Genomic DNA, 142,968 nt, shown 5'->3' with positions numbered 1-142,968 from the left:
GTTATATACATTTTTTATCGTGATAGTACAATAATTTTTGACAGCTCTAGCGGGTTAAGACTCTTTAATAACGGCTAGTGACGCAGGTTCGACTCCTCTCTCTGTCTAGTTTGTCCATTTTTGCCTTTTTATTAACAAGGGTAAAACGGTAATTTCTCTGGTCGTCTTCTCCAGACGATCCACCTTCTGTCAAACCCTAACCCGAGAATAGCTATCTACCCCACTCTAATGTAAACCCAAGAAAGAGAACCACTCGACCGAGGTACACGATGCAAGCAATCGAGTAGGTGATCGAGTAAAAGAAAAATAAGAACACGAAGATGAACAGATCGAGGCCCTATTTGAAACTGATGATCGAATACCAGTTCGGGTAGAGGGTTGAGTTAAAGATGAAAGCTTAAACAATCAAAATATGAAAGCTCCTAAGGATGGGGTAATCGGTTCATAAGTATCCTAATCAATCTAGAATGCCTTACATGCCTCAAGCAATCTATTCCCTAGACAGTGAATCTCTAAATCTTGCTAATCCACTCTCGTGGTAGAAAAAATCAACCCTAACAATTCCTTACCCAACTCTCTTTGGAGAAACATGATTAAGAAGGCAATACAATCCGATCCACTAATGTCAATGAACACCTTACTCATCTAATCTCTTAGGCTAAGTGAATAGATCTCTGGTATTAGTTGGTTCAAGCATTTCAACAAACATCTCTCGATGTGGAAATATTCCAAATGTAATCTCACCCTCTCGGTCTGAAACTAGCATTAAGAACACTAATCTAGAACGAAATTTATAATAAGAACAATCAATCTAAAAAATCTTAATCGATGAAGAACACTCACTAACCTATCCCATCCCTAAAAACTTTTATTCACTACTCAGATCTCATCACAAATGACATAGAAAACGAAATAAACTTGAATTGCATAAAAAGGAAAATAGAAACGAAAACAGTAATGAGCTGAAACGTAGAATTGTAAACTAGAAAAAGGAAAAATACTAAAAACGAATTCAAGAAGTTTAGATCGGCTGGGAAATCGCCTCTGTAGCTCTTGTTCTCTCTTTGTTGTCGTGTGTGGTGTGTTGTGTTTGGGAGAAATAGAAAAGGGTTTCTATATGGAAACCCTTTTGACCTAGCCACACAACATCGTCCAAAGGCCTACACGAGGCTAGGGTCGGGCCCCTCCTCGGGTTGTGCTTCGTGTAGTTCTTCCTGCACTTAGATCCGTTTGATCGGGTTAAGGTTCTAGGTTGTTCTTCTTGCATGATCACACCATCAGGTGCTTGCTCGGGTTCCGCTTCATTCTTGCTCTTTTTAGGCTCCAAAGCACCTGTTTTCATCCAAAATGCAACAATGCAACACCCTAAATAACCTAAATGCAAATATCTAATGTTAAGGACCTAAAAATGCTAACATTGGGCTATATACAATGCAAAACATGACTAAAAAGGTGTATAATAGAGTTATCAACTTCATAAAAGCTGCATTTGAAAGGATGGGATTTAATCAAACCTGGATTCAATAGCTCGTGCAGTATGTCTGCACGATATTTTACTCCTTCTTGCTTAATGGTCAAGCCAAAGGACTGGTGGTTCACCAACGAGGCCTCAGACAAGGAGACACTCTATCCCCCTATATCTTCATTATCTATAGTGAGGTCCTATTTAAATTGTTCCTGAAAGATCATCTTCAAGGAAAACTACCTGGTTTAAGATTCACAAAAATGAGCCTTAGGGTAAACCACCTTATATTTGCAGATGACACCATATTCTTTTTTCGGTTGGAGTATCATAGCTGCAAGAAATTGAGAAGCATCTTATAGAAATATGAGAAAACATCGGGTTAGAAAATCAATCAAGCAAAATCTTCTATTACTTTCTCTGTCAAAAACGCCCAGCAATAAAAGAGCAAGCACAAAGGCTGCTAGGAATCCAAGAAAGGGGAGGAGAAGATATATACTTTGGCTTACCTGAGATGTTTGGTAGGTAAAAGAAGGATCTTTTCTCCTCCATAGTTGATCGGATAAAACAAAAAGCTCTTAGTTGGTCTTCTAGATTCCTTTCTACAACGGGGAAGCTCACCATGCTCAAATCAGTGTTGACAGCCATTTCGACCTATACCATGTCTTGTTGTCACCTCTTTGCTTCCCTGCGTAAATGCATCCAGCCCACGCTCACTAGATTCTGGTGGGATACCAAAACGGAAAAGAAAAAAAGTCATTGATAGCTTCGAAGAGAATCACTAAACCACTTAAAGTTGGAGGGTTGGGACTCAGAGATAGAAAGTTTTTCAACAAATCTCTATTGCCAAATTATGTTGTTGATTACTCACCAAACCCAATTGTTTTCTTGCAAAAGTCCTCCTGGGAAAGTATTGTAAATCATCGTCTCTTCTGGAGTGTTGATATGTATATATTTTGTACTCTTTCAGTCATTCATTTTCTTCTCTTAACTCATTGTTTTACATTGTTTTTAGTCTCTTTTGCATAATATGCAGATCTAGGTAGTCTTTGCATTGGTCTTGCATGCATATTGCATATTAAAGTTGTTCCAAGTGTTTAGGAGATAGGAAAAGCATCAAAAGCAAACAGGGAGCAGGAAAGCATTCCAGCAACTCGACTTGCAGTCGTACATGACTAGCAACTCGACCTACGCTACCCACCGACCTGACTTAGACGTCCTTCCACCTCTTTGATCGATTCAAATGAAAATCTTCCGTTGGAATTCAGCTTTCGACATATTCATCAAAGTTGTAGGTAATTGAGTTATCTTTCCAAACCCGGTTATTTCAAGTCAATCCGAAAAATAGTTCAATAATTATCATTGTTCCTGAACCGCCTCTCTATTTTGCCGTTTTATGTTTTGCTATAAATAGACTCTTATGCCTTTTATCCTAGGGTTTTTCTGGTGCCACCAAAAACATTTATGAGTTTGTAATCAAGATATCTCTTAATATGTTTAGTTTTTGAATTTGATTTCTTCTGCAAAGTTTTTTTTATCTCATCTCTATCTATCTAGTCTTGCTTGATTTAGTGTTTTCTGGGTTTTCTGGGTTTTTGATGAAGATTTTTCTTGTGTAGTGAACTAGGGTTCTTGAGGATGGGATAGACTAGGTGGAGAATCTTTGTCTAATAGGATGCCTAAGCTTAGATTGTTTGATTTCCCTTCTGGATTAGTGTTCTTACTGCTAATTTCTTACTGATCATTTGGGATTAGATCTTAAGCATATCAACATCCAAAAGGTGTTCCATGAGATGCTTGAACAAACTAATACCAGAGATTTATATTCCTAGCCTAAGAGATTGGATGTCTACGGTGTTTATTGACGTGAATGAACTTGTTTGTCATGCGTGCTTAATCATGATTCTCTAGTGAGTGTTAGGTTTGGAAGTGATTGAGTCTGAGTAGCTTCTGCCAAGACATTGGATGAGCTAAGCTATGATGTTCATTGTCTAGGGATAGCTTGATTGTATTCTGTTAGGCATTCAAGGTAGATTAAGAGACTCCACCGAAATCAGTAACCCCATCTTTAAGGCCTCTACTTGTGACACCCCGGTTTCAGAGATTTGCGAGGAGGTTTAAAATAATTGATTTGGCCACTTATGTCAGCAAAGTGCACTTATCTTTTCGATCAGGGGTCATGAGTAGTCTTAGGATGGGTGACCTTCCGGGAAGTGACTGTCAGAACTGTGTGAGTAAGGACAAAACACAGGGAAAGATCATGTGGTCATTTGTAGGGACGGTAACAAGTCTTTAAAGCCTCTTGAACGTAGCAAACCGGCCGTCGGATGTGGATGGGCTCACGGGCCTAGTGAGAGGACGTGAGGCCCATTAAGGAAAGTGGGCCCATGGACTGAGATTGAACATGGGGCCCACTGAGAGGTGGCGGTCGTGGCGTTACAAGTGGTATCAGAGCCAAACCCAGACGAGTGTGAAGTCGAGTGGACTCACACCGTTTGGGGGTGACGGTCTTGGTGTGCAACAAGGATGTTGTGATCTGTTAGTGGGGGTGAATTGTGACACCCGGTTTCAGAGATTTGCAGAGAGATTTAAAAGAATTGATTTTGCCACCTATGTCACCAAAGTGCACTTATCTTTTCGGTCAGGGGTCCTAAGAGAACTCCATAGTTAAGCATGCTTGAGTTGGAGTAGTCTTAGGATGGTTGACCTTCCAGGAAGTGATTGTCAGAATTGTGTGAGTGAGGACAAAACACAGGAAAAGATCATGTGGTGATTTGTAGGGACGGTAACAAGTCTTTAAAGCCTCCCGGACGTAGCAAACCGGCCGTTGGATGTGGATGGGCTCATAGGCCTAGTGAGAGGATGTGAGGCCCATTAAGGAAAGTGGGCCCATGGACTGGGATTGGACATGGGCCCACTGAGAGGTGGCGGTTGGGGTGTTACACTACTTATCTGATTGCTTCTACATCGCTGAGCTTGTTCTTTTTTTTTTTGTTGCAATTGCTTGCTTTTTTGTCTCTGCACGTTTAGCTTGTTTTTGCTCTCTTTCGTTATTGCATTTTAGCTCTTGTTCTACAAACTCGTTTTGTTACTGCATCTCGTTTACTCTAGATTGTTAGACAAACAAAAACTTATTATGAATTTGGCTTAACTTGTGACTGCTTGATCGCATCTTGATTGTTGGTAAAGTTTCCCATTTGGATTGACACCTTCTGTAATACAACTACATTAGGTTAATTGAGACCTGCTAGGTTAGACATAAAAATCTTAGTATCAAGTGTACTGCTCCAAACTCAACCTTATGATCATATTTTTCCTCAAAAAATAATTGGAAATGCATTGAGGCGATTTAATTCAGCATGGTTTGGTAAATACTCTACCTGGATAGAGTATAGTACATCGACTAATAAAGCTTATTGCTTGTGTTGTTACTTATTTAAAGACGAGATACTGAAAAGAGTCATTAATTATGCGTTTGTGGATGAAGGTTTTTCTCTGTGGAATAAGCGTCACTCACTAAGGGATCATGTGGGTGAAACGCCCAACACATTTCATACGATTACTGCTAGGAATTGTGATGATTTGTTGAATCAAGCTCAGTCTATTGTATATGCTCTGCATAAGCTAGATGATGTGGTAGAAAAGGAGTATAGCTTCAGGTTGAATGCTTCGATTGATGTTTCCAGGTACTTATTGTGATAAGGGTTACCTTTTCATGGTCATGATGAGTCAAAAGAGTCTCCTAATAGAAGTAATTTTTTAGAGCTCAGTAGATACACTGGAGAATAAAATGATCGTGCACATAAGGTTATTTTGGAGAATGCTCCAAGAAATAACCAGATGATTTCTCCAATGATTCAAAAGGATATTGCAAACTCTTTTGCAGAAGAAGTTGTGAAATCTATCATAGAAGAAATTGATCATGATGTGTTTGCTTTGTTGGTTGATGAGTCTGCAGATATATCTGACAAGGAATAAATGGCTGTTGTTTTTCGATTTGTTGATAAGAGTGGAGCAATGAAAGAAAGATTTGTTGGAGTTCTTCATGTACAAGAAACATCTTTTTTTTTTTTTAATCTCTGAAGTTGCAATTTATGGTTTATTTGCAAAATATGGGTTAAGCTTGACAAAGGTGAGAGGAAAAGGTTATGACGGAGAAAGTAATATGAAGGGTGAGTTCAATGGGCTTAGATCATGGTTGCTAGGGAAAACAGTTCAGCATATTACGTCCATTGTTTTGCTCTTCAACTTCAGTTGGTTGTCGTTAAAGTTGTGAAAAACACTTTAGTGTTGGTGAATTTTTTGACATGGTTTCTACTCTGTTGAATGTGGTTAAAGCTTCTTGTAAGAGGAAGGATATGATTCGAGAAAGTTATCGGAATAAAGTGTAGGAGGGAATTAGTTATGGTGACATTAGCACTGGAACAAGATTGAATCAAGAGCTTTCTCTTCAAAGGCCTGGAAGTACTCGTTGGAATTCTCATCAAAAAACGTTATTGTGTATGGTTGAGTTGTTTCCTTCCATCATTGAAGTTCTTGAGTATATCCAAGATGAAGGAGTTGATGACTCAAAAAGACGTCAAGCATATGTCTTCTCAAGTACTTTCATACATTTGATTATGTGTTCTATATGCAACTAATGTTACCCATCTTGGGGATGACCGAGAATTTATCGATGGCTTTGCAAAGGAAGGATCAAGATATTTTGAATGTCATGTCACTGGTTGAATCAACTAAGCGAGAATTACAAAAACTAAGAGATGGTCGATGGGATTCATTTATGATTAATGTTTCTGATTTTTGTGAGAAACATAATGTTGAAGTGCTCAAGATGGATGAAGATTTTGTTGATTCAAGGAAGCCAAGAAAAAAAAAACCAACATAACCAATATGCATCATTACAAGGTTAATTGTTTCTATACTGTTTAGGATATGCAGCTTCAGGAGTTTAATGATCGTTTTACAGAGGTAAACACATAACTACTTATTTGTATGGCTTCTTTAAATCCTCTTGACTCGTTTCATGAGTTTGACAAGGCGAAGATGATGAGATTGGATGGATTTTACCCAGAGGACTTTAGTTTTGGGGATCGTTTATGTCTTGAACAACAACTCGGAATCTACATCGACAATATACGCGCCAATATACGATTCAAGAATTTGAAGAATCTTGGAGATCTTTCTTGTCTTCTGGTGGAAACGCGAAAGCATCTTGCGCATCCTTTGGTTTATAGACTTCTTAGGTTAGTTTTAACTTTGCCTGTGGCTACTACAAGTGTGGAAAGATGTTTCTCTGCAATGAAACTAGTGAAGACACCATCACACAACAGAATTGGAGATCAGTTTTTAAGTGATTGTTTAGTATGTTATATTAAGAAAGATTTGTTTAGATCGGTCACTAATGAAAAGGTGATTAAAAGATTTCAGACTATGAGTGAGCGTAGGGTACTTCTATAAGAAATTTTGTTCATTTATCATGTGTTTTGTATAACATGGTTTTTGAAACAACCCGACCTATTTTTTTTTAATAACCTAATATCTAGTGATCCCACTTTCACTAGAAACCTACCCCCAATAATCAACAACAACGGATAACAAAAAAAACAACTCCAATAACCAATAACCATCAAAAAAGTAACATAACATCAATTCCAACAATAATCCAGAACATAACCAAAAGTGAAACCAACATTCCTAACATCCATTCTAGACCAGTAGGTTCCACTCTAGCATACTAACAAAGGCACAGAGCAAACAACCGAGCCTCTAGAACATCTTCCTCTTCATCGCCTGGAACCCACAATCACACTTCGCCTTTACGTGCACCACAAACACAAATTGAGATGCATGGTGTCGACCGACACCTGCTCGACACTCTCGAAACCCTAACGGTGTCGACCGACACTCACTAAGTCCCCGAGTCATCCTCACGTTGGTGTCGACCGACACCGATGCCGAGCAGAGATTTCCTTCGAACAGAACCTTCGAATCTCGTCTCCAAGCTTCTCCTTTTCATCCAACACAATCCCAGGAACGAATCCAAGCCTCAGGAGGTACAAAAAACTCACAAAATCACAGAAACAGAGATCGTAGCTTAGATAAGCCATGGTCATATGCACTCACCTTAGCCAAAACTATGAGATCTATGGCCAAACGACGAAGCTACCACCACGACAACTTTCCCACTACGTCCCTAGCCTTGGATCCACACTCTCCAGGAAGAAACTCTCTCACAAATCAAAGGAATCTCCCAAAAACCTCAAGAACAAGCTATGGAAGACTCTTTTCTTATTTCTTTCTAAAACTCACAGAAAAGGCTAAAGGGACGAAGGAAGTCGAGTTCTCCCTTTTAAACTCGAGTCTAAGGTTTCCCTAAACCAGCCACGCAAACCGGAGAATTAAAATCGAACCGATTTGACCAACCACGAATGGTGTCGATCGACACCACTAGTAGTGTCGATCGACACCCCTACCAGAAATTGAATTTCTGATTCGCGGATTTTACAGTTTTAATATATTTTATTTAGTTTAATATTTTTGCCACTGATAAAATTCTTTTCTAGATCCGCCACTTGGCTGGAGAAGCTTTTGTATAGGCAGAGATCTCCTAAAATCCAACATGGGTATGTTAGTGGGCTCAGGAACCTCTATTCCCCTGTGGAGAACACCATGGCTGTTTGTCTTCTCACCACAAGCCCAATGGGACCGCTAACAAAAGCCACGCAAAACCTCAGAGTAGTAGATCTCCTCCTTATAGAATCTCGAGAATGGAATTTATAGCTAGTCAAACTCATCCTCCCGAACTATGAAAAGGAGATCCTACAGCTAAAACCAATCTAAAAAGGGGCCACAAATATCTGGGATTGGTTACCTACAAACGATGATGCTTACTCGGCTAAATCAGGCTACTTTGAAGAAGTAAAACTTGATGAAGACCCTGGTGAAGAAACCTCCCCTCCACTTAGTAGCTCAGACCCCTGTAATTGGTAGACTAATATATGGTCCCTTAAGACCTCTCCAAAAACCAAATTGCTACTCTGGAAAGCTACCCAAAATGCCCTGCCTGTTGGAGAGAACCTCATGCACCGAAACATTACTGATTCTGCAAAATGTCCACATTGTGATGAGGAGGAATCTACCTTGCACCTCTTCTTCCATTGCTCATATGCGAAACATTTCTGGTCTCTGGCCTCGGTTAGGGTTCTGGTACTCCCTAAAATCTTCAACTCTCTGAAGGAGGGTATCACAAAAGCAAGCAAAATCCTCTGTTTACCTCCATCAGGGATAGCTTCAGGTCCTCTATCCCCGTGGATTATTTGGTCGATCTAGACTATCCGTAATCAGATGATTTTCAACAAAAAAAATTGAATCTCGGCGGAGGATGCATCCTCCGATGCATATCGCCATGGAAAGAGCCAAAGAATGTTAGAACGCTCAATCTTACCGATCCAGATCTGTTCATCCATCCAACCCGACCACCCAATCATGCCTACCTCCAGCTTCTCTGACCTTCTTCATAGATGCCTCTTGGAAGAAAAATGGAACTGTGGGCTTCGAATGGTTTTTCAAAGACCAGTTCAGTTTAATCAAACTACAAGGCTCCGCATCTACGACTCATGTTGGCTCACCATTGATGGCCAAAGCATTGTCAACTCTTGCTGCAGTTGGAGTTGCAATTGAATCGAACATTCAAACAATCACTTTCGCTTCAGACTCGCAATCGCTGGTCCAAGCTCTAAATCAGAAGATCCATCAAAAAGAACTTCACGGGACTCTCCACGATGTTTTCGCTCTATCCTCTAGCTTTGATTATTGCTATTTTACTTTCGTTCCTCGCACTCAGAATCGCCAAGCAGATGCTTTGGTGAAGGAGGCTCTCCTCCATTTGTGTAATGAACCCTAAGTTTTATTAAAAGCACTTCTTTGTTAAAAAACACACAAAAAAAAGATTTATTCCAGATTTAATTTTTTTATTCTCCTATCATCTATGTTTGAATTCAATTTTTAATTGTTGTAAAATCATATAATACATAAAGTTAATAAAAATGTATCTTATTGTGATTTTAATTTTTTAAAACGAACATATATTAATATAAAAAGTGTATGTTGAACATACGTATATAGTAGATTTACCTTATATGGTAAATTTTAAATTTTTAAGAAGTTTAAACTATTATAATTGACATATCTAAACTTAACAAAAAATTTAAAATTAAACATATTAAAATTTTAAAATAACACAAAGATATTATATTGCAGAGTTATATGACATGACAAGGTATAATTGATAATACAAAGAAATAAAATATCATTAATATCGATATAAGTTAAATCCTCATTTCACTATTTTAACAACATCGATATAAAATATATGGAATCAAAATAATTTAATTAAGATTAGATTAAACAAAAATTGTTGTGCTGTATATGACGAATTATATATTAAATTACTATAATTAACAAAATAGTATATTAGCAAAATTAGTATTAAAATAATACATAAACAAAACATTAAAATAAAAAATTTGCTCTGCGATATACCACGAGTCATAATCTAGTATATATATATATATAGTATGCAAATTCGGAATTTATTGTTTTACATGATTTTGCTTATACTTATATTCTTTGATGATATAATAGAATACATTTTATTATTTTAATCAGTTAACTTATATGGAGAGTGAGAATGATTTGTGGTATTTATATGTTATGGTTCAATAAATAAGTGTTGAAAATGTGTAGTGATTTGTGCATATTTGGACAATTTAACCTACAAAGGAGGACTCCCAAAATTGGCAAGTATTTTTTTTTTAAATGAGTTTGGGAATTCGTTTGGTATTTCTAAAAACTGATTGATTTTTCTAATTATTCTTATCAGAGGATACGATAGACTACTTTTTAATATGTTTACTTATATTGATTATGAGAATGGTTAGTAGTATTAATATCTTGTGGTTCAATAAATAAATGTTGTAATTGTGCAGTGGGTAATTGCAAGAAATTTCAATATAATTTATGTGGCATTTGGATATTTTACCTACAAAAAGGTCTTCCAAAATTGGAACGTAGTTTTCAAAGATCTGTATGGGAATTTATTTGGTTATAATTTTCACAGAAGCTAACATGACCTACCTTAATCTGTTTATTTATATTGATAGTGAGAATAGTTTAGTGATATTTATATGTCGTGATACAATAATTAAGTGTTGAAAAAGTGCAGTGGAGATTTACAAAAAAATTGTAAAATAACTTTTGTGCATATTTGGACAGTTTACCAACAAAAGAGGACCTCAAAAACTGGCAAGTAGTTTATTTTTAAAAAAATATGAGTATGAAAATTCATCTGGTATTTATTATTCTTCTAGGATAACAAGATGGATCACCTATTAATCTGTTTACTTATATTGTTATTTTGGGATAATTTGGGTAATTCAAGTCGGTTAATTTTGAGTAATTTTGGGCAATGCTGGTAATTATGTTAAATTCGAGTAACTGATCAATTAGGTAAACCGAACCGACCGAACCGATAACCGACTACATATTATAACTCTTTCCGATTGGTTTTCTTTTCTTAAGCGAAACCGAACCATAAACTAAAAATTTCGGTTCGGTTTAATTTGGAATTCTCCGTTTGGGTAATATTTTCCAAGCTGATATTGAACATTATTTCGAAAACTTGGTATGCAAGAGGTTTGAACTAAACATCTGTTGATTTCTCAAAATACTCGACGTTTTAGAGACAACAAAACCATGTAAATGCTCAACTTTAAAAAAATCCAAGCATCTGTGTCTCGATCAAATTCATCTCATACTTAGCTAAGCCTTCTTGATTCATAAAAAGCTAACATGATCGTTAATCGAGATAAGGAACCGCTTTTTGTTAATTGCATATGTATGTGTATGTGTCATATAGAAAATTTAAAGCAACAACTGCATTTTGTATACCTTTATTTGACCTTGAATGCAATAGTAGACCTTATATTCAATATTTGAGAAACATAACAACTAAGGATACTGAAATTACAGTTGACTCCCTTACGACTAAACAATAAACAGAAGTCAAAATGACAGATATAACCCGGAGGAAGTCTGCAATAGATTTATTTAAGGTAGATTACAAATTGAATATATGTGAAAACATAAAGGTAGGTCTACTCCTTAATTATAGTTTAAATTTTAATAAAAAATTTATAAAAAATAATTTGATAAACCTATTGACCAAATAATAACCACATAGACTTCCTGCATTGAAATAAAATACATTTACATATAAACGAATCAAATTAAGGGAGGAAAGGCTGATTAGATTAAACTTATTTGATTTAGGGTTTGCTTAAGTAGACTTCTCTATTATTGGTGGTTGAATTTGTTATGCCATCAACTATTAATAATTAGTCATGGACGTTCGGTCAGAACGAGAGAACCGAACCGATTAAACCGAGATGTTTGGTTTTCGGCAGCATCTGTGAGAGGATCAATAAACTGATCGGCGACATTAATATGGTAATTCGGTTACCGGTTTGGTTCGGTTCGGCAGGGCATAACCGATCGGTTTTAATTAACCGAGTTATATATACCTAATTTTCACTAACCCTAACCCTAATAATTTTCATTTCTTTCTCTTCCACCTTTTGCCTCTCTCTTTGGCGATAAGCGGTTCTGAAACTGAAAAAATCTGTCTCATCAAATCATCATCATAATCATCTTTCTTCTTCATCTTCGTCATCTACAGCTCTTCTCTCTGTCAAACATGGTGTAGAGATCGACCTTTTAGTCCAAACCCTAATCTCGAGTTTTAGACATGTAATGTCTTCTTCTTTTCTTTGTCTTCTCCTATGATGCTTTGTTGTTTGCTTCTCGTTAATCAGTGTATTAATGTGTGGGTGGTTTATTATTTTGACAGATCTGAAGATTGTAGTGGCGGCTAAATCAGAGCCAGATCTGGTGGAATTTGAACGACGATGTCGATGATGATATTGACGCCGCCGCCGGTATTACTTCAGCTTCTCTCGTAAGAATATATCTCTCAACTTCTTCTCCTTATCGATTTTCTCATTTCCAAATTTTAATGGCGACTCATCGTTTACTTGTTGTTTTCTTTTGGTACTAGTTCTGAACTCAGAAGATCTCCGAGTTCGTATCTTCTCCGTTTGAGCAATGGCTTTCGATCGCCCCATTTCTATGCCGCTGCTGGTTTTGCCTGAGTTCGATCAGAATCAGTCGGGTTCAATCGATGAAAAAAGTTTCGGATTCGGGCTTCCAAGTTTTGATTTTGGTGATCCATGGAGCTAATGGCTGTGCCTAAGAAGAAGGTCACGAAACTCTCAGTCTCTCTTATTTGGTTTTTCTCCTTTTCGTTTTCCTGTTTCTGAAATGTTAAAAATTTCATTAGGATTTTGAATTATTGTGGCGTCTGGGTTTAAGCTCAGTTCTAAATTGATTTGGTTCCTTAAGGCTCATATGTTCTTGGGTGTTCAGAGCTATCTATTATGAAAATGTGTATTTTTTTTCCTTGGAGAATGATAGTGTTAATCAAAATTGTTCTTTATGAAAAATGCAGATTTCTAAACACAAGAGAGGGATAAGAAATGGGCCAAAGGCTCTTAAACCTGTTCCTATAGATTGGCTTCTCTTGTTGCTTTATCTGTTTGTCACTATTTAATTTAATAGCTGAAGTATAAGCGCATATGCTTTCTGATTCAATATTCTGTCCTTTAGCATCACTTGTTAGAAACTGCATATCATTTAAGTAACTAGAACTGTGAACCTTTAACAAGTTTGATAAAATAACTTCTTGTGTTCACCGCGGTACAATAGTCAACTTGTTTGGCCGTGGCAATAAATCACACTTGTTTGGCCTTGGCATATGCTTGATTTTGTATTTGTATCGCTTATCATGATCTCATGATGAGGGCACTTGTATATACCGCTGTTTAAGTGCATACTCTTTTTGTGTTCCAGGAGTTGCGGGTGAGTTAAGCTGCCACTTTTCTTTTGTTGCAGCGGTGAGCGGCTAAACCCTAGGGAGCAAGGCAATTCGAACAACTGATAAAGGTTTTCAATATGATCACCTTGTTGGATATCAAGACGCAGCAACCTTGGCTTTTTTAGTAGTAGACTCGAGTGATTTGATAGACTTAGTTGATGCTGTTTTGGCAAACTATTTGGGTTATTGCTGCAAGATCAATATGCTCATGCTTCTTACACTTGCTGTGTTAATACCTCATAATTTCTTAGAGTGTTTCAAGGGTAATTATTGGTGTATCATAGTTAAAATAGCTCACATGTGTGATCGATGTTGTTTGTTTAGTAGGTCTCTCTCCCATTGTGACAGAGAGAGCACAACAATAATAACCCTAGGTAAAAAAGATTGTTATATCCGAAGACTCATCATGCTCATTTCCTACTTCTTTATTGTTTTACAAGGAACTATACAAAATTGGAGTACCATTCATGTGAAAAAAACCCTTGATTTGATAAAATCTAAGATTTAACTATCTCGAACTTCCTCTTCATTATAGTTGAATGGTAGCGGAACTGATTTGAATGCTCTGAATTTTCCCACATTGTTCAAATGCTCGTTCTCCAACCTTCACAACCAGACAAAGCAAGAACCCTTAAGTAAAAAATGCTTTAAAAGGAGCAAGCACAGTGATTAAATTTTTTTGGGTTCAGAAGTTACCTAAAGAAATTCCAGATACCACGACGTATGATCTCAAGAGCAGCAAGAAGAGCAACCATAGTTTTACAATGTAAGAACACGAAGTTGAAATCCAGCACGGTCTGCAGCCACGCCAACCTCAACACAATGTTTACGACCTACAAAGAAGAGAAGACAGAAACAAAATTATAAAGAAAAACTAAATCAGGATATGAAATTGTTCCTTTTAAGTTTCTTAGTTCTCACCATTGCAATGTAGTAAACAGATTTGTGAGGAACAAGAATCTTCTCTCTCAACCAATATATAGATGGATTGTGAAGCAATCATACTCTTTTTTCAATTAAAGACTTTTTCAATTATACAAATTTCACACAGAACTCCAACTCGTTGACTTCAAAAATAAGTCTAAGTTAATAGCCTAACTGCCTAAGAAAACCAAAAACTTGATTTCTCCATATGTATAATATATAATCATTTCAAAAACATACAGAGGCAAGTACATATCATATATCAAAGAATACAACAAGAAACTCTTTCAAATTATTCACCAATTTGCAATAACTTGGTTATCAAATTATGAAGACTTCATGTTGATGTCAACCTTGTAGACATAAACTAGCCTCTATGAAGATACTTCCCTTGAAGTCTATTTTGTATGGTCTATTTTTGTAATTACAATTTAATAAAGCAGACAGCAGATGAAGTCTACTAGGATAGTTGACTTCTTTTGTTGTCTTTCCTTTGTTATTTTTTTGGTCAGTTTTGCAATTAAAAACATAGAACAGAGTAGACTTCCTAGAAAGTTTCAACAAGTTAACTTCGATTACAGTCTACTCTGGTTATTTTTGCAATTGACCAAACCATTGACTTTGTAGTAGACTTCTAGCTAACAAGTAGACTTCATCTATCCGTCAACTAGAAAAAGTAAACTTCGTTATGGTTAGTTTTGCAATTGACCAAGTTTGACTTTCGCCAAGTAGACTACGTACGAAGTCTCCAGGATTGTTGACTTCGTTTGCAGTCTGCCGTGGTCATTTTTGGGGTTGACCAACATTTTAATTTTTTAACTAGTAGACTTCTTTTGCAGTCAACTAATTAATTTTCTATCAATAATATGACGGTCATTGTTTTTATATTTTGGTCAAATCCAAAAATAGCCACTATAGAAGTCTACTCTTTTATTATCGGAAGAAGACTTCGTCCGACAGTCATAACTAAAAAGTCAAGAATTTGGTCAATTGCAAAAATACACCTTAGTAGACTGCAAACGAAGTATCCGACAGAAAGATTATAATGCAGTCTGAACCATATTTTTTTGTTTTCAAATGAAATTAAGGAGACTGAAATTTCAGTCTACGAGCTCGAAACTCAATAAATTTTTAATTGCAAATTTGACCACATAGTAGACTTTACATGATATTATGACGGTTAGACTAACAAATGAAGTCTAATTTGCAAAAAAATCAAGGAAAATCACAAAATCTACCGGAAAATAACCTTATCGGTGGTTGTTTCGCAATGTAAAGTACCGAGGACGTCGTCATTAGTCACCACAGAAGAAACCCAGCACCAATTTAATCACTATCCAAGAATCATGACATATAACAAGATGAATGCACTTGCAAATTTTCTTGGATTAAAACGAAGAGGAGATGGAAGAAAATGAAGTTCTCATAGCATTGATGTTATTTAAGCTTACAAATCTAGGTTGTTGAAGCTTTAAGAGCTTCAAATTTTGTTGTTCATGGTTGTTGGAAAATTGATGGCGGTGGCATAACCGTAAATAAAAGAAGAAGATAAGGATATAGATGTAATAAACATTTTCGCAAGAAATTCAAATAAATCAGAAATAATGACATTTTTGTGAATAAAATGAATGGACAAGGATTTGTAGTGGCAAATGTTGGAAAGAGAAAAATGGGTCTAACATTACAATTGACTCAAGTTTATAGTCTAATTTTGCAAGTCTCCCAAATTTTAATAGGTAATTTACCTAATTAAAATGCTTGTAAATAAATGAAATAATAAAAATGAAAAACAAAAATCTTAAAAAGATTTTATACTAGCATGAGTGACTGTCTAGTGTACAATTTTTCAAACGAAAAGTTTTCAACTTTTACTTGTCAAATTAATAAAAAAAAAGTATAGGTGAGAGTGGACACCGACCTTCGTGTCAGTGTTACAGATTCAACAAATATCTTTTTGTGTAGACGTTTCTTTCTTATTTGCCAGATATTATTTTTGGTCTTCTCTTTTCTTTACACCTAAAAAAAAAATAAAAATATCTCCTCTTTTAGGCAAGATATTTTGTTCCTTCACACATTCATGTGCCTGCTAAAATAAACAAATAAATAAAAGACAAGATATTTTGGTTTTTGCAAAGGTCAAAGCAAAGGCTACGTTGTGTGATTGGGCCTAAAGCATATAAAAATAGACACTTTTGAGAATCAAGAACCACTTGTGCATCTCACATCGCGAGTACGAAACTCTTTTTTCTCTACACGTAAAGCGAGTGGCGTTAATATTCCTAAAAATATCTGTGGGGATCCTCAGCATTTTGCACTTTTTATACTTTTCACCCAAATGTTTCTAGAATTATCAGCTTATGTCACATGCCTCTTTCCTCGCTTACATGTCCCTTTGCAGACACGACCCACCCATTGTCTATCCATCTATACAATACACATTTCTTCTTTTTTACCCTTCTTCTTCACACGCAGCTGAAGAAGAAGTTGTGGAATCATTGCCTTCTCTTCTCAAAGTTTCTTCCTTTTCAGAATCTTTGTTTTGTTTTTGCTTCAGAAGATCTCTCTCTACTACGTGAGTCTTGATTGTTTTTTTAAACCCTTATTTGAGTGAGGGTTGCGTTGATTCCTCTATTCTTTTTGGATGATCTTGAATTGGATCTTCTTTCACTGCTCTGGTTGGTAACAAGAAATCTATAATTTTCTGAGTTCCCTGCTCTGATTGTTGCTTGTTGATCTGAATTTTTCAAGTCTTTTCTGTGATTTTAATTGGTTCCTCTGATCTCTTGTTTGATTGGTTTTGATTTCTAGTAATGTCTACATAGAAATTTACAATCTTTTATTATATAAATGTTCAAAAGATCGGATCTTTATCTACTTTCTGGACTTGCTTTTTATACCAAGTTCCCATCTTTTGTTAGTTATATAATGTATTGTGGCAAGATTATGATATAAAAGGGACTAACCAAAGGGGTTTGATTCTTGGTTATAGTGAAAGGAGCTTGCTTTCTTCAGTTCACTGTGACGGTTGAGCCAAAAAACATTGAGATTGGTTCAGTTTAAAAGATGGGTTATATGTGTGATTTCTGTGGTGAGCAAAGATCAATGGTGTATTGTCGGTCTGATGCAGCATGTTTGTGTCTTTCCTGTGACCGTAATGTTCATTCTGCTAACGCTTTGTCGAAACGTCATTCGCGGACTTTGATATGTGAGAGGTGTAATGCACAGCCAGCATCTGTTCGGTGTAGCGATGAGAGGGTTTCTTTATGCCAAAACTGTGATTGGGTAGGCCATGATGGAACAAGTTCTACTACTACTACTTCACATCATAAAAGGCAAACCATCAATTGTTATTCTGGTTGCCCTTCGAGTGCCGAACTTTCCTCCATATGGTCTTTCTGTTTGGATTTGAATATGTCTTCTACTGGAGAATCTGCATGTGAACAAGGAATGGGTTTGATGACTATAGATGAAGGCCCTGGAGACAAATCACGTGTCCAAAATGTCAATGTAGATCAGTCTGGAACCAGTTCGGCTGCACAAGGTATGGATCGCTCTTGTGTTCCAGAAAATACTTCACTGGCTAAGGTACTTTAACATGATTATCTTCATATTGTGGTAGAAGTTTGAACGCAACTGGCGTCTACATGTTTTCTTATTATTGTACTGGTTGTAGGAGCTTGGAGTATGTGAAGATGACTTCAATGGGAATCTTATTATGGATGAAGTCGACATGGCTCTTGAGAACTATGAAGAACTCTTTGGTACAGCCTTCAACTCATCAAGATATCTCTTTGAACACGGTGGAATCGGAAGTCTTTTTGACAAAGATGAAGCTCCTGAGGTTCTTTCAATCTTCTTCCATCAGAGACTAGTATCGCTAAAGTTAATGATGACTTTTTTTTTTTCTGTGATCCTTATGCTCTCCTGTGTTTATCTCAATTAAGGGCTCAATCGAAGGAAACGCAATGCAGCAGCCAGCCATAAGTAATAATGCATCTGCAGATGATTCGTTCATGACTTGTAGAACCGAGCCAATAATTTGCTATTCATCAAAGCCAGCTCATTCGAATATCTCCTTCTCTCGTGTCACTGGAGAAAGTAACGCTGGAGATTTCCAAGATTGTGGCGCATCATCAATGAAGCAGCATTCAAACGAGCCACAACCATGGTGCCCTCCAAAATCACAGGACATCATTGCTTCCTCACATGCAACAACACGTAACAATGCTGTTATGCGTTACAAGGAAAAAAAGAAGGCTCGCAAGTAAGTATAAACCATATGGAAAAGGAATGTAATTCATCACTCATCAGTGTAGGTTATGATTGTTAATGTTGTACATATGCTATATTAATAGGTTTGACAAGCGAGTGAGGTACGTCTCTCGGAAAGAACGGGCTGATGTGAGACGGCGTGTGAAGGGACGGTTTGTCAAGTCGGGTGAAGCTTATGATTACGACCCGATGAGTCCAGCAAGAAGCTATTGAAGATACCATAAAAACCCGAAACAATGAAGAATCACAGAGCGGAGATATCAGCCAAACAGATGTAACTAATTGGCTGTTATAGAATGAAGCATTTACAGCGAGGATCTGGTCTAAAGGCCATTATTGGTTGTGTAGGAATACGAGCTTTCAGCCGAGAAAAAGCTTCATTCTTGCTTCTGCCTCTTTTTGCATAAGTTTGTTATCTTGTGTCATTTGGCTGCTTCAGCATGACCTGACAGTGAAACTCTTCTACAGATTGAGGTTCATGATCCGTAAATTTTGTTCTGTTGTAATTTGTGTAGCCAAGACAAAACATCGAATGTATATTTCGTTAAGTATGAATTATGTAGAAGATTATAGTATCGTTGAGGCCCATGTTCTATATTCGCGGTATAGGTTGATGATACTAAACAAGTAGTGTATTGTCTTAAAGCTTAAAAACAAGAATCAACCTTTTGATATTACATTATCTAGCTTTCAAGTTCCTATTGCACTATCAAAACGCACTGCATTCATTCATATTGATCAGACAAAAGCTGCATGATACAAAATCAAAATTAATGTTTGCTCGTACTGTAACCACTAGTTTAAGATCTTCAGTCTTCATAACTTTCATCTCCTGAAAAACCGGCAAAATCATCTCCCTCGCTTGTTTCCTGCAGACAATTCAATTTCAAGTTTCAGATCAGAGTATATATCAGCATGCCAGCCAGGTGGTTCCAGTATTGTGGATAAGAATGGAAAGATACCTGTTTCTTGTCCCAGTCCTTCAGCTTGGGATTAGCTAACATGTAATTATCACGTAGAGGAGCCCAAGCAGGAGCGTCATCATCATTTGACGGTGTTTGACCCTGCACCATCCAACCAAGGTTACTTTTGATTCGTAACTAACAGCCATCATTCATGAAGGTGATTCGTTCAGTAATTTTCACTTATGAGCCAGATGAAAACAGAATACTAACTTGCTATATTATACATTCATCCAAACGTGAAAGCTTTATAAACACTAAAAGTTGCCTCTAGTAATTAACCAAGAATACTTCTAATTTATAAATAACAGCCCTCATAATGAAATGACAGTACTAACTAGCTAATACATTCATCCAAAAGTGAAGGATTAAACACTCAAGAGAAAATCATAATGGGGGGAGAGAGTAAGAGATATGGGGACTATGCCAAACCTTAGTGTCTGTTTTTGTTTTCCCTAACTCAGAGAAGAATGCTTCTTTTCTTCGCTTCTTCAACACTGATGAATGTTCCAATAGAACAAAAAAACCAGAATTAGAAGAAAAGAAACAAGACAGTGGATACAAAAACATTCATGCCAATATCTAAACCTACCTTTAGCGTCTTTTGACCTTGAAGGATTCAAACCCTTCTGAGCATGTTGAGCCTTGTTTACCTATTTGAAAAACATGAAGTTTCAAATAAGAGGAAATCACTCCCGGAGATTAACACACAACCCCAAAAAAAGACATAGAAACAAACTTACAGCATTGAAAAGTTTGACCACTGTGTGATTCCAGGAGTTCATAGAGAAGAAAAATTGAATCAGTATCAAAAAACCAAACAAACACCCAAAAGCTAAGAGAGAGAGCTAAACTGAAGCAACAATACCTCCTTTAGTGGCAACACCAATAAGAATCTTCTCATGGGAATCCAAATAGCTACCAGGTTTAACATGTCCTTTCTCAGCAATCTTCAAAGCAAAAAAAAGCAAATTGTTATCATCATCAAAAGCAGGACACACACAAGAACACAGTAAATACAAAAAAAAAACAAAACTCATACCACATGTTTAGCCTTTCTAGCTTGACCTTTAGCTTTCTTTTCAGCATCTTCTTCAGCTAGCTTCTCTGCTATAAGATGCTTATGTGCTGATAAAACTGGACCCTGTTTACACAACAACAACAACAACACACTATTCAACACTTTTCCCCCAAAAATCAAACTTTTAAGATTCCAAAGAATCTACTTCATAAGAATCTCACCAAAGTATCATCATCTCCTTTAGTCTTCTTCATTATAGCTTTAAAAGCGACTTTAAAAGCATTACAACCATCAGTAGCAAACTTGGTAACTCCAGATTCAATCTCTCCATGATCTTCACCATCCGAATGCTCATCTTTATCCGAACCATCATCTTCTTCAATCACATCGTAATTTGGTCCCATGTTCGCATCAGTGAAGATCTGCTCACGAATTGTTACTTCTGGTTGCTTCTCTTCGTCTTCGTCATCGGAATTGTAGTCTCGTGCTCTCTTCTGAAAAATCTTTTGATTCTTCATTGTAACTTTAAACCTATCGGACGAAGAAGGTTTCGATTTTAACTTTTTGTTCCTCGCCGCCTTAGTACCTTTCTTTACTCCGACTCTTCTCTTTCTAGAACCTCTCTCTGCCATCGCTGTGTGAGCTTCTTCTCCGGTAGACATGGTTCCGTCGATAAATTTGGGTTTTCACGGCGGCGAGAGTTTTTGAGAGAGAAGGGACGAAGAAGAGAGAGATAGGGTTTTGAAAATCAATCCATTTCTTTAAACCTTTGCTTTAACCAAAAAAAATGTTCTCGGGTTTTGATTTCCGGTTAAGTTCGGGTTTATTAAATGGATTCGGGTTTGAATTTGACAATTGCGGTTTGGGTTCATGATCTTTCAAGTGCCTTTTTATCTTCAGACTTAGAGGCTCAAGGAGAGGCTAGTTTACTTATAGAAATCGTTTATTTCCAGTTTTCCCCCTATTGGAGATCCCATTTTTGTACCAAACTAGCATATTGAACTGGACTATTATGTATTAACGAGCCGCACTCGTCGAGGTATTTGTACAAACAGACATAATCCATGTAATCAAAAAAACTATCAAAATAAAAGAATATAGAAAAGAAACTATAAGTATATGAAAGAACTCTTTTTACAGTTTATATATGATGTAACTAGAGCTTATCGACAAAAAAAAAAAAATCAATTTAGCTAGTCCTTTGCTGCTTCGGTTGCAATTAGATCAATGAATACTATTTAACTATGAATTTTTTTGGTAACTATCATGAAATTTATGCATACTATATTTGTAAGAAATGTAAAAAATGAATATCATCTATCTTAAGATATTTTTTGGAGTACAAATTTGTGCTATTTTTTTTGTTTTCTCGAGTGGAGTTTAATTAAAAAATTTAAACCCATTACACTAATTGGATCCTCCTTAAGATATATAATAAAACCTCTATAAATTAATAAAGTCGGAACCATAAAATTTTATTAATTTATAGAGGTTTTAATTTATGAAGAGATTTTCTCATTTTCATAGTTTTGAAAATTTTCTAATACAAAATAAAATACTTTTGTTATCATTCACACTTTTAAAGTTTTTTTTTTAATTTAGAATCTTGGCTATCATAATAGGATGAATGTCAATTGTTTACTATATCTATACTATTAAAAGAGAATCATTTTTAATAAGTAGACATAGAGTTAGAAATTAGTACAATGAAATGTTATTCAAATAGGAATAAGGATACGTATCTTTGAAACCAAACAAATTGATATTAATTGGAGCCAAACAGATTATTAGTCCTTAGCTGTAATAGCCGAACAAAAACTAAATAATATTAACACATAAAAATCGGGTGCAATTAGTACCTACCATAAGTGTAACATCCGCGAACCGAAATCCTGGTTTAGGGATTGCATCGGTCGATGCACTGGTTGCATCGGTCGATGCAGTGGTTGCATCGGTCGATGCATGTTTGGTTTTCTCGATTGAGTTTTAAGTTAAACGTTGCGTTTTGGGTAAAGGAAAACCGTTAAGTCGTGTTTCTGTCTCATTAGACGAGTTTAGCCTTTTTTGAGAGAAAAGAGAAGAGAGAAAAGGTTATTGAGTGTTCTTGGGGGTTTTGGGAGATTTGAGGCTGTTCCTGTAGAGATCTGTAGCTGAGATCGTTGTAGGAGCTTCTTAGGAGCGTTTTCTTCTTGTGTTTGGGTCGGATTTCTTCTGTGGCAAAGGTAAGTGCATGACCATGGCTTAACTAAGCTGACGAAATCTCTGATTTGCTTGTTTTGTGTTCTTAGGCTTGTTAGATTGGTATTTGGGACGATTGGAAGCTTTCTTGTGGCTTGGGATTGTGTTTTATGGTTACAGGAACAAAAATCCGGCGAGAAGCTTCGGGGGAAAACGATGCTCGGTCGATGCAACCTCCAACTGGTGTTGGTCGATGCATGTTGGTATCGGTCGATGCTGAGTCCCGGTTTGTTATTGTTGATTGTTGATTGTTTATTGATGGTTAGAGATGTCTCTATTGCTTGTGTGTATAGCCCAATAGATGGCAGGATTGCCTTACTGAGTGTTTATAAAATACTCATGCATTGCAATTTGCGTTTGTGGTGCAGGGAAAGGCAAAGTGTGATCGTGAAATCAAGGGAATGAAGAGGAGGATGTTCTAGTGGTTCGCTTGGTAGTCTGGATTCTGTTAGGTTGCTAGAGTTGAGTCTTAGAATGTTGTTTAGGATTGCTGGTTCTATGGTTTATGCTGTTTGGATCATTAGTTTATGATTTGGAATTAATATCAGTTATTGGATTATGATTGGATTATTTATTGCTATTGGTATCTGTTATTTCCGCTGTTGGTTGTGTTTGTGGTTAGGTGGCTAGTGGGTATGGGACCACTAGCTTTAGTGTATTTATTATTATTATTTATTATTTATTAATAAAAAAAACGGGTCAGGTCGTTTCAGTTTGGTATCAGAGCCCTTACGGTTATAGGTTTGGGTTCACTAGGTTTCTGTTTGGGATTGCATGTCTTGATTGATTATGTGAGTTAGTCAATTATGTGTGGCATGGAGTCCTAGAACATCATCTTCGAGCCTATAGTGTGATTCCACGGTGAGTTTATGTTTCTGTGTTATGATAATTGTGTGCTTAGCCTTCTGTTCATGGTAGTGCAGATGGTTAGAGAGGATGCTGTCGCTGGTTGTGGTCGTGGTCATGGACGCGGACGTGGTCGTGGTCGTGGACGCGGACGTGGTCGTGGTAGGGGCAGAGTCCTAGTGGTTAGTGAGACCGAGGACCAGAGTGTGACAGCAGAGGGTGTCGGCAAGTCGTAGAGTGTCCAGAGGGATTCCGTGAGTGTGGCCGGAGGGGGCGGTGTTGATGCTCCAGTGGCCGGTGATGTTAGCGCCCCAGTTGCGGGTGTCCCAGTGGGTGGAGTCCCGGGTATCAACCTTGCCGGTTTGCTGGCACAGTTGATAGCGCGGTTACCGCCAGTGACACCGGCTCAGGCTCAGGTTGTGCCACCAGTGGTGGCAGAGGAGCGGCAGCCAGTGGCTGCGGATGTGTGGGTCCATTCTCGTTATATCAGCATGCTGACAGAGATGGGTCGTATTCGTACCGAGCGGTTTTTGGGAGGTAGAGATCCTACCGCTGCGGAGGCATGGAGGACAAGTGTGGAACGTAACTTCCATACTCTGAGATGTCCTAAGGAGTTTTGGGTGGACATTGGGGTCCACTATTTGACTGGTGATGCTCAGTTGTGGTGGAGTTCTGTGGCAGCCAGAAGAGTGCAGAGGGAGATGACTTGGGCTGACTACGTCTTGGAGTTCAACCGCAAGTATTTCCCTAGAGAGGCACTGGATAGGTTGGAGGTGCAGTTCCTTCAGCTAGCTCAGGGAACTCGGTCAGTGCGAGAGCTTGACTTGGAGTTAAGTCGACTTCTGAGGTATGGGGGTCGGGATATGGAGTCTGAGGAGGCTCAGATCAAGAGGTTTTTGAGGACCCTACATGATGACTTGAGGGTTCACTATAGAGGGCGGAGTTACACTACGCGTGCAGAGCTGGTTGAGACTGCAGCAGGGATTGAGGAGGATATCTGGGCACAGTCAGTGGCGGCTAGCCCAGCAATCCAGCCTAGCAAGGCACATCATCAGGGAGGTTCTAGCAAGGGCGGCAAGCCTGCGCAGGGAACCAAGAGGAGATGGGAGGCTACACAGAGGTCGGGTGGTCCGAGTGTCTTTGGGTGTGGAGGCAAGGATCACAAGGTTGCTAGCTGTCCCAAGAGGAGTGCTCAGACGGCAGTAGATCGTGTGTGCTATCATTGCAGGGAGCCAGGGCACATCAGGCCCTATTGTCCCAAGTTGCAGCAGGTAGCAGTGGCAGCGTTGCAGAAGGTGCAACTGGGAGGGCAGCAGGTGGCACGGATTGAGCAGGCACCACGGGTTTACACGACTGCAGAGACTGGTGGAACCAGTGCCGGAGCGATCACAAGTATAATTTCTGGTACTTTGTCTTTGTGAATTCTTAGGAAGTTCAGATTTTATGTTGTCCTGTGATAAACTGTTAGGTTCTCAACACATGAGGTTTGTGTAGGGACCGTGTTAGTGGGAGGGTTTAAGTCCCATAGGAGTGTACAGAGAGCACAGGTATCGTAGGAGATCCCGGAGAGCGTGCAGGAGTTGTCAGAGTTGCTGGAGACAAGTTTTTGAGGGTCATTGGTCGAGCGAGGGGTATTGATATTCAGATCGCGGGAGAGTCTTGGCCTGCGGATTTGCTTATCAGCCCAGTGGAGCTTTATGATGTTATCTTGGGGATGGACTGGTTGCATCGGCATATGGTTCATCTGGATTGTCATCGGGGTAGAGTGGAGTTTGAGCGCTCAGGAGGGAAGTTGGTTTATCAGGGAATTAGACCGACTTCGGGGAGTCTCGTGATCTCGGCCATTCAGGCTGGGAAGATGATCGAGAAGGGCCGTGAGACTTATTTGGTTACTATATCTATGCCACAGTTAGTGGGGAAGTCTACGGTTAGCGTTATTCAGGTTGTAGAGGAGTTTGAGGATGTGTTCCAGTCATTGTAGGGATTACCACCTTCTCGGTCTGATCCTTTGACGATTGAACTGGAACCAGGGACGACACCATTATCCAAGGCTCCTTACAGGATGGCTCCAGCAGAGATGGCAGAGCTGAAGAAGCAGCTAGAGGATTTGTTGAGCAAGGGATTCATCCGTCCTAGTGTATCACCGTGGGGAGCGCTAGTGTTATTCATTAAGAAGAAGGATGGGAGTTTCCGCTTGTGTATTGATTACACGAGTTTGAACCGGGTCACTGTGAAGAACAAGTACCTCTTCTGAGGATCGATGAGTTGTTGGATCAGTTGAGAGGTGTTACTTGATTCTCCAAGATAGATCTGGCGTCGGGTTATCATCAGATCCCGATAGATGAGGCAAATGTGAGGAAGACTACTTTCAAGATGAGGTATGGGCATTATGAGTTTGTAATGATGCCGTTTGGGTTGACTAACGCACCAGCTGCGTTTATGAGATTGAGGAATAGCATGTTTCAGGAGTTTCTGGACGTGTCTATCATCATTTTCATCAACGACATCCTGGTTTATTCTAAGAGTCCTAAAGAGCATGTAATGCATTTGAGGGTAGTTCTGGAAAAGCTGCGGGAGCATAAGTTGTTTGCTAAGCTGAGCAAATGTAGTTTCTGGCAGCGTGAGATGGGCTTTTTGGGTCATATTGTGTCTGCAGATGGGGTTTCTGTAGATCCGGAGAAGATTCAGGCTATCAGGGATTGGCCTAGACCGCAGAATGCCACGGAGATCAGGAGTTTTCTCGGGTTGGCCGAGTATTACAGGAGATTTGTGCAGGGGTTTTTGCGAGCAGAGCACGTCCTATGACTAAGTTGATGGGGAAGGATGTTCCTTTTGTCTTTTCACAGGAGTGTGAGGAGGGCTTTGCAAGCCTGAAGGAGATGTTGACTACTGCTCCGGTGTTGGCTTTGCCTGAGTAGGGAGAACTCTATGTGGTTTATACAGATGCATCTAGAGTGAGTTTGGGATGTGTGTTGATGCAGCATTGGAAGGTGATTGCCTATGTTTCGCGGCAGTTGCGAAAGCATGAGGAAAACTATCCTACTCATGACCTGGAGATGGGTGCTGTCATTTTTGCCCTGAAGATTTGGAGATCTTATCTTTATGGTGCAAAAGTACAGGTGTTTATAGATCATAAGAGCCTGAAGTATATATTCACTCAGCCCGAGCTGAACTTGAGGCAGAGGCGGTGGATGAAGCTGGTGGCAGATTATGATCTGGAGATAGCGTATCATCCTGGTAAGGCTAACTTGGTTGCAGATGCTTTGAGTCGGAAGCGGGGGCGGCTTCGGCACAGGAGCAGGATATGGAGTCTCTGGTAGGGGAGATCAGTGTGTTGAGTTTGTGTGCGGTTTCTTAGGAGTCGTTGGGTTTGGTTGCAGCTGATAGAGCAGATTTGTTGAGCAGAGTGCGGTTGGCTCATGAGTCATATTTGGGGCTGGTGGATGCCTCAAAGGATGTTGACTCAGAGTATCAGGTTTCGGCTAATGGTACTATTCTGGTGCATGGGCGGATCTGTGTGCCCAAGGATGAGGAGTTGAGGTAGGAGATTCTGAGAGAGGCTCATGCTAGCATGTTCTCTATTCATCCAGGAGCGACTAAGATGTACCAAGATCTCAAGAGGTACTATCACTGGGTCGGGATGAAGAAGGACGTGGCTAGTTGGGTTGCAAGGTGCGATGTGTGTCAGCTAGTGAAGGCTGAGCATCAGGTACCAGGTGGTTTGCTGAAGAGTCTTCCCATTCCAGAGTGGAAGTGGGATATGATTACTATGGACTTCGTGGTGGGTTTGCCAGTGTCCAGGACGTTTGATGCTATTTGGGTCATTGTGGACCGGTTGACTAAGTCGGCACATTTTCTGGCCATTAAGAAGACTGATGGAGCAGCGGTCTTGGCTAAGAAGTATCTGAAAGAGATAGTCAGGTTGCATGGGGTGCCAGTGAGCATTGTGTCTGATAGGAATTCCAAGTTCACTTTGGTGTTCTAGAGGGCATTTCAGGCAGAGATGGGCACTAAGGTGCATATGAGTACAGCGTATCATCCCCAGACAGATAGACAGTTAGAGAGGACGATCCAGACGTTGGAGGATTTGCTGAAGATGTGTGTGCTGGATTGGGGTGGCCATTGGGCAGATCATTTGAGCTTGGTAGAGTTTGCTTACAACAACAGTTACCAGGCGAGTATTGGCATGGCTCCTTATGAGGCTTTCTATTGGAGGTCGTGTCGTACACCGTTATGCTGGACTCAGGTGGGGGAGAGGAGCATGTACGGGGCAGATTTTGTTCAGGAGTATTCAGAGAAGATTTGGGGTCTCAAGCTGAACATGAAGGAAGCTCAGGATCGGCAGAGGAGTTATGCCGATAAGAGGAGGATGGCCATGTTGCGAGGTCCGAACCGGTCATTGACTGAGACTAAGTTGAGTCCGAGGTATATGGGTCCGTTCAGAGTGATTGAGCGAGTCGGACCAGTGGCATATAGACTGGAGTTACCTGAGGTTATGCGTGCATTCCATAAGATTTTCCATGTGTCTATGTTGCGGAAGTGTCTCCGTGAGGATTATCAGTTGTTGGCTAAGATTCCCGAGGATCTTCAGCCTAACATGACTTTGGAGGCGAGACCAGTGAGGGTTCTCGGGATGAAGATCAAGGAACTTCGGAAGAAGAAGATTCCTTTGATGATAGTCCTTTGGGACTGTGATGGTGTGGAGGAGCAGATTTGGGAGCTTGAGGCGAGGATGAAGGGAAGGTTTAAGAAGTGGTATGAGAAGCAAGCCGCGACTTGAGCTTGCCTAGCCTGGTCCCATCTGTAATCCGTGGCTGGAGCGGGAATGGAGTATTTCAGCCCATCTCTCTTGTTTACTTGGTCGCTTGGGATGGTTGGTTGTGCGACTAAGTAACAAGATGAGGTGGTGCTTGGGGTACAAAGTTTCCGCGAGGTAGTGTATTGGAGGAAAGGTTGCTGTTTTAGAAGTTTCTATAAGAGGAAAGTTTCCAGAAGTGGGAAGTGCTAAAAATGAAAAGTTTTATGTGAGTTAGAATTGGTCCATTTTTAGAGGCGGAGAGCCTTGAAGAGGGCTTGTGTGGCCTTTGTGGCGGGCTGTTTAGCCATTGTATGGCCTCTGTGGCGGGCTGTTTAGCCATTGTGTGGCATTTGTGGCGGACTGTTTAGCCATTGTGTGGCCTTTGTGGCAGGCTGATTAGCCAGAGTGTGGCCTTTGTGGCGGGCTGTTTAGCCAGAGTGTCTGTTGAGGCGGTCCTTCGGGACAAGTGGCCTTGGTGGCGGTCCTTTTTAGGACATTTGTTTGGTCTTGGTGGCGGTCCTTTTTAGGACATTTGTTTGGCCTTGGTGGCGGTCCTTTTTAGGACGTTTGTTTGGCCTTGGTGGCGGTCGAGTTTAGGACATTTGTTTGGCCTTGGTGGCGATCCTGTTTAGTACATGTGTTTGGCCTTTGTGGTGGCCCGTTGGGCAATGGGATGATCCTTCTGTGTTCATAAGGTATTCCAGTGAGGTGATATGTGGTTGGTAGGGCATCGTGTTGTCTTACGCGAGCCACAGAAAGGAAACGTGGATAGAGATAGGACTCGGACGTGTTCAGAATTGTTTACTCGCGACTCTTGGGGAACTTAGGTTCTCCTAGTACTGTCATATTCTAAGACTTTGTGGCTTGGGAGTATGGTTGGTATATCGACTTCGGATGACGATCCGGGGGCTCGCTGTAGGGTGGCAACCCGAGAGACGAGTATTGGACTCCCTTATATACATTATGGCATGCGGGCTTAGGCCCGATGAGGAGCCAATATTATGGCATGCAGGGTGTCCTTGACTGATGGTTGTTCGAGATTCGAGGACGAATCTATGTTGGTGGGGGAGAATTGTAACATCCGCAAACCAAAATCCCGGTTTAGGGATTGCATCGGTCGATGCACTGGTTGCATCGGTCGATGCATGTTCGGTTTTCTCGGTTGAGTTTTAAGTTAAACGCTGCGTTTTGGGTAAAGGAAAACCCTTAAGTCGTGTTTCTGTCTCATTAGGTGAGTTTAGTCGTTTTTGAGAGAATAGAGAAGAGAGAAAAGGTTCTTGAGTGTTCTTGGGGGTTTTGGGAGATTTGAGGCTGTTCATGTAGAGATCTGTATCTGGGATCGTTGTAGGAGCTTCCTAGAAGCGTTTTCTTCTTGTGTTTGGGTCGGATTTCTTCTGTGGCAAAGGTAAGTGCATGAACATGGCTTATCTAAGCTGGAGAAATATCTGATTTGCTTGTTTTGTGTTGTTAGGCTTGTTAGATTGGTATTTGGGGCGATTGGAAGCTTTCTTGTGGCTTGGGATTATGTTTTGTGGTTATAGGAACAAAAATCCGGCGAGAAGCTTTGGGGGAAAACGATGCTCGGCATTGCATCGGTCGATGAAAACTGTGATGCAATAGGAGCATCCGTCGATGCATCTAGGGTTTTCGTCGAGGACGGCGCGTAAAATCTAGGGTTTTCGTGCTATGTCGAGCATGCGTCGGTCGATGCAATGGGAGCATCGGTCGATGCAAGTTAGCCTTGCATCGGTCGATGCAGATCTTGCGTCGGTCGACGCAACCTCCAACTGGTGTCGGTCGATGCATGTTGGTATCGGTCGATGTTGAGTCCCGGTTTGTTATTGTTGATTGTTGATTGTTTATTGATGGTTAGAGATGTCTCTATTGCTTGTGTGTATAGACCAATAGATGAGAGGATTGCCTTACTAATTGTTTATAAAATACTCATGCATTGCAATTTGCGTTTGTGGTGCAGGTAAAGGCAAAGTGTGATCGTGAAATCAAGGCAATGAAGAGGAGGATGTTCTAGTGGTTCGCTTGGTTGTCTGGCTTCTGTTAGGTTGCTAGAGTTAAGTCCTAGAATGTTGTTTAGGATTGCTGGTTCTATGGTTTATGCTGTTTGGATCATTAGTTTATGATTTGGAATTAATATCGGTTATTGGATTATTTATTGGTATTGGTATCTGTTATTTTCGCTGTTGGTTGTGTTTTTGGTTAGGTGGCTAGTGGGTATGGGACCACTAGCTGTAGTGTATTTATTATTATTATTATTATTTATTATTTATTAATTAAAAAAAAACTAGTGAGGTCGTTTCAATAAGAAACAGAAAAAATTATTAGATTAGGAAAAACATAATAAAATCAACATCCTTAAAAATTGCAAACTACCTTAACTAATATCGAAATAATTAAATTCAAATCATTAGTCTTCAAATCTTGAATATGCAAATCTATTCGAATGAGGAAATAATCCAACGGGTTCAACATCTTTTTTAGCCGAAAATAATGCAGTTATATAAAAAACGACATAAGGAAATTATAATAAATTCAAATCCCACTAGATATTAACCCGCGATACACCGCGTGCATATAATTTTTATATTGTATTTGTTTGTTATAAATTGAATGTTTTGCAAATAGAAGAATAACTAAATTTTTCGACGTGGGTAAATGTTTATATTAGTTTTTTAACCGACTATATATTTTATGACTATTTGTTTGTTATATTTAGTTTGTTTTGTTTACTGTTTGAGATTCTATTTTGATTTTGAATTATTATAATAAAAAATAAAGAATCTAAATACTTAATAAGTCAATTATACGCTATGATTAAGTCAATTTTTTTATAATGATTTAATTATTTTACACATTTTTAGTTAAATCAACTTAAGTTTATATGTCAAATATTCTAATATTAATAGTGTTGACAAATAATAAAATCAGGATTTAACCCGTGTTAGCAGAAAGTTAATGATATTTTATTAATTCAAATATATCGTTTTTATAACCCATCTACTATATAACCATATTATATAATATTTTAAAATTTTTCATTTAACATATTCGTAATATTTTCAAATTTTATTAATCTTATATATATTAATTATAATATTTAAATAAATGTGAATCGAAGTTTTTCTTATGTTAAGAATCAAAGCTTACAGGTTTTGGAAAACAAAATAGAAATCAAATTTTTGTTTTTTTTTGTTTGCAAATGATTCATAGATAGAGTATCTTCAATACACAATAGAAGGTGTGATTAAATATATCATAGTTTATGTTTCCATATTGATTTTGCTGTAATTTTTTTAGTTGGAATGAAATGTAAAATATTTAGGAAACAAAATCTAAAGTAATGCTATTTTGGAAAAAAATTTAGGGATTAACTTTGTAAATAAGTACAAATAAAAAGGTAGAACCCAAAATGTACTTCAAAAATGTATATATATATATATATATATATATATATATATATATATAATATCTACAATAACTACAAGATCAAAATATTAAACATATTCTGAGAAACAAGGTACAATTAGTTTTGATAGACGTCATGCTAAATGCTGGAAGCACTTCACATTAAGAAAGAAATATGTTGATGGACCTAATATTGGTAAACATGATGTTACATGCAAACATTGTGAGAGGAATTATTGTTTGAATCTACGTCAAAATGGAACTAATACCATGAATCGTCATATGCGATCTTGTTCAAAGACTTCTGATAGTACACCTAGCAGTAATAGGAAGATGGATATGATAGTATTTAGAGAAATGATTGCAGTGGCTTTCACTATAAGAAAATAGTGTTATTGCAACGATATTTTTGCAATGATCTTATTCTCTAAAAATTTGTAACATTTTTTTTTCACATAGAATTTGTAACTTTTTTGCTATAAATTTGTATTGATGAATGCATGTAACAATTATTTTATAAATTTATTGCAAAATAACGACAAAACTGTCTGTTGCATTTTTTCGTTACAAATTAGCAACATTATTACGACATACAAAAATGTCTAGCAAATTTTGCAAAAATTGTTCAACGGCTATGAGTTGTGGCTATTTTGCAAGAAAATTTTAGTAAAAATATGTGGCAAGATATGTGACACATTTGTTACTGTATTTACAACAATTTATAACTTTTTTGCAACATATTTTTCTATGAAATTATCTTAATATATATCATCCTTTTAACTCAATTACTAGTTGAAATGTATATTATATCAATAAGCAGATAGTTACTGGTCACTTATATAACAGAGGGTTTATGGCCAATTATTTTGTTTGGGTTGCACAAGGAGAAGACTATGCAGCTGATAAGCAACCATGTTATATTGATACAAGCATTCCCGGAGAATTTTCTATGTCTGCTCAAAACACTTATGTGGAGATGGTTACAAATGCTTTTGATGGGCGTATGCCATCTAATCAGAACATGGAGGAAGAGCCCAACAAAGAAGCCAAACTTTTTTGATCTGTTAAACGCAAGCCAACATCAACTATATGATGGATGTCGAGAAGGACTTTCACAATTATCATTGGCTTCTAGGTATATGACTCTGAAACCAGATTATAATTTATCAGAAAACTGTATGGATTCTATTGCTTAGATGATGAAAGACTACATGCCTAAAGATAACAAGGCCACTACCTCATATTATGAGACGAAGAAGTTAATGAGATCTTTGGGTCTACCTTACATGAAGATTGATGTGTGTCAAAAGAATTGAATGATTTTTTGGAAAACGATGCAAACCGAAAAAGCTGTACATTTTGTGGATCTGACAGATTTAAAAATGCAAAAGAACCCGGAAAAAGCAAGTTCCGTTTCAGCAAATGTTTTGTTTGCCGATTGATGATAGGTTGAAAAGTTTATGCCAATCAAAGAAAACAACTTCACTAATGAGTTGGCACAAAGAACATTATTCAAACCACAATAGTGACGTAATGTGCCATTCATCAGAGGGTGAAACATGGAAACATTTTAATAAAGTATATCCTGATTTTGCTAATGAGCCTAGGAATGTGTATCTTGTCTTATGCACTGATGGATTTAATCCTTTTGAAATGTTTGGTCAAAATTATTTATTATGGCATGTTATACTGACTCCGTATAACTTACCACCTGATATTTGCATGAAACGAGAGTTTTTATTCCTTACAATACTGATATCTAGTCCCAACAATCCAAAAAGGAGCTTAGACATATTTCTACAGCCTCTGATAGATGAGGTGAATTGTTTGTGGAATGATGGAGTTGAGTTTCTATGATGTATCATTGAAGCAAAATTTTACATTAGGAGCTATGCTTTTATGGACATTTAGTGATTTTCCTGCATATGCAATGTTATCCGGATGGACAACTCATGGTCGCTTAGAATGCCCTTATTGTATGGATGATGTTGGTGCTTTTTGGTTGAAAAATGGGTGAACAACATGTTGGTTTGATTGTCACTGTCGTTTCCTTCCAAAAGATCATAGTTTACGACATAACATGAAAAACTTCAGAAAAAATAAAATAGTGGATTCAGATCCACCAATAGTGTCTTCGGGGAAGGAATTGTGGAGTGATCATGTGTGTAGTTTACCAAGAACAGTTGACTGTTGAGGAGAAGGACATCCAAAAATAGTGGGATATGGCGAAACACATAATTGGCCCAAACAAAGCATATTTTTGCAATTACCTTATTGGAAAATTCTTCTCCTTCGTCGTAATCTTGATGTGATGCATATCGAAAAAAACGTTTTTGAAAATATCATCAATACATTGTTGAATGTTGCAGGAAACACAAAAGACAATCTCAAGTCCCGTGTTGACTTGGCAGAAATTTGCAACTGAAAAGATCTTCATATGACCAATGATGGAAAAGCTCCATTTCCATTATTTAGATTGACTCCGGAGGGCAAGGAATGTCTTTTTAATTTGTTAAAAGATGAAGTTCAATTTTCGGATGGTTATGCATCAAAGATATCTTCTTCTGATGGAGTTAAACTTTCTAAACCGAAAAGTCATGATTGCCATTTGTTTATGCAAAGACTTCTTTCGATTGCTTTCGCTGAGTTGCTACCAAATAACATCCACCAAGTTTTGTTTTAGTATTAATTAATTTATTATTTCTAATAAATATATTTAGATGAATCATATGGAAAATGAAGCTTAAGTTCAAGGAGGTGCTCTTGTTTTAGGTGCTCTTAATCTATCCAGACTGAATGGAGCCTTGTGGTAAGAAAAAATAACAATACTTTTGAATATTTAGTTATTGTTATTTCTGTATCTATTTTTAAACGTGATTCTCTAATCACCACTGAGATACATATGCATATTTTTATTTTCGTTTGGTTTGGTTTGGTTCTCTAATAACCAGTGATCACGTATGCATATATTTGTAGGTTTAAACGTGATTCTCTAATTACCACTGAGATAAGAAAAATAATTTGATCTGATTTTCCTGGTTTGTATCAAAACTATTCAACAACATTGATAACTGTTAAGGAGCGATGGTTTAACACATTTAGGGTAATAATGATATATATATTTAACTTTTCTTTCTATAAATCGTTACAAAACTCCACTTTTTATATAATCATATATTTTTAATATTTTTTCCTGAGGTAACTCAGTTGGCATCCCATCATTTAACATGAGGTGCATACAATGTTTCATAAATGTGCTGCAACTAGAAAGAAAGGGGTCAACAACCATATTGGATCTTTGATGATCAGTACAAAGCTCTCATAGACTATTGGGGAACAAAAAAAGCTAAGGAGAGAAGTAAAAAAGCTTCTAAGAGCCGGATGTCTGACCGAAATTGTTTGGGACCTCACAAGCATCGAGCAAGCTCACGCTCATATGCCAAAGTTGTAGAATTTTGGTAAGCAATACTATTATTTAAGAATTTTTTTTTAAAACATTTTCCTATAATATTTTTTGTTGATATTTTGTAGAAAGAAAAGAATGGAGATGCATCATCATACATAGATGTTCTTCGAGAGACACACAAGAAATCAGATGGATCATTTGTCGATGAGAGGGCAAAGCAGATCAGTGAGGGATTTGAGAAGAATATAGCTGATTATATTGTTTTTGATGATATCCCTGTAACAGCAATAGAGAAGCTAACTCATGAAAAAAAGAATGAAATATATTTAAAGGTAACAATAATTTTTTCAAAACTTCTACTGATTTCCAAGTATTTATCATAAAATTTTTCTCTCACAAATGTTTTTACCATATATTATAGATTGCGGAGGCAACAAACGGTCGTGTGTTTGGACTAGAAGCTCTTCTCAATGAACTCTCAGTCAACGGTGGAGTGTCAGCCACCTTTGAAGATAATGTGGAAAATGATGAGGCTATCAAACAAAAGTTGGAAGAGATTTATAAAGGGAATGCAGAAATCAGAGAGAGGCTCTGATTAAAGAAAATGAAGGATTAAAGAAAATGTTTGACATGTTGTTTTCCCGTCAATCCTCTACTGGTGTGAACAACTAAGTTTCATTTACTTGTTTTAGTTATGCTTTTTAGGTTTTTCTTCTGAACTTAGGTTTTATATATGGTTGGTTTTTTCTATTATTTTTTAATTTTGCATTTTGGAATATTTTAATATATTATTACTTAATAAAGTTAGTTATTTTTTCACTTTTAATAGAAGAAAGTATTAAACAAAAATTATAATTTAACAAATCATGTAAAAATATAGAAAAATAATGTGATTCATATTAATGTTGCAAAATTAAGTAGAATTAGGCAATGAGATTTATGACTATATATTATCGTAATAATGCAAAAAAATAAAAATTACAGTGGCAATAGTTGCAACTTTCTGTTGTTGTGAGCATCATCATAAAGTATATGCGACGAGCGTATATTTGAAAGTAATTACTACAAATTTGTAATATTTTTTGCTTTATATTTAATGTAGCATTTATTTACGACAATATATAGTTGCATTAGAACGTCATGATTATACCACTAATTTGCTGCATAAAGTTTGTTGCATTAATACAACACATATAGCAATATACTAATTTGTTGCAAATTTGTAATAATATTTCCTATATTTTTTTTGTTGCAATAATTTGTAACAAATGGAAGTTGCAAACGTACGTCACAATTATACGACAAATTTACTACAAAAAAATGTTGCATTAATACGACAATATAGCAAGGAGTCTATTTATTGCAAATTTTGCAATATATATGCAAAAAATACCAATTTGCAACGCTCATGTAGCAACAATAGAAAATGTGTCTCAGTTTTATTGCATTTTCAAATTTGCAACAAAATATGGAGTTATTGCAACAAATTTTAGAGTAGCTATAACACTATTTTCTTGTAATGTTTAATTCAGCATAATCTTCCTTATTTGTTTGTTGAATATGAAAAGATTAGAGAGGCTTTTAGTTATGCTAGTCCTTCTATAGAGTTTTGGAGCAGAAATACCGCAACATAAATTAGATTGTTTCAAGATTTTTGAGGAGAAAAGTAGGCTTAAGACAGTTTTCAGTAAAATCCCGGGTAGGATTTTTTTGACAATGGAATCGTGGAGAGCTATAACTATTGAATGTTACATCTGCTTAACAGCTTATAATGTTGATGTTGATTGGATTCTGAAAACAAAGATACTATGTTTATGTGCTTTTCCACCTCCGCATACAGGTGTAGCTATATCAATGAAGCTTTGTGAGTTGTTGAAAGATTGGGGAATAGAGAAGAAAGTTTTTACTATAACAGTAGATAACGCTTCTGCAAATGATACAATGCAAGGAATATTAAAGAGAAAGATATAGAAAGATTTGGTGTGTAACGAATAATTCTTTCATGTGAGGTGTTCAGCTCACATTCTAAACTGATTGTACAAGATGGTTTGAATGTGATTAAATGAGCTTTGGATAAAATCAGAGATAGTGTAAATATGTCAAGGGATCTGAGACTAGGGAAAACTTGTTTCAAAACTGTATGGAAACATATTGGATTCAAGTTGAAGCAAGTCTGATTTTAGATGTCTCTACCCTCTTGAACTCCACTAATTTGATGCTCTCTAGAGCAATTCAGGTTAAGGATGCCTTATACAACCTTGCGGAGGTTGATTGGAGTTACAATTGTTTACCATCTGATTTAGAATGGGAGAGAGCAGAATTGATAAGTGAGTTTTTGCAACCGTTTGCTGAGCTTACAAAGATGATTTCTGGTTCATCTTACCCAATAACAAACTTGTATTTTATGCAAGTATGGGCGATTAATTGTTGGCTGAGAGATTATGAAGATTCTAGTGGTTAAGTTATTGTGCAAATGGTGGAAGATATGAAGGAGAAATTTGACAAATATTGGGAAGAATTCAGTGACATACTTGCGGACTATTGAGTCATTGTGTGCCCATGTGTGTGGCATTTTGGGACATTGTGTGGCCTTTATGGGATACCGCAGGACTAAATTATAAATTATTATATTTTAAATAATAAATTTTAATATATTAAGTTTTCAAATTCTCAATTAATTAAATTTTATCTAATTAATTTATAATTTTGTTTAGAATGCTTTTCTTCTTCTTACGTTTTATATAATTTAGAACTTAATTACATTATATTTGTTATTAGATCAAATATAAAATTTTAAAACAGTTACTCTTGTTTTTTATAATTAAACAGAGGTATATGTCTATATGGTATATTAGTGTATATTTTTATGTGTATACAATTTTTTTTATTTTTTGGAATATTAAGAAGTATGTGTAATATTTTGTAGTTCATATACTAAATAATTTATAAGTTGATTTTCCAAACTATGACTACAAATCAATAGTATATGAAATAAACTAATAGTTTTAGTGTTGGTTCTATAGTCCGAATTCGTCATGTTAGGCGGATCACGCAACATGTTTAAAGATTTTTAAAAACTCATCATACGAAATCCGTGAAAGTAAAATATAGTATGTGAGGCTAAAAGTCACTTTTTATCAAATCAATTTTTCAAAATTTTTATCAAGTAAAGAACAATACTTGGATTCACGAGTTTACTTTCACGAGTTTACTTTCACGGGTTTACTTATAGGGGTGAATTTCTTCATTCACCTCTTTATAAAATAAAGATATAAAATATATATACACATTTGCAATTATGTTTGTTACCTTTTAAAACACTTAGTTTCTATATAAAAAGAATTAAATATAAGTAAAGTTAATTTGTTTATTAAATTAATTATTTAATGTCAATGGCATGATTATTTGCTAATGTTTTCAAAAAAATGTATATATAGATATTGGTGAAAGACCCTAAAACCTAAATAAATATCTTTAATTACCAACCCAACCAAGTTTAATTCGGGTTATCACCCGTTATCCATTAAAATCGGATCTAAATTTTATCTTTTAACTTTTTTTTTCTCGATTCCTTTTTTCTTTTCCGGTGAACCAAATTTTTTTTGAACTATCTCTTCTTTCTTCTCTGGTCAAAATCACATCTGTTTTCTCACAATCTTAATCATATCTGATATATTTCTTCAGTTTCTTCTCTCTTTCAAGGGTAAACCTCTACAATCTCATACAAAATTAGGGTTTGTAAACTAGGATTAAAATTTAAAATTAGAGTCAAAATCTCTAACAAATCTGTGTTTCTTTTGTTGATCCCATATATATAAATGCCACCCAAAACGAGAAACGGTATAGATTGTCAGAAAAAGAGAAATCAACAATCACACCTCCTCCTCTAGTAGCAACAGGTAAAGCAATTCCTCCTCATTCATCATCAGAAATCTCTCCTCCTTGGCTAATTGCAACTTCTTCTCCTAGTCCAACATCAAAGGAAGAACATTTGAATCTTCTATGGCTACCACAAGTAAATAGAATGAAATTTTGGTTAGTTTTTGTGTAAGAGCGGAATAGAGACCTTTGTGTTTCAGTACAAATAAGTTTTCTTGTACAACAATGGATACAACTATGGGTAATAGAGAAGAGGCTGATGAGATGGCTGATGAAGCTTTCAGCAAATGTAGTAGCAGAAAATGATGAGGTTGCTAGTGAATAGATGAAGCAAAATAGGAGAAGAGACTGATGAGATGGAACCTAAAAATATAAGGGGTGGATGAGCGTTGGTGAAGCTGAAGACTTGTACTAAGAAGATGAAGAACATGTCAATCTTCAAAATACCTTAAGAGTTTGTATACAAAGGAAAGAGGGGAAAGAAGAAAGGTGAACCTGCAAAGTAAATCATAGTTGTGTTCTCATAATAGATTACTGCTGGTACTTTTTTTGGTTGACGTTAGTTTAGAATTTGGATGTTATTTGGATGTTTTTGGTACTGAAATTTTTAAGTACAACTGAGATATTTTAGATACAACTGTTATATTTTAGGCACAACTAAAACCATTTTATAAAATGAGTTATTGAAATTTATATAAAACGTGTATTAAAAGTGAATTTTAAATAGATTAAAAAGAAATTGTGTAAAAAATGAATTAAAATAAATTAATGAGTATATTATGGATGAAAATGAATCTCGTTTAACTCATTTACCACATGTTTTGAATGATCATTTAACACATGTTTTGAAAAAAAATGAATCTCATTTAACACATGTTTTAATTTGAAAAATAATAAGATTTTGCCAAATTTTTCATGTAATTGTACTTGAAACCTATAGTTGTACCTTACTACTTTTACCTTATTACCGGCAGTACCTTACAATAAATTAAATTTTTATAGTTGTACTTTTCATATTAGGTAATCATAATACATTTTATACAATTTCATAAGATAATATGTCTAAAATAACTGATTTACATGTTTTGACATAATTACTTGGATGAATATAGCAAAGTGACCATCAAAATACTAGGAATATATGCTCTATGTTGGACCATCAAAGTGACCATATAATTTACATGGTCAAAGTGACCATAATATTTGCTCTATAGTTGTTTGGTATATGTTTGTATTCACTAACAATATAAATAGATGGGTTTAGTTGAATTTAAAATTTAGTACTTATAAAGTTCAAAGTTATACCGTAGGTGTATCTTAGTTGTACTACGAGTATGAATATTGTCGAGTTTTAAATGAAATGTAGGTGTACCCTAGTTGTACATGTTACAATCAGTTGTACATGTTACAGTCAGTTGTACCGTAACTGCAGAAACCAGTCTTGCAATAAAACAGAACAATTGAGTCTTACAACCAAAACAAAAACTGTTACAAATATCACCTACATAGAAACTAATCACGGAAAATGTCATACAAGCTTTCAGAGCAGCTCATTATGTTCACACTTTTCACCTGCATAATGAGTCATGCTACCATCACCATCAAAGATATATATTGGTTTCTTAGGATTCACTGAAACTGGAATATAGCTAAACTTCATCTTTGTCCTTGCAGCTACCATCATCTTTTTGTATATTTTATTAACCAATGCAGAATAAGTAACCTCCTCAATAGGTGCTTTCATTAAAAAATCATGACAAACATCTTCTCTTGAAATCCATTGTATTTCATCTCCATTGTTTAATTAATTTCCCTCTTAATCAGAATGAATGAATGTGCGGAAATTATTATTCATTACTCCCTGCAAATAGAATAAAAACTAGCATTAGAATAGTTCTCGCTTTATTTCAGTTGTACCAGTTAATATATGTTGTACCTACATCTGTAGAAAGGAGAAAACCTAATTTCTATCTAGCTCGATTCAACTACTAGTTCCATAAATTATAAACGTAATCTGACTCTAGTAGACTTGAACAAATGAGAATTAACAATATCAACATACAAAAAAACGATTTTAATCCATATCTAAGAATGTCCCCAAATTAGAACACATTACAAATCTAACACATCAACACTACCTACACCATAAACAGGTTTCAAATACGTTAAAATTTCACAAAAACAGTTGAATAGATACAGAAATTACCTACTATAACGAGCTTCAATGGAGCTTCAATGGTGGAAGATTTGTCTTTCGTGGGTCGTACGAATGGTATCGAAAGAGAGAAAGAGATGGTTGTGATTGGTTTATTTATTTTTATTTTTTTTCAATATATTCAATATCTCTAGTTTAATTAAATAATGCAACACAAAAAAGGGCAAAACTGAGAATTAGAATTGTTGTGAAAGTACAGAGGTACGTAGAATTAAAGTGGATAATGTAGAAAAGAATTTTTGAGATAGTGGCACACCAATTAAATCCATTTTCAGTAAGTGTTCCATTTTTAATATGAGGGTCCTAGGGGTGAACCTTTGTATTCACCCCTTCTACTCTCAATCAATCAGAATGTTCGATCTAATATTTCATTTAAAAAATAAATCAAAATTAAATTTAAAACAAAACAAATTAAGGAAACAAATTCAGTTTACTTTTATTTAAGGAAATTAAATATTATTTTGGTTTAGATTTTACAATTAAACGAGGTTATATATCGGTTTGAGTTTATAAATGAGAATTAGGATTTAGATTTACAATTAAAACAAAACTAAATGTCGGTTTGGGTTTAGGAGGTTAGGATTTAGCTTTTACAATTAGAACGAAATTATATGTCGGTTTGGGTTTACAAATGGGATGGTTAGGGTTTAGATTTTACAATTTGAACAAAATTATATGTCGGTTTGGGTTTACAAATGAGATTGTTAGGGTTTAGATTTTACAATCAGAACGAAATTATATGTCGGTTTGGATTTACAAATGAGATGGTTAGGGTTTAGATTTTACAATTAGAACGAAATTATATCTTGATTTGGGTTTACAGATGAGATGGTTAGGGTTTAGATTTTACAATTAGAACGAAATTATATGTTGGTTTGGGTTCACAATTGAGATGGTTAGGGTTTAGATTTTACAATTAGAACGAAACTATATCTTGATTTGGGTTTACAAATGAGATGGTTAGGGTTTAGATTTTACAATTAGAACGAAATTATATGTCGGTTTGGGTTCACAATTGAGATGGTTAGGGTTTAGATTTTACAATTAGAACGAAATTATATGTCGGTTTGGGTTTATAAATAAGATGGTTAGAGTTTAAATTTTATAATTAGAATGAAATTATATATCGGTTTTTGTTTATAAAAAGACGGTTTAAGTTTTAAATTTTATAATAATTTATACAGATTTTATTTCCTTATTTTTAGAAGGGGGTGAACCTCTTCAATCACCCCCAGGGGTGAACGCAAGTATCTCTCTATCCAATATTATACATCTCTATAATTTTTTGCATATTATATTGTAGTCCAAAATATTAAGAATAACTAGGACTCAAACCCCCCCCCCCACCCTCGCGGGGGAAGTATTTTCGAAAAAAAAATGGAATTTAAAATTTAAAATTATACATAATTATATTATTTGAATGTAATAGAATAATTTGAATACATAAACTTTACTAAAAACACAACCATCAAAATGAAAACTTATAAAAAAAATATTATGTAGAATAGACGCAACTTTGCAAAACAAATTGTTTAAAGTATTATAAATATAAGATATTTTTATGAAGAATTATGGTAAAGAATTACAATTAAAAAATCATTATGACAAAGTGATCCTAACAGAGAATATTGGACTAATGGTTGTAATGAGTAAATGCAATTTTCTATTAAATAACTATAATTAAAGAAAATATTTAATAATGAGTGAAAATGTAATTTTCTCCGGTGTCGCCGGAACTCCAGGATGACCTGTTGTCTGCTCTAAATGCATTGCTTCTCGTTCTAGACAGGGATAAGTTCACCACCGTCCTCTCTCCAACACCCATTGAACACCCAATGGTATGATTTTTCCTCTTCTCATGGTGTTTTGTGATTATTAGAACATTTTGGTGGGTTTTGTATTGTTTCATGTTTTTTGTGATTGTTAGAACAGAGTTTGGTGAGTCAATGTATTGTAATGGAAATTTGTGATTGTTAGAACTGAAATTTGTGAGTCAATGTATTGTAATGGTGTTTTGTGATTATTAGAAGAGAGTTTGGTGGGTTTTGTATTGTTTCATGTTTTTTGGATTGTTAGAACAGAGATTGTTTATTTGTCTATTATTTGCTTTAAATTAACCGACTTACTTGTTTTATTGTTTCATGTGTATGGAGGTTTAATCGTGACAAAGGATCTAAACTTGTTCGGAAGATTACTAAAATTCTTACAAACAAGTTCGATGCTCCCTACTACAGTTGGACATGTGTGCCGCGGGACAAACAAGAGAGATATTTCCTTGAGTTCGCGGTAAGGATATATGTCACATAGCCTTCATACATAGCTTCACATTTCTTCTTCTTACTCACAATAACTGCCTTTTTTGTCTAGAAAACTCACACCAGGGATCCTTTGATAACCGGGACTGTTCAAGCTTATTTTGAGTCAATATGTCAAAAGCGGATCAAAGACATGGTAAGCACTGCGAGGACTAGTCGAGTTCAACCAAAATGGATTAGAAAAACTCTATGGAAAACAATGACGGAATACTGGGACACTGAAGAAGCACAACAAAAGAGTAAAACCTCTTCTGATGCTCGTATGTCTGACCGTGACGACCTAGGTCCTCATGTCCACCTCTCAGGGCCAAAGTTTTATCAACAGATCGAAGACGAAATGGTGACTCAATTGTGTTGTTACAACTTCACCACTTTCAATTCTTACATAGCTGTTATTTTTTAATATTAATCCTTGTTTATTTGCTAACATTGAAGGAAGAGGAATTGGAAAGAGAAGTAATTGGTGAGGTTTTCTTAACTTTAACCAATATTCACCAAATAGTCTTCTAGATTTATTTTACATGCTCTAATCTTTAATATTCTCTTACTTTGTAGTCCACTGAGAATAACTCAAGAGGAACACCTTTTGGAGTTGGAAGCCTCAAGGATTGCCTTGTCAATGGCAAGCTGATGCAATGACGTGACTCTTCTACTTTTGTGGCTATGCAAGAACAATTGAACCAAGCTCAATTCATGATAGAAGAGCAGGCTGCTCAAACGTTGAGGCGTGATGCAGAAATTGCTGCTCAATCCGAAGTTATTGCTGAACAGAAGGACAAGATCGACCAATTCTCCTTGGTGGAGAAGTTTCTGCGGGAATGTGATCCACGGTTACAGAATTTCATGGTAACCCATTCAGGTAAAGACACAACCACAGATCCTCTTCAACAAAAAGATCCAACTTCAACTCCATCAACATCTGCTTCATAGGTTTCTAAGTATTAATTACCTCTTTTCTAATGAACTCAATGACAGTTTGATATTGTGTTGTACTTTTTGTAATTTTGGTAAGTTGACAAAATACAATGTCTCTTATTTTCAATATTATGTATTGCTTTTAGTTTTCCAAATTCGAATCAATATTTTTTGTTTTGTCGACAGGAATGAAACGAAGAAAAAGAGCATGCTATTTCGAATTTCTGAAAACATTAGTCGCCAAATAGTCGTTGATATAGGACATATAAGTCGCTAAATTATGTGACCATATAGTGACTAATTCAGCTTTTAGTCGCCAATAAGTCACCAAACATTTACGACTATATACCAACTACTAAGGAGACATTATGTAAATCACAGTATAGTCGCAAAATAGACACTATATTATACGACTATAAGATGACCAAACATTGACAACATGTGTATAATCGTCAAATAGTCACTAAAAGATGACTATTTTTATGACTACAACAATTAGCGACTCTCGATTAACGACTGAACTATATAGGCATAAGTTAGTCGTAACTTCTATTTTAACGACTATATGGCGACTAATATCGTAGTCGCTATTGGGCTGTTTTATTGTAGTGTATTGGGTTTCTCCTAATATGCGCTCATCTATTTTTGCACATTATTAATTCCTTTGACACTTGAATTGTTGACTTTAGGGAACCCTGAATTCTTACTGGCTGGTTGCCACGATGGCACTGTAAATAGTAATTATTTCACTATCGTCATTGTCTCCATCACATTCTTCTTTTTTTTTCTTGCATATGTGTAACTGTATTTGGGAAGAAGAACTACAATGCTAAATTGCATTAACCCTTTTTGTTTTCTTTTTTGTTATGATGCATCAAGTTGTTCTCTGGAAATTTTCTACAACTATATCTTCATAAGGTATAACTTGGTAGTTTTTTTTTTAAATTGTGGCTAAAGAGGGTGATTTCTACTGTTAATCTCGTATTTACATTTCAAGTTTTTCAATGTTTTGAAACCCAGACCGGATACTGAACCGGGAAGGCCATCGGGTCACCGGTTCACTGGGTCAACCCGGGTTGACCGCGAGTCAATAACATTTATATATATATATTATACAACTTATAAATATCAATTTATTTTAGTTTTTTTAATATATGTAACAAATTTCAATTCCTAAATTTTAAAAAGTGTTTACTCGTTTAATTTAATACAGTAAGAACTAAATAAACATATTTAAAATTGTTGATTCTTGGTTTTTTTATATTTAACACCATATTATATATATATATATATCATAGGTGGATATGTATAGCACTTAGTTTTAGTGAGATCTAACCAAATAAAAAATAATATTATTATATAATATATTGTAATATATAGTATTAAATTAAAAAAATGGTATCTTATCTCTCTTCTTAATTGTCTAAACTCGAACGACAAAAGAAAAAAAAATCAAACTCTCATCTCTTCCCTTTCCTCTTTTTCCTCACTTCAACTGAAACCCAGAACATTTTTTTTTATCAATTTTTTGCAGAAAGACTAATAGATCTGTTCGAATTACATGTCAAAAGCGTTTGATAAATGAATCTCAAAACCAGGCAGGTCGATTAATTAAGCCGGGTTGCCGGTTTTTACCGAGTTTATCTGGGTTTTTCCGGTTTTTGTAACATCACGATTTTAGAGCTAAACCCAGACCGGCATAATGAACGAGTCGCGGGTTAACCGGTTCGACCGGCCGGTCCGGTCAGGGTCTGAAAACACTGAAGTTTTTTCTGTGCAGATACACAAGACCTTTACTTTTCTTCAGCGCAGATACAACTCCTATTAGGGCAGTTGCATGGGCTCCTGGTGAAAGGTAAGTGAAGAGAAATCACACCTATAAAATAAAACTACCGCTACAAAATGTACCATGAGAGCATTCACTTATTAATCAAAGTAATTTCTGAAAACCTTCCGGTGATCATGAAAGTGCAAACATAGTAACTACTGCTGGACATGGAGGTACTTACGGTACACTTCACTAAAACATCATTTCTCTTTAAAACTTTGATTCTGATGTAATTGATACACATACAATTAATCTTGACGATGACGATGAATCATCATTAATCTTGAAGATTAATTGTTATGATGTATACACATACAATTTCCATTAAAAACAATGCAATAACATAATTAGAAAGTGTTGTAAATTCAAGAATTAAAAACGTTAGGTCTAGGGAAATTTTCAGGAGTTTATGAAATATCAAATCAATTAATAAATTAGGATTCAATCAATTAAAAATCAGATCTAGAACTCTAAACACAATTGTAAAATAAATCCGTTCTCACTGCAAATATTATCTAAATTTAAAACCCAAAAATCCAAATCTCTTTGTAAAATTCAAGGTTAAAAATCAGTTTTAAAAACAGGTTTAGATTGCTCACAAAATTACTAAATCAAATCTCTTTGCAAGAAGTAATTTTGCTCATTAAAAAGTATTATCATGAAAATTAATTATATTCTCATATCAATTTATTTTCCTATGTTATTGATTCTAGGTGATCAATCAAGAATTATTATGAAGAACAAGCAAAGATGAAGACCACAGATGAATAAGAATCCTAACAAATCAATAGATCTAATAAATCATAAAAACCCTATGAAAACTCTGAACCTAACAAGCAAACTACTCAGACATGTTTAATGAAGAACAAGACATCTTTTCTGAATAATAAGCAATTGATATTAAGAAGTAAGAAGGGAGTTCAAGAATCTTCTCACTACAGATGAAATGAGATCTCACTCTCCCACAAGCTCTCAATCAAAAAGGTAGCTGGAATCAAAATTTCTAGAAAAATAACTTAGGTCTACAAAATGACCATAAAAATCCTATAAATACTCTAAAACACGTCTTGGGCCTTAATTGCAAATAAAGGAAACTTGGGCAAATTTTGTAAAACTTCTAAAGCTTGTGGAGAAAACTTCCGATTGGCTTGTGGTAGCTGCATCGATCGATGCTTTGGGTTGCATCGGTCGATGCAAACTCTTGAACTCGTCTCCCAGCTTCGCTGATCAGCCTTAATGCTTTGATTATGCTCCAAATCATCTTTTTTGCTACTTTGTGTTCCATCCGTGCCAATGAGTACCTAAATCCAATAAAGACTCAAAAACAACCTAGAAAACAAATCAAAAAACTCAAAAAGCACACTTATACCATGGTTAAAAACCACAAAAACCATGATATATCATAGGCTTCCAAACAGAGCTATTCAACTGCCCTCGACAAATATATCTCTCAACCCACTCTAAAAAAATAAAACTTCTGCTACCAAGGAGAAATGAAAGACCCCGACCCTGGACATTTTATGGCCGGTGAGGTTCTCTCGTCTGTTACTCTCTACCTAGTCATATTTTATGGTCCATTCTTTAAACAAAGTTCATTCGCACCATATGAGATTCGTGTTCCCTGCCCCCACGTTGACTATTGTCTCTGTGTCGTCAATGGTCTCATCAGCCAGCCCTTTGTCCTTCTTCCTCTTTTCCTTGTTGCTCTTACCCATCTGCAGAACTCATACATTTTAGTCACGGTTAAGTTAAATAAATCGCTAACACTAAGAACAACTACCGCGAGATCCCATTAACCCGATGAGTGGTGATACCCATAACCTGCACTATCAGTCCTAGAACCAAGCATGCTCTGATACCAACTTAAAAGACCCCGACCCCGGACATTTTATGGCTAGTGAGGTTCTCTCGTACCTTACTCTCTACTTAGTCATATTTTATGGTTCATTATCTAAACAAAGTTCATTCGCACATTCTGAGATTCAATACTTAGAGTCTATATGATATAAACTTAGAGTAAAGCAAACAATCTGGTATTATATTAATTAATCAAAGGATTCGATACAACTTATGATTTTGCATATAAGCTAGTACAACATGTATAATCAATCCTAGCTACCCTTAACACCACCACTCATCTTCTCGGCCATGAATCTCGCGCCTAACCAGTTCCCTTTCCGCGATCACCCTCCATTCCTGAAATCCAAGTAGCCATCAATAACATTTCCCTTAGGCCGTACAATGTCATGCAATGCATGCTAAGTCATAATATCCGTCCAGTACAACAGTTGGCCAGTAGAGAGTTATCCCGCGCATCAGTTCGACGGTGTACCAAGGTATCTGCACTGATCCCCCGTCCAACCGCCGAGCCGCGTTTACTTTTCTCTGACCATACCGTCTGTACATGGACAGTACGGGTGGTACACTGATCGGTAGGGAGGTAGTATGTGCATGAGTTCGGTTGTATCACGGTGAACCTTGTGGACCAACTGAAGCATTATAAATGCTTATGTAGATGCAACTACCCCCTCCCTCATAACCCATAAGGTCGTTACTGTACCGTACCTCCCACCCTCAAACCTTACTCGCTGAACTCTCGGTCTCGGAAACCTTCTTCTCTATTTTATACTCGTTCTGTCTGGAGTTTTTGTTGTGTTTTCTGTTTCTGATGGTGTGTTTGGAATGACGGTGGACCCTGTATATATAGGCTCCTGGCAGAAGTCTAGGCCCCAAAAGGCACCTATCCGACAGAACTGTTCGTTTGCTCCCATTCGCTCGTGCATGTTCGGTCGTGCCTATTCGGTCACCGCGTCCCACCATCCTGACCGCTCACTAGCTCCCCAACTGAACTTCACACTGTCTACCACCGTCCAGCTGGACGAGCTGGGTTGAGCTCCTTTCCAGCTGGTCGAGCTAATGGTAGTTGTCTTGAGCTGGTCGAGCTGACCTTAGCTGGCCGGCAGCTGGTCGGCAGCTGCTCGAGCTGTCTGTAGCTTGTCGAGAGCTGTTCGAGAGCTGGTCGATCATTTGTCCCTTCCTGACCTGTCTGAGATCTCCTTGCACTCTCGAACTAAGTCACGGCCTATGATCCTATTCAGGATCGGGGGCGTTACAAGTCTATCGCCCCCCCCCCCCTTGAAAGGGATTCATCCCCGACTCCTGCTCAAGTTGATATTCTCCCATCTCCTTATACCACTTAGGATAATCAACCTTCATTTTATTTTTGATCTCCCAAGTAGCTTCTTCGCGTCCACCACAGTTCCACAAGATTTTCACCATGTCAATCTTTTTCCTGCGCATTCCCTTTACCATTCGATCAATGATTCGAATAGGCGTTGCTTCCACCGTCATGTTTTCTTGCAACTCAGGTGGAACATCCTCGACTACTTCATCCTGTTCACTTAGGCATTTCCTTAGTTGCGATACATGGAAAACCTTATGAAAAGCGTCAAGCTTTGGTGGTCACTCCATTTTGAATGCAACTGCGCCTACTCGTTCAATCACCTTGTACGGTCCTACGTACCTTGGGCTCAACTTCTTCCTCTTGGTAAATCGCCCTTTTCCCTTATAGGTCCTCGCCTTAAGATACACTAAGTCGCCCATTTCAAACTCCAATTCCTTCCAACGCTTGTCCCCATAACTTTTATGTCGGTTTTGGGCCTCCTTCAACTTAATTTTCAAAAACTTCAACATTTCAGCCGTCTCGTCCACAATCTTGGGTCCGAATAACGTCCGTTTCCCAACCGGCGTCCAGCACAATGGCGTTCGACATGCTCGGCCATATAACGCTTCATAGGGCAACATTCCAATACTAGCTTGGTAACTATTGTTGTAAGCAAATTCCACCAAGTTTAAGTACTTTTTCCAGCCTCCGCCCCAATCCAATACACAAGCTCACAACATGTCCTCCAGTGTTTGAATTGTTCTCTCGGATTGACCATCAGTTTGTGGGTGGTACGTCGTACTTAGGTTCACCCTTGTTCCCAAAACTTTTTGGAAAACTTTCTATAATTGCGAGGTGAACCGTGTATCTCGATATAAGACAATGCTTACCGGAACTCCGTGCAACCGAACGATCTCCTCGGCTCGGCTCCATCTGTTTCTGAAATTGCGATGAAGTGTGCAGATTTGGTCAATATATCCACTACAACCCAAACGCATAGGCAATCCGGTCACAAAGTCCATCGTCACATGATCCCAATTCCATTCTGGCATAGGTAGACTTTGGACTAGTCCACGCGGCACTTGATGCTTGGCTTTGACAAGTTGACAGGTTTTACACTTGGCAACCCACACAGCCACATCTCTTTTTGTTCCCTTCCAATAATAGTATCTCTTCGGATCACGATACATCTCAATGCGCCTCCTTGAGGATTTCCTCCCTTATCTCCTTGCTTGGTGGCACACACACTCGACCATTTACCACGATGGTACCGTTTCTCGATGTTTGGAACTCTGTTTTATTATTCTCCACCCAACTCTTGAGTTCCTCATCCTTTTCTTTAGCCAAACAAATTCTACTAAGTAGACCCGCTTGATCGGCCGCCCCCGGACTTAGTGGCTTGATCTCATTAGACAATGCATTTAAATGCAAAGTCCCGATCATGTAAACCAATGATTCTTGATTTTTCTCTGCTTCCACATCGAAGCGTCCTCTACTCAAGGCATCCACAACTTGATTTGCCTTTCTCGGATGATAGGTAATATCCAAGTCATAGTCCGCGACATATTCCATCCACCTTCTATGCCTAAGATTTAAATCAGGCTGGGTGAATATGTATTTGAAGCTCTTGTGGTCGGTGAAGATTTGAACCTTGGCTCCGTACAGATATGATCGCCAAATCTTAAATGCGAACACCACCGCAACCATCTCCAAATCATGTGTTTGGTAATTTCCTTCGTGTTTACGCAACTGCCTTGAAGCATATGCGATTACACTACCTATTTGCATTAGCACACAACCTAGCCCTGTTATTGAGGCATCGGTGTACACCACATATGGCTCATTTGCCTCCGGCAGCACCAGTACCGGAGCACTTGTGAGCATCGCCTTTAACTCTGAGAAACTTTTTTCACATTCCTCTATCCATAGGAACTTGGTATCTTTACCCGTCAACCGTGTAATTGGCTGAGACATACTCGCAAAGCCCTTAACAAATTTTCGGTAATAACCAGCCAACCCAAGAAAAATTCTTATCTCAGTGGCGTTCTCTGGTCGTGGCCAGTCCTTTATCGACTTGATCTTTTCCGGATCCACGGACACTCCTTGATCCGAAACAATATGTCCAAGGAATCCAACGCTCTTCTGCCAAAGCAAGCATTTGCTTAACTTTGCAAAAAGCTTGTGCTCCCTTAACCGCTCCAAGACTGCCCTCAAGTGACTTTGATGAATTTCCCAGTCGTTCGAGTAAACAAGTATGTCATCAATGAAGATGATGAAAAAGTCGTCTAAGAATTCTCGGAATACACCATTCATCATCTTCATGAAGGATGTCGGTGCGTTTGTCAATCCTAATGGCATTACCACAAACTCGATGTGGTCGTACCTTGTTCAGAAAGCCATTTTCCGAATGTATGATGGCTCTATCGAAATTTGATGGTACCTCGAGGCCAAGTCTATCTTTGAGAACCACTTTGCACCTCGGAGATTATCCAACAATTCGTCTATCCGGGGCAATGGGTACTTATGTTTCACTGTCACCCTATTCATCCCCCGTAATCAATGCATAGCTTGAAACTACCATCCTTTTTCTTTACAAAAAAGAGTGGTGCACCTCATGGTGAACTACTTGGTCTAATAAATCCTTTCTCCAACAATTCTCCCAATTGTTTCTTTAAATCCGCCATTTCTGTCAGTGCCATTCGGTAAGGCGCTTTTGATATAGGGTTCGTCCCTGGTTCTAGCTCGATGGTAAATGGATCTGACCGATCCGGCGGCACTCCCCCTACCGCTTCAAACACATCAGAGAACTCACTTGTTATCGGAATATCTTTCAACTCCGCATTTTCCCCAACTTCTGTTGTTGTTATTGTGGCTAAGTATGGGGGCTGAGATGACCAAACTTCCCAAAGTTGATCTTATTCCTTGGAATCTCAATGTTCCTTCCTTTTTCTCAAAATTTACTTGCCCTTGGTGACAGTTAATGTGAGCCTTCTACTTCCCCAACCAGTCCATCCCCAAGATAACATCATGTTTCATTAGTGGAACAATGATCAGGTCAGTAGGCATATCGACACCATTGACAATGACCAGGATTCCTCAAACCATACCGGACGGGTACATCGCCTGTCCGTTGACTGCTCGGACCGTTCCATATCCGGTGTTTGGTTCTTTATTGAACCCACCTTCCCCTATCATTTCAAGGCTCACAAAACAATGTGTGGCCCCTGAATCAAACAAGGTGTGCGTTTCAACACCACCTATATTTAAGGTCCCTACACATTCCTCTAGAATGCTAAGTACCCATATCCCCCTTTCACATACATTATAATGCTATGTAATGCACTAATTGAACTTAGAAAGTTTCTCGTAACATACCAGTAATCGCCTTGAAATCCCCAGCAGCAGTTTCTTTGGACAGCTCGTACTCGCGTGGTGTGACAATATGTCTCTTTGGTGGTGGCGGTAAAGATTCCTTGCCACGGTTCCCACGTTGGTGGGTCTGTCTTCCCACATCAAGCTTCAGTCATTTCCTCCTAAAATGTCCCTCTTTTTCGCATAGGTAACAAGTCCTTGGCCCATCACCATTTTCCATCCTTGGACAATTCTGGATCGTGTGATCCTTGCTTCCACAATGATCACATGCACCAACGACATTCCAGCAAGAACCACTGTGGTGTTTTCCGCAAGTCCTACACTCTCCAAACTTAGCGTCGGACCTTGCGTTGTCCACCTTTTCCCATTTCCTCTTCCTATCTATGGTTTTGGGTGGGTGAGTCGAACACAAAGAAACCCTCTAGCGCCTAAGTTGTTTCTCTTCCTCCAACCAAGCTTCAATCACGACCGCCATTTCCACCACTTTAACAACCGTGTTAAAAACATCTGTGAAGCAATGGTTGTGGATTTCCACCCTTAGTTCGCGGATAAAACGAAGGACTTGTGATTTCTCATCTTCAATATTGTTTCCAACATAGCGCCTAAGGCAACTGAATTCAACATCATATACACAAACTGTCATATTCCCTTGTACCAGGTTCTGGTACGCACTTTCCAGTCGGTCCCATGCCTCTACGGGAAAGAATTTCTTGTTGAATTCCGCCTCAAAGTATGCAACGGTTAGGACTTGACCACATGTCCGTTTCTCAACCGTCACCCACCAATTATGTGCTTCCTCTTCAAGGAAATAGACGACAATGGCCTTTTGATACTCCTCCGGGCATCGAGTGGAATTAAAATTTCATACAATCGGATCCAACGCAGCCACGATCGGATCCAAACTCGCCGGAAAATGTTTTGTCCTCAGTCTCGAGACATGCTCCAACACATCCAAGTAGCCCCTTCTCTTTTTTGGAGAATCATCAGGACTTACTTTGCTGGTCTCCGTAACAATCTTGCTACGCACCGCTGGTACCACAGGATCCGGTACCAGTATCTTTGTGACCACGTCCAACTGTGCCATCATTGCCTTCATCGTCTCCCATTGTTCTTGGGACGATGGTACCGCATTTGGTTGCCCATTTGCGTTAGTTGCACCACTACTTTCCGGAATATCATTATCTGGTTGCTTCTCTCCATCCACAGGTTCGGCTGGTTTTTGGGCGTTCGTGTTCCCTGCCCCCCACGTTGACTATTCTCTTTGTGGCGTCAATGGTCTCATCAGCCAGCCCCTTGTCCTTCTTCCTCTTTTCCTTGTTGCTCTTACCCATCTGCAGAATTCATACATTTTAGTCACGGTTAAGTTAAATAAATCGCTAACACTAAGAACAACTACCGCGAGATCCCATTAACCCGATGAGTGGTGATACCCATAACCTGCACTATCAGTCCTAGAACCAAGCATGCTCTGATACCAACTTAAAAGACCCCGAACCCAGACATTTTATGGACAGTGAGGTTCTCTCGTACCTTACTCTCTACTTAGTCATATTTTATGGTCCATTATTTAAACAAAGTTCATTCGCACATTCTGAGATTCAATACTTAGAGTCTATATGATATAAACTTAGAGTAAAGCAAAAAATCGGGTATTGTATTAATTAATCAAAGGATTCGATACAACTTATGAGTTTGCAAATAAGCTAGTACAAGCTACATAATCGATCCTAGCTACCCTTAACACCACCACTCATCTTCCCGGCCATGATTCTCGCGCCTAAGCAGTTCCCTCTCCGCAATCACCCTCCTTTCCTGAAATCCAAGTAGCCATCAATAACATTTCCCTTTGGTCGTACAATGTCATGCAATGCATGCTAATTCAGAATATCCGTCCAGTACAGCAGTTGGCCGGTAGAGAGTTATCCCGCGCATCAGTTTGACGGTGTACCGAGGCATCTGCATATATCCCTCGTCCAACCACTGAGCGCGTTTACTTTTCTCCGACCATACCGTTTGTACATGGACACTCCAGGCGGTACACTGATCGGTAGGGAGGTAGCATGCGCATCAGTTCTCTCGTATCACGGTGAACCTAGTGGTTCCCGATCCACTTCCGAGCCGCACCCGTTTCCTCCGACCAACTGGACCAACCGAAGAATTATAAATGTTTATGTAGATGCAACTACCCCATCCCTCAGAACCCATTAGGTCGGTACTGTACCGTACCTCCGACCCTCAAACCTTACTCGCTGAACTCTCGGTCTCGGAAACCGTCTTCTCTATTTTATACTTGTTCTTTCTCAAGTTTTTGTTGTGTTTTTTGTTTCCGATGGTGTGTTTGGAATGAAGCCGCGCCATGTATATATAGGATCCTGGATGAGGTCTAGGCCCCAAAAGGCACCTATCCGAGAGAACTTTATTATTACAAAATCCGTCTCAAACGATCACAATTTTCACAGTAATCTATACTAGTAAAAAATAAAAGACTAGAAGTTTTGGCCAATTTAAAAAAATTAAATCTTTAGTCAAGATATAACAGCTAACAAGCGCTTTGAAAAGCCAAACCCAGCATAAGTTCTTTTGTTTTTTGTCGACATAAAAAACTTCCTAGCATAAGTTCATCTAGGGAGACCTTTTTTTCATTTAGGATTTTTCAAGTTTTAGTAGATTAGTTTAATACATTCTTTATATATTTGGAATAAGATTTGGCGAAAACTATATATATATATATATATTATTGGACTTTGATGTGACACTAACGTCCCTAACCTTTGTGCGCTCCCGTTCGATCGTGCCTGTTCGGTCACCGTGTCCCACCATCCTGACCGCTCACGAGCTCCCCAACTGACCTTCACACTGTCCACCACCGTCCAGCTGGCCTAGCTGGGTTGAGCTCCTTGGCAGCTGGTTGAGCTAGTGGAAGCTGACTAGCAGCTGGTCGAGCTGTCTATATATGGTCGGGAGCTAGTCGAGAGCTGGTCAATCCTTTGTCCCATACTTGGCATGTTTCCCTCTATGTCCGAGCTATCGAGTAGCTCCTTCCCGACCTGTCCGAGATCTCCCTGCCATCTCGAACAAAGTCACAGCCTACGATCCTACTCAGGATCGCGGGCGTTACACTGTCGGAAGTGGTCTAGTAATTTAAACCATTCACCAAGCAGGATCATAAATGAAAGCTGCAAAAGGAAAATAACTTACCTTTCCACTGTCAGAGTTGTATTCCTGAAGTATAAAGAGTTCATAGATGGAATCGGGGCACATGGGATACAGGGCTGGATGGATGATGAGGCAACGGTAACCAACGCTCCTTGGAGGTGTGGTCATAATGTTGTTTTTGTACAATCTGTTTAACTGACCTCGACACCAGAAAAACTCAAATATAGAGTTATGAAGACCGAACCGGGATATAGAAGATCTAAGACCTATCACATCGTCGATAGTGGTTCAGCGAGAGTATGTTCCTACATAGCTTGGCCAAAAGATGGTATGGTAACATGGTTTCAGAAGAATATTGCCAACACCATTTCCATGATATCAAATTATCTTTCAGGTGGAGTCATCGGCCACCGTAATAAATAATCGAAGCAACATATCAAAAGGTTTTGACAGGAAGAGGATAGTGACAGACCTGAACCATCGTTGTATTGGGTTTGTGCACAAGCTGCTATTAATGGGCCGAGAATTGATTCTAAGGCCCAACAGTTAGGAAAGGTCCACCAGGTGAGAACCTAGAGTTTCCTTTGTTACGCGGCAGCTGCGTCGAGGCGGGTACCTAATTAGCGAGAGACAAATCTCGGCGGGGAGATCGAGCTCCACGGAACCACTTTGCTCATGGTCTTTAAGGGTACTTCAATAGAGATTAGATTTAATCTGGATCTGCACACCATGGGTGAATTTGGGAATACTTGCTGCTAAATCAACATTGTGAGCAGAGGTTGGATCTGGAAGAGAGATATCAGCCAAATCCTCCTTCTTAAGCCATTGGATCCTGACTGACCGGAATAGGTTGAGGGTTTGAGCAAGGATTGGGAGGGTGTAAAAGTTTTAAAAGATTGAGATATGTGGCTGAAGAAGATTAAAGACGAAGATAAAAAGAGAACGGAAGCAAAGGAGAAAGAGGAATCCCGACGCTGGCGATTCATGCTTTCGCCGGCGCCGGAGAACAAAGCTTGAAGGAGTTTCTTGATGTTAGTGCTTGGGAGGGTTTTACGCCAGATTTTTGAAGTTTCAACCAGAATAATACTCTCATGTATATCAATTAACCTAATATCAGATTCTAGACTGCTCTTGCTACTCTAGAATACATAATAAACCAATCTAGATGAAGAATCTCTATAGATATTACCCTAACAATTTGATAACCTAACAATTCATGAATTCTTTTGAAAACCTAAACCTAACAAGAGATCTACTCAGACATGGTGAATGAAACAAACATCATGAAAAAAATAGATATCATTAAGAAATTAAAAGAAGAAGTAAGGGAGTTCTGAATCTTCTCTGAAGAAGCCTTGAGTCTTCTCTCCAAAAGCTCTCTAAAAATCTCTCAAGATTTTGATAAAAACAAACTTAGGTCTAAACAATGGCCTTAAAAACCTATATATATTCCTAAAACACGTCGAGGACTAATGTTGCAATTAAGAAAAACTTTTGTGGAAACTTTGTAAATCTTCAAAACTTGAGAATTCAGATTTCCATTCTGTTTGTGGTTTGGTGTCGATCGACACTAGGGAGTGTCGGTCGGCACTCTCGTCCATGCTCGGCTCCAATTTTTTTTTCCTTAGCTGAATTGCTCCAAAATCCCTCTAGTTTCTCCATTTTTCTCCTTTCGTGTCAAAATCCTGTAAAACCTGTACAGACTCACAAAAAACCTAGAAACACATCAAAAGACTCTAAAAAGACTCCTTATATCATGGTTAAAAACCACAAAAACCATGATATATCAACTGTCCCAGATTTAGCCCTTGCTTGCCCTCAAGCAAAATAAAAGATAAACTTGTGAAAGAGGTTTTGAAAACAGGTAACTCACTTAACTGTATATGATTCTCATCTGCACTCTTTCATTTTCCTGACTCAAGAACTTACTTCCTCTACTTAACCATGAGAAGCATCCACATTCCTTACTCAAATCCCACAATCATTTGGAATCTCTGAAATCTCCCTTGTCATCTTATTAGTCAATATTAAAGCACAAATAAGGTGAATTCTTACCAAGAGAATATCGATCAATGGCATATGGACTCTCTCCAGGCCAAGACATTCTTCATACATCTCTTTTTATTTCCCTTTTCTCATGTCCAAGGGGCTGATTTTTTTCCTAATTTTCTTGGGTATCATTGTATTATTTTATCAATCCCTTGCTCTTTTTTTCTTTTCTTTGGACAGGAATTCTAGGAATTTTGAAGTATGCACGGGTTTACTCGACATCCCTCAGCTCAATTCCTTTAGCCTTTATCCACATTCTTTTTTTTCTGATCTTTTCTGCTTTCTGATTTTTTTAGAGTACTGAAGGGAAGAGAGAGAGGAGACATACTTTTGAAGAAATGCAATGTCTTTTATGGCCTGAAGAAGAAGTCTAGTCCATTGTATACCAACTCCCTAGGTAAGAGAATTAAGTCCAGTTAAAATCCTGATAAAATTAGAGATTATGTTAGATCAATCAGATATCCATTGAATAAGGGCTTTCAGGATTGTTGATACAGCTCATAGTCTTTCTAAGCTTCAGTTCTAAGATCAAGAATATTAAAATAATCATTAGAGTGTTAGCCAAATAAGAGAAATCATTAGTTAAGATCACAAAAAGAAAATATTTGAAAAATTTGCCTCAAACTTTATGGTTTTGACTGGCACCACTGAAACTCAAAAACAAAAACGTATTTAGTCGATAACCTCTCCCAGACTTAAACAACACTCTCCCTAGTGTTATCAAGTAAAAGGGAAGCAAAAAGCAACAAAAAAGTAGTAAAATTTGTATGGAAAGAAGAACTGAAGCGATTTTTACCCACTGTTAACACTGGTGTCGATCGACACCATATAGTGTCGCTCGACACCCGCTGTGGATGGGGAGAAGTGTTCAGACATCCATTATTATTTGCAGTTAGTTTTGTGTTTCTGTCAATCGTTGGATGTTAGTTATGTTAAAAAGCATTAGAACAAAGGTTAAAAGCAACATGATAGAGATATAGTTCAAACTTTCATACAAAATTCATAAACAAAATGACTCAAATTCAAGAAGAAAAATGACTCAAAGTAAGAAGAAAAACCAACGAGTGGTTTGCCTCCCACTAAGCGTTTGTTTTCAGTCATTAGCTTGACTGTGGTGGAGCTCAGGCGTCCGGTGGATCAGAAAGTGGCAATGTATGCCTCCAAAAAAATGGCCTCTTCATCCAAGGGGGTGCATAGGCAGTAGTTGCATGAGATCGGCCAAGGATGCGAGGAACAGGACCATGGTGGAGCTTACGGGCGGGCGGGCTTCATTTATGTCATGTAAAATCATTAATAGAAGAAACAAGCGCTCTACGATAATCTCGTGGCCTGGTTAACTACAATACAGTTTTTAAACCTTTGAAATTCTTATTAATGATATGAGGGAGATTAGGTGAAGAAGATGTGTACCTTTGCCTTACATGCATACTCTGGAGTTTAGAATGTGAAATTTTCTATTTGCAACAGCTTTCTTACTTTGAGCATAGAGAACATCCTGCAATTCATCAGTTCTGAACCTGATGCTCATGTTTCTACTTCTTCTCTTCAGTTTATCTTCTCAACAGTACCTAACTCCTTCACATACCCAGCAGTAATGTCTTCATGAATCTCTATTATCGGATCATCATCAAAGGCAATCTCCACTGGAAATGTCTGCCCATCAATAGTGGGCGCTAGGCCTGGACATTCGGGTACCCGTTCGGGTTCGGTTTGGATAACTCGGAATTTTTGGTTTTCGGGTTTAAATGTATAGGACTCGTTCGGGTATTTCTAGACTTCGGGTTCAGATCGGGTTCGGTTCGGATATTTCGGGTTCGGATTCGGATTACTCGAAATTCACAAAACTGAAAATTTTAGTATCTAATTTAGTCTAAATAATTCAATAATACGCAATATATCAAAAAATTTTGAGTATTTTTTACCCAAATTTACTAATATACAGTTTAAATACTTCAAATTATCGAAAATATCTAAAAATCTGAATATTTTGAACACTTATATTATTAAAATTATAAATATTACTAATATATTACTACTATATATTAATAATGTGGGTATATTCGGATACCCGTTCGGATTTCGGTTCGGATTCGGGTTTTCGGATACCCTCCGCAGCTAGTCCATCTCAAAGTTTATAACTAAATCTTCCACATTCAGCGCTATGTGTCCCTTCTTAACATCAATGATGGAACCAGCTGTAGCCAAGAATGAGCGACCCAAGATGAGAGGATCACTAGACTCTTTGTCATACTCCAATACCACAAAGTCAATGGGAATCATGAAGTCTCCAACCTTAATTGGAATATCCTCTAAAACACCTTCGTAAAAAGTGATTTCTATGCCGGTTGTCTTTCCAAAATTATGAGGTTCCAGTGGGATTGTTTTCTGTTGTCCTGTGCGAGGATTTGGAATTTGGGTGTGATCGTTTCACAAGTGCATAGAGAGCAAACTAAGTCAATGTTTGAAGAAATCCGTGAAAAACAAGCCAAAATCAGAGAAGATAGGATGACAGAGAACGAAGAGTTTGCTAAAACAGTCAAGTCACTAACTTTGGGTTTGAAGGTCGACGACATGGAGGAAGAAAAAGAATTAACTTTTGTATCAAAGCTAAAACTGAAAGCAGGCAACTCCAATGGCGGTTTACTAAGCAGAGAACAATATAGTAATCATTCAGGTAGACTTTGTGCAAGACTTTCAGTTGGAAGAGAGTGTGGGCATCATTTGATAGACAGTGGTGGTGAGTGGGCTGTGAGACATATTGGTGCCTTCATGAGGAAGAAAAAGCTGGATCCTTGAGGGGTGATTTCAGGGTGCATAAAACGCTAATTGGAGGACTAGAGATGAGAAAATAGTGGTGCCTTCATCCAAGATGGAATTTCCACCCTATGATGGATTGGCGAATGCCGTCGAGTGGCTGCAGAAGTGTGAGGATTATTTTGATGATCAAGGGATATACAATGATGATGCAAAGGTGCGCCAAGAAACATATATTTTAATAGGAAAGCATATCACTGGCACAACAACTTGCAGAGACGAGTTACTCGTCGACTTGGCTGGGGAGAGTTTAATAGTATCTGCAAGAGTAGATTTGGGCAAGCAGATGCAGTTAATCCTGTTGGAGAACTGTGTAACTTACAACACACCAAAACGGTAGATAAATATTGTGAACAGTTTGAGGAGTGTTTGGGAAGACAAACAAGGTTGATGGGAGAACAACAACTTTGGCAGTTTTGTGCAGGCTTAACTGACTCCTTGAGGAAAGAATGGAGTATTTGAGGCCATAAACAACTATCGAGGCTATGGAGTATGCAAGAGACAATGAGTATAAGATTGAAAGAGACAAAAGAACTCAGACATTTGGCGAACATTTAGCCCCTATAACACGTTATTCTGGCCCTATGACAAGATCAGCCAGGGTGGGACAGCTAGGAGTAACAAACCGAGTTGGGGATCTAACAAAAGAGCGTCAACCCATTCTAAGCAAAATATTACAAAGCCCCCTAGAAGAAGATTATTAATTTTGAGATGGCGGAAAGGAGAGACAAAGGACTTTGTTTTAATTGCGAGGAATTATATGCTCGAGGTCATGTTTGTAAACCAGTGTTATTCCACACATGGCTAGTCGCGGCTGGATAGGGGCAAGAGGATGAACTGCTTGATGGAGAAGAAATGTAAATCTCTCTACGTGCAATGAAAAGAGAACAAAATGACAAAACTTTTCTGGTGCAGATATTGCCAATGAGACAGGCTAGATCTTGTTAGATACAGGAAGCACTTATAATTTCATCAAAAGTAGTGTGGCTGCAAAATTGGGAATTCCAATGCCGAAAAAAACAGGAAGGGTAGTTTTGTTAAGAGATGGTGGTAAATGTCAAGTTGACGGGTTTTGTAAAGACTCGCAATGACAGTCCAAGGGCATCATTTTTTGGTTGATTGTTTTGCGATACCGCTTAGTAGCTTTGATGTGATATTAGGGATACATTGGTTGAATGCTATAGGACATGTTATGTGGGATGGTCCAGCAAGAACGATAGAATTTGATCGTCAAGGAAAAATGATTACATGGAAAAGTGAAACAAACACTAAAAGGGAGCAAGAAACCAGTTTAAAAACCATCAGTAGCATTAAAACTCTTGACAATTGGTTTGAAGAAGAAGAGGAGATATTTTTAACCCATGGAGATAATGATGATGAAATCTCTATACAAAAGATAGCAAAGGATGCAACATCAGTTTTGGTTCCAAGAACATTCGTTGGGTTTAAAGGATTGTTAAACAACCATTCCCGTTTTTTTTATAATAATAATAATAATAAATCTCTAGTGGTCTCATACCCACTAGAAACCTAACAACAAACATGAACAGCGCATAACGCAAACAATTCCAGTAACCAAATAAAATCCAACAATGAAACCATCCAATAACCAAAACAATCAAATAACAATTCCAACATCCTGCAATGTTCTATCAACTCAATCTAGCAACCTAACAACAGCTAGAAAACAATCAATCAAGCCTCTAGAACATTCTCCTCCTCATCGCCTTGATTCCACGATCATACTTTGCCTTTACCTGCACCACAAACACAAATTGAGATGCATGGGTATTGTCATAAACACTCAGTGAGACCATCCTCCCATCTACTGGGCTACAAACACAAGCAACTAAGATTCTATTATTAAAGCCAAAGAACCAAACATAAACAACACAACAAATCAGAAAAACAAGACTTGGTTAAGTCGGGTGTCGACCGACACTAGGTCGATGTCGACTGACACTAGGTCTGGTGTCGACCGATGCTATGTCGGTGTCGACCGTCACTCAACAAACAAGGTGTCGACCAACATTTAACTGGTGTTGATCGACACCGCCTTCGCAGGCACGATCCGCACGAAGCCGAACGTCGAACCTCCATTCCAAATCGTCTCCAACCCGTCCCAAACTCCTCAGGAACCTATATGAACACGAAAAAAAACAACTCCCACACAAGCAGAACACCACAAACAACAAAGAACAACCAAAACAACAGAGATCTTAGGCTTAGATCAGCCATGTTCAAGCACTCACCTCTTTTGCAGGAAGATTTGGTTGAGAAACGGTGGAAACAACACCTCAAGAAGCTTCTCCTTCGTTCCCAGCAACAGCTCTCTCTTCTACAGCCACAGATCTCTCCAAAAACACCAAGAACAATCCCAGAAACCTCACAACTCACAAACTCTCTCTTTTATCTCTATTCTTCTGCAAACGGCGACAAAAACACTTTCTAAACCCTCAATTCGTCGCTTCCCACTTATATATTCGGTTTAGATAAACCAAATAAACCAAACCAAACCGAAATCGCGAATTAAAACAATCTGGTCGAACCAGAAAAAGTTGGTGTCGATCGACACTCATCCCCAAATTTCACTATTTGGTTCGTGTGATCATAATCAATCTTCTACAAGGGACTAATCCAGTTGTGGTTTGGCCTTACTGCTATCCACATTTTTTGACAGATGAGACTGAAAAGTCGTGCACAAAAATGCTAAAAATGGAGTCATTCGCCAAGATCTTCTCCTTTTTCATCTCCGGTATTGGTTGTCAAATAATCTAATGAAACATGGAGATTTTGCATTGATTTCAGGGAATTGAACAAACTGACGGTTAAAGATAAATTTCCAATTCCAATCGTAGATGAGCTCCTCAACGAGCTACATGGAGCACATTTTTTCACGAAGCTAGACCTCACGTCGTACTATCACCAAGTTCGAATGTTTAAAGCAAACATTGGAAAAAGGGGATTTCGAACTCATCATGGGCATTACGAATTTTTGGGCTCTCAAATGCTTCGTCAACATTTCAAAGCCTCATGAATTCGGTGTTTCAAGGAGTACTACAAAAATTTGTCCTCGTATTTTTTGATGACATTCTTATTCACATCACTATTTTGGATGATCGTTTTACAACACATCTGCACTGTTTTTGAGCTCCTACCAAGACATAAGCTATTCTTAAAACATTTCAAGTGTTCATTTGAAAAGACTGAAGTTGGGTACTTATGACACGTTATTTCTTATGATGGAGTTAAAGTCGACACAACTAAGGTTGCCGCTGTTTGGGACTGGCCACGGCCAATATCTACAAAGGCTGTGCATGGATGTCTACAGTTGTCTGGCTATTATAGGAAGTTTATAAAAGACAAGGAACTGTGGCTACACTGTTGACAAACATTCTAGGGAAAACAGGATTCTTTGGAATGAAGAGGTAGAAAAAACATTTACAACATTGAAAAATGCTTTGTCTGAAGCATCAGTGTTGGCATTTCCGGATTTTACCAAGGACTTTGTGGGTGAATGTGATGCTTCGAAAAGTGGGATTGGAGTTGTACTTCATCAACATGGACACCCGATAGCATTTTTTAGTCTCAAACTAGCCGAACACCACAACAAGCTAGCTGCTTATGAGAGAGAGCTTATTGGTCTTGCAAAGGCAGTCATTCATAGGCGACCATACTTATGGGGAAGACGGTTTACTATACGAACTGATCATTACAGTCTTAAGTTCATACTTGAACAACGCTTGTCAATAACACTACAAATTCACTGGATTAGTAAGTTGTTGGGGTTTGACTTTACAGTTGAATTTTGTTCGGGCAAATTAAATAAGGTTGCAGATGCATTGTCACAATGTAGTGAGAATGAAGTTGAGGGAGAATGAGTGGTTTATACGATACAAGGGTCTGGCTCAGGAATTCTTGAACGATTAAAAATTAAAATTGCAACTCAACCTCACCTCACCGAAATTCGCGATAAGATAATACGAGGAGAGCTTCCTCGTGAATGGGAGGCTCGAGAACGGCTGATTTTTTTAAGGGGAGATTTTACATCTCGAACGAATCAACCTTGGTCTGCGAAGTGGTATCGGGATTTCACAACTTTGGTCATCATGGGATTTAAAAAACCATTGATCGAATTTGACGAGATTTTTATTGGAAAAGGTGGAAGAAGACTATTCAAAAATTTGTGAGGGAGTCTCAAATTTTCCAGCGAAACAAATGGGAAACGTTACAACATGTTGGATTGCTACAACCACTTCAGGTTCCTACGCAAGTTTGGTCGGATATTTCTATGGATTTCGTGGAAGCTTTGCCTAAAGTTTCTGGGAAAACAGTGATCTTAGTAGTGGTTGATTGTTTCTCAAAATATGCTCACTTCATTGCTCTTAGTCATCTGTATACTACTAGCTCCGTAGCACAAGTATTTTTTCGTGACATTGTGCGTTTAGATGGTATTCCCGAGACCATATTAACTGATCGTGATAAAGTATTTCGAAACCTATTTTGGCGAGAATTGTGGAGATTGATGGGGACAAAATTGTGTTTCACTACGGCATGTCGACCGCAGTCTGATGGGCATACATAAATTGTTAATCGGACCTTGGAAATGTATCTTTTTTGTTTAACAAGTGATGCTCCGCATAACTAGCTTAGTTGGCTTCCTTGGGTTGAATATTGCTATAATACGTCATTTCATATTGGGCTAAAGTCAACACCATTTCGAGTAGCATATGGGAGGGAGCCTCCACATCTCCTTGATTATGTGGGAGGTGGTACGCGAGTGGAAGCAGTTGATGTCGCATTGGAACAGCAAGATGAATTCCTAGCATTGGCAAGAGAAAGACTTCTCGAAGCTTAGCAGCGGATGAAGCTCACATATGATAACCATCATCGGTTTGTTAAGTTTCAGGTGGGAGATTGGGTGTGGCTCAAATTATAATTATACCAACAGTTAACGGTCACTAAGAAGGCTTACATGAAACTATCCCCAAAATATTATGCTCCATTTGAAGTTGCCACACGTATAGGAACAATTTTGTACCCTTTACACCTTCCGGAGGGATCAAAAATTCATGATATGTTTCATGTTTCTCTTTTGAAGGGTCATTGAAACGAGCGCACCCAGATTCCCAATCCTCACATAGATTCCACAAAAAACGATCTCACCGGAACCCCATAATTCTGATGAGACAAACGGCGTAAAAATCGCTCTTTACAAAAACTCCCATAAGTACACTCTCCTAATGTCGGTCGACACCGACGCCTACGACATCACTTCCGTCGACTCCTCCTCACCAAAATCTAACCCCAGATGTTTTCCTATGACCCAAACACACAATAACATGCTGGTGTCGACCAATACCACCTTGGTGACGCTCGACACCCCAACATTACCATCACACGTCCATGGAAAACGTCTATGCTAACCTTTGGTTAATTCACAAACTAACCGTTTATTCCAAAAATCTACCGTTGGATATGAAGCCTATAGCAACATGAAGCTTCCCACCAAATTTTCATTTCATCCTTCAAACGTTGCCCCGAAGTAGCCATCTCGGACTAGTCCGTGCTGTCCGCACGTAAGTGTTGGTGTCGACCGACACCAACCCATAAACCACGATTTAGGCTTCTCCTTCTGCCACTTTTGGCTGCAAAAAACTAACTCTCCATAATACTCACTTCTCATACGAATAATCACAAACAACATAGCTTCACAAGGTAACAACCAAGGAAAAAAAACCCATGAATTCTTCTCAATCCATCTTACCCATCACAAATCCATCACAATCATCCTAAAACCCTAGATAAGCCTAACATCAACCACCTACCATGGTTTAGGGACAAAATCTGAGGAAGGAGCAACACCTCACCACTAACAGTGCTCCTTGTCCTCCTCCACGCCACAACATCACCACTCCCCTTCATTGCCATCCCCAAAACCATCTCCTCACCTCCCTAACCTCCAAAGATACACAAAAATCTCTTCTCTTCTCTAGGGCAGGAAAACGGCTGGGCAGGGAACCCCTAAAGCAAAGAGGGCGTTCTCCATTTATAGGAAAATTTTAGGGCTTCTCCAAAACCGCTAAATCGCATAAAACCGAAGAAAGAAACAAACTGTCTAATCTTAAATGTTGCTAGGTCGACCGATACCCCTTGGTGTCGCTCGACACCAAGCACACAAACGTTTCCGGGTTACGGGCATTAAGTCGTAAAGGGGAACGACCCGACGTCGTCACTCCTTTACCTTCGTTTTTGCAGGGACGGCTGGCTCCAACCAAGCCACACAAACTAGTCAAGACACGTAAGAGAGGTGATATTAGGCAAGTGCTGATCAAATGGACTAAAGATGCAAAAGATGAGGCAACATGGGAGGATGCGTCCAAACACATTGAAGCGTATCTAGAATTGGAGCTTGACGACAAGCTCCTAGTGGAGGAGGAGAGTAATGTTACACGCTATGTGATTAAGTATCATAGAAGGAACAAGAAGACTTGAGAAGCTTCTTATGTAGACTTACTTCTGTTTCCTTTTTAGATTCAATTATGGTTTTGGCAATTTTACTTAATTAGTAATTAAGAGTCGGTTGTAAGAGTTTTTATTAAAAGGGAACTGAAACATGAATAAAGACATCTTCCAACATTAACCTCATTCTCTAGCAAGAGGCTTAGGTTAAAGGAAGCTTAAGTTTTTACGTTCTCTTGTTTCATAAGCAACTTTAAGCAACTTACAACGGCTCTGATTACTAGGTCCGCAACAAATAACAATAAATCTTACAATGGTACAACATTTCCTATTACCTTTTAAAAACAAAACAGAAAACTTTCGAATACTAATCTTGGATGGTGTAACAATAGTCTAACTTTTGTTTGTTGGATGAGTATGACTCTTGACTTTAGTGTTTCATTAAGAAAGCTGAAACAATGTGAAAATGCCCCGGACAAAATGAAAGGGATCATGAAATGCTTTTAGTGTTTCAACTGGTAAGATGAAGAATGTGCAACTTATCCAACTTGCATTTTACATTGTCGGCCATGGCCCATAGTGGTTCTTGAGCCTTGTGAGTTATTTTCGTCTCAAATCCACCGTGCATGTGTGCTCTAGCTTTGCTTGGCGAATTTGGAAATGGTCAAATGCATCAACTTTGGCAGCATAAACACGCCAATGACAGGTTTTGCCGTTTTGACAATACATTTCAACACCATAAACTTAGGGATTGAACGACGGGTACGAAAATGGAAATTTCTGTTGATTTTGTGGATTGCAATTTTTATCTTAATTAATTATAATATAAAATTAATTTATATGTGATTATTAACATAATACTATAATATGTGATTATTATCATAATACATATGTACATATGTATATTAATCTGTACAATTGAAATATTGTTTTATTTACTACCTGTCTTTTTTCCAGCTTTTTCGGTTGATTACAACGCTAATTTTCGTGTTTATACTTTATATGTTTAGTGGAATACTGTTTTGAGTAGACTTAAGTGTTTATTTTAAATTTTGATAAAACTTTCAGATGGCTTTTGAGAAGTCAATTATATCGGCTTGGTTTCTTTCGTTTACCGTATCATTTTCAGTATTGGTTTATTTGGATTTGTTTTTCACTTTTTTATTTCTTATATATAAAAAAATACCTAAATTTCTGCAAAATTTTCAAAATTCTAAAAGTCGGGAAGTATCATCCCAAAATAAAACCTAATGTGAAACCCATTCCAAAATTAATATTTATTGTTTAAATTTGGATGAATTTAACTACCCAAATTTTCTGAATCCATGATGTTTTCCAAAACTTTAATCTCTTATTTACTTAAGATAGTCTAAATAAATTTTCTTTTCAAATGGACACACCAACCTCCAACCCATCATATATATTAAATAAGTCAAATGAACAAACAACTAGTATATCTAGTAAGAAATCATACTTTAGAATATATATTTTTTATATTATAGCTAAAATTAAAAAATTGATTTTTTTGGCTTTACACATGCAACACAGCACCAAAATAGTTTTTTTGGATTTTTCTATCTCTTCTTTTAATCCTCACATGTTCTCTCTTTTGAGTTTATAATTAATTTGTTTATTTTTAGGCAATATATATAGTTATCTAATAGTGAGTATTATCATATTACCATATATACATATGTCCATTAATCACACAACATATTTACCAATTATGCTTTCACATTACTAACAGATTTTTTTTTACTGTTTTCTGTTGATTACGGACATGATTGGTTATAGATTTTTGACTCTAGATTTTAACATGTATATTTTTTGTGATTGTAGATTTTATTCTTGTAGTATTTTAGCTATAGAAATTATAAATTTGGAAAGCTTAATATTATGTGCGTTAGAAAAAAAATGCTTTATATAGCCAAAAATATGAATTAAAGAAATATTTTGGCTATAAATAATAAAAAAGTCAACATTTCTAAAGGTTGATTTGATTCATTTCAAATTTTTAAGATTTTTTTTTTTTTGCTTTGTAAAGTTTCTAAACATTTTTCGATCAAATCCTACAAGTGTGGTTTCGTGTTTATGTGTATTGTTTTTACTAGACTTTGGTGCTTATTCTAAATTTTGTTTAAATCTTTCGGATGGCTCTAGAGAAATCAATTAAATCGACTTGGTTTCTTTGTTTTCTCATATCCCTCTCAAGCTTTGCTGGTTTATCTGGATTATATTTCACTTTGTAATTTCTTTTCTATGTAATATAAATTTTATAATAATCTTTTTTATAAAAAATTTCCTAAATTTTTTAAAATACTGAAAACTCAAAAATATCATCCCAAAAAATAAAATTTAGCTTATAATAACCGTTCTAAAAATGTGGATAATTTTAAGTATCCAAATTAAATTCGTGATATATTTTATTTAAAATAATTTAAATAACTTTTTTTTTCTTTGAAATGGACACACCAACTTCCAGCCAATCATATAAATTAAATAAGTCAAATGGAAAAAACAAGTATATATATATACTAGATGTAGACCCGCCCGATGCGCGGGTTTAAAGTTATATAAACTAAATTAAATTTAACAAACATATATGAAAATTTGTTGTATGTTATTTGTAAATTTTATTTTTGTTATAATAGACTGATTTATATCCATTTATAAATCTTTTATGTATGTTACTATTAAAAGTATATTTTTTATACTTAAATATAATCTATGTTACAAATATATTATTTATCATCACCTAGAAAATATCTATATAAACACATTAAGCCAACTATTTTACTTTCTCTTATGCGTAGTTTTTTTATTACTAAAATTGTTGGTTCAAAAAACATTTTTGAATAAAAAACATATTACATAATATACTAATCATTGATGTATCATCACAATAATATATGATCACCATAAAGAAAATCTCGGCTCCGCCTTCATCTCTCATGGAGAGAACCTTGGCTCTGCCTTCCTCCCTATGGGAGATAACTTTGCGTCCAACCTCCTGCACCTTCCTCACTTGAAGAGATAACCTTGTTTCCAACCTTCTTCACCATAAAGAGAACCTTGGCTCTGCCCTCCTCCTATGTAGAGAGAACATGTTCATGTCCTTTTGCTATATCAAAATGGCTTGCTCCGACAACCAATGAAAGTAAAAACCTTTTTCTAACGTCACAAAATCTTTTGATAGTAACTAATGTTAAATTTTCTAATGTATTTGTGATAGTAACTATGCCAAAGTGAAAGTAAAATGGTTGGCTTAATGTATTTATATATTACATAATATACTAATCAATGATGAATCATCATAATAATGTATGATCGCCATGGAGAAAATCTCGGCTCCTCTCTCATCCGTTATGGATAGAACCTTGCGTCCAACCTCCTCCACCATGGAGAGAACCTTGGTTCCGCCTTCCTCCCTTTGGGAGATAACCTTGCGTCCAGCTTCTTCCACCTTCCTCCCTTGGGTAGATAACCTTGCATCCAACTTCCTCAACCTTCTTCTCTTGGGTAGATAACCTTGTGTCCAACCTTCTCCATCATAGCGAGAACCTCGGCTCTGCCCTCCTCCTGTGTGGAGAGAAAATGTTCACGTCTTTTTGCTATCTCAAAATGGCTTGTTCGGACAACCAATGAAATTAAAAACCTTTTTCTAACGTCACAAAATCTTTTGATAATAACTAATGTTAAATTTCCCACTGTATTCGTGAAAGTGTCTTTGACACACCATGACGAAGCCTCTGTCTCTGTAACGCCTCAACCGCCACATTGCTTAGTAAGCCCATGTCCACTCTCAGTCCATGGGCCCACCTTCCTAAGTGCGCCCAACATCTATTCCCGGCTCGTGGACCCACTCATATTTGATGGTCGGTTTGTTATGCATGGGAGGCTTTGAAAACTTGTTTACCAACCTTACAAATCAACAAATGACTTTTCCTGTGTTTTGTCATCACTCGCACAGTTCCGACAATCACTTACATGAAGGTCACCCATCATAAAGTTCTCTAAAGACCCTTGACCAAAAAAATAAGTGCATTTTGGTGACGTATATGGCCAAATCAATTGTTTTAAACATTTCTGCAAACCAGGGTGTCAGAGTGTTTGAGCTCATATGGATCTACCAACAACGATTTATCTTTTCCAATCTATCTATCTATGTTTGTTGTACGCTTGTATTTGATTAGCCTATTTTATCCATTCATTAGCTTGATGAGCTTTTACTCGTTATTTTCCTTTGTGATTGAATGAATAATGGTAACAATTATGTTTGCAAAAAAAAAATGTTTATGACCAACCAATAAAAGTTGAGAAATTAGAAAAAAAAAATTTAGCATAATTTAAGAAACAATAGAAAATTATAAGCATGGTAATATAAGAATCCTAAATAATTCAATGATGAAAATTTAAATTAAATTAAATAATCTAAAAATACTACAATAAATTTTAAATTACAGTATCAAGAAAAGAATACGCATATATTAATTTTTTTTTTGCTTAATATATTAATCTTACCTATTCCCAACTCAAAAGACGAAAGTAGGTGAAAATTTTAGTAAAAAAAATAAAAAAATTTTACTTTCCCATTAAAAAATAAATTCCAATTAAGCAAAGTTGAAAAGAGTGTTTTTGAATAAATTATTTAAATATGAGACAATATATTTTTATATAGATGTGAGTATTTCTAATATTTAGAATTAATAATTATCTATATTTTCCTTAATGTTTTTTCTATATTTGTTTTTGTAGAATTAATAACTTAAAATTAAAAATAAGGAAATCTTATTATATAAAGTATGGTTTCAAAAAGTTACTAACTCACCAGATCGTGACACGTGTCAATTTCAAAATTTACTAACTCATCAGATCGTGACAAGTGTCAATTTTACATAAATTTTTAATTTTAAAAGAAGAAAATCTTAATAACTCACCAGATCGTGACACGTGTCAATTTCAAAAGTTACTAACTCACCAGATCGTGACAAGTGTCAATTTTACACAAATTTCTAATTTTAAAATAAAAAAATTACTAATCATAAAATCTTATTATAAAAAGTTGGGTTTTCAAAATTAGCCATTAATAAGATCATGACATGTGTCAAGTTTACTGATGAGATGTTGACATTTGTCAAAAATTATTATTTTTTCAAAAAAACTAATTAAGATAATAGCATTAAATCTACATAAAGTTTACATGTTTATATCTAAAAAGAAATTTCCTAAATCAAAAAGGAAAATTAACAAACTAATATATCTTTCATTGTACGCTAATTATATTATATGTGTTTTTTTAATTAGATTTGGACATGTATAAGCAAAAAACATAATTCATTAAACCTGTATATTATTATTAATCAATAAATAGGGAATAACAAATTTAAAAAGAATAACATAAGTTATGTCAAAAGAATTGTTATTTTTGAAACGTAATATGACAGCTAATTAAGAAAATAACATTATATCTACATAAATTTACATGTTTAGAAAGCTTTCATGTTTGATTTTTTCCTGTTATAATTTTGCTTATCTATTGTGGGTCTTTTATTCGTGCAGGTTCTTCTATGGAAGCTATCATATGCAATGAAATGGAATCAAAGTATATAAATCCCGCTAAATTAATCGAGGATGGAGATACTGATGGATTTTCCAAAAGTGATTCTACAGTTAGTAGCATTATAAGTTTCGAAAATTAATCGATGGTTGATGTTTCTGGTCAAAATCTATAGTTTTCTCTTCTAGATAATGTCAATGATTCCGGTACTGAAACAAAAGCTACTTGATCGAGTAATTGAGAAGCGATTTTGAAATTTGGGAAGTTAGAACTGTAAACCGTTTTAAAATTGTTTTTAAACCGGATTTATGTGGTTTTTTTATCGGATTTGGTTAGTAAACCGTTTAAACCCAGGTATATAGAGAAATATATGAGAACTTTTGATTGGGTAGAAATAGGTTGAGAACTTACGATTCGAGAATATTTGAGACGAGGTCATAGTTCTAAGTAATTTTGGTACAATGCGATACTTCTGAGGAGTAAACATGTCATCGATCCTTTTAACGTGATTATGACATATATCATGTTTTTGATTGTTTCTAAAGTTTTTATTTTGAATTGTTTATAATTTTCAATTTTTTTAATTTTATTATGTTATATTAACTTTCTTTCAATTTTTCAATAAAAAACTTTTATTGGATTGGTCATAAAATCATTGTACTCGAGTAGATAATTTTCACCAGTTGTTCATCCAAAATATCTTTGGAGTAGAAAAATTTATGGTTAAAAAAATTATGTCACAAAACAATTTTAATAATTATAAGAACTATAATTGTGCCAAAATGAAAGTAAAGCAACATAAAATTTGTTTAATTTGTTTAAAATATATTTTAGGTGGTGATAAAGAGCATACTTTAACAATAAAATAGTTTTGGTGTAATAGCATATTTTTAATGGTAAAACATACAGTAAAATTGTATATGGTTATTAACTATATGTTGTTTTGATAAATTCTTTGCATGTAAGATATTTTGTAATCATTTGTGAAATGTTCTTGAATTTTGACAATAATAATATTTGTAATGATGAGTATTTGGCAAAAGTTTTGGTGGGGTATAAATTAACTTTAGATTATTGTAATAATTGTTATAATATATTTAAAATATAAAAACATAAATAAGTGTATGAAGGTAAATACAAATTCGATTTTTTTCTCTAACTAAAATTATTAAAATATTTACTTCAAGAAATATTTTTTGTTTCAATTTTTAAAAAATTGTTTAGGGTTTAGAATTTATTTTCTTCAGCAATTTTAAAACCCGCATATCATGCGGGCCCTTACCTAGTAATATTATAATTTTGAATTTTATGATATATATATATATATAATCTCCTTATAATTATTTAAATATATTTTGTATTTTTAAATTTTTTGATAATTATCTTTTTATATTGTTAATACTTTTAAAAACAAATATATTTTTTTTTTGTAATCCAATTCTTCCTATTAAGTATTAACTTTTAGAGTTGTAAAAATCTAAGATTAATAACTTGACACATGTCAAAATCTTATTATTGGCTAACTTTCAAAACCCAACTTTATAATATATATATATATATATATATATATATTTAAATTAAAGATTTACGTAAATAAGTCAAATGGAACAAACAATGAGTATATATATAATTAAAATAAGGATTAGCGTAAATAAGTAAAGTATTACATGTGCAATTATCTTCCTTAAAAAAACATTAAAAGATTTGAAGTAAACAGATCACATAGCCGTCGTGTTGCTCTTCATCGTAGTTATCGTCGCTGATTCACTCACCAAAGACAACAACAACATCACAAGAAAGCGTCCTCTTTTATAGGACCCTCTCCCCCCTCTCTGTTTCTCTCTGTCTCTCCTCTCCCAGTTATAATTGTAGAATCTGTTGTCATTTTCACAACGACTTGGCTCCCTCTCTTCCCATTCGTTGCTCTCTTCTGGAACTGAAGAATCAGGTAAACGATCCTTACAGATCTCTGTTTCCATCATTTGATCGTATTCTCACTTTCGGGGATCTGACTCGTAAACGAGATTGGTCCCTTGTTGACTTTTACTTGCATTCACATTTGACACCATTTTGTGTAGATTGATTAGCTATTATGGCCCATACAGCAGATTCTGTGAATCCGAAAGGTAACAACTCTCTCTTTTTTCATAAATCATTGGCAAAACTGAAATTGAAAGATCAAAACTTTTGAATACATGAATGTTTCATTGTCACAGATGTTTGCATTGTGGGTGTTGCACGCACTCCAATGGGTGGCTTTCTTGGATCTCTTTCGTCTTTGCCTGCTACAAAGCTTGGATCTTTAGCTATTGCAGGTACAAAACAGATCTTACTTCTGTGCAAAGTCTTTAGTTTTGTATATAATAATTTGACGTGCCCGTGTTGGTTTTATTACTGATTCAGCTGCTTTGAAGAGAGCAAATGTTGATCCATCTCTTGTCCAAGAAGTTGTATTTGGCAATGTTCTTAGTGCTAATTTGGGTCAAGCTCCTGCTCGTCAGGCTGCTTTAGGTGCAGGAATCCCTAACTCTGTTATTTGTACCACTGTCAACAAGGTTTGTGCATCAGGCATGAAAGGTGAGAGAACTTTGGGACATTTGGGCTCTGTTTTTTTATTTAGACTTTGGATTTGATTCTTTTAACAAGGGCTTTTTGGGTGGTTTTCAGCGGTAATGATTGCTGCACAAAGTATCCAGTTAGGGATCAATGACGTAGTTGTGGCTGGTGGCATGGAAAGCATGTCTAATACACCTAAATATTTGGCAGAAGCGAGGTAGTGATGTGGTTTTACGCAATCGTTTGGTCTTTGTACACTATGCAATATTGTATCTTATTCAAATTTTTGATGCAGGAAAGGATCTCGATTTGGTCATGATTCAGTAGTAGATGGAATGCTAAAGGATGGACTTTGGGATGTCTATAACGACTGTGGGATGGGAAGTTGCGCAGAATTGTGCGCTGAGAAGTTTGAGATAACAAGGGAGCAGCAAGTATGTTGTTCCTTAATTTTATTTGAATTAACAGTTCTTTGATGTTTGCTATGTATATGTCCCCCATTAACTTGTAATCTGTAGATACTCTGCATAAACCTTTTGTATACTTCCAGTGTCTTATATTCTTGCTCCTGATGTCTTGATAAATTAGCTATGATAGTTTACCTCTCTCTCTGAAACTGTGAATTACACAAATTGGTTAGTTGGGCTCATTGTTTATGGTAAACTCAAAACACCAGTTGATTAGTGTCTTACTGATAATTTATGCAGGATGACTATGCAGTTCAGAGTTTTGAGCGTGGTATTGCTGCCCAGGAAGCTGGGGCCTTCACATGGGAAATCGTCCCGGTTAGTATGTTTTTGTATTGTTTTGGCTTTAGGTTAGTGCGTTATATTTGGTGAATATACACTAAGGTAATTTGGTTATGCAGGTTGAAGTTTCTGGAGGAAGAGGTAGGCCATCAACCATTGTTGACAAGGATGAAGGTCTTGGGAAGGTGATTTTTATCCCCTTTTTGGTTATAGATTATGCATTAATACTCCAATGAACCTGAGCTTCTGTTTTTTTCATTTTATATTCACCTGTTGCATACATTATTTTTTTTCCTAACGGAACTAAGCTAAACCGTAGAGTATTTCCATTGGCTACTTCTGAAGAAGTTTTGATCCATGTTCCTGTTTGCTAGTCATAAATTTTAGTGATATGTATCTTTTACTGTATGAAGCATTACACGTTACGAAATGAACCTTATAGTTAGATAATTCCATAAAATGAGGTCTAATTTATTGATTTGCTTCATGTACGATATCGCATTGTCTCAGTTTGATGCTGCAAAGTTGAGGAAACTCCGTCCTAGTTTCAAGGAGAATGGAGGCACTGTTACAGCTGGAAATGCATCTAGCATAAGGTCCTTTTCCCATATGACCATATATATATATCTTATGTTTTAGAGAAGCAATGTGACCTATGAAATAGATCTTGGTTAGACTTGCAACTTCTCTTTTTGTAAGTAAAATTTGCCTCCTGTTGACAGTGATGGTGCAGCTGCTCTTGTCCTAGTGAGTGGAGAGAAGGCGCTTCAGCTAGGACTTCAAGTGCTCGCAAAAATTAAAGGTTATGGTGATGCAGCTCAGGTGCGTTACTTATAATTTTTCCCTCCCTTCTTAAATACAACAATTTAAGATGTCTTATTCGATTCACTAAGTGAGACTTCAACCCTGCAGGAACCAGAGTTTTTCACTACTGCTCCTGCTCTTGCGATACCAAAAGCCATTGCACATGCTGGTTTGGAATCTTCTCAAGTTGATTACTATGAGATCAATGAAGCATTTGCAGTAAGAAAATTAGACTTCTTCCCCTAAAGAATAGACAACCGTTTGCGATGGCTAATTTTTGCTAAACTGCCTGTTTTCCCAGGTTGTAGCACTAGCTAATCAAAAGCTACTTGGGATTAGTCCGGTAAGTCTTTAAAACATCATCTTCTCAGTCAATTTACTTAAGTGATTTCATTAACATTCCTCTTTCCTTAACAGGAGAAGGTGAACGTAAACGGAGGAGCTGTCTCTTTAGGACATCCTCTAGGCTGCAGTGGCGCCCGTATTCTAATCACATTGCTTGGGGTACTAAAGAAGAGAAACGGAAAGTACGGTGTGGGAGGAGTGTGCAACGGAGGCGGAGGTGCTTCTGCTCTTGTTCTTGAACTCCTTTGATGCATTATGAATCCAGGTAACGCACATTCTGTGTAGTTTTCATAGATCGACGATATAAAATGCGGGACAGGAACTCATGATATCGTGCCCATGTGTGTGTTTTCTTTCCCTCAGGGTGGTAAACTATATAGATGGATCTATCTCTCTTCCAACTTCCAAGAGTCAGCAATTGCACTTTTAAGTTATATGTTAGTTGGTCTCTCAATAAAGGAGTGATCGTCGATGTTGTTAAGTCTATTTATTTATATGAAAACTCGATTCTATTTTTTTTTTCTTATTGTGACAGTCAGTTCTAAATTATGGACCAATTTATCGTAGTTAATGATTTGTCCTCATGTACTGCCGGAAATTTTTTATTGAATCATCGACCAATGCATTGACTTGGCTAAACCATACAGAAGAGATTTGACATTTGATAGGTAAATTTAAGTACACATTGTGTAATGTATGACAAGAGAAATAAAAAAAATTGGACATTTCTGTAAAGACACAAGCCTCTGCACACTTGAATGAGCAGGGCACTTCGAAGAAAAAAAAGAGCCTTTATCAAGAGACGCAGTGAAGATTTTTCTCTATACAAAAGCTTTCTACTCTGAGATATCTCTTCCAAAAAGGGTGCTGATTGCCTTCCCGGGATCGCTTTGTTTAATAAGTGATTCACCGACTAGAACCTAATAACAGAAAAAGAAAAATCACATGGGAGCTAAGATTAGGTGAACCAGCATTTTGAGGAATGTTATCTTTGACCATCAAGTTTGTGTAAGCTTACTGCTTTGACGCCGGCTTCTTGTACAAAGGCGATATCTTCGGGAGTGAATAACCCAGATTCTCCAACCACCTACCGTGTAAAGACAAGTTGAGGATAGACAAACTTTAAGGGAGGTGTGTGTTTACATTGTAAGGGGGGTAAGAGAAACAAGGGATGTGAATACTACTACTTACGAGGATGTCTTTTTGACGGATCAGTTCGCCACGCTCTCCTTCAAGAAGCTTCTTTGTGATACCAAGATCTACCTCAAATGTTTCTGAAAGAAAGGGTGGTAAAACGGATCAAGAAAGAATGTATTCTCTGGCTTTGAAGGAGGTCTTGTTCAAGCATTTACCAAGGTTACGGTTATTGATGCCAATGAGATCGACTCCTTCAATTGCAAGAACACGATCCATCTCCCTTTCGTCATGAACCTAATGGCAAGTGGTAACCAGAAAAAATCAGGATTACGAAGAGGCAGAAGCATTTCTTTTGTTGAGGCATATATGAAAGTGGCTCCCCAGAAGAAACACATACAAACCTCCACAAGTGTAGCCATTCCAAGTATTTTGCAAATCTTAATCATGTATTTGATGTCAAGGTCAGGTAACACAGAAGCGATCAACAGAACTGCATCTGCGCCCTTGCTTCTACCATAGTAAATCTGCCATGCCTCAACAATGAACTCTTTCAACAGCAAAGGGCACTGCATTTTTTTTTTATGAAAAGACATCAGAACTATGCATGTCACTGTTGGACAAAGAATCTGAACAGGATTAAACAGAGAAAGCATGAACCTTTACACCAGCTTCCCTTATAGCTTGCAGGTTCTCATAGCTTCCCTATATGAAACAGATCATGGCTTCATTACGAACAAGGTATTCATACTTAAGTTGATCTCAAATTTCTTTACAGCATTACCTTGAAGTATTTTTCATCTGTCAAAACACTAAGACATGCTGCTCCACCCTTCTCATAAGCTTGTGCAATTTCAACCTAAGATATCAAGCCTTCAGCCATAATTCTTTCAATCCCGAAACTTATTCACACTGACAGAATAGGAAGAGAGAGGTGAGTTCATACCGGGTTAAAATCCTCTCTTAGAATTCCTCTGCTTGGTGAAGCTTTCTTAACCTCAGCTATTAAACCAGGCAACCCGGTTCTTTGATGAGCAGATCTAAGAGCACCAATGAAGTCTTGAGCAGGTGGAACATTATCAAGAGCCTTCTTCAAGGTATAAAGTGGCTTTCTCTCTTTCATCTGCGAATGTAGCAAACCTTGGGAATCAAAGCAACTTGGGAACATAAATGAAAGAAACAAAGAAGCATACCTGAGAAACTTCTTTATCCTTGTGCCATACAATCTCTTCCAAAATGTTACGAGGCGTATTGCCCTCGTTCTGAAGGCGGAACTCAAAAGGTCCAACGTAATGCAATGGAGGTCCAGTTGGTGGTCTTCTCCTTATCTTAATACCCTGACTTTCAACTACTTCATTCTGGTATATATTCACTTCTTGCTCACTGATCTTGAGATCACTCACTTTACCCTCCAATGCTGAATCAGAACCTTCTGTAATTCCAGACTAACCAAAAAAAAAACATAAAAGTTCTCAACATAATATACACTTAGTTTCTTCACTACATAACAGATTCTCAAGTGCACTCAATGTTCAACAAGCAATTCCAGGATACTAGGAGGACCTACCTAACATCGATTCTGACTTTTTTTATTTATCCCAACTCCAAAAGCTATTGATACCACCAACTCGATTCATAGTGAAATTTACGAAATTGCAACTATGGTGTGTATACATGAAGATGGAATTGGATGAAAGATGAAACCTTTTGATGAGCACGAAGAGGAGCACAAGAAGAGGGTTTGGTAAGTCTGTTGTGGAAGTTAAACGTAGAGAGACGCCGTTGAATGGCGGAGGAAGGTAAGGGCTGAAGGGTTAAACAAAGTCCTTCCATTTTTTCTAAGTCTTCTCCGTCGCCGGCGATGCTATCTGTTGAGTGGAGGAGACAGTTTTGACTTTTGAATAGTACCCCAAACGCCGCATCTCATAGAGATATTAATTTTGATTTTTTTTTTCCCTACCACATATAAGTTAAAATATCATTTTACTATTGGTTGCATAATTTCTTTTTGAAATAATTTTTTTTTTTTTCACAACTGTTTCTATTTATTAAAGCCAAATTGACAAGCCAACATTACAAACAAACCAAAGCCTTACAAACAAAACAAATTAAATAAGTCTAGATAAACAAGCCTAACATAAAAGTCCATGCCCAAATTGTAAAACCCTTCCTTAAAAATTGAAGAGCATCTGTGACATGACACAAGAGAAACATGATAGATGACACATGCGAAGTCGAAGAAGCTGGAATTTCCGGTCACCGGCAGCCGAAACTATCGCCGAAAAACTTCAAATCCAGCCGAAAACGCCGACAAACAACATGGAATTCTCGATCTGCACCCACAAGAAAGGGCGAATTCCAATTTGCTGAGATTATGACTCCATCTAAAGCAAAACTTCTTAATCTTCTTCTTCAATAAAAAAAAGATTTCAATCTTCAAGAAAGTAGATCTACACCAGAAACTTTGAAACCCAAGGATCTGCAACTCATGAATGGCAAAGATTATTCAACCCAGAAAAAACAACAACAACGAGAAAAAACAAAAAAAAAACTTAAATCTAAACCGAGCTGAACATAACGTTGCCGACGAGGCCAACGCATGCCGGAAACTAAGCCGGACATGACATCGCCGAGGAGGCCAACGCATGCCGGAAGCAAATTCGGACATGAAGTCGCCGAGGGGCCAACTCATGTCGGAATCAAAGCTGTCCATCACCGTTAAAGAAAACGGTCAATGACGGAAACAAAACCCGATCCAAACACACACATAAGAAGCCGATGTTGGACGGATTGAAGCTGGTTTAAATCACCGGACGTCTTTGTCGGAGCGAATCAAACTTCGGAGGAAAACTTCGATAAAAGTTTCTCTCTCTGAAAAATTGGGAGAGAGAAAAGAAAGAAACTATGGTTTTTTCCTTTTTGAAATAAATTTAAAACAACAAATTATAATCCGATTTATTTTAATTAATATAATATAATTCCAAACAAGTAAAAATACTATTTAATTCCAGCCACGTATAAGTGAAAGCAACATTTTCCTATTGGTTACATAAATTCCTTTTTTTTTAATATAACGCAACAGGCAAAGTCAAAGCTAACTTTAAAAGCAAATAAACCAAATTAAAGGATGAGAATGATGTTTCTTGGTTTCTACCATCACTCTTGCTAGGTCTCCAAGATTTCTCAACTCAGCAAACATTTCATTTCTTCGCACATTATCAATAGAAATATGAAGTTGTTACTCAAGAGATATGCACTCCACACGACTAAAATCTTCAGGATAAAACTCAGCCAATCTCAACAACCTCTTTTTATCAGAATAATGAAATGAAGCAATAGGACTTAAAACTGATGTGCAAACGAGTAATTCAGAGTTTACTTTGTTGAAGCGATCATTAAACTCTTGAAGCTGCATATCCAAAACGGTATAAAAGCAATTTACTTGGTAATGATGCAAATTGGTTATGTTGGTCTTTTTCGTGGCTTTCTTGGATCAATAAAGTCTTCCTCCATGTTGAGAATCTCAATGTTGTGTTTCTCACAAAAATTTAAAACATTCTCGTCGAAAGAATTCCATCCTCCATCTCTTAACTTTTGTAGTTCTCGCTTCGTGGATTCAACTAATGAGATATCATTTAAAATGTCTTGATCTTTTCTTTGCAAAGCCATTGACACTCTGTCAGTCCTAGAAGAAGCAACAACATGTGTAGATAGATTACACAATCGAAAGTATAAGTGAATTTGAGAAGACCATTTGCTTGACTTCTTTGGGCGTTGTCTATACCTTCATCCTGGACATACTCAAGGACCTTAAATGTAGAAGAAAATAAGTCAAATAACCGCAACAATGTGTTATAATGAGATCCCCAACGTGTAGCTCCTGGACTTTGAAGTGAAGACTCTTGATTCAACCATTTTCCAATCTTAATTTCACCACTACTTATTCCTTTCTTAATTTCAGCCCGCTGGATTTCTCGTATCAAATCCTTTCTTTTGCAAGAATCTATAACCACGTTTACTAACACAGATACCTTATCAAAGAAATCTCCAACTTCAAAATGTTTCTATGCAACCGCAACAACAACCAATTGGAGTTGGTGAGCAAAACAGTATGCATAGTACGCAGAACTACTTTCTCTTGAAATCAATGTTCTCAACCCATTAAGGTTACCTCTCATATTTGCTGCTCCATCATAGCCTTGGCCTCTCAACTGTTTTATACTCAAAACTATATTTACCAAATAATGAGTCAATACCAGATTTCAGAGATAAAGAACATGTCTCCTACACATGGATAAGACCAACAAATCACTCTTTCACTATACCATGTTTATCAACAAAACGAAATACTATAACCATTTGCTCTTTCTTAGAAGAGTCAGCCGATTCATCCACCAATAGAGCAAATACATCATTATCAATATCTTGAAGTATGGACTGAACTACTTATTCTGAAAAGCAATTAACAATGTCTTTTTGAATTGGATGAGACACCATTTGGTTATTTCCTGGAGCATTCTTCAACACAGCCTTATTCACAACCTCATTTTGTTCAGCAGTATACTTCACTAACTCCAAAATTTCCTCCATTACTAGAATCCATTGTCTCATCATGGCCACAGAATGGTAGTCGTTGTCTCAATAAATATCTAGAAGCATCGACTGAAGCATTTAATCAAACACAATACTCATCCTTCATGACATTGGTTTGTTTGTACAGAGCATGCTTAATTGATTGACCTTGTCTCACCAAATCTTCACACTGCTTCTTAGTTGTGTTATGAAAGCTATTTATTCCTTTACCGATATGAATAGAGAATCTATCCGAATTATTCCAACAATTGAATCCCTCTGTCACAAATCCAATTTTGCCACCTTTCGCTTTGTTTATATCTTCGAACAAATAACAACACAAACAATATGCCTTTTCTGTCTGCACATTGTATTCAAACCAATCACCATACTGATCAAACCAACTAGGATGAAACCGCCTAACTGTATTCCCAGTATTCCCTACAAGTCGTTGCTCAAAAGTATGACTAAGAGGTTGACAAGGTCCTCTAATCCAATACTTACGTCTGACCTCGTCTCTTTGATTAGGATGATATTCCATAATTGCTTTCCTCTCACCAGGATCATGTGGCAAATTATCCGAGTCGAGATATCATCCATAGATGGAGATTTTCGTTTCATTACTCACCTACAAAAACAAATCAAGTTAACATCGTTTGAGAACCAAAGATCATGAATTATCATAATAACACAGACAAAATAAATTAAGCAAATTAACAAAATTTTAACAAATTAATGAGATTGGAATTGAAAGAACAAATAATCAAAAATAATCATCTATGAAAAATGGATGATGATTGAAACGAAAGCATAATCTAAAACAGATTAAAGTAAAATATAAAAAAAGTAAAAATAGATCTCACCTCAAATTCAACTCAAAAACCGCAACTGAAGGGTTTTCCTACTCTGTTTTTGATGTGTTTCTTGTCACCGAAGAGAAGGGAAGAGAAGATGCTAGAATTTTGTATTTTGCTTCCTTTTATTTTAGTAAGATTTTTTAAACTGTTATCTAGGCTTATTCTAAAATAAAATATGAGTCCAGTCCATTTCATAAATGTAAACCCCGTTTATATATTTTTAGTGAGGTATTTCATAAATGTAAGTCCAGTTAATTTTTTTGTGGGGTCAAAATAAGATATTTAATAGGGTAATTATATTATGTATATATAAAAAAATTATTTTTTAAAATTTTGGTGGGGTCGACTGACCCCATTCCTCTCTTACTGCCTCGCCCCTGATCTGGATTCTAATCCTATTGCGATCTTGAGATTAGTAGATGATGATTCTAAAGCTTGGTTCTTAGCACAAATGGAGGAGATGAGTGATCTTGGGCAGGATGTCCCAAAGACGCCACATGGAAAATCGTCTGGTTTTTTATGGAACATCATCCTACGAAATATTTGTGTTTTGTAGATAGTTCCTGGAAATCTACGGATCAATTTGCAGGTAGAGGTTGGTTTTGTTCTTCCCCGTTCGGGGAAGGTCCCGCTATGGGGGCAGCCATCTCCGCTACAGTCTTTCCCCGATTCACGCCGAGATTGAAGCTTTTGTCTGGGCGATGCGTTGCATGATTGGGACGGATAATGAGAATGTCGTTTTCGTTACTGACTGCTCTGATTTGATGAAGATGGTGTCTTCGCCTTCGAAGTGGCCATCGTTCAAACCTAATCTGGAAGAGATTCAGCTCGACAGAGAGGAGTTTACGTTGTTTTCCTTGGTCTTAATTTCTTGTCGTCATAATGGTAAAGCATACACTTTGGCGCGGCTTGTGCGTTCTGAAACGCGCTTGACGACCTATGTAAATAATGTCCCTTCGCATTGGCTCGTTTGAATCAATCTAGTTTTTTTTGTTTGTTGTTGAAACATTAGTTAGAAAATAACTCCAAGATTGGACGAAACAAATAATTAACCGATTTATTTCAAAAAAAACTAAATTTATTTCATCAAATCCAACAAACTTAATAAAAATCAAACATATTTGATCAAAGAAAATCAAGATTCCTAAAAATCTAGTGACGTTAAAAATTAAATAGAAAATAGAGCAATTTTTTTTAATCATTTGGTAAGACTTATTGCTCCACCAATGGTCAGGCTCCGGTGGCTGGCTAATCTACAACAATTACTCACATTGCAGTGGGCACTGGCTATGGTTTTTACTTGTACTGTATCTAGTCATTCCTGTAATTTTGTGATACATGCATCTACATAGGCGGGAAAGTTCACAATCACATTTCTTCTAGATAATTATATTTTTTCTTTGTGTCACAAATCGTCGAAGAAAAGAAAAAAAAAATAACAAAAAAGAAAAAAAAAATTGTAACCACTTCTTACTACTCGTTTTTGTAGGAGTGGTCATGTACGTTCAGATGGTAATTTATGTTACAAAAGAAAGATATTTTGTTAATGCGACTAACTTTTTCTTGAAAGAACTTAACAAACCGTCGTCGGAAATAATAGTGGACACACATTTTGTTTTCTTTTAGAAATATATATTCCTTGATGTGAATTTATCCCCTTTATGTTTAGTTTTGTGGTATGCGTTTTCTCTGAAGCAGCAAACAACCACATAAATAAATAAATAACTTCGCAATGATTATATAGAGGCGTTGAGGCCGAAAGTAAAAGAGCAAATGAGACATCCACCATGATTCTAAGTGGAGTAGAAGAAATGACACTGTAGAGCATGACGATTTAACATTCGTCGCTACAAGCTCGTTACAAAAGTCTAAATCTTCGGCAATTTAGATTGAAGTAAGCAATGGAAATAAGTAATTTATATCAAAGTCAAATTACATCAATCAAGAAACAAAACTCGCCAAAGACCTTGGGAGGTAAACGAATCACTTGACAATTTTATATCTTCCATGCATCCAATTACAAGATCGAATAAAGAAGTATGCATGTTCCTTTATGTTCGCTATACTATTTTTATTTGAATACTTTAGATGTTTCTTTTCTTCGTTAAGATTATTTCATTTTCGTGTTTGGCATATTCGTTGATTTTTCGGACTCTATGACGTTGGTATAGTGGTTAGTTATTGACTAATGAAGTTTACACTTTACAGGTATGTGGTATATATAAGAGACAAAAAAACTCTAGAAGTGAATGAGTACTGCAATATGAATAAGGTACGATTCAAACAAAACTGACTATATTTTTATTATATTTTTTATTCAAACAAAAAAATGATAAACGAAATACAAAGATACAAACATCTATGTTAAATAGGATGGTTCAATCAGATAAACTAAGCTGATCCAATTTGGATAGGGAAAAGATTAACAGAAACTACATCGAGTTATAATTTAGGCAAAATGGCTTAACACTTATCATATGCCGAAATTGAAAAGTACACCAAAACTTAGTTTCAAATTGAATTTAACAAATACTAGACTCAACTATTAAAATTACTTTTATATAGGTTTTTAATTTTGAACCGTAAAATAAAAAATCAGACCAAAATTAAATTAAGGAAGTTCTTACCAAGTTCATGCTTCTTAACTTCCTAGTTTCTGCTTTAGGCCGAAGATTTTGGCAATCTATACACATTTATAATGTTGATCATATTCATGATAACTCATATAGTAGACAAATTAAATGAGAGTTTTTGAAGGTACAAAGAGAAAGGCATATCACATAGCATGAATATATATAGAGTGTTTACATGGAAGTTAATATTGATATCTGATAGAGAAAGCAGAAACATAGTTCTGCTAATTATTAGCACATTATAAAAGCATAAAACATGTTTAATACTAAAAACTTCTTGAAACGAAGTCTCAAAAGGGTTTATGTCACAATTACTGTCTGGGAACAATGATGATCCCTGAGTCTGCGAGAAGGAGGGAAGAGGGGAGCAAAGATAAACATCTGAGGGATGCAATCAGCATGGAGACCCAAAAGGGCATGGCAGCAAGAAGGTCCCACGTTCCCGAATTGTCCGTTTGTTATGGACCGGAATATTTCGGGTACACAGTCGGGAATCATTTCTAGTGATGACCAACAATCTACTTGGAAAGGTTGCGGTGACGGCAAGGGTTGAGCTGTAACGAACACGGCAATGCATACAACTGAAAGAAGGATCAAGAAGAACTTGTCCATCCACATGTTGATGAGAGTTTTGGAATGAATTATTGAGTTTTTATATTTGATAGGAGTAGTCAGTGATTGGATTTATATAAGATGAAGCAAATGTGAAAGTTTTAAGTGAATGTTTTTGTGAAGAATGATGGAGGCACTCTTGGGGTGACCCCAAATAAAGGTTAACAGTTTGTTAGGTTGTCTTTTTTTTTTTGGTGATTATTTTATTAAAAAAATATAGTAAAACTTCTATTATTTAATACTTGAAAATTTAATAAACACTATAATGTTATGAAAGTCAAAAATAGAAGGAGGGCAAAGTCACAAAAGAATGTATGCATGTGGTAAATGTTAAGTAACTTATGTGGAGCTAATCGTCCCTATGCAAGCAGAGTAACTTATCTTTTTACTTTTATAAGATAGATGAATACGATTTACGAACTTCAATTATAGAAGAAGTTTAAACTAATTCTTTTTATTCAGGATCCTGATCCTTCTGTTGATATAAATTTTTCACTAAATCAAACAGTTTTTATAACCTATACAATAATAATTTGAAAGTTTGATGCCGAACAAAGTTATTGCTAAATTAGAGGATGGGTTATAAAGGTTAAAGGTACATGAAACTGCCACATTTGGTTGGAACCTTACATTAATGTAGCCTGCATTATTCACCAGATTCCAATTGTTGTCTACGTCCTTCTCTTCTCTCTCTTGTTTTTTTTCCTTTGTTTCTGAATAATTAAAATGTCGCATGTGACCCTCTGCGCTGAAGGGAATTCATAAATCATAAAGATAAGCACCGCCACGTGTAAACGTAATCCACCCGTGGATTTCGTATCGTCTTCCACAGTTACACCTCTGTTCAATTATTCATAACATACTCAAAACGCATAATAATAATAATAATAATATTAATAATAATAATAATATTAATAATAATAATAATATCGTTAAGAATGCATGAAAAAAATTATTTTATTAGAGGCAAATTTTCAAAAATAATGAAAAGCATCATATTCGAAAAATATCACAACTTTTTATGTTTATAGTATTTTTTTAAAACTAAAACTTTTGATAATATTTTTAAAACATTAAATGAATAATAATTTTTTTTGCAATAAAATTTGTTAATATGATATTTACGAATTTTGTCTTTTATTATCTAGAATGGTAAGTGAAGAATAGTTTGATTGATTTTGTTTACCATTTTAATTTTCTTTTCTTATAATATCTTTGTTAATATTTTATTTAAGTCGATAACTATGACAACTAATATATATATATATATAAAAGTGAACAAATTAATTTAGTGAAGATTTTTGTTCTTAATACGGAAACAAATAACAATCATATTATTTTTTGAAACTGCCACAATTAAAAATGGTAACGTATCTCCATTTTATTTTTCTTTTCCAACATTGGAAGGTTTAGTAAGATTTCTTACTAAGAGAAATCTTAATTTACTATGTATATTTTAATTAATGCATCGTGGTCCCGTGACACCACATTCGCCTATATAAGTAAAGTCTACACGCAATATCAAGAAACAAACCATAGCCATAATATTTCTTAAAGATAATCTTTTTTGGTGTGAAGAACAAAAACAAAAAAAAAATGTGTCCGGTGGAGAACAAATGGGTCAAGGTAAAAATTCAATCTTTCAATCTTCAAAATATAATTAACGATTCTTGAAAAAAAAAAACTGATCTTGATTATGTTGATCAGGTGGGTCAAAAGGGAGCTGGTCCTGGACCGAGAAGCTCACACGCCATGACCGTCGTTGGGAACAAAGTTTACTGTTTCGGCGGTGAGCTGAAGCCGACGATTCATATCGACAACGATCTTTACGTTTTCGATCTCCAGAGTCAAGAATGGTCTATAGCTCCTGCGACAGGGGAGGCTCCTTTCCCCTGTTTTGGAGTCTCCATGGTCACGATCGGTACAACGATCTACGTCTACGGTGGCCGTGATGATCAGCGGAAGTACAACGGTTTGTATTCTTACGACACTGTGACTAATGAGTGGAAAATGTTATCTCCTGTTGAAGAAGGGCTCCCTGGTCGTAGCTATCATTCAATGGCTTGTGATGATCGTAAAGTTTATGTCTTTGGTGGTGTTACTGCTAAGGGACGTGTGAACACGCTTCACGCTTACGATGTTGTTGATCAGAAGTGGGTTGAGTATCCTGATGCTGGGGAAGCTTGTAAAGGGAGAGGAGCACCGGGGCTTGTGGTTGTGCAAGGGAAAATTTGGGTTTTGTTTGGGTTTGATGGTAATGAATTGGGTGATATTCATTGTTTTGATCTGGCTAGTGAGAAATGGACTGCTGTGGAGACCACCGGGGATGTGCCGTCGGCGAGAAGCGTGTTTCCGGCGGTTTCTTACGGGAAATACATTGTTATATATGGTGGGGAGGAAGAGCCGCATGAGCTTATGCATATGGGAGCTGGGAAGATGTGTGGTGAGGTTTACAAGCTTGATACAGAGACGTTAGTGTGGGAGAGGATTGTGTGTGGGAAAGAGGAGGAGAAGCCGAGCCAACGCGGGTGGTGTGCGTTTACTGCAGCGGTTAAGGATGGTGAGGAAGGTCTGTTGGTTCATGGTGGGAATTGTCCGACCAATGAGCGGCTTGATGATTTGGTGTTTTGGGGTTTCTCTCATCTTAATGCCAATCAATGAGTTACCTTTGTGTCTTTTCGTTTGTAAACTACTTTGTGCGCGTGCGTGTTGCTGTTTTAAGGAGTTTATGTGTTGATGATATGTAACTTCTAAAGTGTTCAAGTTTAAGGAACTATGTGTGTTGAAAAATTTGCTACCTGTTCCAAATATTTGTTTGGTGTTGTCGAGTCTCATTCTCAAAATTAAAGTGTAACACCACCATGGTGAGACATTTGCAACATTCCTATCACTATGCTTCAATTGCGTGTAACAATTGATCACCGTTTTGAGACATTACGATTTGGGGATAGTATGATTATGTGAAAGGGGATAGAACTTTTATCTTTCGTTACATAAACAGATGCTTGATTTCTGTATTGTATTATAATACAGTTTCCATAGTTTTTTTTAAAAAACTAGCTAGATTAGTCAATGAAATGACGCTCCTTAGAGCAAGTTAAACGATGGAGTGTTAAAAAAAATTTTAAGTATGTTTTTAATTATAATAATTAGAAATAATGAAGTTAAAAACTTTTTTTAAAAACTGTAAAATGGTATGCTCCAATGTTAAGATCTTAATTTTGGGTTCTTAAATTTTTTAAAAAGTTAATTTGAAAAGTAAAATATGTCAACTACCAGGCATTCAACTCAAACACTAAGCATTGAACTCAAACACTAAGGGGTTATTGGTTTGAGAGTTAAATATAATTTTAATGACTTAAAATGTTATGTAAAATATGTTATTTAATCAAGACTTTTTAAAATTCTTTTAAAATTTGGTGTTATTAGTTGTGGATTTATAAAAAGTAATCTAAAATCTTGATAAATCTAATGTTATTGGATTAAGAGTTTTATAAAGTCATTAAAAGTTTTATGTTATTCAAGAATCTTGGATTGTTAATGAATTCAAATATTATGTTATTGATTTAAGATTTTATATCATTTTCTTCATAAAAAAAGTCATGAAAACTCTCTCATCAAATAGAGAGATTTGTGAATCATAATTCATGACTTTTTGGTGTTCTTTTACTCAGTGGCCTCAGCTTCGATGGCTTTTCTTCTCCGCATCCCACACTCCTCTCCGCTGCCCCAGAACAAAAGTGATACAAAAAAATCCAAGTTTGATTGGCATATTGGAAAACAAAAAAAAACGGCTTTGATCATAGAAGAACACGAGCAACATCACTTGCTTCGCAGATGAGAACATGTTTTCCTCCATTCAGATTATAAGCAAACTCGTGTTGGGCCTTTTCATATTCATCCTTCACATATAAAGCAGTTGCCTCTGCTTTTTTATGCATCTACAAAGGCGACACAACGTCCCCCGAAACCTGCACCAATGAACCGAGCACCATATATAGTAACTCAATTTTTTTTTGTTTGACATCCTACACCAAAACTCAATTAAGGGGGAGTGTTAAAACATAATTGAGTTTTGTATAACATAAAGTTACGTACGTTAAGAGTCATGATTTATATGTTGTGTCTTATGAAGAGTCATGTCTTTTCTTATTATACAACACAATGTTTCACTCGTAAAAATACAGATCGAGTCTCTATTTCCTGCAATACAAAAGTCTGTAATACAATTCAGTTTCTCATATCAATAAAGTTGCGTGTTTGATTAAAGAGAGAATCGTTTATTATTATGTTCTTTACTCTATCTCTCATACTCTGTTTTTTTTGTTGTTGATAAAAGCCAAAACCAACGAGTATGACTTTGGCGTTAGGGTTCTGGAGATTTTAACCTCCCACCATGTCTTCCTTGGTCTCTTTCTCTTTATATTTTTTTTATCTATTTTTTGACAAAAGAGTTGAATAATCAAGAGAATATTGTCCAATATTTTTTTAGAAAGTTTGCAAAATTTTATGAAAGATTTTACAAGATTAGGAAATACAAATCAGCAAGATTTTAAAAAACTTTCTAAACAATCTGTTAGAATCTTTCATTTTGCAAGATTATACTTTTATTTAAAGTCATTAAAATTCTCATTAAATCCCAAACCAATACCTCCCCCTAACTCGAGAAAGAAGATGAATTAAACAAGATTCTGAGAAAGTGAAATGGAAAGGCAGCAAAACATAATGGGTATGAGAGAAACTTACTTGTGTATGGGTCTGAAACTAACTTGGTGAGGTTATCTCCAAGACAGCAAAAAACAAAAAAACAAAGAATAGTTAACAGGACTATCAAACACACATTCACCTGCAAAAAAAAAAAAAAACAGCTTAAGATTTATAGCAATATCTTAATGATTCCGAGATTATGTTAATCAACACAACACATTGGAATGTAAGTGAAGACTTCTTGGTGTTTACTAACCTTTTCTTCTTTCTTTGAGCTGAGTTTTCATTGTAATATCTTTTGGGGTTTGGTTCAAAAGTACTAAACCCAATGTTTATAAGCAATCCGGTGAAGCTGATCAATACCCTGCAAGCACACCTGCTCCTGCTACTCCTAGAAGCATGTTGGCAGTAACTCCTCTATATAGCGCATAGGCTACATTCCCAGCAAACCACTTCAAGTAACCATCTTTCTCTTTGGAACATCCGAGAAGGCTCTTGAAGTAACCTTTAAATGCAAAGTTGGAAGCCTAAGAGCAATTAAATTTTAGTGATTTACAACCAAAACCAGCTATGATTCTGCTAATTTCTCTATTCTTTTTCTAAAAAATGAAATCAAATTCCAGAAACTAAATCAATAAAAATCGAAACTTTATCCTTATGCACACACCGCCACTAAACCAGGCTAAATCAGCTCTTCCCAAGACTGAATATTTTGATCAACTAAAGTAGATTCTGTTAAAAACAGAGTCACATACAATAAGAAAAGAGGTACATTGATGGACCATATCCAGAAACTTAGACAAACTCCAACTGAAATTTTGATTTCCAGACTAACATGAAATTTAGACAATAGTACTCAAGTTACAAAACAGAGAAATCAAATAGATGATAAGAAGAAGACTGCTTACCCTTTCGAAGAAGAAGCTTCAAGACTTTGATTTGAAGTGAGGGGATTTTACTCCTCTCTCTTCTCCCGGAAACGATGAGATGATGAGTCAGATAAATAAAAACCATTAGATAGATATGCCCAAACCATATTCTTATTTATTCCCATACACAAATTCTTTAGCCCTTATTTGTCCGGGTCTTAATCAATTTCAAAACAAAGTAATCGAAGAAGAAGTAGAGGAAGAGATGAAACTCACATCCTGAACTTGCTAAAATCAAACACCCAATTGACAAAGACCCAATTTTAATCAAACAAATTTACAGCAAAAAACAAAGACCCAATCGACAGTCATAGACACTAATCTTGCTAAAATAAATACCCAATCGAAAGAACCCTAATTTTACTAGTCAATTCCCAAATCAGTAAACTCTAAATTTCTAATTTCTACTCTCAATTCAGAAGATAGTAAAGATCTACACTTCAAAACAGATATAGGCGGATTAGAAAACCAATTTCCGACACATCTCTTCTCTCAATTCGACGATTGAGACTTCAGAGGAAAATCACAGAGGAGGAGGATTGGGTCGAAAGAAACGAAGGAAAGAAGAAGAAAATCTTTGGTCGAAGTTTTTTTGTTTGTTTTGTTATTTCCAACAACCAATCAGAGACCAACACATATGAGATCCTTAATGATCCTAAAATTGCTTATCTTAGGATCGATTTTAACATTTATAATGTATTTTGATTTATTTTTAAGGTTAAGCATCTCTTTAAAATCCCTTTAAAATCACCGTTGAACTTGCTCTTAGTTGGAATATTTTTGTGGCGAAAACAATGTGGAATCTGAAATCAAGTATGAAAAGGAGTAGTCAATGAAACGATGTTACCAAGAATAATTGAGTATACTATATATGTTAACAAAGAGGGCTAGATCTGAATCCTCTTAAGAAGAAAATTTAGTAAAAGCTTAGACAATTTAATAAAAAACAAGAACTAAAAACAAGGGAGACTTGCAAAATTAGACCCCTAACTTGAGTCAATTGCAATGTTAGACCTCTCTTTTTCTCTCTACAACATTTGTCACTTTCTCTCTATTAAATCCTTGTACATTCATTGTATTCACAAAATTGCTATTATTTCTGATTTATTTGAATTTCTTGCGAAAATGTTTATTACATTCATATCTTCATCTTCTTCTTTTATTTACGGTTGTGCCACCGCCATCAAATTTCCAACAACCATGAACAACCAAATTTCAAGCTCTTAAAGCTTCAACAACCTGCATTTGTAAGCTTAAATAACATCCAATGCTATGAGAGTTTTATTTTCTTCCATCTCCTCTCCATTTTAATCCAAGAAAATTTGTAAGTGCATTTATCTTGTTATATGTCATGATTCTTGGATAGTGATTAAATTGGCGCTGGGTTTCTTCTGTGGTGACTTAAGACGACGTCCTCGGTGTTTGACATTGCGAACAACAACCGTAAGGTTATTTTCCAGTAGATTTCGTGATTTTCCTTGTGTTTTTGTCGAAATTAGACTTCATTTGTTAGTCCAACCGTCATAATATCATGTGAAGTCTACTATGTGGTCAGTTTTGCAATTTAAAATTTATCAAATTTCGAGCCCGTAAACTAAACTTTCAGTCTCCTTAATTTCATTTGAAAACAAAAAAATATGGTTTAGACTGCATTATAATATTTCTAACGGATACTTCGTTTGCAGTCTACTAAGGTGTATTTTTGCAATTAACAAAATTCTTGACTTTTTAGTTAAGACTGTCAGACGAAGTCTTCGCAGGATAATAAAATAGTAGACTTCTATAGTGGTTATTTTTGAAGTTGACCAAAATATAAAAGCATTGACCGTAATATTATTGATAGAAAATTAATTAGTTGACTGCAATAGAAGTCTACTAGTTAAAAAAATATAATGTTGGTCAACCCCAAAAATGACCACGGCAGACTGCAAACGAAGTCAACATTCGTGGAGACTTCGTACGTAGTCTAATTGGCGAAAGTCAAACTTGGTCAATTGCAAAACTAATCACAACGAGGTTTACTTTTTCTAGTTGACTGATAAATGAAGTCTACTTGTTAGATAGAAGTCTACTACAAAGTCAATGGTTTGGTCAATTGCAAAAATAACCGGAGTAGACTGTAATCGAAGTTAACTTGTTGAAACTTTTCAAGAAGTCTACTCTATTATATGTTTTTAATTGCAAAACTGACCAAAAAAATAACAAAGGAAGACAACAAAAGAATTCAACTATCATAGTAGTCTTCATACGGTGTCTGCTTTATTAAATTATAATTGCAAAAAATAGACCACACAAAATAGACTCCAAAGGAAGTATGTTCATAGAGGCTAATTTATGTCTACAATGTTGACATCAACATGAAGTCTTCATAATTTGAAAACCAATTTATTGCAAATTGGTGAATAATTTTTAAGATTTTCTTGTTGTATTCTTTGATATATGTTATGCACTTGCTTCTATATGTTTTTGACATGATTATATATTATACATATGGAAAAATCAAGTTTTTGGTTTTCTTAGGCAGTTAGGTCATTAATTTAGACTTATTTTGGAAGTCAACGTGTTAGAGTTTTGTGTGAAGTTTGTATAATTGAAAAAGTTTTTAATCGTCTTTTTTTCTTTTCTTTCTGCGTTCTTATCTCTTTTTCAACTCTACAAGAAGCGATTATTGGTTGGCTTGTTTGGGTTTGTTTGTATTTGGAAAAGTGAAAAAGAAAGAAACTTTTTAACACATTTTGTGGGAAGAAGGTGAAGGCATTGTTGACCGACCTGAACAATAATTGTCAATATACTTTCATTAAATACGTTTAGCAAGTGGCTAAGCACTAGTTTTACATATCATTAAGTACAATGAACTAAAAACTAAAAATTGTAATTAAGTACAAAGAAATTAACAGACTGAAGAATAAAAACTAAAAACTATAATTAAGCTGTCTATGATCTGACCCCCAAAACCTGTTTCTTCTATGTACTCTCTGGCTATTATCAAAGGGAAACTGTCACCTCTGCAATTGAGACAATCCGAAAGATGGAGATTTAAGTTTAATACGAAAAGAAATGGGAAAATCAATCATTATTGATAAGCGGATGAGATAAGTGGAAGAGATAAGAGGAATAGATTGATGAAAAGAATATGAGCAAGATGGAATTAGAGATAATTATAGTTGTTATCGTGGTTTTTAAGTTGAGTAAAATTATAATAATTATAATAATCCCTGTTTTAGAAAACCAATTCCGGTTTATTTGAAACAGTACCAGAAAAATATAAAGAAACCGACTTCTCTTGCAGACTTCTTTACCAACTAACGTCAAATCAATTTAAACCTTGTAATTATTATGCCGAAAAATATAAACAAACCGACTTCTCTGGCAGACTTCTGCACGGGAAACTGAACCGATTATAGGTTGGTTTAATATATGTAATGATTATGCTGAACACTTATCAAGAAGACTTCTTCCTCGGAAACTAAACCGTACTTTAAACTACAAATCAATAAAATTAATTTAATATTCGTAATGATTATGCTGAAGACTTATCAGGAAGACTTCTTCCTAGGAAATTAAACCGTATTTATCACCTATCACCTATCCTAACGACTCTGCACACAAAATCAGCTTCTTCTCTGTCTCTTCTTCATTCTTCTCCATTGCCACTCCATCGTTTCCACCTCGGCCTCCACCACCTACTGTTTAATCTTCTCTTCCGCCTGTAAAATTAAAGACAAGAACAAGCTTTGATGAAAAATCTGACTTTAAGCAATTAAATCATAAAAATCCAAATAAAAGTTAAAATCAAACTCAAAAAAAAAAGAACTAAACTTTTTCCAACAGACTACCCAATAACAATTCTCATATCCAAATAAGAAAACTCATATAGAACCCAAATTCAACCAACAAAAAAAACTAAAAACCTAGATTAGGTAGGTAGATATGAAAACAAAACCTTTGGGATTAGATTTGAATATGAATGAAGATTAAATCTGGAGGGAGATTCGTAGAGTCAGATTTGTAGAACTTCTTCAATGAAAAAATAAAGAGAAAAAAATATGATAGATTGGAGTTGAGACACATCTGTTTTTAGATCTACTTTTTTTTTTTTTGGAGAGCCAAGTAAAATAAAAGGGAATCTAGAGTTTTCATATTTATCTTTGTAAGCCACAAAATATTTTGTGGGTATATGTGGCTGAATTTTCTAGAGCAACAATATTGAAAATTTGGAGAGAGAGAGAGATCACATAAAAATTAGGGTTGACTTACAGAGAGAAATATATATATGGTTAAATTATCCGGTTAGGTTAAAATCAAGGAATCGGTACGCATTCGATTAGGTTCAGCTATCGGTTTGGTTAAATTATCGGTATTAATATAATATTAATAGTTGATGGCATAACAAAGTCAACCACAAATAGTCCACAGAGAAGTCTATTTAAGGAAAACCCTAAATCATATAATTTTAACCTAATCAGCCTTTCCTCCCTTAATTTGACTTGTTTACAGGTAAATTTATTTTATTCCAATACAGGGAGTCTATATGGTTATTATTTGGTCAATAAGTTTATCAAATTATTTTTTATAATATTTTTAATTAAAATTTAAACTATAATTAAGGAGTAGACCAATTGTTATATCTTCTAGTGGACGTTAATTTGTAATTGACCTTAAAGAAATCTATTGCAGACTTCCTCCAGGCTACATCTGTCATTTCGGCTTGTGTTTTTTGTTTGGTCGTAAGGGAGTCCAGTGGCGGATCCAGAAAGGAAAATAATATGGGGCACAAAAATTATATTTATTTTTTATAAAAAAAAATCCAGTAATAAATAAGTATAAAATTTCTCATAAATAAGTGCATATTGTGAGATTTGAACTCATGACGTTTCAATTAACATGGGGCACTCTTCCCAGATGAACTATGAAGTTGTTAATAATAGTTCATAACTTAAACTATTTTTATTAAGGTGTATGGGGCACATGCCCCACCTACTGCACACGTAGATCCGCCCAAGACCAAATAAAGGTATACAAAATGCAATTGTCTCCTAAAAACAACAACAAATACTTAACGAAAACAGGGTACCACTACAAGAAAACAATCAATTTGCGATGGAAGAATTCATCACACCTCCCTCGCAAATCAACAATAGCAAGGGATTTGCGAGACAGAGAGGTTCCTCGCAAATCGCGTCTCGCAAATTACAAACATCGCAAATCCCTCGCAAGATTTGAGAGGAATATTTTCCCTCGCAATTTGCGAGGACACCTTTTGATGGAACCCGGGTCCTGGCCTTACCGCGGTGAGAACTGGTACACTGGTACCAACGTCTAGCAGATCGCGTAGGAGCATGGAACTTGGTCCGAAACATCAATGTGGTACCAACGAGGCCCAAGGACCATCAAGGGGAGCAAGGCAAGATTATATAGTACGCGTCCCAAGGACATCTATTCGAAAAGCCAAGCTCCAACCTTACACCAATGGCTCATGGCTAGCATCACCAATGAAGAGCCTTGGGTGTGACCAGCTTTGGGAAGCTTGATTTGTGTGTTTTCACCATCACGCTAGCGTGAAGACACCCCTAAGTCATTAGAAGGAGCTGTACTCTTTTTCCTACTTTGGGTTTGTCCCAATGGGTTTACCGAAGGGGTTTTAACGAGGCAACGAGCTCTAGTGCATCTCCACTTCGTTCCCGCTTGACTCATGACTTGGAAACTTTCATTAACAAGATCATGGGCCAAGGAAGTGAAGATACTATCAGCCACGTCCCACCAATGACGTGGCAACCCTATCTCCTTCCTTCCTTCCTTTCCTTTATTTCCTTTGAACTCTCTTATGACCGTTGGATTGGTCTTTGTTCCCTTTTACTTTTGCTTTTACTTTATGGCCAAGTGTATGGTTCAGATCATGGCCGCGCGTCTAGGGTTTTAGTGTCCCCCTTATGTAAGCTTGCCTATATAAAGGCCTAAACCCTCATTGTAAAAGGTAGACTTGAATATAGAAATTATTTTCCCAAAGATTGGATCTTTGTTTCTTGTCTCACTCCTCTCTGCCGCTCAAGTCCGGGACTTGGCTCTAGAGAAACCCTAGAAGGTTCAAGAACCGGGTTCAGGACCTTCTAGTCTGACCGTATCACGGGCCAAGCCATCTCCCGTGTGTCGTCGACTCAATCCACTGTCCGTTCATCCGCTGCGTCCGTCCGTACGTCCGCACGCAGCGTCCGTTTCCATCCGCTTCCTAACTAGAGCCGAACGAGTCGAGTATCTCCTTGTGACGCTCTAGTCCATCCGCGTTCAATCCGCTCACTCGTCCATCCAACGTGTCCGTACGTCCGCATATCGGCAGCGTCCGCCGCGTCCGACCATCCGTCCGTACGTCCGCTGTTCTGCGTCCATTCGCGTCCATTCTCGTCCCTAACCGAACCGCTTCTCCGATCCGCTCTGCTGTATCTTCCGTCCGTACGTCCGTAGTCCGGGGTCACATCACCTTTCCTCACAAATCCCTAGCAATTTGCAAGAAACCTTTATACTCGCAAATCTGAAGCAATTTGCGAGAAACTGAAATCCATCGCAAATACCTTACAAGATGCAAGTTTAATTGGAATTAGATTTAATATTGAATTGAACTAAAATTTCAATTACAATTAGGAATAGAATTCAAATTACTAATCAAATTCAAACTGAAAAATGAAATTTAAATTGCCTTAAAATAAAATTTGATTACAAAACATGTCTTTAAAAAGATTCCTAATGAAATTCAATTACAAAACATGTCTTTAAAAAGATTTTGAGAGAGAGACAAGTGAGTATTTAAAAAGATTGAGAGAGAGAGAGGTTATGTTTCTGGTTCCAGTTCATGTTTCATTGGTGTTGCCCTCTTCTCCGGCTACCTCTTCTCCGGCTACTGGGTTGGCTTCTGGGTTGTTTGGGTTTTGAAACTTTGCAGCAAATTCAAGATCTTTATCAGCGAGATAGTCGAAGTAAGCATCATAGCTATGCATCGTTTGTGAACTCTCTTGGATTTGAGTCGCTTGAGTCTGAATACATTCCTCCGCAACAGCTAGTTTTCTGAGCCAAAATGACCGGATCATTAGTCGGAGACATAGGCAGTGCACAACTACTGGAAGAGGATGCTTCAAATTGCATAGAACCAACCCCGAAAATCCTGTTTTTTTTCTTAGGAGCAACCTAAGAACAAAACAAAAATGAACTTGTCAGTTAAACATATGAAGATGAAAGAAAGAGAGACACATCAGAAGCAGTACTCTACATTGCTAAATTTAAGCATATAACTAAACTATATGATTGGCAACCCCAACAGAAGCATTCTACTACATTACTATACGATTGCATCAATACAAAGTATATAAGTGTATAAAACTTACCAATGTGTAAATTTTGTTTTTGATATGAATGGGCACCCCAGCAGAAGCACTCTCTCCATTATCCCCGGTACAAAGCTCATATTCCAACTCTTGAATCTTGGACGACACCTCATTGAACAGAGACTTGGACTTTCCATCCGTAAATGACCCATCGGGCTTTCGATGAGTGTCTTCTAAGATGCGTAGAAAGTCAGGAGTTAACTCACCGGTTAGCTCTGACTGAAAAAGAGAAAAAGAGATTGATCAAATAATAATTGTGCATAAGGTAAAAGAAGGCCTAAACTTAAATAACTACACTTACATGTTTTCGAGCACGAGCCTTAAAAGAAGTTTGGCCTGAGCGGTGCTTATATATTTCGGTTCCTTCTGGGTCATGATATCGAGCATTACGACTGTTGATGCTCTTGATTTCTGATTTGGGATCAAGCCAATACCTAACCAGACCTTCCCATACTCTAGGATCAATCCACTGTGGCTTTGCCTCACCACCTTTTTTCTTCCACTTTAACTTCCACCGTGACACTTGATCACACATCCTTTCCTTCAACTTGTCTTCAAACTCCTTTCTTACTCTACCGTTTATGGCTCGGTCCCAATTATATGTTTGCTTGCAAGAGAAAAAGTATATTAGTCTCTCATCAACCAAAAAAAAGTATATGTAAAAACTGAAAACAAAAAATGACTTACCGCAAAATTTTCATACCAACGGTCAACCACCGGAGTCGGGGTTTGTGTCCAATTGACATGAGGCTCTTTGAAATCTCTTTCAAAGATGCTTCGTACCGTAGATGCAACAGCAGGATCTTGGTCAAACCTTTAAACAAAAATATGAATCAACATTACAATTTGAAAATGAAATTGAAAACATTAGAACTAATATGAAATTAAAACATTAAAACATTACCAGAGAGTTCCTTGAGGTCGGCGTGGATCTAGCCTCGTTAATCCTGCACGCCCAGGACTTTCGAGTAACTCTTCCAAAGTTAGACTGCTCAGTCGGACAGAAGCTCCAGAAGAAGAAGACGAACGAGCAGATGGTGTCGTACCAATCTCTGGATCCAAAGGCGGCGGTTGATGAGAGGGTTGTTGTTGGTTAGTAGGCGGAGGTTGAACGGCGGTTATTTTGGACCACTGGTGTGTTCTGAGATGCGGCGGAACCTCGACTACGGTGTGAACTGGTGGGTTCGGGTAAACGTTGACTAGAGAGAAACCTTGTGTACTCGTTACCATTAAACATCTATAAGAAAAATCAAAGACGGAGAAGATGGAAATTTAATCAGATCTAAGAAAAATAGTAGAAACAATTGAAATATAAACAATTAAAATTAGGGTTTGGGTTACTACCTTGACGGAGAAGATAGAGAAGACAGAGAAGGAGATTCGGGAAAGACGATTTAAACAAGAAATTGGGCTTTGGTTTGCCGGAGAAGACGAAGAAGAGAGATTTTGAGAGAGAGAGTTTGTCGGCTAGGGTTTGGAGGAGTTTGAGCTTCGCTCAAACCAAAGCTCGTTTATATATAGAGACATTTAATAGTCTCGCAAATCTCTCGCAGGATTGCGACGGATTAACTACGATCCCTCGCAAACTTGTGGCAATAAGCCGACAAACTGACCAATTAAAATACACCAATTTTGCGAGGGATTAGCAAGGACACTTGTCGCAAATCCCTTGCAAAGGTTTGTAAATTAGTAGACTATGGTTTGTAAATTACTAGACTATGGTTTGTAAATTTATCAATATTACATCTTGATTTATATATCTTATGATCTCAAAGTTTCTTTCTACATCTTAGCAACTTCTTTGACATGCCAACTTATTCATTGATCCAATAATATTAGTTTGCCAAGTCCAATATTATTATATACAAATAGTTTGCTATGTGTAGATAAAATTAAAGTAGATTCATATTATTAGTTTACTAAGTTCAGATTTTCCTATGCTTTGGAAATTAATCTCCAAAGTTTCTTGTCTCTTGAGTCAATGTTGGTTAGTAATGCTCTTCTTTAATTTGCATGTAAAAGATCATATTGTGTGGGTCCTCGTCTTCGTAGCAAATGACCTGCAAATTGATCGCAAATTTGCGAGAAAATCTGTCCGTCGCAAATTTCCGTCGCAAAAAACGTGTTTTCTTGTAGTGTACTCACTTAGCACCTTATAACGATGGAAGAAATCAGCAACCACATTGCCCTTTTCGTTATTGCATCTCTGTAATATAAAATAGATTAAAGAAAACAAAAATCACTATGGATATAACTATATAAGTTGTTTTGTCAAATATAAAACCATCACGAAAACTTACCAGGCTTAGTTTTGTCGACGGCGAGCAGACAGGTCCATCGGCTGTTACTGAAGAGACCACGACGATGGTTAGTAGCAAAAACAGTCCCAAGAGAGACAACTTTAGCAAAGCCATGTTGGTTTTTTAGTTTTTGTTTTTGTTGCTTTCAAGAGAAACTTTTGAATGGGTCTTCGTATACATTTAAGTGGAGCTTTTTTATATAGAGATTTTTATTTACATATTACATCTTTCAATGGCAACCACGCCTCGTTCACAATTGTTTTCCTGTTTTGTATTTTACGTATATGTATATCCAGACGACCATATCGTGTTTTTGATCTTTACAAACCATTTTTCCACAGTAAACTATTATTTAAATAGGATGATTCATTGCATGATGTAATATATCGTTTTGATATATATTTTTTCAATGTTTGGTTACATATAGTGACAAAAAAAAGGTTTGCAACATAGTGACCGAAAAGATCATTTAGATCATATAATATACGGCTTATTCCATGAGCAGCATATTACATATATTATAAAATGCTACTAAGTCGTCGTTGAATCTCCAAAAATAACTTCAAAGTAACAAAAAATGCGACGATCTCAACAATTTACTCATATTCATATGGCCATTTAACTTACATAAAGGTCTCATGGAATATGGTCGCACCTACTTCTAACAAGGTCAATTTCCCAATACTTAAGTAGTAGATGGTGGTTTGACAAAAAAAAAAAGTAGTTGATGGTGAATATGGTGGGGATTAAAATAGTTGTTATCATTTTCTAAATAATATTTTCAGAAATTTTGTCATTCTTGAAATGGATCACCATAGTGATATTCTTATAAAGCTATTTTGAAAAAAATATTACAATTTTTTTTTATATATAATTATCTTTGATATAGCAAATTATTAGAATTTAAAAAATGTTGACTAATCGTGATTGTTTGTTTATAATTTTATGTGGAAAGCCTTAAAAACTTATAGATTAAACTTTTTATAGAATGTAATTATGACTTTAATTTTGCTGTTTTGCATACAAAGGAGTAGAGTCTTTCCATCATCGGGCATCATGCATTAGATTTGTTCAATAGAATGAACAGTGGCTTTGGTAGACAAAAATCCAACACCAAAGCCATAAAGAAAAAAATAATGCATTAGATTTTGATGAGGAATCCTTAAACAACTTAAAGCTTATGATTGCTCCACTAAAGTATTGTTTCTGCAAGTTATATAATTTCCTAGTCTTTCAAATAACTCGGCTTATGTATATGAACTGAACAATGTCCGTGGTGTATATTGGTTGATACTATCTAAATGGCTCGTAATAGTAATATATTTTGCATTGTCTTGTAAGTTGTAACTACAAATACCAAGTGCATGTCTTGTAACTAAATATAATAATCGGAACCACCAAACTTGTCAATCGTTAACTTTTTATTTACCAACCAACTTCAGTGGGTTACCAACTACGTACATCAGAGGAAAGAATAATTCATTTATCAAACAAATATGTATATTGAGCGATCGTCAATCTTCATAGACTAGGGAGTGTTAATATCATTTTTAGAAAGAAAGAAAAAAAAAAAAAAAGCAAAACGAAAGCTTTCCTCAACCTTTCTCTAAAAAGTCCGATAAAAATCATCAAGATTCTTCATGGGACTAGGGAGTGTTTAATTAAACGAAAAAGGAGTTCTATCAAAAATGCTAACTACTAAGAAACTGCTCGTCATTGATTCTTCTTCTTTAAAGATCACAAATTCATATAACACATACAGCTTATCGCATATATTGTTCACATAAGAGTGATTTGCAAAAGATTCCAGAAACTATACATACCTATCCTATTTTTTTAATCAAAAAACTAAACCTATCCAAGAACAGCTAAATCATGTACAAAATAAAATCGTCAAAAGAAATCCAAATACATTAGGAGTTTGGGAATTTAGAAGCAAATGTAGTAGTGTGGAAGCTGATTGCTCTGCTTAGGTGGTGAATGCAAAAGGTTATATGTTTGCCTTGGAGGTGAAGGAAGAACTTGCGACATGGCCAGAGCAAAGTGTCATTAGCAAAAGATTCTTAATCTTCCAATATAATGACCGGTGATAGTCTCCCGTATGGTCAATAAATTCCAATCTATTGTGTAATAGATTCGTAATCTTACTTCATTCTTATGGTTGAATAATTTCTCTCGAATTGCCAAAAAAAAACCTTATAGACAGTTCAATAATGCCCATGTGATGGCAGAGGCTTCAACTTCAAGGAACTTACCAAGACGAGGGAAGGCTTCAGCAGCAGCACACAACCCCATCAGATGTTTCCCTCACAAGAAAAATAGTACCGGTTCTGAAGTTTTTTTGGTTTAAATTGTAATATAATATTAATGGTTTGGTTTAATTGTAAGTTTAGGTTTAGTTAAATTGATTAGACACGGTGACGCTTCAAACGGTCATAAAATAAATAAATAAAATCGTGGACGTGAAAACGCGATTTAAATCCATAAAAGTATATTTTTCAGTTACGGAAGAGAGAGAGAGAGAGAGATGTTTCAATTCGGGTTTTCGACCGTTTGGGTCTCTAATAAAACCCACAAATCTCTAAAATCACCACCACCGACCTTTGAGAAATTCGAGCCGTTTGAGATGAGACAACGGTCCGATTTTGTTTTATATCTCATGGTTTTATAATCTCTTTCTATTCAAGGCGTTTGAGATGCGACAACGGTCCGATTGATTTTGTTTTGAATTTGATGGATGATGATGAATGATTCTGCAGATTGCTGCCTTGCTTGCGATCTCTGATCCTATTAGATAAATTTGCTTGCTTGTGATTGCTTGAAACAATCTCTTTAGTTCAATTTCATTCTCTGAATTTTGGTCATCCTTCTTTTAGAACAAAGCTAACATGCGTCTTTCTATCCTTTTCAGTTACGAAAGAGAGAGAGAGAGAGAGAGAGAGAGAGAGATCGATTCGTGTTCACCACCACCGACCTTTGAGGAATCTCTTTCTACTAGATGCGACAACGGTCCGATTTTGTTTTTTTTTGTTTTTTGTTTTTTTAATCATGATTTTGATTTTGATGGATGATGATGATGATTCTACAGATGGATCAAACTATTGTTTGCTTGCGATTGCTCATCCTATTAGATAAGTTTGCGATTGCTTGAAACAGTCTGTTTTACATAAATTATTTACTCTCTCAATTTTGCTCATCCCTTGATTTTAGAACAAATCTAACGTGCGTTTTTGTGGGATCCAGATTGCAAAACATGGGAATGGCTTCTGAAGCATTGTAAGATCTCTTGAGGACTGCTTTCATAAAAATACTGACGCTGTATTATTGTAAGGCACCGTTTCTAATTAGTTGAAAATTTGCAGTATTCTGAGGCTTTACATGTTTGTTTGATTCTATACCTAGAGAGATTGGTTATTGTAGAAATTCTAAAATTAGTGCTTGCTTCCGATCGCTGATCCACAAAATGTTTAGACTAGTGCTTGCTTCCGATCACTGATCCATGTCCTATTTCATCAGTTTGCTTGCTTGTGATTGCTTGAAACAATCTCTTTTACTTCAATTTACCCTCTAAATTTTGTTCATCCTTCTTTTAGACCAAAGCTAACATGCCTTTTCTGGTTATTGTTCATCCTTCTTTTGGTCACGTAAATGTTCTCTCTGTACTTTAGTTATAATGCAGTTTGTGATTCCAAACTCTAGATAACGATACGGCAAAGTTGTATCCAGTTTACAATATTTAAAAGGGTAATTTATTATCTTTCAAAATCTATTGTTGGCTGCGTTTGATTTTTTTTACTAGGTTGCATACATGAGTTCATTTCACGTTTAATTCTGAGGCTAAGTTGTTATGGGTAGCTATATAAATCTGTAGCACTTTATTTGGGTAAGCTCCTTGTAAGAAGTTTTGTGTAACTTATGTCCAGCTATCAAATAACTTCATTCCTTTTGTTTAAGATGCTATGAATCTTTACTTTGGTTAGGCTTCTATCATCATGGACTAAGATTTATAGATGATGATAATGCAGATCGATAAAAAAACCACATCAGGTAAGTTTTGGTGTCTCTCTCTCTTTTATTTCTTTGCCTAACGGCTTGCCCTCTAAACACTTTGTTGCTGTTCGAATTGGTAATCTTTACATACTTAGTTTCTATGACTGTAGATTCTTGGGGTATCCTGAAGCAGATGTCGAAGGTCCCACCAGCTCTCATTTATGGATGATGATGTTGCTGATGGATAAAAGCACATTAGATAAAGTTTTGGTGTCTCTCTCTTTTCTTTCTTTGCCTAACGGCTTGCCCTCTAAATACCTTGTTGCTGTTCGAATTGGTAATCTTTATATACTTTGTTGATATGACTGTAGATTCTTGAGTATCCTGAAGCAAAGGTCGAAGGTCCCACCAGCTCTCAAGGAGTTGACAAAAGCTTAGGGCTTATTCTCTATTCCTCTGGTTGCTCTTTTTTTTATTTTATATATTACACTTTAGCTAATTTAACGCAATGTTTTTATAATTGCAGCCACTCCACTGTTCAAGGTTCTTTTCTGGTATAAGCTTGAAGTAAAAACGGCCAAGAAGGAGCGTCTTCTCAAGAAGGCTCAGAAGTCTGAACCGGAGGGAGAACCCTCTAAGCACCTTGTTGCTGATCAGAATCGTGATCCAATAAACAGTAGCTGCATTAACTATTTGCTGCTAGTTGCAAGCCAAGTTCAACAAATGGCCCATTTGGCCGTAGAAGAATCTCTCTTTGCTTAGTAAGTTTATTGATGTTGTGATTTTTATTTATTAAACTATGATTTGTTTGTTTATGTTTACAGGAGCTTATGGAGTAATACCGTAAATGGTAAAGGATTTTAACCCTCAGATGTTCGTAAGTTAGTTACATCATCCTAATCTGAACATGAACATTATAGGGTCTTTTGATTTTTTGTTATCTTCGAAGAGGCTGTTTTACTCTTATATCGGATATATTTCTTTGTTAATATCTCAGGTTTCTCAAGGTTCACCATTACAAGGTTTGTTTGAAACTTGAAGTGAGTATCTCATATCTATTCTCAATCATTTTTGATTTAATTTGGTGACGAAAAAACTGATCAGAGGTATGTATGTGTAATGGCATAATTTTTTTAGTTTGTTTTTTTAAGTGTGCATTTCCAAGGCTGTATTGTACGACTAAGTTTTTATTTTAAACGTGTAGGAGTGAAAATAAGGCACCGTTCATAGGTAGTTAGACCTTGTTGAAATCACCAGTTGCAGTATTTTTAAGCTTTACATGTGTGTTTGATTCTTTACCTAGAGATTGAGCTATCGTAGAAATTCTGAATATTTTTGTCAGTTAAAAGTTTTCTCATTATCATAGTTATGAGGCCTGAAGCAGAGGCCGAAGGTCCCACCAGCTCTCAACTAGTTGACAAAAGCCTAGGACTTCTTCTCTATTCCTCTTGTTGCTCTGTTTTTTTTATATATACCCTTTAGCTATTTTAACCCCAATGTTTGTATCATTGCAGCCAGTCCTCTATTCAAGGTTCTTCTCAAGTACAGGCCTGAAGACAAAGCTGCCAAGAAGGAGCATTTTCTCAAGAAGGCTCATTGTGAGGCTGAGGGAAAACCCTCTAAGTCGAAGAAGCCAATTTTTGTTAAGTATGGTCTTAATCCTGTGACTTACCTCAGCGACCATGTATCTTCCCTTCCTGATTAATACAATTGTCACTCTCTAGAAATTAGTAAGCTCGCTGCAGGAATCTTTTCTGAAACCTATATGTTTGTTTGATTGTAGAACCAGGTGGAATTGGTGGTAATTGCATTGCTCATGATGTGGACCCGATTGAGTTAGTCGTATGGTTGCCTGCATTGTCAAGGGAATATTACGATAACTATGATTGCTTATTTGAGGGATTTACTTATGTTATCTAAAAAAATACTTGTAGTTGTTCTATGATCTCCTTCTTTTTTTTTGGATACTTGTTCACCAGAAAACAGCATCATGCAAGTGTTTGACCACAGTAAAGAACGAGGAAAAGCTAGAGTTCAACAAAATCCTGAAGACCATAAAGGTGAGAATGATGTCTTACATTTTTGTTTTAGAGTGTGTTCTATATATCTGTAGAATAATTTCAAATGGTTTCGATCTATATCAGCATAGGAAAACTTCAATGAGAAGTATGAAGAGTACCTTAAGAAGCGGGGAGGTGGTATTATGGGATCGAAATCGCAGGCTAAGACTAATGCTAAGTTCTTTGGATTTCACCATAAATTATCTTTCTATTTGACTTCAAGAGAATCAAAATTTCAATGTTGTTTCTTAAGTACACCATTCTTTTTCAACTTCTAATCTTTAAAACTTGTTGGCTGCGTTTGTTTTTTAATTTTGTAGGTCGCATGAGTTCATTTCAGGTCGAATTAAGGTTTTTGTTTGCTGGAAATTGCACCTTCATATAATTTCTGGAGATTTCATCCCTAAAATATATATATGCAGGTATGGTTTTCGTAATAGTTATTAGGTAATTGAAAGCCTTAAAGTCTGATAGAAACACCGTTTATAACTAGTTGGACCTTGTTGAAAATTTGCAGGATTCAAACAGCTTTACATGTGTGTTTGATTTTATGCCTAGAGATTGGTTATTGTAGAAATTCTGAAACTAGTGGTTGCTTGCGATCACTGATCCATGTCCTATTAGATAAGTTTGTTTGCTTGCGCCTGCTTAAAACAGTCTCTTTTACTTAAATTTACTCTCTAAATTTTGTTCATGCATCCTTCTTTTAAAACAAAGTTAACATACGTTTTGTGTTTATTGTAGAAATTCTGAAACTTTTGGTCAGGTAAATATTCTCTCTCTGTACTTTAGTTATGATGCAGTTTATGATTCCAAAAACTAGTTAACGATACTGCAAAGTTGTATCCATTGTTTGCTGCGTTTGACTTTTTTTTTTGCTATCAAATAACTCGATTCTTTGTGGTTTTAGATACTATGAATCATAACTTTAGGCTTGGATGATGTTTTTGGAGATGGATAAAACTACTTCGTGTACTCAAGGGAGTGATCCTAGTTCATATTAGATAAGTTTATATATCCTTTACTTTATTTACTCAGAATTGGGCTCATCCTTGTTTTTTTTGGAGCAAAGTTAACATATGTGTTTGGGGGATACATATTGCAGATCATGGGAATGATTCCAAAAGCATTGTAAGAACTCTCAAGGACAGCCTCTATATTTTTCTCTCTTTATCTTAGTTGTGATGCCTAGACTTGCTAACTAACGAAACCTCTCAAAGTTGTATTTAAATTACAGGATTTAAAGGTTTCTTTGAAAATCCAGGGGAAGCTAAGGGGCTATTGTGTCTTCAGAAAAGCAAAGAGCTGGTTTCTTTCTCAAGTACACCATTCTTTTTCGATTTCCAAACTTTAAAACTTGTTGGTTCCGCTTGATTTTTTAATTTTTTGGTATGTCGCTTGAGTTCATCTCAGGTGTTATTAAATCTTATATACAACCTCAATTAAGGTGTATTGTTTGCTGGAAATAGCACTTCATATAATTTCTGGAGATGTCATTCCAAAAACATATGCAGGAATGGTTTTCGTAATAGTTATTAGATAATTTGAAAGGCTTAAAGTTTTGGTGTCTCTCTCTCTCTTTTCTTTCTTTGCCAAACGGCCCTCTGAGCACCTTGTTGGTGTTCGAATTTGTGACATACTTTGTTTTTATGGCTGTAGATTCTTGGGTAACTTGAAGCAGAGCTCGAAGCTCCCACCAGCTTTGTTTAGGAACCCTTGACAAAAACTTAGGGCTTCTTCTCTATTCCTCTTGTTGCTCTATTTTATATTACCATTTAGCTATTCTAATCCAATGTTTTTATAATTGCAGCCACTCCTCTGTTCAAGGTTCTTCTCAGGTATAAACTTGAGGTATAAACTGCCAAGAAGGAGCGTCTTCTCAAGAAGGCTGAGGGCAAACCTTCTAAGTAAAAGAAGCCAATTGTTGTGAAGGCTGAGGTCTTAATCATGCGACTAACCTCAATGAGAAAGCATCTTCCTTTCCTAATTTATTAAATTGTCACTCGAAATTAGTTAGCTAGCTGCAGGATCTTTTCTGAAACATTTATGTTTTCTTGATTGCAGAACAAGGCGCAATTGGTGGTAATTGCTCATGATGTGGACTCAATTGAGTTAGTCGTCTAGTTGCCCGCATTATAAGTTCCTTACTGCATTTTTACGGGGGAATTCACGATTAGGAGCAATAACTATGATAACTTACTTTGAGGCCTTTACTTATTTTAACTACATCAATAGAAAAACATGTAGTTTATCTGGGAGCGGTAACTAAAAAAAAAAATCTATGATTGCCTCTTTTTGTGTCTTGTTGCAGATTATCCACGAGAAGCAGCATCTTGCTTGTTGACCATAGTAAAGAATGAAGCTGGAGTTGGGAATAATCCTGGAGACCATAAATTAGGTTAATTCTTGATTCTTCTCTGTTATAAAAAACAAAAGGGGGTTTTTGGTTTGTAGGAATACAAAGAGTCATGACTAAACGGTGTTCGTTTATTAAAAATTCTAATATTGTATAAATAATTACAGTTTAATATAAGGGTTGTCACACTTGAAGATGTTAACTTATTGAAGATATTTTCATGTTTTCATTTTTAAAAATTTAAGACTTTGATATTGATATGATAAAGGTAATATTATTAAGGGAAAAAAACTGAATATCGGATGACAATAGTATGAAATGAAACATTATAGTAGATATTAGATGCTTAAAAGGAAATCATATATTTTGAAAGACTTCTTTGAAAACCACATTAAAGGTTTTGTTCTGACATTTTCCTTCTTCATCTGTAATCAAAATCTTCAAGCATTTTCTGCTTGTTACTCTAGAAAATGCAACGTATAATTGTCCATGCGTAAATACGGGCTTGGGTAGATACAATCCAACTTGTTCCAACGTCTGACCTTGACTTTTGTTTATAGTGATCGCAAATGCAAGAGCAACGGGAAACTGACGACGTCTCATACGAAAGGGAAACTTTGCATCCGGTGGCGAGACAGACATCCTAGGAATAAGAACTCTATCATTGACGTTTTTTTTACCTGTTACAATCCTTGCTTCGATAACATGATTAGCCATTTGCGTAACAATCAACCTCATTCCATTGCATAAACCTCCCTTAGGATCAATATTCCTAAGCAACATGATAGGTGCCCCCTTTTTCAATGTCAGAACATGGTTAGGTAATCCAGAAACTTGAATACTGTTTAAGAATTTCTGAGTGTAGATCATATCGTCGTAAACACTTGTATCAGAAGTCTCGACACTATCTGAACTCAAATATTGTCTCTCTTCCCCTAATTATGAAAAATTAAAATGAGAATCCATTTACACTGGAATTTAAAAGAAAATTGAAAACAAAAAAATACTATTGATATACCTGGAATTTGAGAGAGCATATATTGATTTATCTTATTGACATCATCATTCCTTGGACTCAGAATAGCTCTTTCGCAAAAGAATTTTGCATCGGTCCTTGTTGCAAACGATGTACCGTATATCTCTTTAACAATAGCTTGTATAGGATTATCACATTCTGTAATCAATAAATCCTTGGGTATGTCTATTTCTGCCTCACCATTGTTAGGCTCGTTGATTTTTCCATCCCCAATATCGAGAAGCCATTTTGAAAACGTAGAGAGATCATTTGCATCACTACTGTTTTGAGCCTTACGGAGTCTCATATTTTGTGTAAGTTTAAGTACTTAACAACTATTCCAAAGCAAGGATGAGTTTATGGAAGCTAAAACTGTACCAACTCTACCAGCTTCTGGCACAACCGGTAGAATCTGTCTAAAATCACCCCCAAAACCAAAACCTTTCCTCCAAAAACCCGATCACACTTCATAATATATCGCAAACTCCTATCCAACGTTTCGAAACAATACTTGTTCATCATTGGAGCCTCATCCCATATAATGAGTCTTGCTTCTCTAATTAAATCAGCAAGGTGAGAATTGACATCTATCGAACACGTTGTATATTCGTCCACATGGATGGGTATACTAAATCTAGAATGTGCTGTCCGACCACCTTCCATAAGCAAAGCAACTATACCACTTGACGCAACATTAAGAACAATATCACCCCTAGAACGAATATCAGCACCAAGAATACTCCATAAGAATGTTTTTCCAGTACCACCAAATCCATGAACAAAAAACATACCTCCCTTGTTTCGATTCACAGCACTAATAATTTCTAAAACGCTTTTTTGCTCATCGGTTGCCATACGTAATAACCTGTGGTAATTCTTTACTTGTTCATCACGTTTGTAGTTTCTCTCATCTATGAGAAGCCTATTCTCATTATTATCCATCACAGATCCATCTGGTTTAGGCATATTCACAATAGTTGACAAAGAGCTTCCATTAGACAGCATAATCATTTCAATCTCAGCTAGACATAGGTTTGTTATCTGTTCCTCACTTAACATTAAGCATTATAAAGTAGGTTGATTTTAGTTGACATAATTTGATTTATGAATAATAAACGTGAACATTGTTAGATTAGTATATCTTTATATTATTTTAATACATTTATAAAAATAACTATATATGTACCGTGGTTGTTCGTACGGTTCCTTTGCAAATATAATATATCTTCACACAATATATCCTTCGTAGCGACCCAGAGATCGAGAGGCACTGAAACACTTTTTGAAAGCAATAGAATGGCAAACAACTTCCTTAGAAACGGTCCAAAAGACCATGTACTTGCTTCCTTTACAGCTAAAATATATTTTTTGTCGTCATCCAATAATCCCCATGCAAAACAGGCATCTTTAAATTCTTCGTATAGTTTACCATTAACCGTCTTCAAGAATTCAAAACTTGTGGCTCCTGGGACAGTATTAAGTAGAACTCTCAAGTAATAGGCATGCCCTATAGAGGGTGGTACATAAGTAACTCTACCTACTGCAAAACTCTTTCTTTTCTTAGATCTTGGTTGCCAGATTCTTTTACTCTTAACCCACACAAACAAGTTAGGAAATTCAGCATAAGTGAGACTTCTACCTTCCGGGTATTTTTTATTGCATTCCATCCAAGCCAACAATTTGGATCCTCTGGCAGAACGCTTCATAACATTTGCGATAGGATCATCTTCGTTGTAAACAACCAATTCCTGTCCAGGAAGATGAAACGGAAGTTTTTCTACGGGTGTAGTACAATAACAAATCGGAAAAGCCAATATTCGCCAAGCTGCTTCACATGTGGAGACATATCTAATAAAAATAACAAAAAATTTACGTAAGCTCAAATTGTCTTACATTTTTTTAAAAATTATAGATATACATACCTGCAGCTATAATATTTCTTGATCTCGTTATGTTCATCCTCGTCTTTTACAGTAGCTCTAATATATTCCGGCCCTTTGGTGATGTACTTGAAAAGATATTTCACTGAGCGTGACTGATTACACCACTCAACATTAATATGAGCACGATAACGTATGGACAAATCCCGGTTATACGGAATAACAAAGCTGTTATCACAATCAAAACCTCTTTTATGCACAATTCTTCCGTCTTGTCTCCGTTTGTATATTGGATAACCAGCGTCGTTGACGACAGTTTTTTCCATGAATGGTTTTGGAAAAAACTTAGTGCACTGACCATTATTCATGCAAACATTTTCTCTGTGATGAATACCACAAGGTCCATGAATCATAACATCAGAAACAACTTCATATAAATACTTATCCAGTTCTTTATCAGGAATCTCAGCGCTTATGAATCGATCAATATCTTCTGGTGTACACATTTTATAGTCTGGGTGCAGGAATAAGATCATGTGTGCATGAGGCAGACCTCTCTTCTGGAATTCTATTGTATACATAGCTGCACACACACACATACAAAGGCATTGTTAATAAATTAGGGTTTTAACACGTCAACGGATAGAAAATTCAATCTATTAATAATATGAAACATACCAGAATTTAAAACACCAAAAGTTTTTTCTTTAGTCAATTGTTCCATTAGTCTATCTAACTTCATTTTAAAGACTCGACAACATATATCTGGTCTATCCTCTTTCTTAAGACGATGCCTTGTTAAATAACGGACAACTTTGGGCCACTTGGGGTTACAAGTTATCGTTATGAAAATATCAGGAAAACCATAGTATTTGCAAGTAGCCATCACATCTAAATACTGCTGCATCATATAACGTTTCCCACCTGTAAACGATGAAGGGATATAGATTCTTTTACCGTGTTCTGCAAGATCTTCGTTTCCTTGGTTAACAGCTTCAACTATTTTATCGATTCTTTCCGTCCAGAGTTTGTTTTGGTTCAGCCAAATAAAATTCAATCTGTTAGATTCTATGGTTGTGAACGCGTCTACCAAAAATTGCTGATATAATTTTCCCGACATTACAATCGCTGAAGACTCTTGATATCTTTCAAATATTCAGAAAGCATAAAATTCTCTCATGGAAACTGTTTTCCTTTTTCTTCCAGCCGTATCTATCAAACCAATGTCAATGCCTAACCTGTAACCATCCTCTCCATATGGAAACAATAATGGATATTGGAGAAGCAAGTAAGCTGGATGGAGTTCACTTATTCTTTGCAAACCTCCGGAACGACTTTCTATCACAATGTCACGCTTAAATACACCCGAGTTGAAATCACCTAGTATCAAACCAGCAACCTCATTGCATGTAGGCAAATTATGAGTCCTTGCATCAGCATTTCTTTCTGCAGGAATCCTTAATCTCAAATCTGCAACATTATTGGTTAAATCAAATATTTCTCGAGCCGATCTAAACGCTTGTACATGTGGATTATGATTATCAAGCATCCTTTTTAGAAGTACTACAGTTTTCTGCATTATTTTCTCTGTAGCTCCAAATGGTCTTTCAAAGAAAAAACAATACACATGTTAGCAACATATCAATTTATTTTTTTATTTATATATTATTAAACATTATATAAAACTGACCCGAACGCAGCTATCCTGTTAGGAACTTCATTATCTACGTCATGTATATATAGATGTAAAAACGTCGGTTTTTCTCCTGGTTCAGGTAGAATATCGCCGATGCGGTGATAATTTTCTCCACACATCTGAAACACGTACGGCCCTCTACCATTGTTAATAGAATGATTTATTTTTCCACCTAACGACGTGAAGGAAAACATCATATTGTATGCTCTTATATTATCACGGAAGTTTTTACTCCTATCATCGTCATTATATAACAATGCCGATAATGTGTTTGGTGGAGTTTTCAGCTTAGGGAGCTTGACTTTCCCTTTTCCACAACACATCGAATAAATAGGTTTCGCCATCTTACGTCTTTTGTTTAGGCGTTCTCCATACCACATATATGCCCCACAATCTTCACACATATATGAAGGATCTCCATCGTCATAATAACCTAATAACATTATAAAGTTAAAACAATTTATCTGTTTATACTTTAAAGTTTATCACAAAAAGGAAAATTTGATTTTTTTAAATACCATTATTTTGTAACCCAGATGTTACGGCTTGATATTCATGTGTTACATTGTGTGTGGTACCATACTCAGTATCAGATTCACCAATCGAGCTATCATAATCGCTATCGTTACTTGACTCAGAATCAGAAACAATAAAACATGCAAAATCTTCATGCATCATAGGCAAAAGCAAACCATCTACATAGGTAAACACCAATAACTCTATATTAATTAATATTTAGTATGTGTTATATAATATATAGGAATAGAAACAACCTTTATTGTGGTTCTTTTTTTTTTTTTGATTTCAGAGTTTTTGTTCTTTTAATCCTTGCAAGTTTTGAATTATCTGCTGAAATAAGGCTGAACGTTATACAATATGTTATAGTCAAATATTCTTTAAAATATTTCAAAAGCTGAATATTAATTACCTGTTGTATTCACGACATGAATTGGATGCTTCTTTCTCCGTATTGGTAGTTTTTCAGGTCTCATCGTCCTGCATTAAAATAAAATATAGGAGCTTAGGGTGATGACATTCTTCATTTATATAATAATCAGTAGGTTTAATCTTTACATTTATAAAAATATTCGCTTCAATATTTACATAAGCGGATATTATTATCACAGTATTTCGGTTTTAATTGACGTTTAAATATGCTAAGGATAATTTTAAATGTAAATGTAACATATACGGATTTATCTTAACATATGTTATTTTCTTCGTAATTAAATTTTAAAGATTGTTTCTATTTAAAGATCTGTTAATTTTAAATCGGAAATTATTATCAATAATACTATCTTGAGTTTATTTTGTCTAAACTACTCAGAATAATTGTAAATAATTAGATTTATATTTTTATGAACAGAATATATGTTATTTTTGGCACATCATTAATTTTTAAATACTTAATAGTTTGAAATTATATTTTTAATAATTTAAGAATTAATAACAAAATTCAAATATTAAGACCAAAGCTGTTTCATAACTCATACTTCAAATGATTAAAAATAATAAATAACCATAATGTCAATGACGAATTAAAAGGCATAGATTTAGAAGTAAATAATTATTAAAGCATAAATTATTGTTTTATTGTAATGCATAACATAAAAATAATATTATGTTTGATTTTCAGTCTTGATCTTCTTTCTAGTAGTCATGCTATGACCTCGTATGATGTCTTCATTGACTCCAGGCAACTCTCTCTTTGTCGAAAGTGATACTGTTTCATCTGACGTAAGTTGAAGAACTTGTTTATCTGGTTCTATTTCTTGGTTATCATTATGAACCTTTCCGTAAGTTTCCTAGCAAGTTTGTTTAAGGTAATTTTAGCACACAATGAAAGCATGATAATTATTGTAAACATTTTTATGATTACATTTATAATCTTGACGTTACCTTGACAAACTGATTTACCATATCATCTTTCTCCCAAAAAATTTCAACAACATAAGAAGCCCTGTCACTCTTCAAATTATCATTTGTGATAGAAAGCTTAAAGAGCATAGTCTTCCCAATTAGAGCAGAAAGAGACACGGGCATGATGTTAATATCGTCCTGATCATTTTTTAGATTTTGTTAAAAACATACTCAAAAAAAAAAGAGGTAATTCTTATAGTTAAATTGATTCGGCATTTATATTAGACGTACCTCGCCTAGTTGTGTTACCAACTCGTCAGCCTTTTTACCAACAAAAAGCTAAGCTAAACCATCAAAAAATAGCAGCTTAATTTTTGGAGACGTTCCATAGGAAACATGGAGTATGAGTTTATACCTAAAGCATATAGAAATCATTTAATGATCAGCCTTTTCACATGAATACAATTTTAATCATATTAAGTAAGTTTAAAATTTAAGTAATACATACTTATAATCGACTTCTTTGACATCGTCGTCGCAAACACCACAACTATATACACGTTGTTTACCCTTGTCCGAATCTAATGGATATGGTTGAACTTTCTTTCTACAAACTTTGCATGTAATGTAGTACCACTTAGGCACGTTTTCCACCGAACAGATCGTCCCAACAGTCATACATGTTCGTACCTACATATACAAACATCATTATTTTTTTTGGTAATTATTATTATTTTTTTACTATCGTGTTTAGATAAACAATACCTCGAGTGAATACAGGATATCGTCGATAGTCTTCTTTTCATTTATCATGAAAAACTCCTCATATAAAGGTACCTTTGGTTGTACATGCTTTGCTCACCATCAGTTTGAACCATTTCAACGACACCAGTGTTTGGCAACCTTTAAAAAAAACAATAATAAGAATGTGTACACATTAAAGACATGTTAAGCGTTTTGTTTGTAATTAGAAAAATTATTTACATCTTTCGGAATCTTTCAACTTCTGGAATTGATGGATTTAAGTGAATATCTGTGGTGTTGAATGCCTTTGATATACTGTAATTACCTGCAAACAAAATATAAGAGTTTTAAAGAAGAGGTTAATTCAATTAACACAAACAGAGAACACGCGTATGTATCATTTTAAAAATTACCCTTCCACTCTTTCAAACATGCAAATCTAATAACACAGATAACAACCGAGTCTTCGTGTTCTTTTATAGAAGGTTCCAAAGTTCTTGCTAGATGACCCCATATCGTACAACTCAATCGATCACAACTGTAGACACAAAGTTTTAATTATTACGCTTTTTAAGATTATTTTGATTTTTTTTTTTTAAAACAAACCTTATATTATGCAAGTCAAAACTTATCTTCACGTTGTCCTTTCCTTTAGTTTTAACGTTATCTAGAGAACCAACTCCAACAATTTGGCCCATCACATCTATCAAAACATTAAAATACTGGTTATAATACATGATTCATAATCCAAGTTATTTTTATATATATATATATATATAGATATACATATTTGCACAACTTACCAAACAATACTTGTTTGTCTATTTTTCCAGCCAAGATGGTTGAAAATTCTTGAAAGTATTTTTCAGGTACTTGGACCGGGAAATCATCACATGGTTTTACTATGGTTGTTTTATAGAACACCATCTTAAATCCCAAATCACTTGTTCTGTAATCACCATCATAATCCACCAAACTGAAAGTATTGATTATTTTCGATTCACCAACATTAAGCTAGTTATGAAATTTATTCACCAATGCATCCTCAATAGACGCATGAATCCTCATACCCTTAAATTAATACCAGACGTCACGTTAGAACTAGTTTCAATAGTAAAATGTTATTAAAATACTTGCTACAAAAGAAGCTTAAATTTACTGAAACCAACCTCTACATCGACTAAAACCATCTACAGCGATTTGAATGTTATCCAAAGTCTTATCACACGAACCCTGATCTTATAATGATCTAGAGCAGGATTGATCTCACTAATGTTAACATAGGGATAGATTATGATCTGTTTGGAGGCCATAATGAATCTCTGAAAAAAACTAAAACTCTAATCGTCGATAATGATTCGATTTGTATTAGTATATATAGAGTATATAATTTCAGAATTAAAATTTTTTTATTTATTATGATAATATTGAATATTATATCAATTTCCTTTTTAGAAGCATTATGATAACTAATAATTTTTAAATATATCAATTGACTTTTCTCTCAAAAAAATAATTGTCATATTTAATCAATATTTCTTTAAGTATATCATGATAATAATGCAAACTTGCATTTTTAAAATTAATATACTTATTTTACATCTCGTACAAGGGAAGTTAATAATTCGTCTTTATTAGTTTTTAGAAATTTAAATCTAAGTGATATTAAATATCTTACAGAATACGTACCTTTTAGGCATTATAGAATAATATAAAAATTATATATAATTATGTTCGTTCCAGAACTTTAATTTCCACTGATTATTAAAATTAATTAGGAAAAATTTTATGTAACTAAGTTTATATTAATTATGATAGAATACGTACCTTTTAGGAATTTATCTTAAATCCTTAATTATTTGTAACTAAGTTTAAACATGACATTTTATATATATAATGGATAATTATTACAAATTTCAAACGAAAACGAAAATCAAAAGTTTTTAATTATAGAATAATTGTATATGTCAAACGTAAAGACAAATAAACTTTTAAATTATAAAAATAAGGATTCGATAACAATTAAAATCCCATCAACTTCAATAAGTTAAAAATCAGGATACCATATCATCAAAGGCATCTCTCATCTGCGTGACCTGCGGACATGGAGGATTCATCATCACCTTCGTACAATTGTGCACCGTGGCCACCATGATTGAATCTATAAGAAGAAATTTGTAATATATATTTAACGATATGAGAGTTAGCATATACTAATAAGGTATATATTTAAAAAGTTAAACTCTGATTATATTTAGAAATTTGCAAAATAATGTTTAATATTTATAGAGTTAGCATGTATTGATAAGGTATATATTTTTAAAATTTTGTTGGAAATTTTAAACATTAGATATTGGCATACATTGTAACAATAATATCATCTAGAATACTTAAATGGTATTTTTAAATTTATTTTTCATTTCAATTATTATGGTTTTCCGCTTCTGTTTTTTTTAAAACATTTTATTTATTTCCAATAATCATAGTTTTCTCTTTATAGTTTATACCTTTACTTTTTTTTTCTAAGAGATATTATTAATAATCTTTTTAAACTGAAACTTCTTAAATTTAAAACTATACAATCGTAAAGTAATTTTTTTGGGGTCAAAGTTTATATTTCATATATTTCCAAATTTAGTTAATAACGGAATACAACATATTCCCTTTCTCGTTATGCGTAACAGTTTTAGTGTTCTAGATATAAATTAATAGTATTATTAAACATTAAAATATACTAATTCAATATAACTAAATCTTAAGTTTTAAAATAGTTAAAATTTATGACATAACGAAACACGAATACGCAAGTCCAAAATTACAACAACTAAATATTGAAAATTTTCAAAACAAATAAGATCATGAGAAATTATTGAAAATATGATTACATCCTCATCTCTGGTTGTTTGAGCTGCAACCTTCCTCTAAACAGTCTTCATCAGATGAATCATCGTTAGGCCAGCGACTGTCATAAACAAAAGAAGTTAGATTTTAGATATCATTAATTGTTAGAAAAAATATTACATTTCTAGTATAGTAATTAAATTTTAGCAAGATCGGCCGTTTTGATTCCTGCAATTTCATCTTCAAGTATAACCTTCGAACATCGTAATTGAGACATCAGACATTCGATACCTATTTAAAGTATAAGATTAGTTAGAAATAAAATGATAATTGAATGCAATAAATTTCAAGTGTTGCAATTATGACGATACTTTACAGTACCTTCAAAAACAGATAACCTCCAAAACAAAAGCGTACACATTATTGGTTGACTACAATAGGTAGGAGAGTAAAGAATTTTTCCCTTTTTTTTAAGAAAATCAACACAAGTTTCGCCAACTGCAACACACTCGATCTCTTTGCCACTATAACATTTTTGTAATAGTAATAGTTAATCAGATACTTAAAAATAACTAATAATATATTTAAGTAATATTGATAGTTTTACAAATTATCTTACATGACGTCAAGAATAGTAAATGTCACAACTTTATTATTGGACGTGTAGCCATTTTGACGATCGAGGAAATCAATTGTCCGACTCTCATTTATATGCATCACCATTCCACAAATATCTAATTATAATAGAACGAATACTTGTTTATTAGAACTTACCAACACAACAGTTCTTCTCATTAGGTGTAAATTTCTGCATCATTGACGAATCAATAAGACGGTAGAAATTGTCTGTACTTCTCGGAGGTATTGGAATCATTTCTGTTTGGTCAATGAACATGATCACTAATGGATTGTTTGAATTTCTGAAAGATCGTCGGCCAGCTTTCACTCTGAATCCTGAAAGCATGTACTAGTCTCCTTCCTTAATTATGTCATGAAACTTTTGTACAAATAAAGCAGCATCTATTTTGGCATCAATCCTTCCTCCCTGTATTAGGAATATAATTTTGTTTATTAAGTATAATATTTTACCTTGTCATTTTACAAATGACAATAAAAAAGAGTTAGAAAACATACCCTCTCGTCTGTCAGAATCAAACATTCATAAAAACGTTGCCCATCAATAAAATGCGGTGGCCTTACACCGTTTTCCTTTGCTCAGCAAGCTCCGTGTTTGTTTAACAAAAGGCACCTCAAAGATATTGCATGCAAGTCTAAGAATTTTGACAGCAACTCGTGGATCACGTACTGTAGGATTCAAATCTTTTACTAACACGACCATTGTTTCTTGATTTTATTAAGTGGATATAAGTAATAAGGATATAATAGAGTAAGAACTGCAATGGTTTTATAATTTTCATGGTTTCTTATATTTATAGGAAAACAAAGATATATCGATTCAATTAAAATTTATATTTTATGTGGCCAGTACAAAATATCGTGTATTACACAGGGAAAGTTGCACGCGTTTCTGATTGATATGAATGAACAATATATCGTTTGTTTTCAAGGTTCTCGTAATTGGTTTGTTGAAAAATGCAGATGTTTGAACAGAAACACCTATTTTGGAATTTTCTCCTTGGATGATGAACTTTATCAACATCATGCATTGGGCTATAATATGTGTTTTTAACAACTTTTTAGCTTCTTAATTTGAAATAATTTCAAGCAACGTTCAAACACTTTGTAATAATGCTAACATAACAAATATAAATTAATATATTTATGGAATAAATATTTATTTCATGTTTTCACGGAAATTTAAAACATTACAGAAAACAAAAACTAAATATTGCAGAGAGTACTCAAGCGGGAATTCTATGCCTCTCAAATGAATCTTCAACAGCAAGATGGATATAGGAGTCAGGTGTATCACTGTATTTTGGAAAAAAAAAACTGATCAGTACTGTCCAACAATTAGATTCTAAATATAGAAGGTTAAATTTGTTATTTACTTGAAGTCCATGAAGAATTGACAGTCGGTACCATCAAAATCCTTTATTCTTGTTTCTCCATGATCAATGTAATTGTATCTGTTTATGATCAAAAATAAAGTACAACTTAATATATATTCATATACTTATATTTATTTTTATTTTTAAATGATTAGATGAATTTAACTTACATATACATGTAGTCTGAATATTCTTCACCCTTTGGATCCTCTATTATATCCGAACACCCATCACCGTTGGTAGGAGAACATTATCATCTTACAAAACCGTTTTTTTGTTAAAAATATAATCAGTCAAAAATTTCATAATCATAATTTACAACTTACGGATGATATATTCAACCATTTCATTACCTCCAAATCTGACTCCTTTCCACATTTTGAACAGACAAATCCTCTTCCCGTTTCCAAGCTTGTAACGTTTGTACATATGATTGGTATAACATCCGGTTGCGAAGCAGTCAAGTACATATCCCCTTGGAAAAAAGTTAACTTAAATCAAATCTAAGAAAGTGTAAAAGATTTCTCAACCTAATGTGTCAAGTACATATAAATCTGTCAATAAAGTGCATGCAATAATATTAGAACTTACTCAATTGACATAATTCTGAATCTGATGTATCGTTCCATCAGACTCCAACGATCAGCACTGTCTTCTTGTCTGAAACTCTTCATTTCCCCAATATTAGTGATGCATCCAATCAAATTTACTGCATAAAATATTTTGATTTGTATTATAAGTAGTAAAATTAAAGTTTATTTAAACAATCCATTAAAAACTAATACTTACCGTAAGGCCAACGTCCATGAAACTCATTATCATAAACACGTTTAAAACACAGGTTATTAAAAGGTTTGCAAATAATAGGATCTCTTGCAAGACTTATTATAGTCTTGTCTGTGAAAAGAAAACGATAACCGAGATTGTTTTTCTAGATCTGCTCTTTATCCTCCTTGACTTTGAACGTCTCAACAACATAACTTTGATTTTCCGACATATCAAGATACGGAAGACCATAGAGCGACGCCGGAATTGTGGCATGTCCAAATGAACCCTAGTTCAAACGACGTGACCCATTTTTTTTTAAATAATAATAATAATAATAATTAACTACGACTAGTGGTCTCATACTCACTAGCCACCTAACCACAATCACAAAATAACAGCGGGATAACAATAAAACAATTAAATAACCAACAAAACCAATAATCCAAAATAGAATAACTAATAACCAATCCTAACCATTTCAATGTCAAACAACAGGAAACCAAGGAAACGAAACCTAGCAATTTCTAAAGACTCAACTCTAGCAACCTAGCAACACCAGACAACAATTCTAATCAAGTCCCTAGAACATCTTCCTCTTCATTGCCTTGATTCCACGATCACACTTTGCCTTTACCTGCACCACAAACACAAATTGAGATGCATGAGTATTTGATAAATACTCAGTGAGGCAATCCTCCCATCTACTGGGTTATACACACAAGCAACAATGACTCCAATGTTCCAAACAATCAACCAAAAAAACACACAAACCAGAAAAACAAACATCGTCACACTAGAAGGGAGGTGTCGACCGACACCAGCCTAGTGTCGACCGACACTGGCATTGGTGTCGACCGACACTACCCTACAGTGTCGATCAACACTCCACCTGCAACTGCGATCCGCACGAAGCCGAGAGTCGAATCTAGCTTCCCAATCTCCTCCAAATCATCCAATACTCAAAACCCATGCCGGAAACATCATTAGGAACCTGTATAATCCAATCCCCAACAAGAAAACACAAAAAAACAACAACAAACAAGCAAGAACAAGGAAATCAAGGGCTTAGATTAGCCATGTTCATGCACTCACCTCTTTGCAAGAAGATTCTGAACCACAGCAACGAATCTCACCCTCCTAACAAGCCTCTAGATCCTTCCTAACCTTGGATATCTTAAGAAAAGCCAAGAAAACTACTCACCAATCTCTCTCAAAAGCACAAGAACTCTCTTTTCTCCCTTTTCTCTCAAAAATCACAAAGCGGCAGACCAAACAACCTCTTCATCCTTCTGGTCGACAAATAACTTAAATACCTCGGTCCAATGGTTTTCCTAAACCAAGCCGGTTCAAATCGATAATTAAATCGATCTGGTCGAACCAGAATAAGTGGTGTTGACCGACACCACATGAGTGTCGATCGACACCCACCCCTAAAACGTAGAGTTTTGGTTCGCGGGCGTTACACTAGTTCACAGTATATGTATAATTAATATTTAGAAGAATATTAAGCCAATCCATATATACTTGATGACAATCCATATATACTTAAAAATAAAGAAAAAGCAACAATAACAAAACCTCTTCGCCAACCAAAATTAGTTCTAACGAAACTTCATTCAAATTATTTTCACTCGCCATGAACGGAACACCTTAACACAAATCTTCCATTTCATAGTTGAGGGATTCACCTTGTTAAGGAACACAAATCTCGCCATTTTTTTTAATAGAAACAAAGAGAAATTATGAAGAGATTAGTTTATAAAAAGTAAAGGATGTTGAAGTTGTAAAGGTCCAATTGATAGATTCGAATCCAATCGTCGTTACTAGTGACATCTATTTTTTTAAAACGTTTAAAATACATAAATTTAGATTCATCGAATCAAGAATAAAACTTACTATATCGGTAAATGTGACATTTGTTTATTATTATTCATGAAAGTTTAGCGAAAATATTAGTTATGTGAATTCGAAATTATAAAATTATAAACTAAACCATAAAACTATAAATATAAAAGCATCAACTAATCTTCCAAGCTTTGAAAGTGATCTCGCATATCCGAAACTTCAAGACATGGATAGTTGAATAGAATCCGTGTACAGTTGCATCCGGTAGTTATCATTATATGACCTAAAAAAATAATATAAGATAAGCATTTATTTTATCAAAGATTGTCGTAATTGTTTAGATTAAACTCTTACCTTTGACATTAACAATGACACCAAATATGACGATGCATATAATAATCTCGTCTTCAATTTCCCGGAAACAATCATAAAAATGTTCAAAATAACCTTGTTGCAAATGGCATCTCAAACATATACCACTTGAAGCCGAAGAAAAAGTTAGTTTTTCTAATAAAATAAGTAAACAAAAATTCTATTAGTATTGTATAAAAAACTCACTCTTTGTTTTCAATCTCAAAAAAAAGTTGATGTTGGACATCGTTGTCTGAGACGTATGCGGAGCTTTCAACATGCACAAGACGGCCAATCAAATCTAAAAATCAGAACGAATATATTCTGATCAGTAACACATATTTTATATATTTACTTTTTATATGACAATTCAAATAATGGATTTACTACTTACCAAGACACATATTCGGATTTACAGAGCCTGAAACGACGTCTATGAAAGATACGAAGGAAAAATAATATTTTTCATTCAAAGAAGATATTATTTGTGCCGAAGTCATGATGTTTGATAGAATTTTAAATTGATATGTTGTAAGTCTAAAATCCTCAACAGCTGGTGTTATATTAAATTAGATATAATGATCCAATTTGCTTCAGCAAATACCAGTTCGAAGCGTTGGACCAAACTCTGGTCGAAAGTTCCATGTATCTTTGAACCCTATAAAAATAATATAAAATTAAATATGATTCGAGTATGGTTATGATTACAAGTATATGCATATATATTACCTTATCATCCGCTAATACAAACTCAACCACATCGTTTAATGCAGCACTGCAAACAAATCTTCTAACAATTTTAACCTTGATTCTTCTTTGAATGAGAAAAGGTTTTAAGTCAGGAAGATGAACACAAGAATACGAATTAGTGTTCATATTTTCAATTTTATTATACTTCTTTTTTTTTCTTTAGAATATGAAGCATCTGTTGAATATGTATATATATATACTAAAACGACATACAATATCTTGGTTAGAATATTCATTTAACCTTATTTCTGGAAAATTAACATTATCACAAGAAATAACTTACGAAATTGGTTAGTATCCATCTTTATTTTATGGTTTTATAGAAATTATCATGAATTTTATTTTATTTTAAATTAACATATATGATTAAAAGTATAAATCAATCTTTTTCAGAATTATATTGTTATCATATGAGATCAAGAGTGAATATCTTTGATTGCATACAAATTAATTTTACGAATATTATAGTAATTTTCTTGGAATGTAAATATAATGATTATAATAATTTTATTCGAGGATAATGTTATTCTGAAATTACAAAGATTGTTAACCACTAAATGGGATACGAAGTTTATCCCAATCAATATTAGGCACAACACAATCTTCTACATCTTTCTCAATAACTACTCTAACTTCTTCAAGCCTCCTACGCTCCTCAATCAAATCGATGTGTCCACCTAAGATATCATCAATTAGCGAGAGTTGAGCATCGATTGTTTCAAGTTGAGACGTGAGTTTGGTTGATTCTTCTTTCTTCTTCATATGATCTTTCACTATATCAAGAATGGCGGTGAAACGTTTCGTCGTCTCCTTTTGAGAGACATCTCTATATTTTTGAAACGCCTTTGTAACTTTCACAATTGCTTCGTCTTCCCATTCATAATCGGACATGAGTTCTTTGCGTTTTCTAGAACATTCACCATCCATGGCAAAAATCGAAACTATAAAACTTGAAATCAGAGTTCTCATAAGCAAAAAATTGAATTAACGACAGTCAAAAAAAACCTTAGAGAACTTACTTGAAAGATGCAGATGATAATCACTTGGTAAAGAAACTTAGAGGACGGCTATTGTTAGGAAGAGGCGACGAAAGATAAAAAAAACTCAACATATAGTAGAGATAAATAGTGCTTAAATATATGTACGGAGAGTCGCAAAGCCTTTCATATTAGTGTCTCATGAAGTAAAGCCTATTTGAGTTGAACAACAGTTTCAAAGTTATTTGTTATTTAAGACTATAAATTGAAGTATTAATTTATTACGTAAATAATTAAGAGACTATATTTGAAATAATTATGTAATAAACTAACAAAATAGGGTAACTTACGAATGTCTAAATGTTTCAACTTCTGGAATGTCAGGGTTAAGTCTAATTTGCGTGCATATAATGTTAGATACAGTCCTCCTACCTACAATATATTTGGAATAGAATTAAGATTAGTAAAGTATTATTTGAAAATCAAAAATATTAGAATTTTAACGAATGGATAGATCGTATGTACCTTGGAATACATCAATTACACCCCATCGAATAAAACAAATGAGATTTTCACCTATGGAATCTTGTAAGCCTCATAGAACTTCCCAGCCACAATTTCGGTTAACTCACACGCCAAAAGCGTATTACTAAAACAATAATCAAGAACATTTATATGTTTAAATGTTTAAATATTCCTCATGGTGCTAAAATTAATAAGTTTAAATCCAAATACCCGGAGTCACGAAGGTCGAAAGAAATTCTAAGGTACATGGAGTACTCTTGTGTTTCGTTCTCTTTCGGTAAATAAACTTGCTCCTCACGATCTTCTACTTCAGTTTCAGCATCTTCACATGATTCAGTTTCATATTCGTCGTCTTCAGTATCATCAATGTCTTCCTCATATTCGACTTCACTATCATCGGTCTCTTCATCCATTATTTCATAAAAGCCTTCATCTTCGTAATCTTCCTCTTCTTGAAAGCCTTCTTCTTCAGTATTGCCCCCATCATCGTCCTCATATTCATATCCATCGGAATCGCTATCATCCGAATCAGTATCAATGGAATAGTCCACGTTCTTGTCCAATGGATCTCAGCAACACATCTTTAACAATCGAAGAATACTATCACTTTGTGATCTAAGCGCATACTTGTTGTCGTTATTCGGAACCATCGAGTTTTGTTTATGATTCCAAGTATCTAATATTCCAACATTGGTTACTTCTCTAATGACATCTTCAAATGTAAGACGTAATTTCATATCAAAATCATGTATAATACAATATAAGTCAATCACGGATATATTTTTTAATATAGAGAGGATGTAACATACCGACCAAGTAATCATCACAATAATAGCCACTTTTGATTAGACTATAATCGAGGAAATTAAAGTATTCTTCACCTCCAATAATCGAACTCTTAATAATCTTGGTCTTATACAAAATAATAATCTTGTATCGATGGGTGGTAGCTCTGCATGACCCATATTGGTCTACAACTTTAAAATTTTCAATCCCAACCCAATCACCAACCTTAAATTTGGACACAAATTTGTCATATACATCACCACGAAAGCTACACTGGATCTTATTACCCTATTAAATTTTAAAAAATTAACATATTATTAGCTTATTAATTTCAACCGTGGTCTCATACGATAGTATCATGTTCATAAAATCATGTAATTAAAAACGAATTCAAACATTCAACAAACTTGATTATCAGTCAAAACCATCTCTAGGGTTGAACCAAGACGGACTGTTTTTTCTTCCCATAAAGTCAAGATTCTAACATGGATCTTCCATTCATATTTTGAAGGATTCAAACGTGAAACAGGATCAACCGTATTATTCATGACCACAATATAACCTGCATTAAACAAATTTCAGTAATTAAAATCAAATATAAAACATACAAACGAAGGGAAAATTCTAAGAACTTTGGAATATTTTCGAGTTTTGGATATCGATTATAAGCTCTGATATGTGTCTATATATATACAAACTTAATTTTTTAATACATAATTTAAAATATTAAATTAATTTCATATTTATAATAGTAGATATGTCTAGATATTTTCCGTTAATATTTCTTCTATATGTACATTTACTTATTTAAACAATACTTATTTATACTATTATTTTCCAATCATACAAAATCTTCTAAATATCATCCATGTTATACTTTTTGAAGATGACCCCAATATTTTTATTTCCATCTTTATCACTTTAAATCTATAATAAATATGCTAATACAGTTAATTATCCATTCAAAAATTTATATATCAGTTATTTATGTTAGTTTTATGTTACAAACAATGATTATTATGTTAATTTACTTATTTTAACAATACTTACTTATACTATTATTTTCCGATAATACAAAATTTATTTAATATCATCTTTTATTTTTTTTTAAGATAATCCAAATATTTTTATTTCCATCTTTATCACTTTAAAACTATAATAAATATACTCATACAGTTAAACATCCATTCAAACATATATATATATATATATATATATATATATATATATAATTCGGTAACTATGCATTTTGCGTATATGGCTTTTACAAATAAAGAATATACATCAAAATATTGTTACATTTTACGTTTCAAATTTAAGGAATTTTATAAATCTACGATATATACTATTTGTTCTAAAGGCATAACTTTATTAATAGGCAGTTTTATGAGTTATTTCAAAAATCCAAATTCTATATTCTCATGTAAGTTGTATAGTCTAAAAGATCAAAAAATAATTTATTAATAATTAGAGTTTTGTTACATCGTATAGTATGCAAATTAAATTAAAGAAACAAATACTATTGAAATATTATAGGGTGATGAAAATTGTCTTCTCCTTGATTTTCTCTTCCATATCATCTTTTTATCACACCAAATGTATGATTTTGGAATTTCATCATGGGTGATTTTCTTGGCTTGATCAGCTAGTGTATTATTTGTAATCCAATCCGGGAACGTATTTCTTGTAATCGTCGAAGAAATCGTATCATCATTCTCTAGAGCATCCTTGTTAACAATCGTAGTTTTCCTACAATATAGTATTCCAAGAATAAAGTTTTTTTAATTAAATAAGTTGTAAAAGAAGACGATCGACATAAAAATCTGGTTCTTGTAATAATACCTTGATATTGAGTAGAAACAAATTTGTAGATTGATCCAACTGATCCATGAAACCTAGGTCAAATAGTTATTAATATTATATGATTAGATATGAAACCACGTTACAAAAAGGTAATCAGAATTATTAAGAATCATAAAGCACGATATTACATATTTTAAAAGGCGAACCAAGAACAAACAAAGTTTTATGATTTATCTTGCTTCCATAGAAATCTCTGCATGATAAGTAAACAATTAGGATCAGTACGAACTGTGGTATTATATGATCAGGATACAATTATAAATAGTTATGAGATCATTAAATAATTATATATATCACAATTCAACCTAGAAAATTTAAATATATTATACCTTTATAAAAGGACGAACCAACAACTATCTAAGCTTTATGATTTGTATATCTTGTTCTCCAAGAAACCACTATAGGATCAGGAAAAATAAAAAGGATCAGTCGAATACAATTATAAATTTGAGAACATTAAAGAATTATATATTAAATTCAACCTAAAATTACAAAAAAAATATACAGTTATTAAAGGACTAACCAACAACTACCAAAGCTTCATGATTAGTAGATCTTGCTCTCCAAGAAACCACTATACGTACGGGAAGAATAAAAAGGATGATTCGAATACAATTATAAGATTGAGAACATTTAAGAATTATACATCAAAACTAACTCTAAAAAAGGACAATATATTTTACCTCTATTAAAGAACGAACTTACAACTACGAAAGCTTCATTATTTGTGGATCTTGCTCTACAAGTTACCACTATACGAACAGGAAATTTAAAAAGGATTAGTCGATAAAACATTAAAAACAGCAAGATCGAAATATAAATATAAATTTGAGATCACGAAAAAGAATCACAAAATTTAAAGAAAAGAGAGATTTTGTTTTTTGTTTTTTTGGGTTATGGTCTAAGCAAACGATATATTATTGTATTTATAGATGTAGAAGACCTAACTTTTTAGGGTTTCTGTATTATTAGGGTTTGTAACATCCGCGAACCAGAATTTGCATTTTTGGTCTGAGTGTCGATCGGCACCATGGGTGTGTCGATCGACACCATCATTTCCAATTTCGATTGGTTTGTTTTAATTGCTGTTTGGTTCAGTTTGGTTCAATTGGAAATCCCTAAACCAAGTATATAAGAGGAGAAGCGACGAATTAAGGGTTTGAGGTTGTCTTGTTTTGTCGCCGTTGAGAGAGAAAAAGAGAGAAAAGGAGAGAAAGTGTTGGAGAGTCTTTGAGAGTGTTCTTGAGAGATTTTTGTCTTGTTCTTGGTGTTTTGGAGGGATCTGTGGCTGTGGAAGGGAGAGCTGTTATTGGGAACGAAAGAGAAGCTTCCTAAGGTGTTGGTTCCACCGTTTCTTATTCAAATCTTCCTGTAAAAGAGGTGAGTGCTTGACAATGGCTGATCTAAGCCTGAGATCTCTTTTGTTTGGTTGTTCTTTGTCTATTTGTGGTGTTTGCTTGCTTGGGTTTGTTGTTCTAGTGATTCCCATAGGTTCCTGAGGCGATTGGGAGAGTTTGAGATGGTTTCGTAGTGATTGGGAACGGAGGTTCGACGTTCGGATTCGTGCAGATCGCGTCTACAGAGTCAGTGTCGGTCGACACCAGGTTGTGTTAGCGTCGATCGACACCACTTTTAACCGTTTGTGAGTTCCTTGTTTGATGTGTTGATTTTGTTTGTTGGTTCAACTTAACAATAGAATCTCAGTTGCTTGTGTGTATAGCCCAGTAGATGGGAGGATGGCCTCACTGTGTATTTTTAATAATACTCATGCATCTCAATATGTGTTTGTGGTGAAGGTAAAGGCAAGTGTGATCGTGGAATCAGGGCGATGAGGAGAAGGATGTTCTAGAGGCTTGAATGATTGTGGTCTAGCTATCGTTAGATTGCTAGTGTTGAGTTGATAGAACATTGTAGGATGTTGGAACTTGGTTATTGCATTATTGTTTTAATGGAATTGTTTTGTTATCCACTGTTGTGATTGTTGCTAGGTTGTTAGTGGGTATGGGACCACTAGTGAATTAATATTTAAAAAAAAAACGGGAATGGTTGTTTCATTTTGGTATCAGAGCCCTTACGGTTCAAGAACTAGGGTTCACTGTGCTTTTACTGTTGTTGTTTGGGATTTCATGCTAGAGTTGATTATGTGACTTAGTCAATTGTGTTTGGCATGAGGTCCTAGAACATCCCCCTCGAGCCTATTTCGTGATTCCACGGTGAGTTGTGTTCTTGTGTGATTAGAATTATTTGTTGTTTAGCCTTCTGTTCTTGGTGATACAGATGGTTAGAGGTGAGGTTGATGTTGGTCGTGGTCGTGGACGTGGTCGTGGTCGTGGTCGTGGACGTGGTCGTGGACGTGGTCGTGGACGTGGTTGTGGACGTGGTCGTGGACGAGGTCAGGTTCCCGAGGCCAGTGAGAGTGTGATCTAGAGCATGGCCAGTGAGGAGGTAGCGGAGTCTCAGGTTCATCCTAGTGTCTCTGGAGACCAGGCTGGTTTGGGTGACGGCAGTGCGGATGGGCCTGGTGTCGGTCACGGTGTTTCCCCGGGTGTGAGGGCTGCAGAGCAGGGTGCTCCAGGCAGGGAGGATGTCTTGTTGGGCTTAATAACTCAGGTTTTGGCGCGGCTTCCAGCAGCGGTGCCGCCAGTGGTTGGTGAGCAGTTCTGGTAGTGCCGCCAGTGGTTGGTAGGCAGGTTCCAGTAGTGCTGCCAGCAGGTCCCAGCGGTGCCGCCTGTGGCGGGTTTGTAGCCAGGTGTGCAGTCGGGGACCGAGATAGTGGACGCTCAGTACGTGAAGATGATGGTGCAGCTGCAGCGAGTGGGAGCGGGGTCTTTCTCGAGAGGTACGGATCTGAGTGTAGCTGATGAGTGGAGGGAGCGGATGGAGGATCTTTTCCGTTCGCTTCGGTGTCCCGACCAGTTTAGGGTGGACTTGGCAGTGCATTACTTGTCAGGTGATGCACGTGTGTGGTGGAGGTCGGTGACATCACGTAGGGTGCAGCAGGATATGTCTTGGGAGGATTTTGTGAGGGAGTTTAACTCCAAGTATTTTCCTCAGGAGGCTCTTGATCGCATGGAGGCACGGTTCTTGGGGTTGAGTCAGGGGGACCGTACAGTGCGGGAGCTAGATGCTGAGTTCAGTCGGCTTGTGGGATATGAAGGCCGGGCTTGGGAGCCAGAGTCGGCTCAGGTGCGGAGGTTCTTATTGGCTCTGCGAGATGATCTGAGGATTCGGTGTAGAGTGATGAGCTATGCTACAAGAGCGGAGCTGGTTGAGGTTGCAGCTGGGCTAGAGGACGACTTGAGGTCCAAGCGGTAGTCTCTGGCTGGAGCGGGTTGATGGATTGGATTGTGGAATCTTATTTTTCTTATGTATTTTCGTTGGTGTTGAAACGATTATGACATTTTTGAGATTAATAAGATGAGTATTTTTCTTTATGTTTGACTGTTGTTGTCATGGGAAAAAGAGAAATAGCTCAGGTTTCTATTTTTGGAAAGTTTCCACAAAAAGGAAGTTTCCAGAGTTCGAAAGTTTCTAAAAAGGAAAATTTTTGTGGAAAGTGTTGAGGTAGATCTAGTCAGACATGTTTGCTCAAGGCCGTGAGGGTCCAACTCATGTGATACCGATAGCTCGATGGACTTTGTGGCCGGAGAGTGGGAGTGGTATGTTGCTTCGGATGACGATTCGAGAGCGCGCTTTAGGGTGACGACCCAAGAGCGAGATTTTTGAGACTCCCTAGATAGTGTAGCTGTGAGCCGCGGCTTGGCAGTGAGTTGGTATATCTAGAGGGTTGCGACCCGAGAGCGGGGGAGTGGGTGTGAGCGACTCTCTGGATACCGTAGCTGTAGGCGGTGGCCTGGCAGTGAGCTGGTATGTCTCGAGGGTTGCGACCCGAGAGCGGGGGGAGCGTGTGTGTGTGACTTCCTGGATGTCGTAGCTTAAGGCGGTTGGGCCGATAGCAAGCTGGCATGATTCGTTGGTTGCGACCACGGACGGGAGAAGCACTGAGTTGCGAGCAAATAGGGTCTTGGATGTAAGTAGGGAGACCTCTGGGTTTAGTCGGAGGTGTGCGGGCTGTTGCGACAGTTGCACAGGAAACCTTGGCTGACGGTATTTAAGTCCAGGCGGGGGATGTGCGGGCCGTGTTGACGGTGGCACGGAGGTCCTTGACGGATGGACGGTGCTGCGGGATTCGAGGACGAATCCTTATTGGTGGGGGAGAATTGTAACATCCACGAACCAGAATTTGCATTTTTGGTCTGAGTGTCGATCGACACCATAGGTTTGTCGATCGACACCATCATTTCCAATTTTGATTGGTTTGTTTTAATTGCTGTTTGGTTCGGTTTGGTTCAATTGGAAATCCCTAAACCAAGTATATAAGAGGAGAAGCGACGAATTAAGGGTTTGAGGTTGTCTTGTTTTGTCGCCGTTTAGAGAGAAATAGAGAGAAAAGGAGAGAAAGTGTTGGAGAGCCTTTGAGAGTGTTCTTGAGAGATTTTTGTCTTGTTCTTGGTGTTTTGGAGGGATCTGTGGCTGTGGAAGGGAGAGCTGTTATTGGGAACGAAGGAGAAGCTTCCTAAGGTGTTGGTTCCACCGTTTCTTATTCAAATCTTCCTGTAAAAGAGGTGAGTGCTTGACCATGGCTGATCTAAGCATGAGATCTCTTTTGTTTGGTTGTTCGTTGTCTATTTGTGGTGTTTGCTTGCTTGGGTTTGTTGTTTTAGTGATTCCCATAGGTTCCTGAGGCGATTGGGAGAGTTTGAGACGGTTTCGTAGTGATTGGGAACGGAGGTTCGACGTTCGGATTCGTGCAGATCGCGTCTGCAGAGTCAGTGTCGATCGACACCCTTTTGTGCTAGCGTCGATCGACACCAATCTGGTGTCGGTCGACACCAGGTTGTGTTAGCGTCGATCGACACCACTTTTAACCATTTGTGAGTTGCTTGTTTGATGTGTTGATTGTGTTTGTTGGTTCAACTTAACAATAAAATTTCAGTTGCTTGTGTGTATAGATGGGAGGATGGCCTCACTATGTATTTTTAATAATACTCATGCATCTCAATATGTGTTTGTGGTGAAGGTAAAGCCAAGTGTGATCGTAGAATCAGGGCGATGAGGAGGAGGATGTTCTAGAGGCTTGAATGATTGTGGTCTAGCTATAGTTAGGTTGCTAGTGTTGAGTTGATAGAACATTGTAGCATGTTGGAACTTGGTTATTGCATTATTGGTTTAATGGAATTGTTTTGTTATCCGCTGTTGTGATTGTTGCTAGGATGTTAGTGGGTATGGGACCACTAGTGAATTAATATTTAAAAAAAAAAAAAACGGGAACGGTTGTTTCAGGGTTTTCAGTAAGGAGGTGTATTGTCATCAGGCATTTTTCCATTCAGAAACCCATTTATTATTTTAACGTCGATCTTTAGACTTTCAAAGCCCATTAATTTGTTAAAATTCGATTAGGTCATGCCATATATTCATCATCTAAACTCCAATTAAACGAATAAGAGAATCATATAGAAATCTGAGGGATTAATCTCACAAATTCTAGTTTTGCAAATAACTTTTTGTGTAAATAGTTTTTTTCTGTCGATTTTTTTGATTTATTTTTAATGCGAAAATAGGATAATTTACGTCCAGGAGCAAAGTATTTCAACGTGAGGGGCACTTTTCATTAATAGCAAAACGGTAAAATTTTGTTGAGATTGAATGTGGGACGTTTTGACTTCTGCTTTAATATAATAGATAATATGACAAAGTTTCTTTTAACTTTGTCTATCATGCAACATTTGGCGCTTTATTTTTGCCATACTTTACATTAATTCAAGTTTGATCTCTTAATCAATTCCCTTATTGTAATATTTTCAAATATATATATATATATATATATATATATATATATATAACTTAAAAAGAATTTAGAATTGGAAACAAACGTCCACAACCACAACTGATGAGTGATGACAGTAATTTCGGCATGCATGACCTCGTGAGGCTGAACCGAGCTCTCAATCTCGCCTTTGACACTAAGTACTTTTGAAAATGACAAGTATATTTGAACAAATGAGTATATACACAACTAATCCTGAATATGTATATGTATGTATACGTGAAGGTGAAATGGGGATTAGGACAAATATGGCAGTCTTTGTTTGTATATTGGAAGGTATGTTTGTGTTCACCCTTTTTCTTCTTTGTTTTCTTTATTATTGTACTTGAGCTTTTATCTCATTATCCCTCCTCTTAACCTTCTTTACTCCTTTAATCATTACTAAATCCTTATTACGTAACTTTTAATTTAATTATTGTATTCATTTACAAAGATGTACATGAGCTGTATTGATACTATACGTATCAAAGATTTGATGGAGGGCTGACCCAAATGTGTCATTCTTCTTCACTTTCTTCGCTGGTTTTACTTGTTTTAGCTTTTAGGGCTGACCAAATCTTTCGCCTTGTGCTCTGTGCTTGCGTCTTTGGTAAATTCTTATTATATTGCGATAAAGAATATGTTATATGTATTTTTATCAGAAAGTCTAGCTGGTTAATTTGGAACTAAGTTAGACATTGGATACCAGTTCCTTAAATTGACATTGTATCCCTTTTACTATTTTTTTTTTCTTTTATTTTATTTTAGAAATGGCTTAGGTTACATCCTAGGTTATTTTACAAATTTGTAATAGTAGACGCAAAACTGATCACTTAAAGGAATCTTGTTTAACCATATTTATACAATAAACTAATCTTTTATGTAAAGTGGTATTTAAGATTCTTCAAACTAAAATAGTTATATAGAAGCTTCTCAGCAAGAAAATAAATAGTCAAAAACTAATCTTCACTTATATATTTTAAAACAATGTCATCCTTTTGAAATAATATATTTTAGTATAACAAACGACTTAGCATCTTTTATATCAATAAATAAGTTTTCTAAGTTATACTAATATATAGAAATCTAACATACATTTCCTCTATATTTTATATATGTCTTGTTTCTTCTGTGATGGATCTTCATGATCTTGGATGCTCATATTTCTTATTCTATCAAAGATTTCCTTAGGTCTATGTCCTGTTTTAAAATTATCTAGGTACTAGTGGAGTGCGGTCAGGATGGGTAGCGTCTAATGAAAAAATCAGAGATTAAATGGAAATTAAACTGAGACTAGTTTTAAGCTTATTTTATTAAGTTAATAATAAAATAAAAATAAATAGTACTAAATATATGTATAGTTCTATATATGTTAAAAGAAAAAACATCAAAAAAATATAAAACTATAGTATTTTCTTTAAAATTATGATAAACACATAAAAACATAGATTTAAAATTAAATTTTATAATTTTTATTAAAAATTAACATCAAAAAAAAAATAAAACTATAGTATTTTCTTTAAAATTATGATAAACACATAAAAACATAAATTTAAAATAAAATTTTATAATTTTTATTAAAAATTTGTACATTAATTATTGTAAAACATCATAAACTCTTAATTTAAATGTCTATATAACAAAAAAAAAATATTTGATTTATATTTGGTTCCAAAAATAATTGGTATGCAAAAATTAAATGAAAAGTAATCAGATCAGATGGATTATAATCAAATTAGATAAATATAATTAAATAATCGATGTTAGACAAAAATTAGTAGTTAATTGAGTTGGAGAAGATGGATCTAACAATTTTATGAAGTGATGATAGGGGGGGAATTTTTAAAACACGGGTCTATGTAGTAGAATTATATACATGCAGAAGAGAGTGTAGAACAATTGTCGTCGGAGACTATTAATAGTCAATTTACAATACTTATATTTACATATATATAGAGGTATACTTAAACATAAGTACATAAGTTTCAAAAATCTAAATTAATATATACAAATATCGGATGCTTTGTTGCTTGTAATCTCCGTCTTCTCGTAGCATGGTTGACCTTCAGTTCAACACGACGGTAGATATCTCAACAAAGTTAAACAGAACCAAAATCGTTATTTAGTTAATTTTACGAGTTTTGTCTTCATCCTGAGTTCTGTCCCAAATGAATCAATCTTGCAAAACAAAGAGAGAGAAGTTAGTGTTATTTTCTTATATAAAATAAAATGCAATGTTCATTGTATCCCCTACCCATTTTTCAGGAAAATCGAAATTATATTGATAAAATCAGAGTCAATACGATAATTATATAAGGTGCCGCACATGTCAATCTTGTTACAAAGTACAAACGCTAGTCGTCGAAAGAGTAAGTGGATATCTGAAAGAAACTAAATGAAATAGCATCAAAACATCTCAAGTATGATATGAATGATATTTCGTAATTATCTTCTTGTTATTTCATGTATTCCACATTTCCATAATTAGGAAATTAACGTTTGTAAATAAGACTATTAATTATATAATAAATAGTTTAGACACCCACATGACAAAACAAAATCCTTTCTCTTTTATTTCATCTTCTTGTTATTTGTAGATGGGAACCTTTTTTCCTGCAAGGTTGATAACGATCAATGCATGGTGATTTTAGATATTTTACGGCAGTATAAAGCGGTCTCGGGTTAGCAAATTCATTTTGCAAAATCTTTGATTCAGTTTCGTCACATGGTTGATGAAGTAGTCAAGACGGAAATCTAAGGAGTTCTAGGGATCGCCAATCAGGATGGTATGGGTTCCTATCTGGGATTCCCAGAGAGTTTGGGGGTCAAAGAATAAGGTTTTTTCTTTTGTTAGATATCGCTTGCAGAGCCACATGACCGGCTGGTCAGCGCGGTTACTCTCAAAAGGGGGGAAAGAAGTGATGATTAAGTCTGTCGCGCCGGCCGTCCCGACTTTTGTGATGTCTTGTTATCGTTTGCCAAAGACTATCACCTCTAAACTAACAAGTGCAGTGGAAAATTTCTGGTGGAGTACGAATGGACAGTCAGGGGGTATGCATTGGATTGCTTGGGAGAGGCTTTGTTGCAGAAAACAATTGGGTGGTTTGGGTTTCAAGAGTGTTGATGATTTCAACACGGCTTTGTTGGCTAAGCAGCTGTGGAGTCTGATAGATTATCCGGACTCCCTGTTTGCCAGGGTATTTAAAATTAGGTATTATCGGAACACATATCCTATGGATCCAATACGATCTTATTCACCCTCGTATGGGTGGAGGAGTATCGTCTCTGCTCGTTCTCTGGTGAACAAGGGATTATTACACGGGTTGGCTCAGGGACCTCCATTTCTATATGGAGGGATCCCTAGGTTCCGCCTCAATTCCCGAGACCAGCCTTAAGTAACGGTTCTTTTCAGGACCCAACTCTCCGGTTAACCCATTTGATTGATCGTCAAACGAATTCTTGGCGTAAGGATCTGCTCACTCAGCACTTCGATCATGTGGATGTTTCTCTGATAGAGGCGATACCTCTAAGTCGTTGCCCAACAGGACGATTCTTTAGGATGACACTTTACTAAAACTGAGATATATACGGTAAAATATGGGTATGAGACGGAACGATTGGATGTCCAAGGCCCTTTTCGGGCATTGGGCTCTAGGCCGGCGATTACTCATCTCCTTGCTCGGGTTTGGCAGGTACATTGTCCACCAATGCTCCAGTATTTTATGTGGCAAGTATTATCGGGTTGTATTTCGGTATCGGCTAACTTGCGCCGTGGGGGAGGGGGTGAGTTGCGATGTTGTTTGTACACGGTGTGGGATGGAAGAGGAGGATATTAATCATGCCATATTTTTGTGTACGTCGGCCCGACAAGTCTGGGTGTTAGCCCATGTACCAGTAGGGCCACATCTCTTCCCGACGGGCCACATTTTCTTGATCCCAAAGGTCCGGGTTCACAGGTTTCCGCTTTTCCCTGGTTGATGTGTGGTACATTTGAAAGGCTTGGAATACCCGCGTTTTCGAGAACCTTTTTGAATGCCTGGATGAGGTCGTCCGGGTGGCGGAAGGCGAGGCGTTGACTTGGCAGAAGGCTCAGGTGGAGGTCGAAGGGGAGGAGATTCCATCCACCCTTATGTGTCCACCGTATGGGCCTCGCGCGGGCTCATCGCTTCAAATTTCCGGCGAAGTTTATCCCTGTTACATGCCGAAGTTGAAGCCCTCCTCTGGGCGATGCGCTGCATGATTGGACATGACTTCCGGGATGTGGTTTTCCTGACCGACTGCTCAGACTTGGTGAAGATTGTGTCTTCTCTTACTGATTGGCCAGCTTTTGCAACATACCTCGACGACATTAAGATGGATAGGGAGGAGTTCTCTGCCTTCTCTTTGCTCTATGTTTCTCGCAATGCTAATATACGAGCGGATTCTTTAGCACGCAAGGCGCGCGTGCATCTCCGCATCATGTTTTATTTGTAGATAATTTTCTCCCTAATTGGCTCGTTTGAGCTGATTCTTTTATTGACAAAAAAAATATATATATACTTTCCTTCTTCAATAATTTTGTTACAGTTCAAATTCAAATTATTTAATCCATTTTATTGGTATTTTATATACCATTTTAATGCACATTATAACATATGATGAAGGCTAAGGACGACATAAGTTTTAAGAACGAATTTTGGATTTGCTATATTTGGCGAAAGTCCAATACCAAAAAAGAAAACTAAATAGTTGCTTAATGACTATGTTCGATAAATGCATAATGTTGCTTTTTTTTTTTGATTTTGAATTAATATTTTCTGTGACGTCAAGATCAAACTTTTTAGTTAATTACTTTTCTTTTCATTATTTAATTTATTTATAGTTTTTTTTTTCAATTTTAGGTGACAGTCTTTCTTTTGTCTCTTCATTTGTATGGTAGTCTACGGCTATTGTTCGCTGAAAATGATACAAAATTATGCTTTTCTAATTTTCGAGTATTATATATATATATATATATATCCCTATTTTTTGTGGAATGATAAATATATTCCGTGAATAAATTGATACATACTTCATACTTGATCCACCACTCACAAGTCACAAATATCATAGTGACGATCATCGTATAATATTTAGAGTAGAGTTCTGTCTCCGAAAATAAAAATTGCTGATCATGAAGGCTAATTCATATAAAATTAAATAATTTTTTAAAAAGTAAAGATATTAATATTTGTCAACCGCACCTTTACAGTGACAACATTACCAAAAGAAAATTGTGGTTATATATACTAGAGCAAAATAGAAAATATTTGAATGGTGATCAAGTGTGTTGCAGTATCTTTGTTGTTCCAATTGCATTTTTAAATGATTACCATATATCTCCTTTAATTTTTAAAAAAATATTTTACATATTGAACAAAAAAATTACATAATTTTCCCCCTTTCTCTTACTCTCGCTTTTTTTATTCTTTCATGTTAGTGTTAAACAATAAGATGTTTTTGCAAGATTTTCAAATTCAGCATCATGCGGTTTATTCTTAGGATTGGTGGAACTCGTCCGATGAATAATAGAAACATGCATCACAAAAAAGAAAAAAACGAAATAACAATTGGTATACCGGTATAGTCTCTTACCGCCGGAACACTTGGTACTATCCCAACACCTAATCCGATTTTATATAAAGTTTTTTTTTTAAGTATTTAAAGTCTTGTTTACTTGTTACGTCATGCAATGGGTTTTTACTATTAGATCTACGTGGACATTATACAAACATGTATATACCCTATAGATAAATTGCACAACGGCCCTGAAACAAGAAAGACTGAGAAATATGAAGAAGACATATGGAAGAACTCAAAAAAAAAGGTAAATACGAAAAACAACAAGAAGAACGAACAACAATGTCTATTTTACCTCGAGAAGATAAACTGTAATAACTACATACACCAAGGCACGCATATGTATTTTACATATTTATAATGTTATGTACAAATATCAATATGTTTGCACAAAAAAAAGAAGGTACAAATATCAATATAAGTGTAACTTTTCAACTGTTTTTAATCCTAATGCACAATTTTTCTTTTCATTACAAAGAAAAAGAAAATTAAAAAAAAAAAGTGAAAATAAATTGACTGATTGACAAATTGTAGTGTCTTGTTCCTTATTT

At 35.8% G+C, this 142,968-nt stretch overlaps 11 protein-coding genes, 3 long non-coding RNA genes and 4 pseudogenes across 22 annotated transcripts; 7 read left to right on the top strand and 11 right to left on the bottom strand.

Annotated features, from left to right (window-relative positions):
• Positions 1-5,302: 5,302 nt before the first annotated feature.
• On the top strand, positions 5,303-6,919 carry LOC147922775 (uncharacterized; annotated as a pseudogene).
• A 5,828-nt stretch (positions 6,920-12,747) lies between these two features.
• LOC104760808 (uncharacterized) lies at positions 12,748-13,514 on the top strand (annotated as a pseudogene).
• Positions 13,515-16,492: 2,978 nt separating this feature from the next.
• On the top strand, positions 16,493-19,222 carry LOC104760807 (zinc finger protein CONSTANS-LIKE 10). 3 transcript variants are annotated; one of them, XM_087498219.1, is made up of 5 exons: positions 16,493-16,947; positions 17,365-17,960; positions 18,049-18,216; positions 18,320-18,639; positions 18,731-19,222. In XM_087498219.1, exons 2-5 carry the CDS (start codon positions 17,439-17,441, stop codon positions 18,858-18,860), a joined length of 1,140 nt encoding a protein of 379 aa, XP_087354345.1. In that variant the 5' UTR covers positions 16,493-16,947; positions 17,365-17,438; the 3' UTR covers positions 18,861-19,222. The 3 variants fall into 3 exon arrangements, with proteins under 3 accessions (XP_087354345.1, XP_019095535.2, XP_087354346.1); XM_019239990.2 differs by having other exon boundaries at positions 16,539-17,050; XM_087498220.1 differs by lacking the exon at positions 16,493-16,947 and having other exon boundaries at positions 17,777-17,916.
• A 39-nt stretch (positions 19,223-19,261) lies between these two features.
• Positions 19,262-21,676, bottom strand: LOC104760806 (uncharacterized). Its single transcript, XM_010483768.3, has 8 exons — positions 20,852-21,676; positions 20,652-20,753; positions 20,478-20,559; positions 20,353-20,372; positions 20,202-20,262; positions 20,042-20,106; positions 19,610-19,711; positions 19,262-19,516 (listed from the first exon to the last, which is right to left on the bottom strand). Exons 1-8 carry the CDS (start codon positions 21,290-21,292, stop codon positions 19,457-19,459), a joined length of 933 nt encoding a protein of 310 aa, XP_010482070.2. The 5' UTR covers positions 21,293-21,676; the 3' UTR covers positions 19,262-19,456.
• A 26,406-nt stretch (positions 21,677-48,082) lies between these two features.
• On the bottom strand, positions 48,083-50,843 carry LOC147922774 (uncharacterized). Its single transcript, XM_087497776.1, has 4 exons — positions 50,515-50,843; positions 50,014-50,313; positions 49,701-49,902; positions 48,083-48,205 (listed from the first exon to the last, which is right to left on the bottom strand). Exons 1-4 carry the CDS (start codon positions 50,841-50,843, stop codon positions 48,083-48,085), a joined length of 954 nt encoding a protein of 317 aa, XP_087353902.1.
• Positions 50,844-74,870: 24,027 nt separating this feature from the next.
• Positions 74,871-78,156, top strand: LOC109124542 (acetyl-CoA acetyltransferase 2). Its single transcript, XM_010483766.3, has 14 exons — positions 74,871-75,011; positions 75,142-75,189; positions 75,280-75,378; positions 75,467-75,640; positions 75,731-75,836; positions 75,915-76,053; positions 76,327-76,404; positions 76,488-76,553; positions 76,879-76,964; positions 77,091-77,190; positions 77,281-77,391; positions 77,474-77,515; positions 77,590-77,782; positions 77,881-78,156. Exons 2-13 carry the CDS (start codon positions 75,156-75,158, stop codon positions 77,764-77,766), a joined length of 1,212 nt encoding a protein of 403 aa, XP_010482068.2. The 5' UTR covers positions 74,871-75,011; positions 75,142-75,155; the 3' UTR covers positions 77,767-77,782; positions 77,881-78,156.
• Positions 78,157-78,159: 3 nt separating this feature from the next.
• Positions 78,160-81,588, bottom strand: LOC104760805 (indole-3-glycerol phosphate synthase, chloroplastic). Of its 2 annotated transcripts, none has more exons than XM_087498198.1 (10): positions 80,356-81,588; positions 79,845-80,096; positions 79,598-79,774; positions 79,436-79,510; positions 79,312-79,356; positions 79,056-79,220; positions 78,870-78,948; positions 78,709-78,791; positions 78,536-78,604; positions 78,160-78,437 (listed from the first exon to the last, which is right to left on the bottom strand). In XM_087498198.1, exons 1-10 carry the CDS (start codon positions 80,482-80,484, stop codon positions 78,354-78,356), a joined length of 1,158 nt encoding a protein of 385 aa, XP_087354324.1. In that variant the 5' UTR covers positions 80,485-81,588; the 3' UTR covers positions 78,160-78,353. The 2 variants fall into 2 exon arrangements, with proteins under 2 accessions (XP_087354324.1, XP_087354325.1); XM_087498199.1 differs by having other exon boundaries at positions 80,219-81,557.
• A 128-nt stretch (positions 81,589-81,716) lies between these two features.
• LOC147922773 (uncharacterized) lies at positions 81,717-83,844 on the bottom strand (annotated as a pseudogene).
• A 2,984-nt stretch (positions 83,845-86,828) lies between these two features.
• LOC104760803 (uncharacterized) lies at positions 86,829-87,418 on the bottom strand. The gene has a single exon (XM_010483765.3). It carries the CDS (start codon positions 87,329-87,331, stop codon positions 87,014-87,016), a length of 318 nt encoding a protein of 105 aa, XP_010482067.1. The 5' UTR covers positions 87,332-87,418; the 3' UTR covers positions 86,829-87,013.
• Positions 87,419-88,738: 1,320 nt separating this feature from the next.
• On the top strand, positions 88,739-90,115 carry LOC104763217 (thiohydroximate-O-sulfate sulfur/sulfate-lyase (nitrile-forming) NSP5-like). The gene is made up of 2 exons (XM_087498218.1): positions 88,739-88,951; positions 89,033-90,115. The coding sequence occupies exons 1-2, from the start codon at positions 88,922-88,924 to the stop codon at positions 89,984-89,986; spliced, it is 984 nt and encodes a 327-aa protein (XP_087354344.1). The 5' UTR covers positions 88,739-88,921; the 3' UTR covers positions 89,987-90,115.
• A 744-nt stretch (positions 90,116-90,859) lies between these two features.
• LOC104760802 (uncharacterized) lies at positions 90,860-93,645 on the bottom strand. 6 transcript variants are annotated; one of them, XR_015589409.1, is made up of 6 exons: positions 92,941-93,645; positions 92,289-92,537; positions 92,072-92,171; positions 91,639-91,760; positions 91,424-91,543; positions 90,860-91,296 (listed from the first exon to the last, which is right to left on the bottom strand). It is a non-coding gene; the product is annotated as an uncharacterized LOC104760802 (long non-coding RNA). The 6 variants fall into 6 exon arrangements; XR_015589412.1 differs by having other exon boundaries at positions 92,289-92,559; positions 92,941-93,597; XR_015589410.1 differs by lacking the exon at positions 91,639-91,760.
• An 8,660-nt stretch (positions 93,646-102,305) lies between these two features.
• On the bottom strand, positions 102,306-102,748 carry LOC147922772 (beta-glucosidase 23-like). Its single transcript, XM_087498130.1, has 2 exons — positions 102,635-102,748; positions 102,306-102,540 (listed from the first exon to the last, which is right to left on the bottom strand). The coding sequence occupies exons 1-2, from the start codon at positions 102,746-102,748 to the stop codon at positions 102,358-102,360; spliced, it is 297 nt and encodes a 98-aa protein (XP_087354256.1). The 3' UTR covers positions 102,306-102,357.
• Positions 102,749-107,621: 4,873 nt separating this feature from the next.
• On the top strand, positions 107,622-109,106 carry LOC104760801 (uncharacterized). The gene is made up of 4 exons (XR_002036436.2): positions 107,622-107,664; positions 108,139-108,308; positions 108,408-108,684; positions 108,769-109,106. It is a non-coding gene; the product is annotated as an uncharacterized LOC104760801 (long non-coding RNA).
• Positions 109,107-110,490: 1,384 nt separating this feature from the next.
• On the top strand, positions 110,491-111,130 carry LOC147922771 (uncharacterized). The gene is made up of 3 exons (XR_015588464.1): positions 110,491-110,622; positions 110,749-110,766; positions 110,996-111,130. It is a non-coding gene; the product is annotated as an uncharacterized LOC147922771 (long non-coding RNA).
• A 267-nt stretch (positions 111,131-111,397) lies between these two features.
• LOC147922770 (uncharacterized) lies at positions 111,398-111,910 on the bottom strand. The gene has a single exon (XM_087498128.1). The coding sequence runs from the start codon at positions 111,908-111,910 to the stop codon at positions 111,398-111,400; it is 513 nt and encodes a 170-aa protein (XP_087354254.1).
• Positions 111,911-112,006: 96 nt separating this feature from the next.
• Positions 112,007-112,910, bottom strand: LOC109124934 (uncharacterized; annotated as a pseudogene).
• A 594-nt stretch (positions 112,911-113,504) lies between these two features.
• LOC147922769 (uncharacterized) lies at positions 113,505-116,623 on the bottom strand. The gene is made up of 8 exons (XM_087497775.1): positions 116,560-116,623; positions 116,210-116,326; positions 115,626-116,064; positions 115,174-115,539; positions 114,614-115,080; positions 113,978-114,518; positions 113,661-113,903; positions 113,505-113,520 (listed from the first exon to the last, which is right to left on the bottom strand). Exons 1-8 carry the CDS (start codon positions 116,621-116,623, stop codon positions 113,505-113,507), a joined length of 2,253 nt encoding a protein of 750 aa, XP_087353901.1.
• Positions 116,624-117,250: 627 nt separating this feature from the next.
• Positions 117,251-119,162, bottom strand: LOC147922768 (uncharacterized). The gene is made up of 9 exons (XM_087497774.1): positions 119,039-119,162; positions 118,842-118,938; positions 118,649-118,773; positions 118,476-118,560; positions 118,329-118,394; positions 118,172-118,181; positions 117,783-117,812; positions 117,531-117,689; positions 117,251-117,436 (listed from the first exon to the last, which is right to left on the bottom strand). Exons 1-9 carry the CDS (start codon positions 119,160-119,162, stop codon positions 117,251-117,253), a joined length of 882 nt encoding a protein of 293 aa, XP_087353900.1.
• Between the last annotated feature and the right edge of the window lie 23,806 nt (positions 119,163-142,968).

Source organism: Camelina sativa, chromosome 18 (genome assembly GCF_030686135.1).
Source record: "Camelina sativa cultivar CO46 ecotype springtype chromosome 18, ASM3068613v1".
NCBI classification, from domain to species: Eukaryota; Viridiplantae; Streptophyta; class Magnoliopsida; order Brassicales; family Brassicaceae; genus Camelina; species Camelina sativa.
Note: the sequence above shows the minus strand (reverse complement) of the source record. Positions and strands in the feature narration are given on the sequence as shown.

What these genes read in the sequence shown, in the direction of transcription:
- LOC104760805 (XM_087498198.1), bottom strand. Translation starts at nt 80,484, where the DNA reads ATGGAAGGACTTTGTTTAACCCTTCAGCCCTTACCTTCCTCCGCCATT. An exon ending in TAAGAGAGGATTTTAACCCG is followed by an intron (nt 79,511 to 79,597) that starts GTATGAACTCAC and finishes TTGATATCTTAG; the next exon opens with GTTGAAATTGCACAAGCTTA. An exon ending in AAGAAGCCGGCGTCAAAGCA is followed by an intron (nt 78,438 to 78,535) that starts GTAAGCTTACAC and finishes TTCTGTTATTAG; the next exon opens with GTTCTAGTCGGTGAATCACT.
- LOC147922774 (XM_087497776.1), bottom strand. Translation starts at nt 50,843, where the DNA reads ATGTATCGTGATCCGAAGAGATACTATTATTGGAAGGGAACAAAAAGA. An exon ending in GTCTTATATCGAGATACACG is followed by an intron (nt 50,314 to 50,514) that starts GTTCACCTCGCA and finishes TTACAACAATAG; the next exon opens with TTACCAAGCTAGTATTGGAA. An exon ending in AGGAAGAAGTTGAGCCCAAG is followed by an intron (nt 49,903 to 50,013) that starts GTACGTAGGACC and finishes ATCGCAACTAAG; the next exon opens with GAAATGCCTAAGTGAACAGG.
- LOC104763217 (XM_087498218.1), top strand. Translation starts at nt 88,922, where the DNA reads ATGTGTCCGGTGGAGAACAAATGGGTCAAG. An exon ending in TGGAGAACAAATGGGTCAAG is followed by an intron (nt 88,952 to 89,032) that starts GTAAAAATTCAA and finishes TATGTTGATCAG; the next exon opens with GTGGGTCAAAAGGGAGCTGG.
- LOC109124542 (XM_010483766.3), top strand. Translation starts at nt 75,156, where the DNA reads ATGGCCCATACAGCAGATTCTGTGAATCCGAAAG. An exon ending in TTGTGCATCAGGCATGAAAG is followed by an intron (nt 75,641 to 75,730) that starts GTGAGAGAACTT and finishes GGTGGTTTTCAG; the next exon opens with CGGTAATGATTGCTGCACAA. An exon ending in AAATATTTGGCAGAAGCGAG is followed by an intron (nt 75,837 to 75,914) that starts GTAGTGATGTGG and finishes TTTTTGATGCAG; the next exon opens with GAAAGGATCTCGATTTGGTC.
- LOC104760803 (XM_010483765.3), bottom strand. Translation starts at nt 87,331, where the DNA reads ATGTGGATGGACAAGTTCTTCTTGATCCTTCTTTCAGTTGTATGCATT.
- LOC104760807 (XM_087498219.1), top strand. Translation starts at nt 17,439, where the DNA reads ATGGGTTATATGTGTGATTTCTGTGGTGAGCAAAGATCAATGGTGTAT. An exon ending in AAAATACTTCACTGGCTAAG is followed by an intron (nt 17,961 to 18,048) that starts GTACTTTAACAT and finishes TACTGGTTGTAG; the next exon opens with GAGCTTGGAGTATGTGAAGA. An exon ending in ACAAAGATGAAGCTCCTGAG is followed by an intron (nt 18,217 to 18,319) that starts GTTCTTTCAATC and finishes ATCTCAATTAAG; the next exon opens with GGCTCAATCGAAGGAAACGC.
- LOC147922768 (XM_087497774.1), bottom strand. Translation starts at nt 119,162, where the DNA reads ATGGTGTTCTATAAAACAACCATAGTAAAACCATGTGATGATTTCCCG. An exon ending in ATGTTTGAAAGAGTGGAAGG is followed by an intron (nt 118,561 to 118,648) that starts GTAATTTTTAAA and finishes TTTTGTTTGCAG; the next exon opens with GTAATTACAGTATATCAAAG. An exon ending in TGGTAACACAACTAGGCGAG is followed by an intron (nt 117,690 to 117,782) that starts GTACGTCTAATA and finishes AAAAATGATCAG; the next exon opens with GACGATATTAACATCATGCC.
- LOC147922772 (XM_087498130.1), bottom strand. Translation starts at nt 102,748, where the DNA reads ATGGCTTTGCTAAAGTTGTCTCTCTTGGGACTGTTTTTGCTACTAACC. An exon ending in CGTCGACAAAACTAAGCCTG is followed by an intron (nt 102,541 to 102,634) that starts GTAAGTTTTCGT and finishes TTTATATTACAG; the next exon opens with AGATGCAATAACGAAAAGGG.
- LOC147922769 (XM_087497775.1), bottom strand. Translation starts at nt 116,623, where the DNA reads ATGAGACCTGAAAAACTACCAATACGGAGAAAGAAGCATCCAATTCAT. An exon ending in TATGGAGAGGATGGTTACAG is followed by an intron (nt 115,081 to 115,173) that starts GTTAGGCATTGA and finishes AATATTTGAAAG; the next exon opens with ATATCAAGAGTCTTCAGCGA. An exon ending in TTTTGGTGTTTTAAATTCTG is followed by an intron (nt 114,519 to 114,613) that starts GTATGTTTCATA and finishes GTGTGTGTGCAG; the next exon opens with CTATGTATACAATAGAATTC.
- LOC104760806 (XM_010483768.3), bottom strand. Translation starts at nt 21,292, where the DNA reads ATGTCTACCGGAGAAGAAGCTCACACAGCGATGGCAGAGAGAGGTTCT. An exon ending in AAGGAGATGATGATACTTTG is followed by an intron (nt 20,754 to 20,851) that starts GTGAGATTCTTA and finishes TTGTGTAAACAG; the next exon opens with GGTCCAGTTTTATCAGCACA. An exon ending in CTAGAAAGGCTAAACATGTG is followed by an intron (nt 20,560 to 20,651) that starts GTATGAGTTTTG and finishes TTTGCTTTGAAG; the next exon opens with ATTGCTGAGAAAGGACATGT.
- LOC147922770 (XM_087498128.1), bottom strand. Translation starts at nt 111,910, where the DNA reads ATGATCTACACTCAGAAATTCTTAAACAGTATTCAAGTTTCTGGATTA.